General features: G+C 40.3%; 3 protein-coding genes and 1 long non-coding RNA gene across 8 annotated transcripts; all 4 read right to left on the minus strand.

Annotated features, from left to right (window-relative positions):
- Positions 1–27,957: 27,957 nt before the first annotated feature.
- On the minus strand, positions 27,958–59,322 carry c12orf4.L (chromosome 12 open reading frame 4 L homeolog). 5 transcript variants are annotated; one of them, XM_018250616.2, is made up of 15 exons: positions 59,142–59,320; positions 58,328–58,377; positions 55,774–55,967; positions 52,030–52,175; positions 51,457–51,638; positions 50,434–50,533; positions 50,115–50,236; positions 48,951–49,057; positions 44,111–44,308; positions 43,218–43,346; positions 40,852–40,941; positions 39,191–39,393; positions 31,890–31,947; positions 30,339–30,406; positions 27,958–28,404 (listed from the first exon to the last, which is right to left on the minus strand). In XM_018250616.2, the coding sequence occupies exons 3-15, from the start codon at positions 55,949–55,951 to the stop codon at positions 28,312–28,314; spliced, it is 1,674 nt and encodes a 557-aa protein (XP_018106105.1). In that variant the 5' UTR covers positions 55,952–55,967; positions 58,328–58,377; positions 59,142–59,320; the 3' UTR covers positions 27,958–28,311. The 5 variants fall into 5 exon arrangements, with proteins under 5 accessions (XP_018106105.1, XP_018106106.1, XP_018106104.1 ...); XM_018250617.2 differs by lacking the exon at positions 58,328–58,377 and having other exon boundaries at positions 55,774–55,964; positions 59,142–59,322; XM_018250615.2 differs by lacking the exon at positions 58,328–58,377 and having other exon boundaries at positions 59,142–59,319.
- A 5,066-nt stretch (positions 59,323–64,388) lies between these two features.
- LOC108705931 (speedy protein 1-A-like) lies at positions 64,389–71,572 on the minus strand. Its single transcript, XM_041586046.1, has 8 exons — positions 71,371–71,572; positions 70,495–70,593; positions 69,277–69,323; positions 68,109–68,167; positions 66,949–67,034; positions 65,762–65,930; positions 65,212–65,397; positions 64,389–64,594 (listed from the first exon to the last, which is right to left on the minus strand). The coding sequence occupies exons 1-8, from the start codon at positions 71,379–71,381 to the stop codon at positions 64,541–64,543; spliced, it is 711 nt and encodes a 236-aa protein (XP_041441980.1). The 5' UTR covers positions 71,382–71,572; the 3' UTR covers positions 64,389–64,540.
- Positions 71,573–71,642: 70 nt separating this feature from the next.
- LOC108710780 lies at positions 71,643–75,141 on the minus strand. Its single transcript, XR_001934792.2, has 3 exons — positions 74,800–75,141; positions 74,232–74,351; positions 71,643–73,330 (listed from the first exon to the last, which is right to left on the minus strand). It is a non-coding gene; the product is annotated as an uncharacterized LOC108710780 (long non-coding RNA).
- A 39,168-nt stretch (positions 75,142–114,309) lies between these two features.
- On the minus strand, positions 114,310–122,179 carry LOC108710778 (speedy protein 1-A-like). Its single transcript, XM_041586047.1, has 8 exons — positions 121,690–122,179; positions 120,808–120,906; positions 118,936–118,982; positions 117,768–117,826; positions 116,623–116,708; positions 115,749–115,917; positions 115,193–115,378; positions 114,310–114,616 (listed from the first exon to the last, which is right to left on the minus strand). Exons 1-8 carry the CDS (start codon positions 121,698–121,700, stop codon positions 114,563–114,565), a joined length of 711 nt encoding a protein of 236 aa, XP_041441981.1. The 5' UTR covers positions 121,701–122,179; the 3' UTR covers positions 114,310–114,562.
- Between the last annotated feature and the right edge of the window lie 1,484 nt (positions 122,180–123,663).

Below are 123,663 nucleotides of genomic sequence, written 5' to 3' on the forward strand. Positions count from 1 at the left end.
TCCGAAATATATACTTTTCCCCAGTAGTAAAATACAAGGATATTAGAAGGAAAAGGAGTTTACTGAACATATTAAGCCATCTGCCAGTTTCTTTTTTGTACGTTATTCCTTATTAAATTCAAGTTGAGTCGTGTTAAGTAAAGGTGGCCATACACTGAGAGAACCGCTCGTTTGGCGATGTCACTAAACGAGCGGTTCTCTCCCTGATATGCCCACCTTGAGGTGGGCAATATCGGGCTGATCCGATCGTGGGCCCTAGGGCCCAACAATCGGATTCTAACAAATAGTAATGGGCGGTCGGATCGTGGGACCGCATCAACGAATAGATGCGGCCGCGATCCGACAGGATTTTTCGCCCCATACGATCGAGATCTGGCCGACTTTCGACCAAATCTCGATCGATGAAGCCCATCGGGGGGCCCAATACACGGGCCAATAAGCTGCCGACACGGTCTGTCGGCAGCTTTTATCGGCTCGTGTATGGCCTCCTTACGTGAGGTCACCAAGCTACATTTATATGTATATATTTTACAAGTTATTCAGGGTTCTTACCTGTAGTATATTTTATAAGTGAATCTGGCATTTAAGTATCCCTATAATGACCAAGGAACTCCACTGCTACCTCTGATATTCTTATATTTCAAAAGGGGTTACATTATTCCTTATATCTATCTATCTATCTATCTATACAGGTACAGTACCTGTTATCCAGAATGCTCGGGGCCCAGAGTTTTCCAGATCTATCCTTAATTTGGATCTCCATACCTAAAGTCTACTAGAAAATCATGTAAATATTAAATAAATCCAATAGGCTGGTTTTGCTTCCAGTAAGGAGTAATTATATCTTAGTTTGGATCCAGTACAAGTTACTGTTTTATTATTACAGAGTAAACGGAAATCAATTTTAAAAATGTGGCTTATTTGGATAAAATGGAATCGGATAATGGATCACATACCTCTGTATGTCGCCTCCTTTGGGCAAAGCATTCTCTGCTCAGCATACATCAACACGCCAGTAAATGGCAATGTTTTATTACAATCTATGGATAATTGCCTCAGGAGAATTAAAGCAATGCTGTGGCTCCCATAAATGTAAATAAGGAATTTTCTTGATGCACAACAAAGGTGCTCACACTTATAGCCTATTTAAATCCAACTTGTTTATCCTTTTATTGGTCCTAGTTACCTGGTTATTTTTATATCCAGAAAACAAAATGCTCTAAATGCATTGTACCTTATCTAAATATAACCCTAACCTTCCTGCTGTGTTAGAAGATGTTGGTGGGGACCATGGGATGAGGCAGAAGAAGACACACACAGATGGTGTTTCCCATGGGAAGTAAGTGTATAAACAAGTACAGACAGCAGACAGGTCTCTGCCCCACTCAGTGTAAGACCTATAGTGACGGCTGAGCACACAGACAGGTTTGTTATCAAAGCAGACAATCTGGAGACTTGGCAAGTTGCAGAGACGGAGGGGTGTGGCAGGTGCGGGGAGGTAAGATGGAGCCAGTTTAATCAAGGAAGGGAGTGCAAGTCTGGGATTGGAACACAAGGCAGGGTACGTGTCCCTGTGTCCGTCTATGGACGTGCTACTTGTTCCCTGTCATGCTTATTCATCTCTTTGCTCTTTTAAAGGGGATGTAAACCCACCAATAAAATGTAACCACATAAAAGATAATTTAACTTTCCAATAAAGACATGCCAGAGGTGTTAGAGTTATCTGTAAACGTGCTAGGTTGTGCTAAAAGTTAGAACCACCAGTGCAGAGAATAGGTATTCACAGGCAGATACAAGGGGTCATTTACTACCTGCAGGGCACCATTTGTTATGTTCTTTACTCCCTGTTTTGCTCTGTTTCAGAGTGCCGAGACCCAATTTTGCTTCATGAAGGGAAGGTAGTCGCTGTATTAGGTGTAAGAGGTAAGTAGGCATCCTCCTTTTGCCCCCTAACCATATCCGCATCATGGCCCTGTACTAACCGCCTGTCCTATGGCAGCCTTGTGCCCACCAATGCAGCTCTCTGCACCCACTCAGTTCTACCACACAATTCCCCTTTGTTTAGAAAAGGGTCCAGACATGGACCACCTGGCTAATGGAGCTGCTGTGTTGCTGTGCCTACATCAGAAAATATATTTTCTGGAATTGTACCCCACCCCTTTCACTCTTGGCAGGTGCCCCTGTTACCTACCCATAGTTTGAGCCTGCTACCTTGCCCTTAAAATGGACCTGTCACTCAGACACACAAATCTGTATAATAAAAGTCCTTTTCAAATTAAACATGAAATCCAATTTCTATTTTTTATTAAAGCATTCATAGCTGTTGTAAGCTCATTTGAAAAATCTCAGCTGTCAATCAAATATCGTCTGCCCCTCCTCTATGCCCTGGGCATACTAGATGTCACTGTTCTCCCCACATTCCCCCTTTCTCTTTACCATTTAATTGTGTAGCCAGGGCATGGGGATAGACATCGGGTCCCCCATTCTGGTGCACAAACAAGATTCTGAGATGATGACTTGCCTTAATAACAGTGTGCACAAAATGGCTGCTGCCTCCTTGCTATAATTTTGTAATCCCAAACTGAAGGAAACAAGATTAAAATAATTTATATAGTGTAATTAAAGTTCATTTTGCTTGACTAATGTAATTAAATAGGATTTTGAATAATTTTTTTGGGTGACGGGTCCCCCCCAATTAGAAAAGTTCCTACCTACTACCCTAGATCGTTCCAGGTCCAGACTGAGAATTAAAATAGGCCCTGGCATTTCAGGTACACAAAGGCCCAATAACAGCATAAATGGCATTTACCAGAACCCACAGATTGCCAGACCGGGCCTGGATAGGCCCCCTGCTTCCCCCCAACATAGTTCATTACCCCTGAAAGTGTCCTGAATACATTGCTCATATATCAGTGCAGTGTAAGCACAGTGGAGCTCATGGGCTTATTCTTCCGGATCTTCGGTCTCCATCTGTGAGGGAGTGCCATATTGGTGCATGCGCAGTTGGAGCAGTCTTCCTGTTCGTAGAAACTGTGCATGTTCCAAAAGTGCTGTGAATTGCTGAAGGGAAGGAAGAGGACCAGAAGAAGACAGAAGATCGGGAAGATGGCGCCCATGAGCTCCACTACGCTCACTCTGCACCGAAACATCAGCAATGTATTCAGGACACTTTCAGGGGCAATCTGGGCAGCTAAGTGGCAAATAAGGTTCAATGTTGGTGTAAAGTCATACACCTGGGATATGCAAGCAAGGGTGATTAGCTTTTATGTTAACTTTTAGTATGTTATACAATGGCCAATTCTAAGCAACTTTGCAATTGGTCTTCATTTTTTGTTTTAGAGTTTTTGGATTAATTGCCTTCTTTTTCTAACCCTTTCCAGCTTTCAATTGGGGTTATTGAGCCTATCTAAAAACAAATGCTCTGTAAGACTGCATATGTATTATTATTGCTGCTTTTTATTATTCATCTTTCTATTCAGGCCTCTCCTATTCATATTCCAGCCCCTTGTTCAAATCAACATGTGGTTGCTAGGGTAATTTGGAGGTTGCTGAAATTGAAAACTGAAGAGCTGCTGAATAAAAAGCTAAATCATTCAAAAACGATTATTTATTTTTTATAGTTTTTTATAGTTTTTTTTAATTATTTGCCTTTTTCTTCTGACTGTTTCCAGCTTTCACTGACCCCATCGAAAAACAAATGCTCTGTAAGGCTACAAATCTTTTACTAATGCTACTTTTATTACTAATCTTTCTATTTTGGCCCCTCCTATTCATATTCCAGCCTCTTCAAATCAACACATGGTTGTTAGGGTAATTTTGACCCTAGCAACCTGAAATTGCAAACTAGAGAGCTGCTGAGTAAAGATCCAAATAACTCAAAACCACAAATCATAGAAAATGGAAACCAATTGCAAATTATCTCAGAATACTACACATAATACTAAAAGTCCTTGTAGATAATAAACTTGGCCATAGCAGGCAGTGCCAGTCAGCAGCTTGAAGGGCAAATAAGGTCTTGAGCTGTATTAAATGGGGCACTGGAGGACAGTAGCGTAACTAGGGGATGCAGGCCCGGTCAATATTCTTCCATTGTACAGAGTGCTGGAATTTTTTCCCCTCTGAGGCAAACTGAAGATGGTTTTTTTGCCTTGCTCAACTGGCAGTTAGACAGGTTAAAATAGAGTTAATAGAGTTAGAGTTGAACTTGATGAACGTGTGTCTTTTTTGAAGTGTGAAGTGGAGTCTATGGACGATGACCCTTCCTATAATTCGAAGCTTTCTGATAATGGGTTCTGGATAATGGATCCATGATATTATCATTTTTAAATTATCATTTAGACTGTAAGCCCTACGGGGTAGGGTCCTCTAGCCCTTTGTTTCCTTGACACTGAGCACTTAATCTGTATTGTAATTATATTTTTTATATTTATGTGAATTGTATTTCTAATTATGCACTTATTGTTACATTTTATTCCAATGACCCCTTGTTTGTTACTACTAATTTATTGCTTTGCTGTACATTGCTTTGCCCTCAAGGAGCGCTTTACAAATAAAAATATACATACATACATGATATTGGCACTATATTTATCCTACAATGTTGTGTGGTATTATACATACAGAATTTGCCCTGGGATTCTATAAAGGAATTTGGTATGCAGAATATCTTTTATTACCCTCCCCAAAATCATGTTCCTCCAATGCTTTATTTTCCAGTTACCCATGACAGTGAATGGGATAATCCAGATTCAATTTTCATTATTTACTGGCAGCTCATTCCTGTGGCGTGTCTGTAGCCATTTCCATAGCCTCCCCGATATGAATGTATAGATGTGGAAAGCGAACAGAAGAATCCCAGACGTACAACTCTGACGAGCCCTTATTTTTAGAGGAAATTGTAGGAAGCACTTATAAGTATAACGTAGCTAATTCAAGCAGACTCTCAGCAACACTATGTGCTATACAGCATGCACCAGCGCCAGCTATCAAAGCATGCCCATGATTTATGTACTGTGCAAAGGAAGAAAAGCTTATTCAAGGGAGGGAAATGTACCCAGAGCAGATTTAACCACTTCCAAGATAAAACTGTGCGGCCAGACAGTGGTTTTAACCACAGCTGCCTTGTAGCAGCTCTCCACATCCTTTTGTTTTCATGGTTAGACTTCAGGGGAAAACACGTGTTACTGACCAACTGCAATTTGACTTTCACTCATGGTGCATGGGGGACACGCTTGTCTATTATCCTGGATGGAGGCGTATTGGCAACACTGGAATAAAGATGGGGGTGGGGGGGTTTTAACATATTTCACACAATTTCGCCTTAGAACACTGAGATAATATGATTATTTCATATTATCAGAACTTTACATTTCCCTTGTGAGTGCCTGGTGCACTGGACTCAGAAGCAGCTGACTTAATCAATTACCCATATATCTTCATTAAATCCTATAGATCATAATGCCTTGGAATATAGTAAGTGGCTTTTGAGCTTTAAGAGGTGGTTCACCCTAAATTTAGTATGGCCATTTCTAAGCAACTTTTCAATTGGTCTTCATTATTAATTTTTTATGTTTTTTGAATTATTTGCCTTCTTCTGACTCTTTCCAGCTTTCAAATGGGGTCACTGACCCCATCTAAAACACAAATGCTCTCTGAGGCAACAAATCTATTGCTATTGCTAATTTTTATTATTATTGTTTTTCTGTTCAGACCCTCTCCTATTCATATTCCAGCCTCTTATTCAAATCAAGGCATAGTTGCTAGGGTAATTTGGACTCTGGCAACCAGATTGCTGAAATTGCAAACTGGAGAGCTGCTGAATAAAAAGCTAAATAACTCAAAAACCACAAATAATAAGAAATGAAAACCAATTGCAAAGTGTCTCAGAATATAACTCTCATATTAATGGGTAATTATAACCCCTTTAGTTATTAAAAAGGGCACATATATTATTTAAAGGGGCACATATATTCTATGCAACAATTAACAAAGTTCACAGGAAATCATTTCATTTTGAAATAGACTTACATGCACCAGTGGAGCTTACAATCTAAGGTTCCTGTCTGTCAAGAGCCTATGAACCTTCCTCTATGTTTTTGGATGAATTCTATATCAGGTCAGAATTTTTTTTGCAAGACTCATAGCAAGAGTAGTAAAGTAAACCCTAATAATGAATATAGCTAGAAATGACATATGCTATTAACTGAACTAATTGCACCAGTCTAGATGTGTCAGTGGCTCTGCACATGCTCAGTATGCTATGAGCTACTGTGGCGAAGCTGAGTCGTCAAAAATCATGAAGCCTAAAATCAGATTTTCTTTTAAAGTAACGTTTAGTATGATGTAGAGAGTGATATTCTGAGACAATTTGCAGTTGGTTGAATTTTTTTTTTAATTATTTGAGTTTTTTGAATTATTTAGCTTTTTATTCAGCAGCTCTTCAATTGGCAATTTCAGCAACCACCAAATTACCCTCGCAACCATGTATTGATTTGAACAAGAGCCTGGAATATGCATAGAACAGGGCCTGAATAAAAAGATGAGTAATAAAATGTAGCAATAATAATAAATGTGTAGCCTTACAGAGAATTTGTTTTAGATAGGGTCAGTGACCCCCATTTGAAAGCTGGAAAGAGTCAGAAGAAGGCAATTAATCCAAAAAGTAAAAATGAAGACAGATTGAAAAGTTGCTTATAATTAGCCATTGTATAACATACGTAAAGTGAACTCAAATATGAGCCACAAAAACCTCTTCTTTAAGCCATTCTGGCCTCAGAATATACATTTCAATTCTAATAATGCATTTATCCTGCACTGACCTATACAATTCTCCATAAACCAACAGACTCAGCACATTATCAGAGGATTTGGAGGCTCAAATGCACCAAATATCTTTACCCAAACACAGAAGACTTCACAGCACCCTGCAGCAGCACTCACTAGCAAGGCTGGCAACTGCACGTATCTGCTGACTGTCTCTTCTCGAAATAATTTATGACTTCCAGGATTTTTATTTTTCACTTTAAAGATCGACGTTGTGGTTTCAGCAATGTTCCTGTCTCACAATGTTTTCCTGTGACGTTACTATAAAATACTATGCCCGGTGTCAAGGGAAAGACAAATATAGAAAATGAAACAACTGTCATAAATAACTTTTATTTCTAATGTCCTGTTATCTTGTAGCAGACCAGTAATGACCAGTAGCCATTAGCCAGAAGAATAGTTTAATTTAATTGTAATCTGTTTCACCATGAAAAATAACATTTGAATTAATCATGCAAAGAGAGTGCTGATCCATCTGTACAATATAAGCATAGGTATGGGACCTGTTATCCAGAATGCTTGGAACCTGGGCTTTTCCGGATAAGGGCTCTTTCCGTAATTTGGATCTTCGTACCTTAAGCAGTGGTGTAACTACAAAGAAAGCAGACTCTGCCGCTGCAAGAGGTATAGGGGCTCCGTGAGCACTTCATTTATACTCAATTTCAATAAATATTGGTAAAACAGGACATTTTGGGGGGCTAAAAAATAATGTGCTGTGGGCCCAATGATATATAGTAACGCCATTGACCTTAAGTCTACTAGAAAGTCATGTCAACATTAAATAAACCGAATAGGCTGATTTTGCTTCCAATAAGGATTAATTATACCTTAGTTTGGATCAAGTACAAGCTACTGGTTTATCATTACAGAGAAAAATGAAATAATTTTTTAAAATTTGGATTAGAGGCTGTGGGAGACTTCCATAATTATAGAAACCCACCACCTTCACATCCCTGTTCCCTCCCCCCAGTTTGCACTGGCAGATTTCTTTTAGGTTGGAGGCAGCCGGGGCTACAGCGGGGTGGTAAGTACAGGTATGGGACCTGTTATCCAGAATGTTCAAGACATGGGGGTTTCCGGGTTAATGTATCTTTACATAATTCGGATCTTTATACCCAAAGACTTCTAGAAAATCATTTAAACATTAAATAAACCCAATAGGCTGACAGCATATTCCTAATTCTGAGTTTTCTGGATAACAGGTTCCAGATAACATAAATGGGGATTGACACCCCTTCAATATATGTAGTAAAACAAACAGTAGGGCAAATCAATGTGGGGAAGATCAGTGTTATGGGGGCAGGCTCTCAACAAAGGGTGCAGCCCATGAAACACTATGTGATGCCACAATAAACACAGGAAACCTTCCGTCAGAATCTGTTTGGTATCGAGGGAAATTCTGTTCATATGCATTTGGCTAAATTATTGTCTGCATTCAAATAATTTTGCAAGGAAGATGTGATGATTGGGCAATTTATCTTTCAGCACCTGATATCACAATAAGCCATTATGTATTTTTTTTATCCTTTCCTCAACTTACAGTTGTTGCTGCCATTGTGATATCCATCAACAGATCCAAGGAAGTGGGCCACAAGAAAATAGATTCAAGATGGTCATTGGTCCGATGGAAAAAATATAAAATAAACATATTTTTTTCCGCCACTTTCAGTAGTGCAGCTCCAGGCCGGAATTCCAGGCAGGAAAGGCACAAGGTTAAACAAACGGTGACTGCTGGAATGCACTGGTTTCACTCAGCATTATTTCTGACCAGCTCTGTGTGGTCCCTGGGCATCTCTAAAGGGGAAGTAAAAATATATATAGCGATGGCTCCTGTTAGATATTTAGCATTTCAGGTATGAAAGGGAACAATGCTTGTTCTAAATATATGAATTATAGAAGAGGCACTCTTCTGACTAAATGGATGCTGGGTTTTCATTTGGAGGGGTTGAACTTGATGGACTTTGTCTTTTTTCAAAAATAAGATAGGATAAGGGCATTGATTAGTGTTTTGGCTGTTATTTGTGAAAGAAATGGACGTATATTGTCAATGTTGCAGAGGAAAAATCAGCAGATTTTGGCAGTAGTTTTAATATGTTTAGAGAAGGACTGGAGCGTGCCTGGAGTCATCTTAACATATAATTCTAAGCAAATTTCCAATATACATTAATACAGAGGTAGGGGTACCACCACAGCCCACTAATAGGGAAGATCTGTCCCTGCAGATGCCCCAGTAGCTGCTCATCTTCTTTGCTGCTGATTCACTGCACATGCTCTGGGCTGCTGTCACTTACCTCAGCTCAGAGACCCACCCACAATATACAGTATACTTACAATATAAATGGCATGATACAAGAGGCTGAATTCACTCATCTGCACATTACATGGCAGCCAGTGCAGTCTGCATCAGAATATTTCAGCTCTGTAGTATCAGCTTCGATGACAGGTGAACTTCATTGATGATTTCCAACAACCCCTAAGCTTCACTTCTCTACAGTTGTGCAGAGCTGAGCATGTGCAGTGCAACTGACACTCCTAACAAAATAAAAGATGGGGAGCTTCTGTGGAAACTTCAAAGAACTGGATAATTACTGTTTTAGAGATCCAAAACCTTTAGGCTGATGCAGAATGTTCAAAATAAAATATTGCATTTCTAGCCATTATAGTTTTTAGAATTTACTTAATTAATATATCAGTGGAATTTACATTTCTGCATAAAAGTAATTTTAAATGAAAGCAATATCTGTCTGGCTATTTACAGTCTCTGCACTGCTGATTGAGATTTGAAAACAATTAACAGAAGTCAACTGATTAAATGGGTTGTTCACTTTTAAATTAACTTTTAGCATAATGTAGACTTTGATATTCTGAGACAGCTATCTGGATGCTAGTTCTTATTTACCCTAGCAACCAGGTAGTGGTTTGAATGAGAGAATGGAATATGAATAGGTGAGAAAGTAAGTGTAACAATAAAAGAGCAATAGGTTTTTGTCTGCCGGGGTCAGTGCCCCCCAACTGAAAGCTGGAAAAAGACAGTGGAAAAAGACAAATAATTAAAAATCTGTAAAAAAAAAAAAAAAAATAGTAACCTGTTACATAGTTACCTTGTTAAGTTTAGTTGCACTCTGGTCTCTGCACTCTCTCCAGCTCATTTATTTCCTTCTTAAAGGGGTTGTTCACCTTTAAATGAACTTTTAGTATGATATACAGGGTGATATTCTGAGACAATTAGCAATTGGTTTTCATTTTTTTATTATTTAAGGTTTTTGACTTATTTAGCTTTTTATTCAGCAACTCTTCAATTTACATTTTATCTGGTTGCTAGGGCACAAATTCCCCTAGCAACCATGAATTGATTTAAATAAGAGACTGGAATATGAATAGGAGAGGGACTGAATAGAAAGATGAGGAATACCAAGTAGCAATAACAATAAATGTGTAGCCTTACAGAGCATTTGTTTTTTAGAAGGGGGTCAGCGACGCCCATTTGAAAGCTGCAAAAAGTCAGAAGAAAAAGGCAAATAACTGTAAAACTATGAAAAAAGAATTATGAAAACCAATTTAAAAGTTGCTCAGAATTGGCCAATCTATGACACTAAAAGTTACCTTAAAGGGGTGGTTCACTGGAGTCCAAAACTGCACTGCATACTCCAGATGAGGCCTTACCAGGGACCTATAAAGAGTCATAATTATATTTCATCCCTTGAGTAAATGCCATTTTTATGCAAGACAGAACTTTATTTTCTTTAGTGGCCACAGAATGACACTGCCCAGAATTAGACAACTTGTTATCTACAAAAACCCCTAGATCCTTCTCAATTAAGGAAACTCCCAACACACTGCTATTTAGTGTATAACTCACATTTATATTATTTCTTCCAAAGTGCACAACCTTGCATTTATCAACACTGAATCTTATTTTGCAGTTTGCTGTCCACTATTGCAAGTTAGTCAAACCACTCGGTAATGTGGCCGCATCCTGCATGGAACTTATAGTTCTGCACAATTTAGTATCATCAGAAAAAGTAGAAAAAGTACTTTCAATGCCCTCCTCCAGGTCATTAATAAACAAGTTATAAAGCAAAGGACTATTATTCCAATTAGAAAATGTTCCATTTACCACCACTCTTTGTAAATGATCCTTCAACCAGTTGTCTGTCCAAGTACAAATACTATGTTCCAGGCAAATATTCCTTGATTTAACCATTAAACTTCCGTGTGGCACTGTATCAAATGCTTTAGCAAAGTCTAAGTAGATCATATCCACTGCCATCCCAGAGTCAAGGTTCCTGCTCACCTCCTTATAGAAGACAATTAAATTAGTCTGGCAAGATTTGTCATGCATAAAACCATGCTGGCACAAACTCATAGTTATTAAAGCAGGTCTGCAGATTTTATAACATTAGCCCAAGAACCTCCCTGTGCATTGCTTCTAAATGTGACTCTTTCATGGTTATGTAAAGGCCTCAAAAATTTCCAAATGTTTTAGGGGTCACACACAGACACAGCTTTTAGACTTTAAGGAACCTTGTCTCACAACTAATTAGATCACTTATATGGAGATAGAGACGCCTGCAGACTGAAACTCAAGCACGGGAGAAAGTTTAAGATCTATGTGAATCAGATCCCTATCTCAGGAATGATTTCCTAACTCATTTACTCATTGCAGTAGCAGACTGTGTATTTGCTGCCGGGCACGTATGATCATTAACGGTCTGTCACCACAAATATCCCAGACGTATAAATCACGCTGCAGATTTTTAAAAAAGTTTAATTTTTTTTTCCTTTTTGACCAGGAAGTCCTTTATCTGGGGTACAATAAGTATTTCCTGTAAGAGTTTGTAGCTGGAAGTGACAAAATGTAGAGAATGCAAAAATAAAGACAAGCGCTGACTAATAATGTGCTCAGACACTGTGACCATATGGAGAGCACGACTTGATGCCGGCGTTCTCTCGGCACGTTTGCTGTGTGACATGCTCATTGACACTGCTCGGCTTCCTGCCCAACCACACTTGTTTAACCTCCCTTTAATAAAGACTTGAATTGTTCATTGCAGAATTGCTCCCTGGGGAACCCCTTGACAATAGATTGTTAATGATGGAGTCAGCTCCTTCCAGACTTTTCGAGTTCAAGCCAGAATGTCCAGGAGCCTTAATGCGCCATTCAGCTACGTAAGGCCCGATGATGTGTACTGACCAACAATGACAACTTCTTCTTACACATTTACCCCAGGACAAGGAAGCGATTGCTGCTTTATTGTGTAGGTGTTTACGGATGCCCTTAAGGTCACATACATAAACGTGTCGTCTATGAGCCAAGAGGAGTTTTCTTTTTTTTTTTTGCCTGATAATAAAGAGGAATCCAGAAATTCTCAAAATGCTTTTATTGTAATTAATTCGAGGAAACGCTGAATAAAGAAATCCACTTTTAATGTGACAATCTAGGGAAACTGGTCATTGTTAACTTTTCAAATTTTCTTTTTCTAAATATGTTATAATGCTAAAAATGTTTCCTTTAGAGACAGTAAGTTATTTGCCCTAAATGTCACCCTAATTGGCCAGATGGATGGGCCCTTAATGCACTGCTTTGAACCCTTTCTAAGTCAGGGGAAGCTCAGCAGTGTGGGGTTGAAAACAAGCTTTTCCATTGTGAATTAGGGAGGATAGAGGGCGCAGATTTAATTGGGATAGTGAATGTATAACTGTGGTGACTCTTTCCCCATAATCCAGTGCCCCCCTTTAGAATAGAGTTGCCACCTTTTCTTCCTTTGGAGTCCGGGCAGGGGTGGTACCAGTTATGTCAAGGCGGGGCTGATGAGGAAAAGGGGCGGGTCAGTGATGCAAAGGGGCGGGCTAGTGACGTGGTGGCCCATGATTGCCTAAATCACTCAGAAAGCAGGGAACAGGCTTTTTTCAAACCGCAGGTATTTTCAAACCGGACAGCGGGTGTAAAAACCTGACTGTCTGTTCAAAACCGGACAGGTCGCAACCCAACAACTTTTGTTCAAGATTGGTGAATAACAGGGTCACTTCTATTGAAATATGGCTTATTTGCAATTTATTACCATTTTCAGAAGATCTAGGGGAGCAAATAAACTCTAAATCATATGCTAATTTACTTTTAGCTGGGCTTTCAGTCTGAGCCCCCCTGCAGCTTTCCAGTTTGGTTGGACAATGCAGGTCAGCCTGCATGGGGTTTCCTTTTTAGGGTTAGTTCACACGAGGAGATTCGGGGAGATTTTGTCGCCTGGCGACTAAACGCCTTGTCATCTGGGCGACAATGTCCCCGAACTGCCTCCTCGTGTTTTCCCATCCGCTATAATGACAAGCGGCCTGTGCTAAAGCACACACAAAAGCACTGCGTTTTCCGAAGTCGCCCGAAGTTTCCTGTGAGGAAGACAGAACTTTTTTTGCTCTAGTCCAGTGGCCACAGAATGACACTGCCTGGAATTAGATAACTTGTAATCTACAAAAAACCCTTGATCCTTCTCATTTAAGGAAACCCCCAACACACTGCCATTTAATATATAACTCACATTTATATTATTTCTTCCAAAGTGCATAACCTTACACTTATCAACATTGAATCTTATTTTCCAGTTTGCCGTCCACTATTGCAAGTTAGTCAAACCACTCGGTAAAGTGGCAGCATCCTGCATGGAACTTATAATTCTGCACAATTTAGTATCATCAGAAAAAGTACTTTCAACGCCCTCCTCCAGGTCATTAATAAACTTCGGGGACTACGGAAAACGTCACGTGGCGTGTGCTTTAGCGCAGGCGGCTTGTCATTATAGTGTAAGGGAAGACACGAGGAGGCAGTTCGGGGAGATTATCGCCCAGGAGACGCAGCGATTAGTTGCCAGGCAACAAAATCTCCTTGTTTGAACGAACCCTTAAAAGTTTTATTTTTTGGTTTCATCTTCAACAACCAGAAATAATCAGATCAGATGCATTGGTTGTACGTATGCAAACAAGATCTCTACTCTGAGCCGAATGCTGCCAGCAGAAGATCAAACACTTTTGGTCTGTATAATGAAGAATAGATAGGAAGAAAGGAGAATAAAATGGGGTAGTGTTGGCCATGGGATATACATCCAGGGGCACTCCACCAATGAGGCAAGTTCAGAAACTCGCCGTGGGGAGGGGGGGGCGGCAGAATGAAGGGCGTCTCGGGCTGCAAAATGGACTGGATCGGCCTGCCAGGGCCCGAAGGTTCCGCTAGGAGTTGCGGACCAAGGACGAAGCAACCAGTCCAACACAGTTCACATTATCCGAAGGGTTGAAGAAGAAGAATAGTCAAGTCCAGGCAAAGGATCAATACAGACAGCAAGGTTTCTTAGTTGATATAACAGGCCGAGGTCAAACGCAGGAATCAAGAATATTAGTCAGGAAATCACACCCAGGAACACAATAAGTAGAACCTATTATTGGACAAGGTCTGCAATGTTCTGGCGTCTTATATAGGCCCATTTTCACGCCACAGGAGTATGATGACGTCATACATCACGTATTGGCGTCAGAACAAGTCCTGGGCACTGCCATCTTGTCTATGGCGCTGGAAGACGCTGGAACTCCGGTAAGTAGTCCTTACACGGCCCTGTATACATCAATACATATTCGAGCATACGCATTCAATATCTTGTTAGCTATTGTACTGGGGTCGAGTATCAGACCATGGGCCCCACTTTTTCAAATTTGCCTCTGCTTATAGAGAGGAAGTGGTCCGTTTATTAGAGATTTCCTACGCTTTAAGGTGGGTGCAGTAGGCAATTTCCATGATAAGTAAAGAAGTTGCAGGAGGGTGCGAAGGTCCTTATTAGGGACTATATACTCCACCAATACCAAAAGGGATTCCTCTGGGGACCAAACATTTGGCATATCAAGGGTTTTTACTAAAAAAGGTTACCACTTTTCCCCACAATTTATCTACCATCTTGAAGGTGTGCATGAACATACCCAGGTTAGTCCCACATTTAAAAACATGGATTATCAGCTTGAGGCGCATGCAATGCAGTTGGCGGGTATAAGGCAAGATCTATGTATTGTGTAATATTGTATCAGGATATCATTACTGCCCAGTGGCGTAACTACCGGGGGAGCAGGGGGTGCGATTGGGCCAGGGCCAGCACCCCCTCAGGGCCCCCCCCAGCAGCTTGCGCGCCACTAACTGCTGGCCTGCTGCTGATTCCGGCGGAGAAAATATCGTACGGAGGGGGGCGGGGGATCCGGCTGCACATCCCGTGCCAGGGCCCGCCCCCTCTAGTTACGTTACTGCCAATTACAGAAGATAGCAAGTCTGGAGCCCATTTGGGATAGCAATGAGCAAAGGGGTTGCCCCTGTGTGTTGAGGAGAGAGTAGATACGTTTTTTATTTGGTGTCCTTGAGGAATCAAGCACAGAGAGAAAGATCTTAGGGGTGGGTGGTTCTGAAACTGACTGTAGGCTGCATACATGAGCTGAGGATACCTGTACCACATAATCCTAGGGAGGTTGTATTTTACTGTCAAGGCTGCAAAGGACTTTGGACCTTGATCCAGGGCTAGGGCTCAGTTTGCTCCTCTCCCCCTCCCTCCTCCCCTCACTGCTGTAATTAGAGCTCAGAGCTATGAGAATTGATGTCACACCAAGCCAATATATGGCAGCTGCTATCCTTAACAAACAGAGACAATGTCTAGATCAGTTTACTCAGGTACGGTAAAGCATTTTGCAGAATGAATATGGTGTTATAGCTTGCACTTTTGTGGCTAATCTATTGGCAATAAACTGCTTTGGTAGCATTCCTTCTCCTTCAAGGTTTTTAGACTTGTGTGACTGTTTGTTAACCCAAATAAAGGAACAAACCAAGTCTGGCAAATAGTATGGAGGGAAGAGAAATTGGAGAATTGTGGAAAAGGTAGAATTATTTGGGAGCACTACCATTTTTATAAGGTTAATACAATAAGTTTACACAGAATACACAATCTCTTGTTATTGTGTGTGCAAAAACACATTTGTATACTGTTCAAAGATAGGGAAATGTTAGTGGTGCATTTAGAATTAGAAACCCCAGATTTGCCCAGACCCAGATAGATGGCATGGTGAGTAGTACATAAAGCATGAGTAACCACATTTGTACCCTGTCTAGAAAGAGTAAGGTATAGTGGAAGCTATAGAACTGGCAGTCACAGATTTACTCTGCCCAGGGCAAGAACAGTGTCACATATATAATGTATTCTGACAGAGAAATAAGGTGGGTGGCTGAAGGAATAAGCAGCAGGTGCTCAGAAAGATGATTTAGTTGCTGTTTAAAGTTTGAATTTGCACCAAAATATTGCTTATTATTGATAAATATGTGGATTGGTGGGGAGGACACTTTCACTGGAAGAGATCCAGACTCTCTGTGTATCCCCTTATTAACAGCCAAAAAATACAGTAGCGCTTATCAGAGAGCAACACTTCCTTAGATACAATAAAGCTGACAATCTCCCACCCCACATGTATTGTGCCAAAGCTATATTGTTTAATGAATACAAAGAGTCTAATAAGCAAAAGTTTATCAGCACATGGGAAAATATGTGATAGGAACGCGACTATAAAGGGAAAGCCAAGCAGCACACCTACATGCTCCATGTTGGGTGATATGTTGGGTAAGCAAGGTGATTCTTTGCACGTCTCCAACTTCTGTGGAAAATTTTGGAGGCCACACTCATTTGTGTTATAGGGTTGCTGAACCTCTGAGCTGTTCAGCAAGCGCTGTATATAAAATACAGCATTTCTAGGCAAATTTATTAAATTATCCTTTAAGTTTGTTATAGAAGCCCTGTTCTTCAGGTATGAATCAATATATTTATTTGTTAGACATATCCCAGACCATTTATTCTTTTACTTAATCTCTCTCAAAGCTGTAGCCTAAAGTTGTTTTTCCAAAGCGATGGGAGCCCTCCCCTCTTCACGTCTCTGAATTCTTCATAACGGTTTTAGAATAAAACAAACATTCCCCAGTAAGGCTGGTAGGGCACAGTACCCAAATATCTTACGTACGTGGAACAAGGGAGACAATATGTAGCTGCCATATTGGGAGAGAAAACGAACATGGCCTGTGAAAATGGCAGCCTCGGTCCTACCTCTCATGTTCTCAGGGATTAAGAATATGTGGCATGAATTAAGGCACAAGGGGACTATTTTAAAAGTCTATGAACCCCCTCTGTCATACATCCAAGACATTTTTTTGTGCTTCCACATGCAAGAGAGGAAAAATCTATGCCCAATGAGTCATCGGCGTTCTGTTTATAGAAAATCTTCCCATGGCCTAGCTAAATTCTGGCACATGGCTTCACTCCATAAATCACGTAGGGTACGTGTAAAATGAAATAATATCGACAATATTTAGCATGCCATTCATTTTGTCCTGCTTAAAAATGGAATATCTGTAGGGAATGACGTGCTCCCCCATTGTAAAAATAAACATATTATATTCCACTGAGGAATGTCATGACCATATCAAGGTGTCCACGTGCTCAGGTCATCAAAGTCAAATTGGACTTTTAATATCCAAATGTTTTTCAATTATTTTCAGTTGGAATGTCAATATATAAATGCCCACTAAACAGAAAAGATAGGAGAAAGAATGAAAAAAAAAAAGTATTCAAGAACAAAGAAGAAAGACAAGGGAAGCTTATGATTGCATAGAGAGGTACCATAATCAGCATGCAGAAATTTCATGTGGTGCACAAGGACACTTTAGCCATGGTAGGATCAGTTCTTCTTCTACTCAGCCATAGCTGACACTAATCAGATCACTAGAATTATTGTATATCATTTATTTATAGGTTATATAACTTAATAAACTATTAGAACTTCTTACAACTATTGTAGATGCAAGTATCACAATAGCCTATGATATTATGCTTGTCCAAGAAATCATCCAAGCCCCTCTTAAAGGTAATAACAGAATCAGCCTTCATCCAACATCAACCGACAGTGCATTCCACAACATCACTGCCCTCATTGTGAAGAACAACCTATGATGCTTCAAATGAAAGTTCTGTTCCTTTAGTCCTCTGGTGCGGTGATCCTTTTTAAGGGAAAAAAGGTCCCCTGCTTTCTATAATGTCCTATAATATACTTGTAAAGAGTAATCATGTCCCCTCGCAAGCATCTTTTTTTTTCCATACACCATTTACAAGAAGTAAATGTAGAAGCTCTAAGAATCATCCTATGTGGCTTAATACAGAAGTAAAGAAGTTAATAGGGAAGAAGAGAAAGGCATTTAAAAACTACAAATCTGTTGGGACAGAAGCTGCATTTAATGAATATAAACACTGTAATAAATGTTGTAAGTCGGCAATCCGGAAGGCAAAGAAAGGAAATGAAGCGTTAATTGCGATGGAGGTGAAAACTAACCCTACAAAGTTTTTTAAATATATTAATAGTAAAAAGATGCAGGTTGAGAGTGTTGCTCCATTAAATAATGGTACCAGTATGGTTGTAACAGATACAGAAAAGGCAAATGTGTTAAATCAGTTCTTTTCTTCAATGTATACAATAGAGGAGTCTGAGCTCCCAGGCTCACTTTATAGCTGCACTAATGGCTCAGCTCAATCTAGTCAGTGGCTGACTCAGGATATGATTCATAAAGCTTTAATACAAATTAATGTAAACAAGGCTCCAGGGCCTGATGGCATACACCCCCGGGTTCTAAAAGAGCTTAGTTTAGTTTTAGACCAGCCCCTATTTCTGATTTTCTCAGATTTACTTTCATCTGGTATGGTGCCTATGGATTGGAGAAAAGATGATGTTATTCAAATATTTAAAAAGGGATTACGATCTCAGCCTGGTAATTATAGGACAGTAAGATTGACATCTGTGGTGGGCAAATAATTTGAAAGCTTGTTAAGGGATCACATTCAAAATTTTGTCCTAGTGAATGTCATTATGAGCAGATATCAGCATGGCTTTATGAAGGATAGGTCATGTCAGACAAATTTGATTGCTTTTTATGATGAGGTGAGTAAGATGACAGTGGGGGGGCAGTAGATGTGATCTATTTGGATTTTGCCAAAGCGTTTGACACTGTGCCCCACAAACAACTGCTTTCTAAACAAAGGTCTGTTGGACTTAATGAAGTCGTTTGCACATGGATAGGAAACTGGCTACAGGATCGGGTACAGAGGGTGGTTGCTAATGGTACATTCTCTACTTGGAGTAAGGTTCTTAGTGGGGTCCCCCAGGGCTAGGTATTAGGTCCACTTTTATTTAACTTGTTCATTAATGACTTAGGGGAGGGTATTATAAGTAATGTATCAGTGTTTGCAGATGACACAAAACTATCCAGCCCAATTAATTCCATCCAGGATGTGGCATCCTTGCAACAGGATCTTGATAAACTGGCAATCTGGGCAGCTAAGTGGCAAATGAGATTCAATGTTGATAAATGTAAAGTCATGCACCTGGGATGTAAAAATATCCAAGCCACTTATACCCTTAATGGGACTGCATTAGGCAAATCCATTATGGAAAAGGACCTTGGAGTCCTTGTAGATGATAAACTTGGCTGTAGCAAGCAATGCCAGTCAGCAGCATCAAGGGCAAATAAGGTCTTGAGCTGTATTAAAAGGGGCATATAGTCACGCCTAAATATTCGGAAGGGGTTTTTTACAGTGAGAGCTGTGAAGATGTGGAATTCTTTTCCTGAATCAGTTGTACAGGCTGATACATTAGATAGCTGTAAGAAGGGGTTGGATGGCTTTTTAGCAAGTGAGGGAATACAGTTATGGAAGATAGCTCATAGTACAAGTTGATCCAGGGACTAGTCCGATTGCCATTATGGAGTCAGGAAGGATTTTTTTCCCCCTCTGAGGCAAATTGGTGAGGCTTCAGATGGGTTTTTTGCTTTCCTCTGAATCAACTGGCAGTTAGGCAGATATAATAAAAAAAATAAAAATAAAAAAAGGTTGAACTTGATGGATGTGTGTCTTTTTCCAACCTTACTTACTATGTTACTATGTTACCAATGGAGTGGTATCAGTTTAGTGAGAAGTCATTTAACCTGTATGGTTTTGGAGTGTAGAAGGAAACAAGAGTACTTGGAAGGAACCTCACACAGAAATGGGGAAAACATACAGAGTCCTTGGAATGTGTCGATCGAATCCCACAGCTGTTGAGCAGTAATGCTAAATTATTGAAATGATCTTAAAATAATTTAATACATTTTGTGATCCATTAATTTTGGATATTCTAAACTGTTTAAGTAAAAAAAAATTTTCATGTCAAAGTTCTGATTTGGGGTAAGCAACCTGTTGTAGAGGTTACACTCAAGGTAGGCAGAAGAGGTAGCTTCATAGTTTATGAAAGGGCAAGCAAGAGCAGCCAAGTGGGAGCAGGCAGGGTGCAAGAGAAACTTGCTTAGGGAGACAGTATCTCTTGACCTGGCTCTGTTACCTTAGCATAATGCGTTGGAGGAATGCAAAGGACTATTCCTACTTTTTACTTTTATAAGCAGAGCTTGTAAGATATTACAATATAATCAGATCACTAGAATTATAAATATAACCCAGAATGGCAACACCCATTCAGAAGGGATTGTGAAAGCAGTGGTAACATCCCAAGATGGATAACATAAATATCTGAAGAGGATCTGCAGTCCTAGAAATGAGGGAGTGCTATTTTGTGGTCTCGAAAAAATATTACATGGGCTTGAAGAGGAAATAAGCTCTTCACTTTTTGTCTTTTCTCAATGGATTAAAAAAGAACCCTTGAACTTGTATTGCTGTGCATGACCTCAAGACGTCTTAGCTGAATGGAACGTACTTACAGGCAAATTAACTATTCATGTGACATCATTGGAGTGCAATAAAACCTTGAATAATTTGAGTCACCATAGATTTGTGATGAAATTTCCCAGAAATATGGTGGGTTGTTTATATTTGTGATGAAATTTCCCAAAAATATGGTGGGTTGTTTATGTAAAGTCAAAGGAAGATCGTCTATAACAGCGTCTATAATGAAAATTATAATGAAAGAATGCAAATGCTCTCCAAAACTTATTTCAATGAAATTACACATGTTATTATTACACCGTTGTACATGTAACAAAGATGCTCAAGTGCTTCACATAGCTTCCATTCAACACTGGCAGAGTAGGGACCTGGTACCATACTGCTGACTGTTGTTCTTGGTGCAAGGTGGCCTTGGAAATGGGATTTCAATTACTTGTTTGTTTCTGCCATATACGGTATCTAGGCTATTAAGTTATAGGAGGGTTCCATTTTGTTTGGGGCAGGGATATTTGTTGCCTCATAATAAGGCTACAGAAAAACTGCTGGTGTTCAGTTGTCCTGATATAGGGTCATGAGTAGCTAATAAGGGTTTAGGCAAAATAAAAACCTACTCATTTCAAAATGTTGACCTTTGGGCTGCTTCCTTCAACTGCATTGAGTAAATCTAGGAAGAAATCCCAGATTTTAGAAATTATAGCTGTAGGGATTGGTCCTAGAGCAGAGGTACACAACCTTTTTCACCCATTAACCGAATTCAAATGCAAAAAAAGTTGGGGAGGAACACAAGCATGAAAAAAATCCCTGGGGATGCCAAATAACGGCTGTGATTGGCTATTTGGTAGCCCTGATGTGGTCTGGCAGACTACAGGAGCATCTGTTTTGCTATAAACCTGGTTTCTGTGCAACTAAAACTTGCCTCCAGGCCTGGAATTTATAAATAAGCATCTCTTTGAGGCTACTGGGAGCAACATTCTTGGGGTTGGTATGCATGTTGCTTATAAAGGGGGGGCTAAGTCATCTGACTGAAACCAATGCCTAGGTCAGGAGACACATCCCAAGAAATGCTACCATGCAAGGAGGTGCCAGCCTTTGAATACTATTACCAGAGGTAAATTGTTAGGGACCATCACATGGGGTTTACCTTGACGGCGGTATGGTGGCTTACTTATTTTAGGATCATAACTTTGTAACTAAAAACCCTTGTTTATGTAGATGCATGCACTTGCATAGATACTAGATTACTTACGAGACGGGACCAGGGAATGGCCCTTTTTTCTATATTTTGCTCACAAGCCACTGGTTGGGGATCACTCTCCTAGAGCATAGTTTAAAATGGTCCTCCAAGAAATATTTATATACTCTCCAGTCCTCTGAGCACCTTTGTATTGTCAACCAGTTCAGAGAAGTCTAACCTAGGAACTTAATTTTACTACTAGATAAAGCTGGCATTCTTATAGTCATTTTTTTATTCATGTTGCCACATGTGTTTGACTATCCAACTGGTATGATTTTAATTCTCTTAGACATTCACATGGGGAGCCCATGCAGCACTATTGGGCTGTGGGTGTCAACAATTGCTAGGGTTGGCTGTAAGGTTATAAAATTAATTACCATCATTGTCATTTATTTATATCTGAATTATTATCTAACTGTTCCCTCATCTGACAGTTTTCTCTCATTTTATCCTGCATCATGTGCCACTTCTGCCCTAATCCCTAGATCACAGGCTGCCAAACTGTGGGACCAATAGCGGCTGATAGGGTTCCCAAAATGATGACTAGTTTAAGTGTAATTTTGGGTTAACACTAGTTATAGATATTTTTGGAACTGTAACCATGGTATGAGGTGTGTGAAGGAGGTGTATGGGCAAATAAATGCTGGGTCACAAAAAGTCTGGAAACCACTTGTCTCAATTGTTAACTCTCACTAGCTGGGCTATCAACTCTCTTTTTTGTCTGGCCCTTTCTTATCCTCCTCATGGCTGCCAATGATAGTCTGTATGTTTCACACCTGTATATGATTTGCATTTATTAAGAGTTTTGGTAGTTAAGGAAGTGAGTGTGTTGTAAGGAAGCCAACCCAACTGTACAGTGTCTAAAACACTTTGTACCCTGTGTCTCTGTACTAAAGGTGACAGTCAGTGATCACAAATAATTCAGTTGGCAGATCTATAATCACAACCTGCTTTCATTTGAGGCTTAAGGAAGTAAGACTAAATCTTGCAGGATCATGGAAAGAAAGGTGGGTGAAATCATGTGAAATTATATCCTCATGGAACCAAAAACTGGCAGTTTAACTACATAGGAACATTTTTTTCCCACCCATCACCTCCCACGCCACTACTATTGTTATATTCCACATGTGGGAAGCAAGCTAGGGATGTGGCCAAGTGGCACAGGGGCAGGGTCTCATTTCATAAGGGCTGAGAATCCCATACCACCCGATAGGATTTATTTGCCTCCAATAAGGATTACTTATATCTTAGTTTAGATAGACCCACGAAGTACAAGGCACGGTTTTATTATTAAAGAGAAAAAGGAAATCATTTTTAGGAGTCGGAGTCTGTGAAAGACGACCACCCCATAATCAATCAGAGGGAGACTGTCACTAGCTTTGGTCGGACATACCTTTCATACGATTGCTGTCAGGGGCAGAACATCGCTGATTTGTTCTTTTGTACTTTATTTGATCGGAATGGTTAGTGGCAGGTCGGGAGATGAGGAATCCTCGAACGATCTGATCTTTGCGTCTGTGGCCAGTTTAAGTGACAAATCAAACCCCCCCTCCTAATAGACCGCACTGGGTGTTAATGATGAGCAAATATATTCAATGCCCACAGGATGAATGGGTTCAGGTCAAGGTGGCTTTTGGTATTGAAGCACCTGCTACCTTGATCTTCTGATGAACCCTCCCTGTTGATGACATCAGTGGCAGGCCCCACCCCTTAGTGACAAGTTCAGATAAAAGGGCCCACTTGCTGCCCCTAGAATTCTGCCACAGTAGAACTGGGCGCTTTGTGGTCTTCCCACGAATCCAGGCAGGGTTGGACTGGACTGGGAAAAAAACTGGCGGGCCCAACCAGACCTGCTCCCTGGCCCCCTCTTGTTTTGAAGGAGAAATGTTTTGTGCAGGGCAGGGGGTTGCAGCTTGGGTGGTGGCCATTGGAGGGGGGTTGGACCTGGGGCAGGGGGTGTGTGGGGCCCCGGACACTGCAACCAGGAGGGCCCCATACCCCCAGTTAGATTCTGAATCCAGGCCAGGCTATGGGTAACTGTGCTGGTGTCAGTTAAAGTGGACCTGTCACCCAGATACAAAAATCTGTATAATAAAAGACCTTTTCAAATTAAACATGAAATCCAATTTCTATTTTTTATTAAAGCATTCATAGTTGTAAGCTCATTTAAAAATCTCAGCTGTCAATCAAATATTGTCTGTCCCTCCTCTGTGCCTTAGGCATTGGGGGTGGGACAGGCAATTACTTTCACTTTTCCATTCCTAGATTTTACTGCTCTCCCCACATTCCCCTGTTCACAGTTTAATTGTGTAGCCAGTGCACAGCGATGGACACCGGGCCCCCATTCTGGTGTACAAACGAGATTCTGAGATGATGCAAGGCTTGTCTTAATAACACAAAATGGTTGCTGCCTGCTTGCTATAATTGTGATTTCCCAGACTGAAGGAAACAAGATTCAGATAATTTATATAGTGTAATTAAAATTAATTTTGCTTGACTTATGTGATAAAATAGGATTTTGAATATTTTTTTTGGGTTCTTCCAACTATAAATAAATAAAAATTATTGTTGGAAAGTGCCCTAAAGTAAGAGGCTGTAAAATTCTGTTTACACTGGACATTATGGGGCATATTTATCAAAAAGTGAAGTTAGGGATCCTGACAGTCCTCCAGAGTGAAATTCCGCCACTCTCCATTAATTTCTATGGGAATTTTGAAAGAGTATTTATCAATGGGTGAAAGTTCACTTTCAGAATGCCATAGAAATGAAAAGGAGAGTGGCAGAATTTCACTCTAGAGGACTGTGGCAATCCCTAATGTTACTTGTTGATAAATATGCCCCCATATTTCGGCATAGGAGGTAGTTTTGGTAACATTTGTTTGTAACTCCTCAAACAGTGCCTTAGCAGAACCAGTAAATATAAGAGGGTTTTTTTTTTTTTGTTTATTGCAAGAACGAACATAAACTTAATCAAAGCAATAGGTAAAACGATATGATCAATACATCCCTTAAACAAATACCCAAAATTCAGGTATACTGCTCTTTTCAAAGCCTTAATGCAAGATTAATGCAAATATGCAGCAAAGAACCAGCTTTACCTTCAGGTTTTACTGTTAATTTAAAAGGGAGAATGGTTCTGTTCAATTCTGGCCAGTTTTTAAAACAGTAAGGATAATTTAAGATGCAACAAGGGCATTCATTTTGAGGCATCAGATACTATCCCTGCACATGTTAATATGCTGACATTTAGGGAAAAATAATGAACTTTGGGTAAAAAAAAAAAAAAAAAAAAAAAAAAAAAAAAAAAAAGAAGAAGAAGATTTGCATCCACCCGATAAGCATACTGTATGCCATTTAATGTATTTATAATGAGCGTCTGATGGGAAACAACCACCCAGATCCTGAAGACCAGCTGAATACACCCCACTAACAAATACACATCTCCACATTCCCACATTTACATCCAGTTTAGTTTTTGCCTCTATAAATATTTTGCAGGGGGAGTCAATCCAGCCGCTTGGGCAGCAGAACCATATATCACACTGGGATATAAATGTTCCTGGTTGGAAGATGATTTTTGCATCCCATAATTTATATTTTTTTCAAAGGTCATCGGACCGAGACTGAAAATGGAATCAGAGACTATATGGAAATATACATTTTACAGGTCTAAAGATATCTTGCAAAACACAGGAAAGAAGCTATATTTCCGGATGGCACCCGCTACAGTTTTTTTTTGCATTTTATGATGGGAAATTAACTCTAGCACCATGTCATCTGCACAAAAACAACTCATCTGTGGATAATGTATAGCTAGGAAACCCCATCACTAACTTACAAATGCCTGTTCCTATACCCACTTCCCAAATACTACAAAAATACTGGTTACCCATAAGCCTGCTCACCCTCAAACAGACAAAGGAAACCCCATCACTAACTTACAAATGCCTGTTCCTATACCCACTTCCCAAATACTACAAAAATACTGGCTACCCATAAGCCTGCTCACCCTCAAACAGACTAAAATCTAGAGAAGCATATACCCTATATATCTGATCTTATGTTTCAGGTTTGACTTAGCTGAACACCGATGGACAGATTTATTAAGGATCGAGTTGTGTTTTCCATGAAAATTCAAGTTTTTCAGGTTATTTTTTTGGTCAAAAATAAATTTTTCGGTTTAAAAAACTTTTAGAAAAACTGGAAATAGCTTGAATCTGAAAATACACCATCTAAAACATGTCAAGGTCATGTATGAGTCAAGTCCCTTGAACCATGTCAAGATGTTAAAGCCATCATGATCGAGTTTGAGTTTCTTTTAAGAAGGGGTTTGCCCGAAAACTCAATCAATTCGAGGTTTTTTTCCACTGAAAACTCGATCAAATAGAGTTTTCAGGTTGTTTCAAGTTTTTTCCATTCAGTTTTTTCTTAAATAAGAAACCATTTGAGTTCGACCTTTGATAAATAACCCCATTAAAGTCATGTGACTTAAGAAGAAGGAAAGATAACTCCGTGGGGGCAATTGGTTACCCTCCAGTGATCATAGTCTGCTACCCAAGCTGGTGCTCTTCTTCTTTAAAAATGAACCAGCCCGCGATACTGCTTGCTGAGCACCCTGTGCCCATGCTCTCCAGATCAGGGATGTCTGAAAGACTGGTATATGGTTCTATGATGCTGGATTTTTTACTTACTATAACAGCAAGAAAGGCATTAATCCTTTCTGAACCAAATTATCCAGAGAAAGGCAAGTAAGATATTCAAGCAGGCCTTTGTAACCTCGCTGGAGCCTCACATTTGCTTTGAATCCAACCAATGAACCACTTTCACTAATCTCTTAGAATAAATTCCATAACTCGACTGTCTGTAGACAAAAAAAACCCCTTCTTATGCTGATGGTGAAACAGACAATCAAGAGCATAGACTACATATAATTTTAATAGCAACCACAGGAATATCAAGTATATAAACTGATTTTAAGACTGTATTGTTTTGAGTGCCATGTTTCTGGATTAGGATCCTTATTCTGGTCTTCAATTTACCCATTGATCTTTAGAACTTCCAGCTGCATCATTCACTCACCGGTGGCACAGACAGAAGACTGCAAACCTCTTGCTGAGAGCTGGAATGCTGTACTGGTGTGGCAGTTACCACTATAGAACAATAATCACTATAGAACAATATAATGTAACTAAATTGCAGTTTTCCATTGAAAAGAGGTGTAATGTTCTTCTGTACAAGTCAGCTGGAAATCAATTGCAGAGGTTCCCCTATATATATATATATATACATACATATACATATACATATATATATATATATATATATATATATATTGGCCAATAAGAACTCTTGGAGAACAGTAATAGCATAGCATCGTGTTATGGTATGACCACTAATAGTGTTATGGTGTGGACTCTTAAGCTATAAGGCCATCTGCTTGAAATTAACATTGAGTGAATGCAGAACACCTATATTTGATGGGAACAAAAATGGCCTTGGCTCGTTGAGTATGTTGTGGGCCACCTACAGCTTGCTCTCTCTGTTGCTATGCTTTTACCTCCCAATGCAGCACAATAGGCCAGAGGCTCCTGAAAAGGGCAGTTCCCCTAGGATAATATAAACGTTTATCAGGATATGATTTAGGGTAAATACTAATTAGCTCCTCTGGATACTAATGTAACATGATAGCTTAGAAACTGCGACAGGTATAGGATCCATTATCCAGAAACCAGTTTTCCTGAAAGCTCAGAATTACCGAAAGGCCTTTCTATCCAAATAATCCAAATTTTTTAAAAATTATTTCCTTTTTTCTCAGTAATAATAATAATGAAACAGTAGCTTGTACTTGATCCAAACTAAGATATAATTAATCCATATTGGAAGAAAAATCAGCCTACTGGGTTTATTTAATGTTAACGTGATTTTCTAGTAGACGTAAGGTATGAGGATCCAAATTACGGAAAGATACGTTATTCGGAAAACCCCAGGTCCAGAGCATTCTGCATAACAGGTCCCATACCTATATAAGTATTTGCTGTAAAATCATTCAGCATATTCCACCCTCTTTCGAGCAAAGACATGCCTAAACAGATGTTTTGCCACAAGGGGGAGTCTAAACTCAGAAAGTCACAAACTCCTTACTGGTCTAGGTAATTAGCATTTTAAGATGCTTATATTCACATCCCACTTTCTATCCGCACCCATATTATAATGGGGCAGTTCATTTACAACCTTTTTTCAGTCTACACCGTTTAGAAATATGTGAATATGTTCTTTAAGTTATTTATGGAAATTGTATGTCCTGTATAAATCTCCATCCCTTCCATCTGAATGGAGGATCCTGGTCACAGAAAGTGAAGCCATGAGTTTGTCACACAGATCAAAAGTTATTTTGATTTCTGTAATTCCTAAGCACGGAGGCTCTCAATCACAAAATTGTACCAGGTATGGATAATGCTTCAGTTCACTCTTGCTTTCATCCCCTCTTTTTAGGTGTCATCAACGTTTTGAGGTCAACGTCAGCGTTGAGGAGACTCTGAAGATCTGCGGCAGCATGTTGCTGAGCTGATAAAACATCTCCTCAGATATATTCTGTAGCAAAAAAAACACAAACAAGTCAACGGCTAATCATTTATACCGTTGTACCAGCACCGTGTTGTCTAGCTATTTGTAGTTTCCTTTATTTTGGTAGCTGCCAATCAGAAAATAAAAGCAAAATCTGGACCAGGACTAAAACAAAGAATAATACAGTAATCAGAAATGCAGTCAAGCTCAGTTTTTCCTATATAATTCCTAGAATACTTTTATGACTGTAGTCAGGACAGGTTCTGGTAACGGAATACAAAGGCAATAAATCGATGGAGTAACGGCACAGATCCAACCGGCCATCACTGGAGACTAGGAGGAATCTAAGAGGACTTGTCACTTAGCTGAATAATGCTTCCTGTTAACGGAGCTGGTTTTACCAGAAGAGAAATAAAAGATTGACATCAAAGCATCTCCTACTTTGGCTTAGATAGCTTTAAGAAGGGGTTGGATGTTTTTTTAGCAATTCAGGGAATACAGGGTTATGGGAGATAGCTCAGTACAAGTTGATCCAGGGACTAGTCCGATTGCTATTTTGGAGTCAGGAAGGAATTGTTCCCTCCTCTGAGGCAAATGGGAGAGGCTTCAGATGGGGTTTTTTTTGCCTTCCTCTGGATCAACTGGCAGTTAGGCAGGTTGAACTTGATGGATGTGTGTCTTTCTTCAACCTAACTTACAATGACACTATGTTATAGGCCTATAAGTGGTTTTTGAAACAGATGGCTTGACGTATTTCTAAGACTTGTCAGAGAAACCTTCTGTTCCCAAAGAAAAAGTGTAACCAACTAACGTTTTCAGATGAAGCCTTACTTTAAACAACTCTATTGTTATCAACAATTAGCCTATTATAGGACACATCTTCCAGGAACATGCAATTGTATGCCTAGTGCAACGGTTCCCAAAATGTGGGGCTGCCCCACTGGGTGATGGGGGGAGGGAGAAACTGAACAAATGGGAGGGTTGGGTTTAGCCTGTAGGCCAGCGGTCCCCAACCTTTTTTTACTTGTGAGCCACATTTAAATGCAAAAAAAGAGTTGGAGAGCAACACATGAATGAAAAAGTCCATGGGAATGTCAAATAAGGGATGTAATTGGCTATTTGGTAGCCCCTTTATGGACTGGCAGCCTACAGGAGTGTCTGTTTGGCAGTACATCATGGTTTTTAAACAACCGAAACTTGCCTCTAAAGCTGGCCATAGATGTTGAGATTTTTAAAAGATCAGATCCTGATCGTGAGACCACGATCTTCTCGGAACGATCATACGAATTTACCATCAACTAAAAAGACCAATTTGCCAGGAAAACAAAGGGGAGCTGCCTGCTTGGCCCTGCAAACATAGATAGATTGCACTGAGACCGACAAAGATATTTTGACCTGGCCGATCAATTTCCTGACAGATGACGGCCGAAAAATCGTAAGATGTACGATCGTTCAAATCCCACTAACCGCACGATAATTTCGAAGGCTTGGACGGACTTCCCTAAAATCGGTCTTTCGGCAAGAAGAATCGTCACGTCTATGGGGAGCTTAAGCCAGGAATTTAAAAATAAACACCTGCTTTAAGGTCACTGGGAGCAACATCCAAGGGGTTGGTGAGCAACATGTTGCTCACGAGCTACTGGTTGGGGATCACTGCTGTAGGCCATTTAGAGTGACACTTGGTGAGAATGCCTATTTCCTAGATGTATCTGAAAGCCCAGCTTTCAAGTCAATCAGGGTGAGATTTGGGGGTGAATACATATTGATTATTTGGATAAAAATGGAGTCTGTGGATAAAAATGGAGTCTGTGGGAGTTGGCCTTCCCGTAGTTCTGAGCTTTCTGGATAAGGGATTTCTGGATAAAAAGTTTCTGGATGACAGATCCCATACCTGTACTAAATATTATAGAAGGGACAGGGCTGGGCAAGACAGGTACAAATATAAGAGCTGCTGCATTTACCTGTGGAACAAGAAACTGCACAGTCCTTGAAACACCTCCATCCCATGAAACCATTTCCATCATGAAGCCTGAAAAGAAAAACATATCTTATAATTATACACACACATCAGTCCACGAAGTAGCCAGCACTCTCGATAAATGGTTCAAATTGCCTGGGTGCAGTGTCCAAAATTTCGATATACAAACAGCAAAAAAAGGTCTGCACTCCCAGGTCTTAAATAAAATGTAAAAAAGTTTTATTGTAAATGCGAGACTAATGTTTCGGCCTCCGAGGCCTCGAAAAGTTAGTCTCGCGTTTACACTAAAACTTTTTTACATTTTATTTAAGACCTGAGAGTGTGAACCTTTTTTTGCGGTTTGGATATATATATATATATAGATATATTATATATATATATATATATATATATATATATATATATATATATATATGTGTGTGTGTGTGTGTGTTAAAAAAAACATATACATCTTTAGATATATAGAGATATATCTATATATATATATCTATAGTCCTGATGAAGGCTCAAGTAGACGAGCTGAAACGTTGATTCAATAAATTTACTCTTTTCACTTTTCTGACCAAGTCCTGTTTAGTGTGGCCTTTTTATTGCTGGATACACACACACGCACGCACGCTACAAATTTGAATCTCCGGTGCATTATATTCCCAGACATGCATAATACAGATTTTACACAGAACTTCCAAATATTATATATACTAAATGTCCAGTTAAATTGCATGAATTATATGAAATGATAAAAGAACGTTAGAAGTATTGTAGGGAAAGCGTATACAGTGTAAGAAAAAAACAACTGTGACACACTCTCACACATTAAAGCTCAGTTTGAGGGCACTTTGTGCAGCATGGTCTTCAGCAGGAACTATAGTTATAGATGCAAAAGGAAGAAATGATCTGTATTTTGACAGTTTAGACACATGGAATCTGATGGTTGGCCGCTTTGGGACAACTTGCACTGCTATACCACAGTTATACATCCCTTGCCTTGACAGCGCTTTAGTCATGGAGAGACAAGTAGGGGATGGAGATAAAAGTGCATTGTGGGTGGGATGATGTCTTCTTGCACAACCAGTGGAAGGATTTAAATAGGGTAAATGCAAAGGAAGATTGCGCAGAGGTTGGTTGGGGCCCAGAGCCTGGGAAGTCTAGAAAAAAGCCTAGATTTTGAAAATGCCTATTTATTCCCTTAGATACCCCCCCAAGCCCAGCTTGAAGGTCAGTAAGGTTGAGATTTGGTGGTAAACACTTATGTGATGTCCTAGATATTCTTGGAGTTAAGGCTGAATGACTGACTAATATTTACATATGTCTTTAAATTTGAAATGGGCTTGAGGGGGGGGTGTCAGATGGAGGGTCAGACCCCACATTGTGGAACTCAAATGGACCTGAAAGTCCAGAAACTACTCTGAAAGTGTCCCCAGCAGTGCTGTCTGATATTCAGAATGAAGCTATGATGGAATACAAGAAAGTGTTTTTTCAGATACATTTTCCTAAAGGAAAACCCAAAATATTCCTCATGCATTTGCCTTACCTTTGACACACTTGAAGACCAATTCAGCTCTCTTGGAACACCACGGTATGGTCATTTCCTAAAAATATATAAATAATATTAAATGTCTCTAACCTTGATGAAGTGTTTATTATTATTAGGCCTTAAGGGTGGGGGAGAGCATGTTTTAATTTAGGATGCTCATCTCAAGTTAACAACAAAAATAAGGCCTGTTGATTCCTTTGCTACTGGGTTTACATAGTAACCTTGGCAAGTCACTACTACTACTACTACAAAATATTATTGGTCCATAATGCAGTGCCATCTTTTATTTTTATTGACCTGTTATTCAGAAAGCTCAGGATAATGGATCTTTCCGTAATTTGGATCTTATTACCTGAAGTCTGCTAGAAAAATCATGTCAACATTAAATAAACCCAATAGGCTGGTTTTACTTCAAATAAGGATTAATTACATCTTTGTTTCAAACAAGTACAAGGAACTGTTTTATTATTACAGAGATGAGGTAATCAACTGGAGACAAACTTTCTGTAATTCTGAGCTTTCTGGATAACGGATCCCATACCTGTGCATGTATAATCACTCTCATGGTTAAAGGAAAACAAATGTCCTGTCCTGAATGTCTAGCACTTCTGTACTCTGCGGAAGAGTCTTTGCCAGAACTCAGCACCCATGACCACAACAGGGTCCCTAAAAAGGCAGAGTAATGCAGCAGGGTTGGTGGGCGACATCTCTTGAATTCATCACCCTATATCTCTGGCAGACAGAAGTATGAACAGTTATAGCCAAGACTAGATTACCTCTAAAGGAGGTAACTCAAATTAGGTAAGCTTTATCAGAAAGTAAATATATATATATATATATATATATATATATATATATATATATATATATATATATATATATACATATAGACAAATACAAGATTCCTCTGCACTCAACCCATTATCAATATATTTAAGACAGAGACATTTTGTGCATACTGCTACTTAAATATATTGATAATGGGTTGAGTGCAGAGGAATCTTTTATTTGTCTATATGTATTTTGTGGTCACACCCTCATTGCACCCCCGCCTAATGATTTTAAAAACTAGTGGTGAGCACAACTTTCCCTTGTTTGTTATAGTTCTACAAGAGCAGTGACCAGCTCCATGTTGTAGCTCCCACCCCCTCCAACTATAGTCAGGTGATCCCACTGGTGTCTAATAAAAGGGCAGCCAAGTTTGGGAGTTTTACTTTGAAAGCAGCTAGTAAGTTGCAGGTAAAACGTATTCGTCCCTTTTATAAAATGTATAATGAAACCATAGAATTCTTAATGAATCAAATGAAAATTGAGCATAGGACTGGCCAGATATGGGATGACTTTGACGTAGTTGGCCAGCTTAAATATATTGCAATATATGGACAAACAATCCCTGTTTTGTTTAAAGGGTAAGGCATTTTTCAGTAGCAGTATGCACAAAATGTCTCTGTCTTAAATATATTGATAATGGGTTGAGTGCAGAGGAATCTTGTATTTGTCTATATGTATTTTGTGGTCACACCCTCATTGCACCCCCGCCTAATGATTTTAAAAACTAGTGGTGAGCACAACTTTCCCTTGTTTGTTATAGTTCTACAAGAGCAGTGACCAGCTCCATGTTGTAGCTCCCACCCTCTCCAACTATAGTCAGGTGATCCCACTGGTGTCTAATAAAAGGGCAGCCAAGTTTGGGAGTTTTACTTTGAAAGCAGCTAGTAAGTTGCAGGTAAAACGTATTCGTCCCTTTTATAAAATGTATAACGAAACCATAGAATTCTTAATGAATCAAATGAAAATTGAGCATAGGACTGGCCAGATATGGGATGACTTTGACGTAGTTGGCCAGCTTAAATATATTGCAATATATGGACAAACAATCCCTGTTTTGTTTAAAGGGTAAGGCATTTTTCAGTAGCAGTATGCACAAAATGTCTCTGTCTTAAATATATTGATAATGGGTTGAGTGCAGAGGAATCTTGTATTTGTCTATATGTATTTTGTGGTCACACCCTCATTGCACCCCCGCCTAATGATTTTAAAAACTAGTGGTGAGCACAACTTTCCCTTGTTTGATATATATATATATATATATATATATATATATATATATATATATATATATATATATATATATATATATATATATATATATATATATATATATATATATATATATATATATATATATATATATATATACACCAGTAAACCCTCAAAGTAATGTTGTTCTGAGTCCTCTGTCAAAAGAAACACAACATTTCATTCCTTCTATTGTGTACACGTGGGCTTCTGTATCAGACTTCCTTCTATCAGCGTAAACCTCCTGGGCTAGGGCTTGAGCATGCTCAGTTTGCTCCACTCCTTACTCAAGTATGGTAAAGCATTCTGCTGAGTAAATATAGTGTTATAGCTTCCACTATTGCAGCAATACACATCTTCTGCAGCTTTCCTTCTCCTTTAACTACACAATCTCCCGGTTGTTGATTACCTCCAGAGACTCAAGAAGAAGTTGTCAAATTTCCAGAGCGATTGGCACCACCCTCATTGTGCTACTCTGCCTTTTATCATGAGGTATGGAGAAAGAGGCTCTATTGGGGTTCATGGGCATGGTTCAGTTGGGGCAAGTCCCCGGTTTGGTCTGATTTGGTATAAATGGGTTTTGTTCTCCTTTAAATCAACCACCACGTCTACATGTTCTCTTGGTCTGTTCATTGCTCCACCATGATGTTTGGTGGGGCCCATCAATGGGATCTTTACCCTGGGCCAAGCCCTACTTGCCAATGTCTGCCTGGGTCAAAATTTAAAAAAAAAAAAACCTGAAATGTAACATTATTATGGAGAATTCAACATTTCTGGAAATAAAGAATCTCGGCGATTTAAACCTGAACTACGAGTTAATGAGTTTACGAAGAATGACAGGACAAATTATGGTTTATGAAACACAATATACTCATTTGGATTCAGTTGCGTACCAGAGATGACCATAAATTCAAAAGGATTATTTCTCAATTGCATTGGGAAAAAAAGCATCATTGTAATTTATCTGCCTACGCGGAACACAGGCTTCAATCTGATGTTGTCAACAGTAGAGTAGGCGTCTGAAAGTGGTTACAAGCCCTGTGTTTTGGATAATGCTAAAAACCAGCGTTCTGAAAATAACATTTTTATTGCTTTTGCTTTCCATACCAATGTCATTAGTTAGAGGGGAATAAGGTCACAACAGACAGGACTTCCACTGGCCTATGGGCTGTTGGTAACCAGAAAGTTATGAAATATTTATTCTAGGCCTGAAGAATGTTCCACCTGCAAACTTATTCCCCTCTCCGATGGCAATGAAATGAAATAGCATCATACAAATATGAATCCAAAATATTTAGGGTTGGGGGCAATGCTAACAACTAAATTAGACTGAGAATGTGGTCCATTACCTATACGTTTGCAGGGTCAGACTGCTGGCCTCAGGACTAAATCTAGGGCAGTAATCCCCCAGCAATGGCTTGTGAACAACATGTTGCTCACCAAACCCCTTGGATGAGAGTGGTGGTAAATGGAACATTTTGTAATTGGACCAGTGTTGTTAGTGTAGTACCGCAGGGCTCTGTACTAGGTCCCTTGCTTTTCAACTTGTTTATTAATGACCTGGAGGTGGGCATTGAAAGTACTGTTTCTATTTTTGCAGATGATACTAAATTGTGCAGAACTATAGGTTCCATGCAGGATGCTGCCACTTTGCAGAGTGATTTGTCTAAATTGGAAAACTGGGCAGCAAACTGGAAAATGAGGTTCAATGTTGATAAATGCAAGGTTATGCACTTTGGCAAAAATAATATAAATGCAAGTTATACATTAAATGGCAGTGTGTTGGGAGTTTCCTTAAATGAGAAGGATCTAGGGGTTTTTGGAGATAACAAGTTGTCTAATTCTGGGCAGTGTCATTCTGTGGCTACTAAAGCAAATAAAGTTCTGTCTTACATAAACAAGGGCATTAACTCAAGGGATGAAAACATAATTATGACTCTTTATAGGTCCCTGATGAGGCCTCATCTGGAGTGTGCAGTGCAAGATGATTTCTTGGACAGACATAATATCAAAGGCTATTGTGATACTAAACTCTATAGTTAGTATACTGTAGATATGGGTATATATAATTTATGTGAAAGTAGGGAGGGGTGCGTGTATGGATGTTGGGTTTTCATTTGGAGGGGTTGCACTTGATGGACTTTGTCTTTTTTCAACCCAATTTAACTATGTAACTTTGTTACTCCCAGTGACCTCAAAGCAGGTGCTTTCCAGGCTTGGAGGCAAGTTTTGGCTGCATAAAAACCATGTGTGCTGCCAAGTAGAGCCTCTTGTAGGCTGCCAGTCCACATAGGGGGCTACACAATAGGCAATGAACTTGCTTATTTGGCACCCCATACACTTTTTTTTCATTCTTGTTTTGCTCCCCAACTAATTTTACATTTGAAAATGGCTCACGGGTAAAAAAAAAAGGTTGGTGACCCCTGATCTGGGGTAAGACCTACCTAGCTAACCAAGCAGCCCATGCTGTGTATGGCCAGTTTTACTAAATAGTTAACTGTGCTGCACAATGCCTATACATACATTCATACATACATACATCCATACATACATGTGGGGAACCTTTAGGACCAAATGGCCCTCAAGTGAGGAATCATTGGGGGGTCATTTATCAACACTGGGCAAATTTGCCAATGGGCAATAACCGATGGCAACCAACCAGATTTTTGCATTCATTGTTCTACTTGCAGATGGCTTTAAAAAGCTAATCACTGATTGGTTGCTATAGCTAACTGCCCATGGGCAAATTTGCCCAGTGTTGATAAATGAGCCCCATTGTTTCTTAAAGAGTGGGTATGGCAAAAAAATATGGTAACTAAACATTGTATAGCCATCTATACAAACAGCTTTTGGGAGTTTTGTTATGGCTACATATTTGTCATTACAGTTGAGTGGTATCCATACAGTATTTGAGGGGCTTTGGGAAATTTGGTGAAAAAGATGCATTTAAAACTCAGATGAGCAGTCGCTAACTTTTTTCAGGGTTTTTTTTTTAGTGCACTTAACCTTAAAGGAGAAATCACCCCCCCCCCAATAAAACCCCCAGAACTCTACATAGTCCCCTTTCCCTGCTCTCCCCATGCATAGGTGATAACATCTATAAGTGCCCCTAATCCTATACTTGCCTATAGGTGTAGAGTAAGTGCAGCGGAGCTCATGGGCGTCCATATTCCGGCTCTTTGGTATTCTTCGGGTCCTCTTCCTTCCCTCTGATAATTTCCATCACTTTTGCCGCATGCGCAGTTACTACAAACCGGAAGACTGCTCCAACTGCGCATGCGCCAATATGGCGCTCACTTCACAAAGAAATCCGAAAGAGCCGGAAACATGGCGCCCATGAGATCAGGTGCGCTTACTCTGCACCTATAGGCGAGTAAAGGATTAAGGACACTTATAGGTGTTATCACCTATCTGGGGGGGGTAGGGTACTGGATAGGGGTATTTATTAGTGGGGGGGGGGGGGGTTTGAGTTCTCTAAGGCCATAGAATATAATGACATTCTTGACAAGAACATGCGTCCTACTTTGTGGCAACAGTTTAGGGTGAGCCCTTCCTGATTCAGCACAATAGTGCCCCCATACACAAAGTAAGGGCCAAACAGAATTAGTTTGCCGAGACGGAAGTGCAAGAACTTGACCTACCTTCAAAGATCCCTGAACTGTGGGACATATTGGAATGCCACCTATGAGCCAGGCTTGATACCCCAGCATCAGCCCAACCTTCACTAGTGCTCTTGTGGCTGAAAGGAAGTAAATCTCACCAACAATATTCCAATATCTAGTGGAAAATCTTCCCAAGAGCAGCAAAGCAACTATATATTAATGCCCCAGGTTTGGGGGTGAGAATTGCAACATTCTATAGTCACTTAGGAGGGTATCATAAAATATACGCATGATAATAACCTGTCACAGCAAACCACAAAAACATTTCCACAGCTGTGCCGCTGGTTAACACATAACAAAGTAACAATGTGGCAGTGAGAACCGCAGGAGTGAGGATCTGTGTCAGTAAGTTCAGAAATGTAATACCTGTCCCGGCATCTCCTCTTTGGTAAAAAAAAAAAAATTGAATGTTTCTAATTAGGACATCGGAACACAGGCACATCTGAATAAAAACTCCCACACTGGGGGATCTATTGTTGGTTAAAGTTGTTCTTGGAAATGATTTACTTATATTATGATACATGTCACATGTTCCTGGCTTCCTAACATTCACTGGGGAATAAATAGCAACTGGCCTATATATATAATAAAACCAAAAAGGATGCAGTAGGTTTAGCAAATGACTATATACTACAATTTGGTCTAAATTATAACAGATACTAACTTACTTGTACTGCATAGTTCTGCGTGAAACGTATACTTTGGGGCATATGTACTATAACAGGAGTAATTCCCAGCATGTGGGTATGTTCAAACAGATAGAAGACCATATATCTTATATTTTCTTTTCTTTGTGTGCCTGAACCGACTCCCCCTCTCCACTTTTAACGGTAATGAAATTCTAAATTGCAGCCTCTGTTAGGCTTTTAGATAAGGAGCAGCTAGGGTTAAATCCTTGAACTGGTAAAATGTTTTATTGGCTCCATCTCTGCAAGCAATGGGTCTCATTTATAAACAGTGGGCAAATTTGCACCTGGGCAGTAACCCATAGCAAACTATAAGTGATTAGCTTTTTACAGCCGGCTGCAGGTTAAGCACTGAAAGCACTGAAAGCAACCAAGATTATCTGGTGCTATGGGTTACTGCCCAGATGCACATTTGCCCACTGTTCATATAAATGACCCCCAATGACTTGGCAGAACCAGAGAAAGTGGTTTAGTTTCCCTTTAACACCCCCACATTACCTAGAAGATGCTCGTTAAAGTGATGTAAGATGTGTCTGTAGATGTGCCGGGGGATGTGCAAATGCTTTCTTGTTTTTAAACATGCAAAGTGTTTACTAGTGACATGTGGCAAAATCAACAGGTGCAGGCACTGAAATATTTGAAGGTTCTTTCCTTAAAAAATATTGAAAAAAATTATATACAGTAGAACCCCTATTTTAAGTTTTTCAGGGGACCAGAAATAATTGGTGTAAAATCCATGGAAAATTTAAAATCATTTATGCATAATATATAGATGGGACCACAAAACAACTATGTAAAATAAGGGAAAACTTAATCAGGGGATGTAAAATTGAGGTTCCACTGTACATTTGAATGGACTGATATTAGTTACCTCAGACATTTCATGTACCAACAGCAAAGGGATATTAATTGTAGTGATATCATGGGTACAGCAGACTTTCAGAATATTTCGGAGTCCCATTATAGCCGGATCCCGAGCCGTGATGTTCCCACTTCTGACGTTGTCGTCCACGCAGAGATGAAACACCACGTGTATCTCAGAGAGATTGGAATGTCGAGTCACGTAAAATTCCCCTGTAACATCAATATGTTCCTGTTTAAAAACAACCTAACTACATAAAAAAATGGGGAAATGCAATATTTTTTCACAGTAATCATGCTTGATTCACAAAAATAAACACATAAATAATGCAGTTAAAACTTTCACAACTCAAACAGTTTTATAAACACTTTTGCTATTATCTGATTCTAATACAGGAATATCAAACTTGTTGTGTGGGACCACGTGTCCCTCTATTACCTAAATTAATGTGGTCCCCAACCGTTTAAACTAATATACAAACTCGTATAAGGACACTGTTAAAGGACAAGGAAACCTATCACCACAAGTTTTTAGTATTTCATACCTCCTGCTGTAATGAATCACTACCTTTATTTAGCCAAAAACATCTTATTTAGGCTGCGGTTGCATCGAATTTCTTTCTAAAAGATCGCACAGATGCGGGCTCCATGTTCTTTTCCCATGAGGTCATTACGATGGGTGTGTAAACCTACTGCGCCTACACAAAATTTTCTTCTTGTGAGTCATCAGTTCTAACGATCAATATGTGCATGAGCTTCGCGCTGATTTATTGTAGGAGAAACTGCGCATATACATGTTCTTGGTGTGCGAGAGGTGCATTATGGCTATTTTTTTTTTTTTTAATTTACTCTGCAATTTTTTTTGGAAATTAGGGTGGTGGCACACAGGGAGATTGTCACCTGCAATAAATCTTTGCTACTGCAAATGTCTTCCCTCTGGCAAGATTGCGAATCACTGGCAGGATGGCATACAGGTCGCTTAGGTTTTCTGAAGTTACTTTGGCCGACTTTGGAAAACCGAAGCAACGCTTATTCCATCCCATCATATTCTTGCCGGCGGGAAGGCATTTCGGGTAGATTAGTCGCCTGCAGTTGCAAAGATTTATCGCAGGCGACAATCTCCCTGTGTGCCACCACCCTAAGTTCCAAAAATATTGCAGAGTAAATGTAAAAAAAAAAATACCCACAATGCGCCTCTCCCCCACCAAGACCATGTGGATGCGCAATCTCCCTGTGTGCCACCAGCCTAAGGGTTTTCAAGAGCTAAACAGTAACACAGAAAGGAGATTGTACAGCGCTGCAAAGCATACTCCAGTTATGCCTGTCCTATAACTTAATATCTATGACAGACTTTCCTTGTCTTTTAAAACAGTGGTCCCCAACCTTTTTTGGCCTGGGGACCGGTGTAGAGCCAATTTTTTTTTGCAAGGATGTGGGGTTGGGGTAGTTGGTCAGAGTCCAATTCTGGTGCGGCAGTTCAAGACTGTACACGGCCCGGCAGTTGGGGACCCCTGCTTTAAAGGCTACAGACAGAAAACGTGTGAGTATCTGATGACAATCACATTTCGTGCCCAATCCAATTCCTTGAGTCGCGCCCAAGGGAGGCCCACTGCACAATTTGGGAACCTTCTGACACCCTTTATTGGTTCAGTAGAAAAAAAATTATTTTACCTGGTAATAAATTTGATTGGTTGCGCTCAACACCTTTGACTTTATCACCACGCCCTTGGTTTCCATTGGTTGCGTCTGCGAAAAAAAGATCTGTTGCTTCATGTAAATTTGGGTTTCAGTCTGAGCTATAGTGGGCTTACTATATTTACACCCTAAACTGAAGGTCCCTGGGAGAATGGCAGGTTGCTTTGTCTTCCATTTGAGGGATCAGCAAGATGCATTCTTGCTTCTGGGAAAAAGAGCTAGCATGGAGGGCTGTCTTGCAGGTAACAGATCAGTCTATAGGGGGGGGTGCGTATGCCAATTAAATTTTTTGGATGTAAAAGAAAGACTCATAATACAGACAGCAGGATATTCATTGGCACGTCGCACGGAAGAGACCTGTATATTGGGAGACTGCAAAGCATTGCATTGATGTGGGAATCTGCAGAACCATGAAAAAAAGAGAGGCATGCTTCATACGGTTGGAGGCTGTGGGGCAACGTTGGCTAAGGATACGACTACGTTAGAGGTTGCAGAGCATGTTGACAGATGCGATCTGCATATTAGAGGCTGCTGAATGTTGGAGGCTGTATTGTCCAACAGGGAAGGGATTGGGCATTCTTATAAGGTACTGTACTAATAAGCAGAGTAAAAACAAACAAAGCATTTAGCCCCCAGCAACAAACTGCCCATCCTAATACCTAACGGATGTGTAACTAATCCTAAAACAGTCTATAAGAGGATCAGCCTACTAGGGTTACTAACAGGGAGGAGTATTGGCATCCACTCTGCTTTCTCCATAGCCCTGAATGCTGAGTGAAACACTTGTGGGGGTACGTTTGGAAGATGTGTATTTTTGAAGCCCTGGCGTGAAGTTACAGCTGCATTCAGCGCAAGTCTTTGCTTATCCTTAAGCTATGAGGTGGGTGAAGAGGTTGCAGCAGGACATGAGCTAAAGGAGGACACACAGAAATACAAAGTCTTGCACTAGATCCGGGGGGACACTAAGCATTAAACAGCAGTAGAAATGACTGTACAAAGCTTTAGAAATGTCAGTACAGAAACCTACAGAACTGCATCCATGAGCCATACATGATCTATTGCACGAAAAATCCCTGCGTGTAATGCAAACTGCAAAAATAAGTACAATCTTCGATGTTATCCATACATTGTGCCCTGCACTTTCTTGAATTGCCACCCATACTACACTTATGTATGCCCCTGTAGACTGCAGACTGTAAGCTCTTCTGTCTAGTCCCTATATTTGACTTTTTCAACTATTCTCATGATAATACCACTTATATACCAGGTAATATTCTCCAGTGCATATACAAGTGGCACCTTACAAATATAAAATCACCTATTCAGGCAACCCTATCTCTGCCCCACTCTGGTTCAGATAATGTAACTGTAAAATTCCTGAAACAGGAATCATCTGATTGCGAAACACGGTACTGCTGCCGGACTACTTCCAAGTACAACTAGTTCCTTTTAATTGCTTTAGCAAAATACTCCAATTTTCACGCTTGCCCTCCCACTTTTTTTATTTATTTATTTTTTACTTAGTGAAAAGCCATTGGCTGTATTTAGCCATGCCTGCTAGCACTTCAATTTATAGCACAGGCAAGAGCAGATGACACACCAAATAGAGACAGAGATAAATATAGACATGCATTCATTTTGTTATGTGCTGATATATATTAACGTCATGGGGATGGGATGTTTACAACATTCGGTCTTAAAGGAACATGGCATGTGTTTATCATACTTTAGAGATTGAACTATAAACCCTGATGGTTATAAAGGCACTGGGAAGAATCTACTAGCATTTGCAAGACAGTCCATGAGCTGAATAAGAAGGAAGAGATGATAATGGGATAAAGCTAGTCAATTTGTTTCCCTAAGGCAAGTAGTGCTAGTTACATCTTTAGAAAAGCTAGGGAAACACCTGTAACATAAATTGTCCCCCAGGCCAATAATCAGATCATAATGGGGTAAAAGGGAGACCCACGATGTGGTCTTCATGAAGGGATTTTCCAATTTGGCCAATATTGGTCTGTTAGTTTTTCAGAATAAGCTGCCAGTTCAGTCTTTAGCTTTAATCAGCCTGTGTATGTGCCAAATTAATTTACTGGAGAACCCCCCCTCAGCATCTCTAGCTTTCTCAACAAAATTCCACCCATATCAGTGGCTGTTTTTGGGGTAAGAGGATTCCGTTGGGGGTTCTATGATCACACATGGCAGGCTAGATAAACTCACAACTGCCCTGTTGCCCCAAAACATAATTTTCCACAAGCCAAAATAAATGAAAAAAAAATAATGATGGAAAGGTAAACAGGTAACGTATTCCTCGAGCACATTGCTCACTCTATAGCATTATTTACCATGCTGATGCTTAGACTTCTGCTCTCGTTGTGCCCGGGCATAGAGAAGCACTTGCTGAACTATTTCTAGCTGCTCCTGAAGTTGAGGGAACTGGAAATCTGTACATTCCTGGCACACGGTGGAAAAATCTGTAGGTTCCACAGAGAAAACGATTAACATCTAATACTTGATGCAAAAAGGGCATAATGCACAATATACATTGCACACACCATTGGATGTATTAACTGGAATGCTTGAGTTCTGTGTTTACAAAACATTAGGCATGCACGAGACAGAGAGAGACAGAGAGAGACAGAGAGAGAGAGAGAGACAGAGAGACAGAGAGAGAGAGAGAATGAATAGATCACCTTGTTCAATATAAGTTCATGGCCTGTGTAGAAGATACTTTCATTTTCACAGTTTCACAGAAACAATTTAAAGTACTTTCAATTTCAAAGGACCTAGTTATGCGTGTGTGTGGCTGCCCATACTGGGAGCATTTAGTGGGGGGCATTTAAAAAAAACTATTAGCCCGCACCTCTGGTGGGGGAAACAAATTGGGGTGACAGGTGCCTTTTAAAGGAATATCCATCTCACAATAATCTTGAAGTAGGATATAAAATGTTATCATAAGTTCATTTCTTTATTTTTTAAACACCTTGTAGATTGGGAGAATAATTGTCAATATCTACACTGCAATGAAAAACTCATAGCTTTAAGAAATGCTTTGCAACTTTCAACATATAGTAGGCCATAAAAATTCTCTTGGAGTTTGTCCCATGTGCCTCAAGTCAGGCAGAGCTGCAGCAGTAAATTCGGATAAGTTCAGATAAGTTCTAAGTTCAGATAAGTTCTGATAAGTTCTAAGTTCTGTTGTGACCTTGAATAAGACCTCTCGAGACTGACAACATACCTCTTTTAATGCCACTATAGGAATTTATGCGGTTGTCAACCAAAAGGACCAGGCCGCACAATGACGTTGAATACAGAGACATTGCAGTTTGGAGTCTGTGTAACTTCACCCCACTGCGGTGATTGCGCTTGTGTTTGCAGAAGTCCAGCATGTCGGCTCTCATCAACCTCAGGTTATGCATGGTCTTCAGCTGCGCCCCTTGAATATACCAGAAGAACAGACTTTTACAACAAATGGCCTAATCCACTCATGTACATATTGTATGGTATTTATAGATTTGATTTAAACCAGTGCTTCTTAATGTTAAATTCCCATTTTCTGGCAGACTACAACTACTCCCAACCTCCAACTGGTGACCCAACATCAAAAAACACTGCTAGGAACATTCCATCTCTGTACATTTGCATTCATAAATGTTTGTGGTTGGTGTCATGCTGCTTAAAGAGGTGGTTTACCTTTAAGATAAATTTTAGTATGTTATAGCATGGCCAGTTCTAAGCAACTTTCCAATTGGTCTTCATTATTTATTAATTTTTCAGTTTTTTTTTTTTTTATAGTTTTTTCATTATGTGCCTTTTTCTTCTGATTCATTCCAGCTTTAAAATGGGGGTCACTGACCCCATCTAAAAAACTATTTATCGTTATTGCTACTTTTTATTTCTCACCTTTCTATTTAGGCCCTCTTCTATTCATATTGTAGTCTCTTGTTCAAATCAAGATATGGTTGCTAGGGTAATTGGGACCCTGGCAACCAGATTGCTAAAATTGCAAATTGGAAAGCTGTTGAATAAATAGCTAAATAACTCAAAATCCACAAATAATAAAAAATGGAAACCAATTGTAAATTGTCTCAGGATATATCTCTGTACATCATACTAAAGGGTAATTTAAACGTGAATAGCCTCTTTAAAGGAGAACTAAAGCTTAACTAAAGAAGTAGGGTAGAAATGTTGTACATTATGTTTTGGGCTTCTGTACCAGCCCAAGGCAACCATAGCTCTTAAGCCGTAAAGATGCCCCAGTAGCGCCATATCTTCATTTGTACTTATTCAATGCACATGCTCTGTGCTGTTGTTACTGAACTTAGGGACCATCACACAAGATACACATGTATAATAAGTCTGATTAGTATTACTATTGGTACATGGTAGTTCAGAAACCAGCAGTATTAGCATCAGAATTTAATTACTACCCTTAATGGGACTGTACTAGGTAAATCCATTATGGAAAAGGACCTTGGAGTCCTTATAGGAGATAAACTTGGCTGTAGCAAGCAGTGCCAGTAAGCAGCATCAAGGGCAAATAAGGAATTGAGCTGTATTAAAAGGGGCATAGATTCACAGGAGGAGGGGGGTTATTCTTCACTGTATAGAGCACTGGTAAGGTCCCATCTAGAATATGCTGTGCAGTTTTGGTCTCCAGCGCTTAAACAGGACATTATTGTATTAGAGAGAAGGGCAACTAAGGAAAAGGTATGTAAAATCTTAGCTATGAGGAAAGACTGGCCAAATTGGGGTCATTCACGCTGGAGAAGAGGCGCTTAAGGGGTGATATGATAACAACTATGTATAAATATATAAGGGGATAATTTAATAATCTCTCTAATGCTTTATTTACCAGTAGGTCTTTCCAGCTGACGTGAGTGAGGTCAAGCATTCAGATTAGAAAAAAAAAATCTTCCACCTAAATATTCGGAAGGGTTTTTTTTACAGTGAGAGCTGTGAACATGTGGAATTCTCTCCGTGAATCAGTGGTACAGGCGGATACATTAGATAGCTTTAAGGGGTCGGATGGCTTTTTAGCAAGTCAGGGAATGCAGGGTTATGGAAGATAGCTCATAGTACAAGTTGATCCAGGGACTAGTCAGATTGCTATTTTGGAAATAGGAAGGAATTTTTTCCCCCTATAAGGCAAATTCCTCTGGATCAACTGGCAGTTAGGCAGGTTAAAAAAAGTTAAAAGGTTGAACTTGATGGACGTGTGTCTTTTTTCAACCTAACTTACTATGCTACTATGTAATAATCAGCCCTGTAGGATCATCTTACATATGATAGGAAAACATAATTTTCAGCTTCATGATTTGTGATGGTCCCTAAACTTAGCTTCTCAACCGCTGCTCAAAGCTCACTGAGCATGCGAGTGTCACAGAAACTCCTAACAAAATCCAAGACGGGAAACTCCTTTGACAACTTTTAAGGCCTGAATTATTATAACTATAGAGATGCTGAACCCTTAGGCTGGTTCAATATATAAAATATGGCATAGCCATATTCATTTACATAGTAACATAGTAAGTAAGGTTGAATAAAGACACACGTCCATCAAGTTCAACCTTTTAGTTTTTTGTTTTTTTTATCTGCCCAACTGCTAGTTTCTAGGGTTTTGTTCTCCTTAAAGGGATACTGTCATGGGAAAAAATTTTTTTTTCAAAATGAATCAGTTAATAGTGCTGCTCCAGCAGAATTCTGCACTGAAATCCATTTCTCAAAAGAGCAAACAGATTTTTTTATATTCAATTTTGAAATCTGACATGGGGCTAGACATATTGTCAATTTCCCAGCTGCCCTAAGTCATGTGACTTGTGCTCTGATAAACTTCAATCACTCTTTACTGCTGTACTGCAAGTTAGAGTGATATCACCCCCCTCCCTTTCCCCCCCCCCAGCAGCCAAACAAAAGAACAATGGGAAGGTAACCAGATAACAGCTCCCTAACACAAGATAACAGCTGCTATAGTTAAAACCCATGTCCCACTGGGACACATTCAGTTACATTGAGAAGGAAAAACAGCAGCCTGCCAGAAAGCATTTCTCTCCTGAAGTGCAGGCACAAGTCACATGACCAGGGGCAGCTGGGAAATTGACAAAATGTCTAGCCCCATGTCAGATTTCAAAATTGAATATAAAAAAATCTGTTTGCTCTTTTGAGAAATGGATTTCAGTGCAGAATTCTACTGGAGCAGCACTATTAACTGATTCATTTTGAAAAAAATGTTTTTTCCCATGGCAGTATCCCTTTAAATCAAACTGAGGCTCGTAACGTACATCAAATGCCCAAAGTAAAAAGTACTGTTCTGAACCAACTACTACAGAGTACTGGTTTCCAATCTCTGGAAACAGTCCTCATTAGGACCCCAAACAAGTGACATGGAGCCCAGCCTAAAGAACATTCTAAAGAGCAAAACAAAAATGGAGATTTGCAACTGGATTTGTGAGAGAAATGCAGATCTTTGCACTCCATTCTAAAGAGCAAAGTCCTGCACCTAGGATGCTACAGTCATATGAAAAAGTTTTGGAACGCCTCTCAGACTGCATAATAATTAACTCCACTTTCATCAAAAAAAGATAACAGTGGTATGTCTCATTTCCCAGGAACAGTACTGGGGTGTTTTCTAAACAAAGATTTTTAGTTTTATTCAGTTGTATGAAATCAAATGTGAAAAACTGGCTGTGCAAAAATTTGGGAACAATTTTGAATTGTTAATTTTGCTAATTTTAATGCATGTAACTGCTCAATAATGATTACTGGGAACACCAAATTGGTTGGATTAGCTTGTTAAGCCTTGAACCTCAAAGGCTGGTGTGTCCAATCATGAGAAAAGGTATTTAAGGTGGCCAATTGCAAGCTGTGCTTCTGTTCGACTCTCCTAGTAAGAGAGACAACATGGGATTCTCCAAGCAATGCTCAAAAGATCTGAAAACAAAGATTGTTCAGTATCATGGTTTAGGGGAAGGCTACAAAAAGCTATAGCTAACTACACAGAGTCGCTTGTTGTATGCAAAAGTTCATTTAGACAAGCCACAGTCATTTTGGAATAAAGTGCTTTGGACTGATAAGACAAAAATTTAATTATTTGGTCATAATAAAAAGTACTTTGCATGGCGGAAGAAAAACGCCTGCTACCTACTGTCAAATTTAGTGGAGGTTCCATCATGCTATGGGGCTGTGTGGCTAGGTCAGGAACTGGGGCCCTTGTTAAAGTCGAGGGTCGGATGAATTAAACCCAATATCAACAAATTCTTCAGGATAATGTTCAAGCATCAGTCAGGAAGTTGAAGTTACGCAGGGGTTGGAACAAGACAATGACCCTAAACACACTTCGAAATCTACAAAGGCATTTATGTAGAGGGAGAAGTACAGTATTCTGGAATCCCAACTTGAATATCATGGAAAATCTATGGGATGATTTGAAGCAGGCTGTCCATGCTCGGCAGCCATCAAATTTAACTGAACCGGAGAGATTTTGCATGGACGGATGATCAAAAATACCACCATCCAGAATCCAGACACTCATCACATGCTATAGGAGGCGTCTAGAGGCTGTTACATTTGCAAAAGGAGGCTCAACTAAGTATTGATGTAATTTCTCTGTTGGAGTGCCCAAATTTATGCACCTGTCTAATTTTGTTATGATGCATATTGCATATTTTCTGCTAATCCAATAAACTTTATGTCACTGTTGAAATACTACGGTTTCCATAAGGCATGTTATATATTAAAAGGAAGTTGCTACTTTGAAATCTCAACAAATGACAAACAAAACTCCAAACAATTAAGAGGGGTTCCCAAACTTTTTCATATGACTAAGTGCAGGACAGGGTGTAAAGTGCTAAATAACATGGAGATTTGGAACTGGATTCATGGGAGAAATGAAGATCTTTGCACTCCATTCTAAAGAGCAAAGACCTGCATTTAGGGTGCTAAGTGCAGGACAGGGCGTAAAGTGCAAAAAAAACATGATGAGATTTGCAACAGGTTTTTACACCTGGCATAATTCCTGAAACTTTATAAATGAACCCTATGGTGTGAGTTACACTGTATTCTTTATGAATTTGTCTCACCTAAATGAATTGTAAAGCTTTCCTCCAGCTGCCTGTGCTCTTCATACGCTTCCCGGCTGGTATCTGCACTCTCCTGTAGGCTGTTGGGCTGGAATTTGATTTCTTCACTAGAATATAAAAGAAATGACAGTTTCTTCTTGAATGCCAAAGAGGTATTTACAGTTCTGTTTAAATGCCAATCTGAAGTCCTTGTGGCATGGAAGCTGGTGACAACTTTGATCTGCATGTAATGTGATGCAGGCCTAACCATCATGCAATGTGCTTTGTGCCATACACTGGCCTGTATGTAATGTGCAGAAATGTTATATGATGTCCTCTGCATAAGATGCAACAGCAGCTGCTGCCTGGGGGTGAAAGCATGAACCTTTCCAATTGTAGCAGTTTTTATATCATTAAAGGGTTATTCGACTTTAAATTAATTTTTAGTATGGCGCAGAGAGTGATATTCTGCATTGATTTGAATAAGAGACTTGAAGAAGAATAGGAGAGGCCTGAATAGAAAGATGAGTAATAAAAAGTAGCAATAACAATAAGTGTGTCACCTTACAGAGCATTTGTTATTTAGATGGGATCAGTGAAAACTGGAAAGTGTCAGAAGAAGGCAAATGATTCAAAAACTCTAAAAAAATAAATAATGAAGAGCAGTTGAAAAGTTGCTTAGAACTGGCAATTATATAACATACTAAAATTTAACTGAAAGGTGAACCACCTTTTTAATAAAATGCAGGGTGTACACACTTAGAAATAAATGTGTTAGGCAAGTTCTATATAAAGGTATGGAAATTAGTGATGTGCGGGCTGGCCCGAAACCCACAGGTTTACCTACGGGTCGGGCAGGTTCGGGCCGACTCCCGCACAAAATCTTTGCGACCTAGTACTGCTGGGTTCCGGCGCTGGAATTTATAGACTTTCGCCTGTCCCGGCCCTTTTGTAACGTCACTGCGGGGCAGGCGCGGGGCAAGCGCGGGTCTATAAAAAGAGGGCAGGAGCGGGCCCGGTTCAGGTGCGGACGAAGTTCTCGACCCGCACATCACTAATGGAAATGGATACAAAACATAGCATATTCCATCATTGTAAAATGTTCCTTTTTACAAGAAGCATTACACATTTCCCCAAGGACAATTGAAGAAAGTCAGAATTGTGTTTTGAAAGGAGGAATTGTACCTTATGGAACTGTTGTTGGGATTCTTCAGATCATGGTGTAACTTGATAACCCACTCCTGGTATTCTTGCTTTTGGATGGTAGACAATTGCTGTAACTCTGTGCCCCATTTATTTTCTAATACCTAGAAGTAAATGTACTTTGTGTTTTGTCATACACTGACAGGGAAAGTATTAACTTGGACATTAGCACATTATCCTTATGCAGCTAATTAACTCTGTTATTTGCCAAAAACCTTAGTGCTCTCTAACTAAAGACTTTTGGGCCTCTAGTAGTAAACTCTCTCTTGTGGGTTCTGGGAGCTGTGGGTGGAAACATTACCTGTTGGGATTCGAAATGCTGAGCAGCTACTGAATTCACATCCTGATCAGTGAGAGACTTGCCCAGTTCCTGCATCACTTTGTTCATCTCTGTGCCCTGTCTAAGAAAATAATTATGTTTGCTTGCAAATAAATACTATACAGAACTCTAAAAAGATATTTTCAGTATAAAAGGGCTGATTTATTGGTTAGAAGGAGGCTTCTTCAAAGCACTGATGTGGTTTAAAGGGGTTTTGTTTTTTCTTAAAGGGATTCTGTCATGATTTTTATGGTGTTTTTATTTCTAAATAGCACTGTTTACACTGCAAATAATTCACTCCACCATATAAAATGTCATTCCTGAACTAACAAGTGTATTTTTTTTTTTGTTTTAATATTGATGTGTAGGCAGCCATCTCAGGTCATTTTGCCTGGTCTTATGCTTTCAGAAAGAGCCAGTGCTGCATTATGGAACCGCTTTCTGAAAGGCTATTGGTTCTCCTACTCAATGTAACCAAAGCAGTAGCAGTGGGACATGGATTTTACTATTGAGTGCTGTTCTTAGATCTACCAGGGAGCTGTTATGTTGTGTTGTGTTAGGGAGCTGCTATCTGTTTACCTTCCCATTGTTCAGTTGTTAGGGAGGGGGGGGTGATATCACTCAAATTTGCAGTACAGCAGTAAAGAGTGACTGAAGTTTATCAGAGCACAAGTCACACGACTGTGGGCTCCTGGGAAACTGATAATATGTCTAGCCTCATGTCAGATTTCAAAATTAAATATAAAAAAAATCAGTTTGCTCTTTTGAAAAACAGATTTCAGTGCAGAATTCTGCTGGAGCAGCACTATTAACTGATGTGTTTTCCATGACAGTATCCCTTTAAGACTTTGATGAATGCATAATTCATGCTATGACACACCGAATCCAACAAAGAACTTCCCCGTACGGGATGCACACAAAGCAAGAAATTTGCAACTGAACTGACAATGAGGCAAGGCCAGTAGTTGAGGGGTCAGATTTTGTCCCACCATGTGAGATACATACCTCTCCCTTAATTTCTTCAGCTCCACATCCCTTTCACTCAGCAGTTCTGAGATGCTAAGAAAGTAATTGTGCTCCAGGTTTAGAAGGGTCTCTGAAGCCGGGGAATGTATCAGATCATGGTAAATGTCGGCAAAGTCTTCATCCCAGTTGGGCTCTTCGGGTCGTGCATGTTCCAAAGTTGTCTGCAGTCACAAAACACATTCTAATTTAGTAAACTGGTGTATGAGAAAAGCACAGCAGGCTTTAGCACAGGTATGGGACCGGTTATCCGGAATGCTCGGGACCAGGTGTTTTCCGGATAAGGGATCTTTCCATAATTCAGATCTCCATACCATAAGTCTACTAAAAAAAATACTTAAACATTAAATAAACCCAATAGGAATGTTTTGCCTCTAATAAGGATTAATTATATCTTAGCTGAGATCAAGTACAAGATACTGTTTTATTGTTACAGAGAAAAATATTGAAGTATTGGATTAAAACGGAGTCTATGGGAGACAGCCATCCCGTAATTCGGAGCTGTCTGGATAACGGATCTCATCCCTGTAAATAGAGGCACTGAAATCTTCTCACCTCTGTATAGGATTTCATCCACGTATTGGCTAATTTCTCTGCTTCCACCTCAGGTGACCTCACAGCTTCCAGGGCCAGTTCAGCCTCTCTGTCGTAGTCCTTGACTGTCTCTTCCTCCACAAAGCGACACAGACATTGCTTTAGGTCTGTTATGTGAGAAATGTACCGGAATTAAAGGGGATGCCCTGCACACTTTGGTGACTTTTTTACTTTAGAGGGATAGCAACGCGTTCCAATTTTAGAAGGAATATGACATGGAGCTGCTCTCTGTCCCTTTATAGGTCTTTTAACCACAGAGCATGGACGCCATTGTGGGAATCATAGTCTTTCTTGGACATAAACTGGCTACTACATTCAGTGGTACATGTAGTCAGGACCAACAGTGCAGAGAACATCAAAAGACAAACATATACAGCTTTTTTAAGTACAAACAGTTTTGAAATCACAGAAAAATGTGTAATTAATGTAAATGTAAAGGCCCATGAAAATGTTCTTAAAGAAAAACTATACCCCTCAAACAATAAAATGATATTGCATAAAACAGCTCCTATGTAAAACTCATGTAAATAAACCATTTTCATCAGGGATGCACCGAATCCACTATTTTGGATTCAGCCGAACCCCAAATCCTTTATAAAAGATTCAGCTGAATACCGAACCCTAATTTGCATATGCAAATTAGGGTTGGGAAGGGGAAAGCATTTTTTACTTCCTTGTTTTGTGACAAAAAGTCACATGATTACCCTCCCTGCCCCAACTTGCATTTGCAAATTAGGATTTGGTTTGGTCGGGTGGAAGGATTCGGCCGAATCTGAATCTTGCTGAAAAAGGCCCAATCCTGGCCGAATCCCAAACCTAATCCTCGATTCGGTGCATCCCTAATTTTCATAATAATATACTTTTTTAGTAATATGCGCCATTGGGTAATCATAAATAGAAAATTTCCTTTTTAAAAAATAAGGGCCGCCCCTTGGGATCATATAATTCATGGTGCACACAAACAAACCAAACATGTTAGGTCACATGAGGCAATTAACAGACTGAGTTCCGTCTTTTGCTTCCACACTTCTTCCTGTTACAGTTACAGCTGCAGTATTACTGGTCAGGTGATCTCTGAGGCAGCACACAGATCATCATGAAATGGTGGCTCGTGGCTTAAGGCCCCCTCCCCCAGGGAGTCCAATCAATAACCTTGTGCCCCAGGCGGGTGCAAATATTCCCAGTAGCCCAGGATAATTTCTTGAAGAACGCCAACTCCTTATTTGCTATATTGACCATATTTGGGATGTCAAGGACCTACCAAGGCTAGATTTGGAACGTGCCTCGTGCCCAAGATTAGCTACTGGACTTATAGAGCCCCCCACCCTTCTAGTCCCCAATTAAACCTTTACATCTCCTTTAATATTCAACAGTAGGTATGGTCCATATCTTCTTTAGTCTATATAAACCTACCTGCAAGGTGTGTAACCACAGTTCTGCAGTATTAGCCCTGTGCTTTCTGAGTCATTCCTCCTACTCATCATCCAGCAATGAATGTGTTAAACACTAGCTCCTGTGCCTGAAAATGTAGTGGATTCTGAAATATTTCAGGCTGCTGCCCAGAGTCAGGTGCTCTGCCAGCTGTCCGTGTTCTCAGAGGCCATGTGAGCACAAAGTCATGCTAACAAGCTGCTATGTGACTGGTTCATTATCTGCCAGCAACAGCATACCAGCGGAGAATCTTGTTTATGCATTACAAGGGAATGACCCAGATGGAACATAGAGACAAATTATATATTCATAAAAGCACTAGAACACAGCAAAATGAAGCGAGTAAGGTAATAATATCCTCATATTTTGCAACAGGGGGTACTTTATTGTATTACACGAGTTTCAGTGAGTCATGTGACAGAAATGACATCACTACTCACCGTTTATAACTGATGACATCAGTACTCACCGTTTATAAGGATATAATTTACAAGATATTCATGGCTTTTGTGTATTATATACTGTATAATATATATGGCATTTTTATGGTCTGTGGTCCTATACTGTAGAACAAAAAACTCTTCTTTACAGAGGCCCCCTTGTCCTCTTCCCAACTGTGTTGGTATCTGCAAGTAAAAGTTGCCAATCAGGAGAATGCTCTGTGGAATCCAGAACTCTTCCCTTTGCATGTGTTTCTGCTCGACAAGGACTGCCTGGGAGCCAAAACAGAATGTGATGTGGCCAAAGATGGTGGCTCTTACTACTACTCTTAGGGGCAGATTTATCAATATGCAAGATTAGAACTCACCACAGAAAAACTCACTCACTTTCTTTTAATTCCTATGGGTTTTTTAAAATTGTATTTAACAATAAAGTTCATCATTTGATAAATATTTAAAAATCCAATTAGAATGAATAGAAAGTGAGTGAGTTTTTCTGTGGTGAGTTCTAATCTCACATCTTGATAAATCTGCCCCTCACTGTTACAGAGCCAATATGGGGGGACAGCGGTACTGAGGAGAGGGCCTCTATAGGGGTATTAATGGATAAAAACAGGGGGTTAGTTTTCCTTTATAAAGGGAAGGCAACATGTATTCTATGCATGAGCAGCGGATAAGAACAAAATAGTACACAGGAGTAGGTGCTGAAGCTTTTTTCAGTTTATATCTATATCTATTTTACAGTTAGGCTCAGACTGGTGGGTGCAGAACCCACTGGGGCTGCCACCCCAGGGGCCCGCACTCCACCCCCAAGGGACTCCTGTCACCCCTCCTCCCCTGAGTGCACGTAAATGAAACATATCTTCACCTAAAGCAATTATAGAATTTAATCATTGGGTAGAACGGCTAAACAGCGAACAAGCCCTTGTATCACCTCCCAGACCAAATATAACTAATAAAGCTAATAATGACTTAGGCCAATGGCACACAGAGCAGGATTTTGGGCAGTTTTCCTGCTGTTTTTTTTTCAGTACACTACCCTCTGTTCTAAATCCTATAGCACACAGGACAGATTTAAAGGGGTGGTTGTTCCTGCTGAGCTGGGTTTAGTACAGTGGAATGCCTATGTTGGTTTTATGGTACATGTATGGGATCTGTTATCAGGAAACCCATTATCCAGAAAGCTCCAGAAAGGCCGTCTGCCAGAGACTCCAATTTATCAAAATAATCCACATTTTTAAAAATGATTTCCTTTATCTCTGTAATAATAAAACTATTATGGTATCTCTCTGTACAGGATATAAAAAAACCTAGAGAAAGTGCAATTTATGATCATGTCTGCTAGTCGTCTTTTGTCAGGCCAAACCCATGCTGCCTATGGGGAGTAACAAGAAAGCTTGCCAGTAAGGCTGAATCCAACGCAGAGTTAATAATACTACCTGTGAATCCAGCGGAATAAAGAAAAGGGAGAATAATTATATATTTGGGGAGGGATATCAGAAATGCCCAATGTCCGAGCAAATAATTACCTAAACAGAGAGTGCACCTGCATGGATGGAGCAATTACCATTAATGTCTATCCCCTATATAATAAATGCAGTAGGTTTGCCCATGAGCAGCAACCAATAAGATGATTGCTTTTGAACAGATGACCAGGAAATGCCTACTGCTAATTGGTTGCTATGGGTTACTGCTCTTGGGCAAACTTACTGTAAATTTTTTACAAAACCCCCCATGAATCAAATTTGAGTGCTGCTGCTATCACACGTGACAAAACACTTGAGTTCACCCCATAGGCAATAGCTTCTTCTATCAAATGAGTCTATCGACTTACCTTTCTCTACAAAGCAGGGCAGGTTGTGAAGCAGCATGAGGCGTCCATGCAGGTGATTAAGGTTTTCTTGGACCGGGAACTGAAGTGGTACCGTGAGTGCAAATTTCTGAGGTCCAGCTTGGAAGTTGTACACAAAATCTCTCTGTGTGTAACTGTCTTTTGCTTTCCCAGGCTTCATCTTCAGACTGCAACTGCTAAACACGAAGAAAAAAAAATTGTACCACCAGGTCTAGTAATCTGCTACATTGTTTTAGTCAGAACCAGCAGGGCAGAAAATGTAAAGCGCCAGATATTGCTTTCAAAAGCAATTACATTTACAAATAACTTTAAAAAGAGTGCACATTTTTAATGAATGCATACTGGAAAGTTTTGTAGAATTATAATTTCTTTATTATCCCTAAAGGAGAAGGAAAGCTACCAAGGCAGTTTATTGCCGATAGATTAGCCACTATAATGCAAGCTAGAATGCCATTTTTATTCTTTAGAATGCTTTTACATACCTGAGTAAACATCTCTAGACACTGTCTCTGTTTGTTTAGGATAGCAGCTGCCATATTAGCATGCTGTGACATTACTTCCTGCCTGAGTCTCTCCCTGCTCGTTCATAACGCTGAGCTTAGATTACAGCAGAGGAGGAGACAAGGAGATAACTGGGCATGCTCAAGCCTGAGCCCTGGAGGTTTGAGCTGAAAGAAGGAAGTCTGATACAGAAGCCGATTTGTACACAATATAAGGAAAGAAATGTGGTGTTTCTTTTAACAGAGCAGCATTATTTTGAGAGTTTACTGGTGTATTTATATAGACCTTTCTGATAAAATTTACTTAGTTTTAACCTTTCCTTCGCCTTTAAGGATGGAGTTTCTCTGTACATGGCTGACAGGCTGTCAATCACCCCTGTTGTGTCACTGTCTCCAAAGGCACTAGAAAGATTATCATCATAAAAAATATGATAGGCAATTGGCCCTTTGATCTAGATCACTAAGCTTCACATTTGTGCTGCATTGAACTGTAACAGATGTACCTTCCTAATACTCCCAGCAACCTTTTACCTTGGATTGTATGCTGCAGGGAGTTGTAGCACAACAATATCAGGAGACAGACAGTAAAGAAACAGGGGTTTAACCCATTTACACCAAACGCTCTTCAGGTTTTCGGCACACCTATGCCGTTAAAGGGCAAATAACATCATTAGATATAAAGGTCAAGCGGGCTGTTTAGGTGCATATGGTAACTATGTCAGCAAGCTTGTACCCTTTGAGAAAGGAATATTTCATGTTAAGAATGTATTAGAATCAACATGGCTAGGCTTCTCGTTTACATTTAGGGTTGTAGGGCTGCTATGGAAGCAAAAGTCTACACATTCTGCACTACAGCATACCCCCCCTTAAAGGAGTTGTTCACCTTTGAGATCACTTTTAGTATGATATAGAGAGTGATATCCTGAGACAATTTGCAATTGGTTTACATTTTTTATTATTTGTGTTTTTTGAGTTATTTCGCTTTTTATTCAGCAGCTCTCCAGTTTGCAGTTTAAGCATTCTGGTTGCTAGGGTCCAAATTACCCTAGCAACCACATATTGATTTGCACAAGAGACTGGAATATAAATAGGAGAGGCCAGAATAGAAAGAGGAGGAATAAAAAGTAGCAATAACAATACATTTGTAGCCTTACAAAGCATTTGTTTGTTTTTTTTAGAAGGGGTCAAGCTGGAAAGAGTGAGAAGAAAAAAGCAAATAATTATAAAACTATAAAAAATAATGAAAACCAATTGAAAAGTTGCTTAGAATTGGCCATTCTATAACAAAAGTAACCTTAAAGGTGAACCACCCCTTTAATGTCCTGCCCTCCTGCTGGCTTTTCCATATAGTAAATATAATCAAAACGAATAGCACACCTAATTGAAGAAAAATACATTCATTACTAAAAAAGGAAAAATTACAAAATTATATTTGGTGAGCCCAACGTGTTTCGACCTTAAGGGTCTTCCTCAGGGGCACAAATAATAAAAAAAATCAAAAAGGCTTTTCCATATAGAACAGTGATCCCCAACCTGTGGTCCACTAGCAACATGCTCACCAAGCCCTTTGATGTTGCTCCAAGTGGCATTAAAGCAGGTGCTTATTTTTGACATGGAGAAATATTTTGGAGGCGTAAAAACCAAGTGTACTGCCAAATAGACCGATCTGTAATCTGCCAGTCCACAAAGAGGTTACCAAAAAAAAAACAAATGCAGTCCTTACAGGGCACCCCTCAGAATTATTTTCATGCTTGTGTTGCTCCCCAACTTTTTTTTTTTTTGTATTTAAACCCAGCTCACAGGTATAAAAAGGTTGGGGATCCATTATAGAAAGTGCAGCCACCCAGACACTAGAGGACAGGGAATCCTGACAGGGCCCGGGCTGTGTATGTATCAGGAAATGCTTGGGGGCCACGTCATAAAATATTTAGGGGTGGTTCACTTTTAAGCAAACTTTTAGTATGTAATAGAATGGCCAATTTTAAGCAACTTTTCCCACTGGTTTTTCATTATTATTTTTTTTTAGAATTATTTACCTTTTTCTTCAGAATCTTTCCAGCTTTCAGGTGGACGTCGCTGACCCCATCTAAAAAGCAAATGCTCTGTATGACTACACACTTATTACTGCTGCTTTTTTTTATTTTTTTATTTTTTTTTTATTACTCATCTTTCTAGTAAGGTCCTCTCCTATTCATATTTCAGTCTCTTATTTAAATCAATGCATGGTTGCTAGGGTAATTTGGACCCGAGCTACCAGATCGTTAACAATGCAAGAGCTGCTGAATAAAAAAGCTAAATAACTCAAAAACCTTAAATGGTAAAAAATGAAAACCACTTGCAAATTGTCTCAGAATATCACTCTCTACATCATACTAAAAGTTAACTCAAAAGTGACCAACCCCCCAGATTGTGTCATAAAATACAAGGACCATAGTGTATTCATCATCCTAATGTAAGGCATGTGTCTTTGTTCACTGGGTCGTGTTGTTTTGGAGACATGGCCAAAATGTTTGCCTCTGTGCTGGAAGCAGCAATGAAGTTGTTGATCACACCATCCTGCTGTCAGTCCAAGGTTGTCCCTGTGCAGTTCAGCAGCTGGAGCTCTTTATAAGTTGGACACTGCAAACAACAACAAGCTGTACAAAATAGTCCCGTATATGTGTTTGTATGAATATATATTCTCCTCCTCCAGAGCTGAGCTGTTAATGCAAATATATGAATAGGCTTAAAAACACTAGGTTCCATTGCTCTGCGCCTGAGCCCGGGTAACTTGCTGCTGGGCCGCACTTATACAACATTATCTATAGCGGGGTACAACTGCTCCAGCTCCTACTCCCATTTCCGTTTTACCTCGGTCCCAGTAGAGTGCGAATCACTCAGATACTCCCAGCGCAGCTCAGCAGTTCCCACGATCTATTGCGCCTTCCTGTCTCTCTCATAAGCGGCAGCCATATTGCCTCATCTCCCATAGTCCCAAGCGCGCCACGGATGCCTACACAGCTCAATCTTCTCAATCTTCTGCTCTTGCTAGTATAGAGCGCCCTCTTGTTGTCCACTAAAAGAAAGACTGTCATACGTTCGATAACTTTATACAAAACAGTTATAAAATAAATGTCTTCCAACCTCAATTTCCGGTGACAATAACTTGATTGGTTATGCTATTATTGTCAGTTCATTAAACTACAGAAAATCGTTATTAATTCTGTTTTACTAATAGCCTTTATTATTTTACACTATACAACTATTTTTACATTATTTAACTATTTTAATCTTTAACCAAACATTTTTAAAAGCTGCAGAAAAGATACTTTGAGCAGTGTCAGACTGGCCCACTGGGATACCAGGAAAACTCCCGGTGGGCCCAGGTGTCAGTGGGCCCTTTTGCTTGTAGCCATTTGGCCTATTTAATGGTCATTCCCTATTTCTTTATGGTAAAACATGGTATAATAGTTTGCAAAATGGGCCCACGGTCTAAAGTTTTCTGGTGAGCCCCTGGCATCCCAGTCCGACACTACTTCAGGCCCGGACTGGCAATCTGTGGGTTCTGGCAAATGCCAGAGGGTCTGCTATAAGGTGCCACAAAAAGTCAGTATTTAGTGGGCTGGTGGGGCTGTTTCGGCCTCTGTGTGAGCTTATTAGGCCTTTGTGTACCTGAAATGCCAGGGCCTATTTTAATTCTCAGTCCAGGCCTGCTGTACTTGTCCTCAGGGCCGCCATTGCCACCAATATTTTTAAATGGGGGGGCCCTGTCCACAAATGTTTTTTATGGGGGGTCCTGACCACCAATAGGGGGCCCAGGAAATTTTGTTGTATGGGGCCCTGCGATTGATGATGGCGGTCCTGCTTGTGCTATAAATTACTGAACGTACCAGGTCTAATTGGCTGAGCCACAATATTTCGAAGTTCACCACTGATAAACAGTATAGCTGCATATTTTGAAGTAAGAAAAATGTAAGGTTTAAGAAGCACACTAATGAATCATACATATAAAAAAAAAACAATCACACAGATAAGATTTACTAAACACCTACTACACTTTGGGTGTCCGTATATGGAATATAAATAACAGTTCTTATATAAAGGCACGGAACATGTATGTACGATATTATTTATTGTAGAGTGCTGCTGTGCTGACTATATGTGCTTAAGGAGTTGAACCAAAGAGATATTAAGCATACTGTATGTCTAGGGTTGCCACCTTTTCGGTTTTGACCCGAAACAGTTCAGCTTTTCTAAGACCTGTTCGGGTCTCAAGTTTCTGTTCGGTTTTCAGCCTTGTGAAAACTGAACGATAATTGGGCCAATAAAAGAATTTTCAAGTGAGGCAAATTTCTAAGTTAGCATTTCTGTATTTCAGAGCTCTCTGGATAACTGATTTCTATGTAATAGATCCAATACATGTAATTAAAGTATTGGGCTTACTAAGGCAGAATATAGATAAGAGATAGGGTTGCCATCAGTGTGGTTTTGAACTGGACATCTACAACATTGAAAACTGGATGGAAATGCAGCGAGTTGCGTCTAAAGCTGGCCATACACTATTAGATTTGGTGAGGTCACCAAACGAGTGGATCTCAACCCGATATGCCCACTAACGGCAGGGCGATATTGGATTACAATGCTGCGAATGGGCGCCGATGGGTCGCATTAATGTAAATCCTCTATTGCAATTATTTTTTTAAGCAAAATAAAAATAATCATTGAACAAATGAAGGCATAAGCATTGCATTGTTTATTCACATATCCAAACTTTGCGCTGGAAGTGTCACATCCCCACTCTGCAAATGTCAGCCACAACTTGCACCCAGTCTGTTCACAGACTGGATTCTCCCTGATACATTAGATAGCTTTAAGAAGGGGTTGGATGGCTTTTTAGCAAGTGAGGGAATACAGGGTTATGAAAGATAGCTCATAGCACCAGGGACTGTTACTATGATTACTATACAATTACTATTTTGTGGTCAGGGACTGGTTTATGAGTAGCAATTCCTTCAATATAGAGCTTTGTTGGCTTTCTGGTACAGTCAAACCTCTGATTGTTACACTTTTTTTTTTTAATTGTTTGGCCGCTCTACTATGAGTAACAGCTCTCAAGATCTTGGTGGTGTACTACAGTATACACAAAAAACTCATCCCTGTCTGGAACATTAATTCACAAGGGGCACCTGTAACCAAGGCAGAAAGGAAGATTATAGACCCCACTAGCAAATAATGCTATATACAAGGAGGCTGCCTTACATTTCTACACTGTGGGGTTCAGTTACATAGGGCGCACATTGATAATCATGTGACAAACATTTTTCTTCTAACATTTCCTTTTTGGTTTCTTTCCTATTGATCCTCCATCCAAGTTTTTCTGCTCCTTTTTTTTTATTCCACTCTCTCATTTAAGGTTCTCTAGTCATCGCCCTCTTTCTTTTCTTCGTACTGGTGTTATATTAGACTTGTTCTGATTTCCTATTTGTGATGTAGATTTCTGTACTAAGTGTGGTGTGCTCTCCCCAAGTGCTTGTCTGCCTCTTCTCTGCACAACCGAACCTCTGGCCATAGCCAACCCCAATCGGCAAACTAATGGCTGTAGACAAGCAAATATAGCGATATACAGAAGGAAAAAAATACAAGGTATTAAATGGACTGCCTATTGTTATATAAATGACTAATGCATAGAAATGCTACCACTGTCCCAAAAATTAACACAATGTTGTGCAAATTCATAGCTACATAGTAGATAAGGTTGAAAAAAGACACTAAGGGGTACATATATATATATATATATATATGTGTACATTTTATGATATCGTAAAGGCAATACCATAGCAACAGTAAAATTCCTGATGCTTTTTAAGTTGGTAGAGGATTTTCCAAAGACAAATGTGATACTGTATGTAATGTTCATCAGATTTATGCTGCGGTGCCTCTACAGGGGCTTGATATGCAGCATCTTTTATGAGCCATTTGCAGTTGGTTACTGTGTGTGTAATATATACAAAAATATCTAAAATCCTTTCCTCCATTCTCCTTCAAGCTTCAGATGCAGAAGCGGATTCTGTGTTCAAACCTGGGATTTTTTTTTGTTGTGTGAGAACAAGGTGGGTTTTGCTGCAGGGACATATATGTGTCTGGGAACAAGGGGACAGAGAGTTTTGGCCTTTCCCCAAAGATGATGGAGGGCAAGTCCTTATGCCGGTCACATACACACACATATGTTTTACAGTTCACTCAGTTTCTAAACCTAAATGTAAATACAATTATCAGTAAATTGTGGCCACATGTAACAAGCAAAAGGCAGCCATCCATCTGGTTATCTGGGAATGTATACCTTGTAATGAATCAGATCTACTAAATCTGACAATCAAGAGACGGACACATAATTAGATTTAAGAAAATGCTTTCTTTTATTTATAATTCTTCAAAACCTTATAAGTTGATCCAGAGGAAGGCAAAGAAAAACCCTCAGTAAAACAGGGGCCAATTAGTCTTGCTGAGGGAAAAAAATTCCTTCCTGACCCCAAAATAGGCGATCGGATAACTCCCTGGATCAAACTCTATAATATATATATATATATATATATATATATATATATATATATATATATATATATATATATAAATATATATGTATAATATAACATTTAAATATCAATATTTAAATTAAATTCTCTGTAATATAAATAATAATGTTAGTATTTAAATAGAAAGTCTATAATTTACAGTATACATCAACATAATGTTCTATACTAAAATATATAGAAATAATAATGACAAATTCAACATATTATGCTCCCAACAAGCACCTAGGACTATCTTTAAACTCTGGTCTGTCCCAATCTCTGTGCCCTCTCTCTTGTCCTGCCACAATCTCCATGTATCTCCCCCTCACTGCCTGCTGTACTACCGATCCCTCTCCTTCCCCATCCCTTATTTTATTTGTGTGTACAATTCCATGTATCCATATAAATTTTCCTGCCTTCTTTTTACCTCCAATCACTGTGTGCTACTCCCTTTTCCAAACCTAATCTCTGTGCACTCCCTGCTCCTTTTCTGATATCTGTGTGTTCCTCTCTTTTCCCACTTCTTGTATTGACGTCTGTGTGTTCACCCTGCTCTTCACCCAGTCTCTGTGTAATGTGTTCATTATCTATATATAATTTATATTTATCAATATTATCAATTTAAAGGTAAGATAAATACATTTCAAATAAATATACATATAAAATACAAAAATAAAAAATATCAACACTGTACTAAAATACTACAGGTATGGGTCCTGTTAGGGAAGGAGAGGGGGAAGGGATCAGGGGTATGAGACCTGTTATGCAGAATGTTCAGGACCTGGGGTTTTCCAGATGAGGGGTCATTCTGTAATTTGGATCTCCATACCTTATGTATACTTAAAAATCATTTAAACATTAAATAAACTCAATAGGATTGTTTTGCCTCCAATTGACACTCATTACATCTTAATTGGGATCAAGTACAAGCTACTTTTTTAATACTATGGAGAAAGAGGAAATCATTTTGAAAACATTTGCATTATTTGATTAAAAATTAAGTCTATGGGAGATGGTTTTCCTGAAATTTCTGGATAACAGGTTTCCCAATAATCGATCCTATAACTATACTATAGCAAACTATACAATATACTTTCAACAACATTTAAATCAAACACAAATATATAGAAAAACATTTCTATTAAAGTCTATACATATGTCTATATATCTATATGTATTAAAATATCAGCATCTAACTATAAACTAATATGTAGTTAAACATTTAAATTTAAAGCTCTATATAAATATATTTAAATATAAATGCAGGCATGGGACCTGCTATCCACAATGCTCAGAACCTGCGGTGTTCTGGATAAGGGGTCTTTTTCTGTAATTTGGATGCCCATATCTTGTTTCCAAAAAATTTTTTAAACATTAAACCCAATAGAATTGTTCTACCACCAATAAGGATTAATTAGCTCTTAGTTGTGATCAAGAACAAGGTACTGTTTTATTATTACAAGGAAAAAATAAATGACTTGAAAACATTTGAATTATTTGATTAAAATGGAATCTGTAGAAGATGGCTGTCCCGTAACTCTGAGCTTTCTAGATAACAGGTTTCCAGATTATGGATCCCATAACTGTACTAAAATATATTAAGCTATAATAATATTAAAATGGCAATAAGTTACCTAAACTCTATAATAAAATGACAAAATATAGATGTTGTACTAAATAAAAGGATGAGGGTGGAACTTATGGGTTGTCTTTCTTCCACATTCTCTTCATCCTCATCTTGAATGGCAGCTCCTAGAATTAACAGAGACATAACATTAGTCCTCCACAATTTTCTTTAAAGCCACAATTTCAGAATGTTCGGTACATCAGAGAAGCTGGTTCTAGTCACACTATTCTGTTGGTTCATTATAAGGAACTCACTTACTGTTTTCAGTTCTAAGACACCTGTACTGCTTTATTATGCCGCTGACACAGCACATTGCATGAATACACCTTTCTTTGCCAATACATACATATTATGCAAGTAGAATACATAATTCATTTTTTTATGTATGTATATTTTGAAAAATCAATTCTCAGTCATACTACTTAGTTTAGTTTAAAGGGCCCTTTCACACAAAGGGACTCTGGTTATTAGTCTAACACCCACCTGGACCTGCTGGTGGGAGGGCTGTGTCAACTAAGTAGAATGGGGAATAAATTAAAAACAAAAAGCCTAAGCATGCTCTTGATCCACCTCAACCATGCCCATTATACCACAAACCCACAGCAAACCACCCAAACTCAACCCTCTGACCTCTTTGTAGCCCCTGAAATTGACTTTCAAATTTCTAAAGGCCCCCTACCTCTGGCAACCCCGTCCTCTTCATTGTGGCCCTTCCCATAGGAAGAACATAATTGTAATTTACCTTGTCTGGCCGGACTTTCTCTGGAGTTGGGGGCTTGGGCGCACACTGGGAGCAGACAGCTGGGCTGATATAAGGGAGACTGAAGTATAAGTAGTCCCTCTGTCTTGCGTGGAACCTGATGGCCAAACCATGGTTGTGGTGCCTTTCACGCCTCCATGCCCAGTGTGTTGGGTTATCTTCCATTGCCTAAAGGAAAAATAAACATATAAAAGTTACATTAAATGTTTATTAAGGATCATATTTCGCTCTAATTATGATACAATTATTACACAGCATTTTGAAACCATACCAATACTAGGCCATGACTTAGTCTTACAAATTGCATTATTGCTTTGACTATTGCAGTTTTCAGCAACTGTGCACATTCCTAGTGCCATTTTATTGGTTATTTTCTAATATGTAAGTTGTTTGTTATCATCAAAGTATCTATATGTAGTGTACAAACTCATCTTCTCTATCTTTGTCAAATTTTTATGTACAGTGCAGTGACATCCATAAATGATCATAAAGGTCAGGAAATGTAGATTGTGATTTCCAAAGTAATACTCACCTCCTCACAGGATGATCTGCTCACCCATGCTTTGAAGCCCATCCTCACCCACAACTCCAGTTTTTTGCTCCTCAGCTCCTGCCATTTAACCTGATACTCAACCCCGAGGCCCAAGGGGTAAATCAGGTCATGGAAGATTGTTTCTTCTTCCATTTCATTGGCCAGAAACCTAAAGGTGAAATACATCAATGTCACATAACACTCCAATGCATATTTTAATTTAAAGGAACCATATTCATTATGGGGTAAATTTATCAAAGAGTGAAGTTCCGCCACTAGAGTGAAATTCCGCAGCTCTCAATTCATTTCTATGGCATTTTGAAAGGCATATTTGTCAATGGGTGAAGTGAAAGTTCACCCTTTGATAAATACGCCTATAAAAATCCCATAGAAATTAAGGAGAGTGGCGGAATTTCACTCTAGTGGCGGAACTTCACTATTAACTTCACTCTTTGATAAATATACCTCAATGTGTGTTAACAAAATATAGAACACACAAGGGAACTGACTTTCTATATACAACCCCCCCGAGTCTGTCAAGTTTTAGTGGCTTGGGTCTTTATTGCTTGTGCCCTACTACTGACATGGTGTGATTAGTTAAGGTCCGTGTCAGGCTCTCTAGCAGGGGTCCCCAAACTTTTTTACCCGAGAGCCACATTCAAATGTAAAAAGAGTTGGGGAGCAACACAAGTCCCTTGGGGTGCTAAATAAGGGCTGCGATTGGCTATTTGGTAGCCCCTATGTTGACTGGCAGCCTACAAGAGGCTCTACTTGGCCCTATACTTCATTTTTATGCAATTAAAACTTTCCTCCAAGCCTGGAATTCAAAAATAAGCACCTGCTTTGAGGCCACTGAGAGCAACATCCAAGGGGTTGGACAGCAACATGTTGCTCATGAGCTACTGGTTGGGGATCACTGCTCTAGAGTGAGTGCAAGAAAAAAAATTAGTAGTGCTGATCAAAAAGTTACAAGTGGTATAGCAAAATATAATAAAAACATTTATCGTATTGTTCTGTACCACATGTGACTGATCAGCACTACCAGATGCTCCCCGTACAACTACAAAAAAATCCCATACAATTAAACAGAGTCTATCATCTTCTCAATACAGCTTTGTATCTCCCATAAAAATGTTTTGTACATACCGCTTCCCTTGTCATTTATAGGCTAAAGGAAAGATACTTACAGGGCTGCAAAGAAGTTCAAGGTGGTGTACTCTTCTTCCTGGAGCTTGGCACGCTGGAAATAAACTTTCACCATAGCCAGAAGGTACTAAAGAGAAAGAAATATGGTATATTCAGGGCATTTAACATCTCCCACCTTAGCTCAACATATGTAAGGCAGATGTATCTCATGTATAATTCCCTCCTTTCTACCCTATCACCAAACCTTTTTTCAAAGATGCATGCCAGCATCACTCTTCTGTGTTCAGTGAATCGATATTTTAGTAACAATTTTTAAAGTGCAGGGCAGGGTGCAAAAAATTGTTATTGAATTGATGAGACATCAACTTCATAGATCCCCAGCTGTTTTCCTCTTCCTTATACTCCAAATGTACCATAACCTTCAGATTGTAAACTCTTGGGAGTAAGGCACTCTAATCTTATTTTATTATTTTATTTTATTCTGTAACACTTTTGTAAAATGATTGCAAGTGCTGCATAACTTGCTGACGCTACATTAATGATGATGATGATAGCAGTGGTGCACAGAAGGACTTCAAATCCCAGAACCCATCACTTCACAGTGGAACAAAATAAGGGACAAGTCCCTGTGATCACAGACAGACTATCATTGTTTTCTTTCAATCTGTGGCATCAGATATGTCTGCATGTAAAAATATATATACAGGTATGGGACCTGTTATCCAGAATGCTCGAGACCTGGGCTTTTCCGGATAACGGATCTTTTTGTAATTTTGGTCTTCATGCCTGAAGTCTACTAGAAATTCATTTAAACATTAAATAAACCCAATAGGCTGGTTTTGCTTCCAATAAGAATTAATTATATCTTAGTTTGGATCAAGTACAAGCTACTGTTTTATTATTACAGAGAAAAAGGAAATCATTTTTAAAAATTTGGATTATTTGGATAAAATGGAGTCTATGGGAGACAGCCATTCCGTAATTTGGAGCTTTCTGGATATCGGGTTTCCGGATAAGGGATCCTATACCTGTATTTATTTTTGGTTCAGAGAGTGTTTATGCACTGTTTCTACATATGTCCAACTGACTGAGATAATGTAACAATGTGTAAGGTAAATTTTCCCTATAAACTAAAGTACATACATACTCCTCACTTATCTTGCTGTCCATCCCTGTGGCAATGTGTTAATACAATAATTACCTTATCAGTAAGTTTCCTGCAGGAGTCTATTGCCAGGCCTTTTCCAATTTGATGATGTTCTAAAAAAAAAAGTATTTAAAATTGTGAGCACCAATAGAAGAAACATTTTCACCAGAAATTAGACTGCTAAACAATATAAGCCACATCAATGCTATGCTCTTATTTTTTTTTGTTTTTTTTTTTTTGCAATAGCTACATTGCCATCCTCCAGTATCAACCACAATATTAATAGCAGTCACTGTTATGGCTGGAAAAGCAGCAAAGATGACACTGATATCACATAAAAATTCAGAAAAACACAGAGGCTAATGCTTTTTAGCAGTCTATTTCATATTGAACCACAAGCCTTACAATAAAGGAGAGCATGAAAGAGTTGCTTTAAATATTTGGAACTTATTAAGTAACACAGGTGTAGTTACCACTAGCAACCAGTAAAGGGCCTCATTTACAAAGCTCCGGTGCAGCTCTAGGTGCAGAAACTGGCACAATGCGCCTGTAGAATCTCCAAATATAAGTGCAGTGATTTTTGTGCCCAGGTGGTTCTCTCAACCACACATGAACACACTATTGTGCCTACTTACTATGCACTTAGTTGCAGTGAGTGACAATACTAGTGCAATAGAGCCCAGTACAAATGGGGGGCATGTGAATCCCCATATACAGCAGCTGCTAATGCAATTTGATCAGTTTACAAACAGATATATATGTATATATTAGAGTCATGTATATATTAGTAATATAAAAGAAGGGTAATAAAAATAAATCGCACCATTTTTTGCCATTTGCACCTAGTGCTCTCTTTGTAAATGTGGCCCCATAAAATAACTTGTAGCAGAGTGATCAGAACTGTTTCCTGATTGGTTGATATGAATCAGTGCACTAGGGAGATTTAGCACCTATGGGGTATATTTATCAAAGAGTGAAGGTAATAGTGAAGTTCCGCCACTAGAGTGAAATTCCGCCACTCTCCATTAATTTCTATGGGATTTTTATAGGCGTATTTATCAATGGGTGAACTTTCACTCATGGATAAATACGCCTTTCAAAATCCCATAGAAATGAATTGAGAGCTGCGGAATTTCACTCTAGTGGCGGAACTTCACTCTTTGATAAATTTACCCCTAAGTCAGCCTCCCTTTTATGGTGAAAGTGCAGGAGAATATCTTACCCAGGAGTTGGTAAAAGCCGGTGTTGGCAGCTGCAGCTGTTTCAGACCTGAAAAGAGGGTAAAAAATAAGGAGGTGAATGTTACACTTTATGCAATTAAATAAGGTTATTTCCCATAAGTGCTAATAATATGGCAGCTGTATGAAGGTCTTTAAAAGATGAACTAGATAAAAATCATATTAATGTTATTTGTTTACACTTTAGCTTTAAATGCCCCAATGCTTGAGTTTGAGTAAAATGGTAATTCACATCTTTCTAGGGGAACACTACCTGTATAAGGTTTGAGAAGAGTTGCACTTGATGGGCTTATAGGACCTATAATGTAATATAGCAATATAAAGGGTTGTATCCTTGTGTCCCCTGGCAATATAGCTGCTTTACACTTCTATCTCTGCCAAATAAACAAAGTATTTTTATCTACTACCTGCCAGAATCTTTCTTTTGCATTTCTATCCGTAGGTCTTTTGCTAACATGCATTATGAAGCTCGTTTAAAATAATGACACACAAAGAGGGTTAATTATTAAACTCTGAATTCCAAAAACCCCCAAAAATTGTGTTTTTACTGGATTAATTATACCCCAAGGATAAAAACAGTCTGAATATAAAATTCCGACATCGCAGACCTGCCGAGGTTGCATATACAATAAGTCAATGGGAAAAGTCCCAAAAATATCTTGATCTGCGCCGGGTTTCATGCAATAATCCGAAGATTTTGTGGTTTTCGGGCAAAAATCTGAAAAATTCGCACAGGAAATTTTTGGACAAGTGTATTGATAAATAAGGGGAAAAAAACCTGTGTGGATGTGGTTGGAGTATTTTTCAGAAAATATTGAGATAAATTCAGACTTTGATAAATGGGCCTCGCTGTGAGGATATTGGCTATTGTGTGCATTACTTGCCCAGAAATACTAGAGACTTTATCCAATTCTGATTGGTGTAAAAGAGAGAAGCATAAACCCTTATGAAATCCCTGTCTGCATTGCCCTAATGGATGTGTGTTCATCCCATATCACCTTGAAGCTGCCAGCGTGTGCTCATTTTTGCTGCCAGCGCACCTATAATTTTGAGACAAATGGATATATATATATATATATATATATATATATATATATATATATATATTTATATACACACACAATATAAAAGGATTTGTGTCCATGTGTCCTCTCACCTCCACTACCATTTTTACAAAATGTAAGAATATTTTCATCTACTACCTGGCAGTATTTTCAGTGGCCTCCGTGATGCATCTTTTTTTCACCGGCACTTCGAGGTCAGATGACAAAGCCTCGGTGTATGTCCTTATCTTCTCTTGCCTGAAATTAAAATATTCCATGTTTAATTTTATTTTTGTATTTTTATCCCAGGCATTTTGATTAATAGTCATTATGAAGGTAATTAGAAAGAGTGGCAGTTACATAAGAAACTTGTCAGTTACATAAGAGAGAATGGAGCAGAGAGGGAGATTTTTGCAATTTCATTCAATGTATTTATCGATACTAAAATACTAGTAATTTTATATAAATTAAGAGAGGAAATTTAGAACTTTTGAAATTTCTCTCTGTGCCAATGCCCTAATGAACAGTTTGGTTAATTCCTGGATATAGATTTACTGGTCTGACATAAGGGTTAATGTACTAAAAGTCACAAAAGTTTGTTTTTTATGAATTAAAAGATCTGATTCAAGCTTTGTGACATATATTACCCCAAAAATTTCAGGCACCAAAAATGTTTATAGTTTTACTAAGGGATGTTATATTTAAAGCTGCAAAAGTTTGTGTAAGGTACACATAGCAGCTACTGGTCACATCTGATGTTGATATGGATTAATAGACTGGGTTTTAATTTAGAATATTACCCCCCAATACTGCAACCAAGTATTCTAGAGGGTCAAGCACCAAAAATGCACTACAACCTATATGGAAATGCTTATGTAAATTGTGCAGAATTAATTGTGTTCAATAAGAAATAAGACATAAGAATGTGACCATTTCTATGGACACAGCAGTATTTGCTAGAATGCAGGCCAGTTTGGCACATACTATATTATTACTACTAAATTTCTCTTATAGCTTTGGAATTATCTGACTTACCTGCTAGACATTGTCCAATCAGTAGCAAATCTGTAAGGACTGAAAACCTAGAAGAAAAAAACCTGCAAAACAAAACTGTTGGGTGTGCAGGGGAATGAGTGATGGGTGTGTTAATGTGTAGGGATGATGCTGTGTGGGCTAATAAGTGTCAGAAAGTACAGGAATGTGTTTAGGGGTAAGGTATGTGCGAATCTATGAGGTATAGGGATAATTTGCTGTAAATCGCTCTGAAAAATCTGTGAAATCTATCCAGTCGCTCCTCAGCACTGCTGCTCCTCTAACAGTCAAGACCGTTATGAAGACAGTTATGACTGTTATGAAGCTTCAGCTGCCTGAGCCAATCAGATTGAGTATAGATGGCATGTGCCCACCTTTGCTTTGCCAGCTTCATGTACTGGTCACCTGTTTAAAAGCAAGCATCTTATTGGCTGGTCTGCACCTGGGCATAGACTCATTGATACTGTGTTCACTTTGCCAAAGGCCATACACAGTCATGCCTGGCAGGATAGAAGTTGCAAGTTGGAACAGGGAGGGCAGCAGGTATAGTAGGGCACAATGGGACATTAAGGCAAAGTAACAGCAGGTATAGTAGGTAGGTAAGAAGGTGACAGTAGGGAAAGGTGGGACAGTAAGACTTTATATCAGTGTTATCCAGCCAGTGGCCCTGTAGTTCTTTTTACAGTACAACTCCCAGCACCCAGCCATAGGTGAGTTTAAGGACCATGGGCCAGAATCTGCTTAGCCACACACACAATTCATGGACACTCAAAATTATATAACCACCCTATTAGCTATAGAATTGTAGCTCCATTCCTCCCAACGGAGGGATTGTTGCAGGACTCTAGACTCAAATGGAGCTCCATAGGTACAAAGAACTGAAGTATTAAGGGATTGTCCTGTTGTTTAACATGGAGGTCCCAAATGAAGTTCTGGTAAGGGCAAGGGAATGATTTTCTCCCTCAAGCAGGGCAAGAGTCCCTATAATGGTGGTATCAACTGCTGCCTGATACTTGTTACACATATCTTACACATATAGCAATTTAACCTGTTGCATTACTGATCATGTTTTATACCTTCCTTTTTTGAGTTATTGTATGCAGGGCCACCATCAGTAGACTTGGGGCCCAATATTACAAATTTATCAGGGCCCATTACCCATGGGCCCCTAAATATTAGACAGTCTCCTGGGTCCCTGGGTGGTGGGCCAACCAACAATAATGTGGGGCTGCTAGTTATGCTAAAACACCACCCATGATCCACCGAATGCAAACATTTTTTGTAACTCTGAAATTGCACCTTTCCATCTCTGGTGCCCCCTCTGCCACAGGACCCCAACTGCAGTACCCTCTGTACCCCCCACCTAATAGCAGCCCTGTCTATGTTTTATGCCCATGGCATTTAAACTTTTCCTCACTCGTTTTGTTTCAGATATCCAACCAGCTGGCCAATGGTTCAATCAGCGATTTGGCCACACTCCTGTACTGCTTGGCCAGATATCTTGAAATATTGGCCCATATGTGGCTTGTTTTATCTATTTAATCACAATAAATTTTTATTTATTGCAGAGAATTTATATAAAATAGTGAAAAAAGTAAATGGAAACACTAAAGGACTCAATTTTTTAAAAAAATATTTCAATTAAAACTATGTAGGCAAACAAGTATTAAAATGACAACAAAATGCAAATACAAAATGGGCATGCACTACATAAGATCACTGTCTAAACCTCAGATTTATGAAGAACATTTTGTCCCTGGGGAATGAAATTAAATAAAACTGGTTGGAACGGATATGTTTTCCCTGATATTTACAGCATTTAACAAAATTGCTTAAAACATGAAGATTGTTACACATATATATTTTAAGTTACCAATAGAGATACACAGTCACAAAGCCTCGCAAAATAAGACACTTTTGTTGTGCCAGGTGCTGTACCGGAAGACCCAATCCTGTCATAGTCCTGCCAAAAAAATAAAACTTTGACTTAATTTCGGTTGGTCTTTTTGAATTCGAATTTTGAAATTTTTCAAATTCGATCCTTGATAAATATGCCCCTTAATGTACATTCATATTCTAAAAAGTTGGTTTTTGTGTCAGTATCATTTTAAGGGCAGGGATCTCTTCTCTTCCCAGGATATGAAAAAAAGTTGACATGGCACATTCAGTTTTTGCATGACGATTTAAGTGTTCATTTCTGCAATCCTATAGGAAATTACTCATCTCACTATACCTAAATGTGGGGAATAAAGAAGTACCAAAAGTACCCAAAAATTGGATGTATGAGTGGTAAAAGTGCAATGATGGATAACAATGTATGCAAATTAGAAGACTACCTTGATACAACGTTTTTTTCAAGAAAATATTTTCAGATCTGCTTTCCTTTGTGCTTCACTGTATACAGACTGATGAATTCTTGACTCAAGTTTACGCACTTCTACACTGGCTTAGTATCCTATCACAATAAATAAAACTCAACAGTTTTCCCACAATTGTGCATTTGATATGAGCTTGTTAGGACAAAAGGGACAATGTGATTTTATATATTCAATGTGGCCCTAGTGCTATCCCATAGTAGTCAGACTTTTGGTTAAGAATTAAGTCATATAGGGATCTAGGCAGTTTTTATTGAGATATATGGGGGTTAAGCTTTAACTCTTTATTGAGAAATATCCTATTATTTAAAGTATGATGGAGAGGTGATTTTATGCCGAATTCTCTTTTCTTACTCACTACTTAACGACGTACACCACCTAACTTTCTTCTTAATTTGTGTGAGGGGTACATTTGCGACATCTTTTTATTAGATTACTAACTGTACTGTAAATCCCTCATCTTTCAATAGAAAAGCATGGAACACTCACCCCTTGAGAGCCATCTTGAAAATAAGGATTTGGCCCTTTATGTAAACCTCTTCCACGGCCTTTACATTTTTCTGGTTGCCACGTTCTTGTCCATATGAAAAGTCTGCTGTTGTTCATGTCCTAAAATTATACAAAGTTACTCATACTTAAACATGTGTGAATTGTGTAAAAATTAATTCTGTAATGTAATTTTGGCATTAGATCAAACCTATGTCTGCTAGAGATCTGTTGGCACAGCACTAATACATACACACACAATTCTGAGTTTTTTGATGCCATACAGTTTTGTATTTTGAATTATTGCACATTGTGAGCCAATTTAAACTAATCCAATCTGTAGGAGGTGTAGTAAAATTGCAGAAACTAGCCACTGCAAAAGTGGTCAGACATCCCCTCAGTTCAGTACCCTGCACAGTCCAATAAGCTACTGATTCTATCTGGGAGACTGAATCAGCAGGTAAAAATCATGATGCCCCTTAAAACACTTAGCTTTTGAGGAAGCAGTATCAATAGAATTATCAAATAATCTGTTGCTCATTGGCAATTTACTTTTCCAGTTGTCACTTACCTTGCTGAATTCCTTTCACATTGTTTTTCTTAAAAGCTGGTTAAGCCACGTTTGAGTTCTACTTGTCTGTAGTTTTTCCTCTGTACAGCAAAATCTGCTTCTTTTTCTTCCTCATTGTAGTTACCATCACTGTAGTTACTATAACCATCATAGTAATAAGATTTGGAAGGAGGGTCTCCATAAGGTAGAATATTTACTCACCACATGGGGGAAGTGCACCACCCTGAGCCCTCAGCATTGGGAGTTATTTTATGTTCAACCTCAAACAAACAAATCTTGAGAGTTAATATACACATTTAGGGGCAGATTCACTAAGGGTCGAATTTCGAAGTTAAAAATACTTCGAAATTCGACCCTCGAATTGAAATCCTTCGACTTCGAATATCGAAGTCGAAGGATTTAGCGCTAATCCTGCGATCGATCGATCGAAGGATTTTTCGTTCGATCGAACGATTAAATCCTTCAAATCGAACGATTCGAACGATTTTAATCCAACGATCGAAGGAAAATCCTTCGATCAAAAAAAGGTTAGCAAACCTATGGGGACCTTCCCCATAGGCTAACATTGACTTCGGTAGGTTTTATCTGCCGAAGTAGGGGGTCGAAGTTTTTTTTAAAGGGAAAGTACTTCGACTATCGAATGGTCGAACGATTTTTACTTCGATTCGTTCGATTTCGTTCGAATTCGAACGAATTTAACCAATTCGATGGTCGAAGTACCCAAAAAATACTTCGAAATTCGAATTTTTTTCATTCGAATCCTTCACTCGAAGTTAGTGAATCTGCCCCTAAAATTCTAATCTGTGGCACGTAAGCAGTTAATTTAAGATATGCAAATTCCTGTAGAAGACAGATGAGTAATGACACTAGCCCTGATATCCTTTGTCTTCATAAAATGTGTACAGTCCACTAATATTTAAAAAATTCCTTATAAAGGAAATTGCATAAATTCCACTTTTCCAAGACCTGTTTTTGAGACCTACTTAACATTTAAAAATGTTGACTAAATTAGGACTTACAAGTTTCTTTTAAGCAGTCAGGTCCTGATGGGTTATTTCTCTTAGAACAAGATTTCTTCAATTAGAAGCATTTCTGCATATGGTACAATCCATCCCTCTGCGGTTATGCTTTTTGTGATACAGCATACTGTAAATATCAATTGCTTGTCAAATCACTGCAAGGGCATAATATTAGCTGACAGAGCACTGAGCTGTGCTTGGGGAAAAGTTCCGTCCCATCAAATCCCAGCACAATGACATCTAAAGAGGGACAATGGACACAATATGGACACCCTATACTGGAATGTATCCGACTGTTAAAACATAGAAGCAGTTCCTCATAAACTTGAAACACTTTTTAGATAAAGATCTGCAAAATACCAGCTGTATGTTTGCAAAAAGGCAATATATCCCTTCATACCAGTCTAGCCCTAGAACATGAAGTGCCATACCATTTGGACAGGGGCGATTCTTGCTATTATGCCGCCTGAGACGGCCTTCTTTCGCCGCCCCCCACCCCTCCCCACGGCACTAACCTTTATAGCGCCAGAGAGGGCAGGGGCGGTCCACGACGCTTAGTGCAGAGAGCGCAATAGCAATTTGAGAACCGGAAATTCGGCTCTTAGTTACCAGGAGCGGTATTGTGCGCCGACATCCGAAGTCGAAGAATTTTTAAGATCGTACGATCGAATAGAAAATTCTAAAAGTTTCTATTTCATCATCTCCCAATTCCCAGTCTGCTCTGTAAAAAAAAAGAAGAAAATTATAAAAACATATAATTGATAACAAAACGTTCATGTCAACAAAGGATCAACTAGGATCTAGTGTGTGACATTTTTTTTAACTGACTTGATCTATTTCCCTGAAGATCTGGGGCCAACGCACCAGAATTAACATCTACTCAAGTGACTATTGGTGTGGGTATATTTTTGGTGTCATTTATTAGAGGTAAACCTTGATTTAAAGCAATTCTATTATGTATAAGTATTATTGGTAGAGCAGGCAGATCAAAGGGTGGCCTACTTTTTTATAGCAACCAGCCTTGCCAAAAGTCACTATGATTTAAAGCAGTATTTAAGGGGTTTGACTAGGGAAACTGCCTACAACTCTACCCACAGAATAGGTAGAGCAAGAACTAGCAAGGGCAAGATGATGACTATTTACATCTATGTTCCAAAACTGTGGCCCTTCAGCCATGGTGTCCACAAAATTTTTTCCAGGAGGGGGCAAGTAAGCTAGTATCAAAAAGGGTGCAAGAGGTGCAGGATCAAGAAGGCATAATATAACATAGAAGGATCAGCACTCTCATCTGTGACTGATTTAATATTTATTTATGGTGAAACACATCTCAATGGTGTTATAAACTTACCGAGGGGACGACAGGGACGCCTGTCGCCCCCTCGACGGGGACGCCCGTTCCTCTCCGCCGCCGCCGATGCGGCTAGGCCTCAGGCGCCGGCTCCTATGGAGCGCGCGGCGCGCATGCGCAGTAATTAAAGGCGCAGGCGCTGGCGCTGATTCGCCAGCGTCCTGTGGCGCCAAATTCAAATCTTTAAATGGCCAGCAGTCCTTTTTGCCTTGCCCAACGTAGGTTCTGTTTATCGTTCCTGGGTGTGATTATTCTGTGATTCTTGTTGTGACCTTTGGCTATTCCTGATTACTGTTTGACTTCCGCCTGCCCTGACCCTTTGGCTTTGTTCCCGACTACTCTTTGGATTCCGTTTCTGTACTTCGACCCTGTTAGTTGCTGACCCGGCCTGTGACCTCGACCACTCTGCTGTTTACCGATTTTGTACCGCATTCCGATTGGTTTTGACTTGGCCCGTTCCTGGACTTTGTTAACTCTACGTTTAGTTCCCTTGCTCGCCCAGAGTTCTTCCCTCAGTCTCCTCACTATTAAGTCCTGGCGGCATCCGAGTAGCGGAGGGCTCCACCCGACGTGAAAGGCGGCGGTTATAGGCCGAAGCGTGAGCCGAGCCCGGGACATTGGGGTTTACTCTGGGTTGTGGGATACCGAACGTTACATTACGTTGGGCCAATAACTAAGAAGATGGAGCCAGCTGAAGCTACTGCTTCCACCACTCCTTCGGAAGCGATTCTGGCAAATCTTCTACAGAGACTTGGTGAACAGGAGGACAAGCAAGACTACATTGTGCAATGTCTTCACGGTCTTTCTTCCAGACTTGACATGATGCAGCAACAGCCTGTTCCTGGTCCGAGTAATACTACTCCTCAGGCAAGTACTTCTCCACTTGCTGGTAGTACCTTCCATGAGCCCAAGGTTCCTTTCCCCGAGAAGTTTGCTGGGGATCGAAGTAAGTTTTTTACTTTCCAAGAGGCCTGTAAACTGCATTTCAGTTTTTTACCCTATTCCTTCCCTACTGAGGAGTCTAGGGTGAATTTTGTAGTTACGCTGTTACAGGGTGATGCCCAGCTCTGGGCATTTAGTTTGTCTCAAAGGGATCCAGCCCGTCTCTCCTTAGAGGCTTTCTTTAAAGCCATGGCTATTATTTACGATGATCCTGATCGTGCCGCCTCTGCTGACGCTGCCATACGTGCCCTTAAACAAGGCAAACGGCGGGCAGAGGATTATTGTACTGAATTCCGCCGTTGGGCGGTAGAGACGGGCTGGAATGATACGGCTCTTATGAGTCAATTCAGGGTTGGTTTGGCTCCGACTATTAAAGATAGTCTTGTAAATTTTCCCGCACAGTCTTCTCTGGATTCTCTCATGCATCTGGCTATCCAGATTGATCGAAGGCATAGAGAGAGACTCCAGGAAGAGCAGGTTTCCTATGTTACACCTCCTCCCGTAAATGTCTTTAACACCCCTCAAGTCTTTCCTAGATCTTTAGAAGAACCTATGCAGATTGGTTCTACTCGTCTCTCTTCCGAGGAGAGGGTTCGTAGGAGGAATAATGGGTTATGTCTGTATTGTGGGGATAAGGGGCACTTTCGCAACACCTGTCCCAAAAGGCCGGGAAACGACAGAACCTAAGCAGGTCTGGGGAGTCTTGCTTGGGTGATGTCGTTTCTACTCCCCAATCTTCTCAAATTTTAATTCCGGTTCTTTTGAGTTGGGACAGTGGTTGTGTGCAGAGCTCTGCTTTTTTGGATTCTGGGGCAGCGGGTAATTTTTTGGATTTTGGGTTTATTCAAAAACATGGTATTCCTTGGGAACCACAGGTTCCATCTTTCAGACTATCCGCCATTGATGGTAGATCTTTGGGTTCCGGACTAGTATCTACTCGATCTAAGGTTATTCACATGTCCATTTCTGATCATTTTGAATCTCTTTCATTTTTCATTACTGAGTGCCCACAGACTCCAGTCATTTTAGGTCTTCCCTGGTTACAAGCTCATAATCCCCAGGTTGATTGGCCCTCTGGTAAAATTTTAAAATGGAGTTCTGCATGTATGTATTCTTGTGTTAAGCCTGTCCAGACCCTGGCCGCTACTTCTTTAAAGAGTCTTCCTCCTTGTTATGCCGCTTTTTCTGATGTTTTCTGTAAAAAAGCAGCTGAATCCTTACCCCCCCATAGACCCTATGACTGTGCTATTGAATTATTGTCTGGGTCTTCTCCTCCCAAGGGAAGGACATATCCTCTTTCCCTCCCCGAGTCTTTAGCCATGGAGGAATATATTAAAGAGAATTTGGAGCGGGGGTTCATTAGACCTTCTTCTTCCCCTGCGGGGGCTGGGTTTTTTTTTGTCAAAAAGAAGGATGGGACTCTTAGACCATGTATCGATTATAGAGGGTTAAATAAGATCACGGTCAAGAATCGTTACCCCCTCCCTTTAATCTCTGAACTCTTTGATAGAGTGAAGGGGGCTGTTATTTTTTCCAAATTGGATTTAAGGGGTGCCTATAATCTAATCAGGATAAAGGAGGGGGATGAGTGGAAGACCGCTTTTAATACCAGAGATGGGCATTATGAATACTTGGTAATGCCATTTGGTCTGTGTAACGCCCCCGCTGTTTTTCAAGAACTGGTTAACGATATCTTCCGTGATCTTTTGGGTCGGTTTGTCGTTGTCTACTTAGACGACATTCTAATTTTTTCTTCAAATTTGTTTTCCCATCGTGCTCATGTTCGGGAGGTTCTATCCAGGTTAAGGCAGAATCATCTGTATGCTAAGCTTGAGAAATGTCTCTTCGAAGTCTCTGCTGTACCCTTCCTTGGATATATTATTTCCCAAACTGGTCTTGAGATGGAGCCCACTAAAGTCCAAGCAATTCAGCAGTGGGCACAACCCCTTTCTTTGAAAGCGATCCAGAGATTTTTAGGGTTCGCTAATTACTATAGGCAATTTATTCTGAATTTTTCCAAATTGGTGGCCCCAATTACTGCTTTAACTAAGAAAGGGGTTGACCCTAGTATTTGGTCTGCTGAGGCTGTTGAGGCCTTTAGCCTCTTAAAAGAGGCCTTCATTTCTGCTCCAGTTCTCCGGCATCCAGACTCATCTTTGCCTTTTATTGTTGAGGTGGATGCGTCTGAGATCGGTGCCGGAGCAGTATTATCTCAACGACATCCTGTCTCTGGTAAAATTCACCCATGTGCCTTTTTCTCAAAAAAATTCTCCTCTGCTGAGGTCAATTACGATATTGGCAATAGGGAATTATTGGCCATTAAATTGGCATTTGAGGAATGGAGACATCTCCTTGAGGGTGCCAAGCATACAGTTTCTGTGTTCACAGATCATAAAAATTTGTTGTACATTGAATCTGCTAAACGGTTAAACCCTCGTCAAGCCAGGTGGTCATTGTTTTTCTCACGTTTTAATTTTCTCATCACCTACAGACCTGCAGAAAGGAATTTGAAAGCAGATGCCCTTTCTAGAAGTTTTGTCTCCAAGCCTAGGGAGGATTTGGAACCAGTTTCTATTGTTCCTAAGGAGGTGATTGTGGCAGCCTTGAGTCCGGATCTCTCTACCTCCTTGTCGAATGCCCAGGTAGATTCCCCTCCTGATATTCCTGTGGGCAAGTTGTTTGTTCCTAGCGATTTACGTGAAGCAGTCTTTCACGAGACTCATGATTCTAAAGTGGCTGGTCATCCGGGTTGTGCGAAGACTTGCGATTTGTTGTCTCGTACTCTCTGGTGGCCGACTTTAAGACAAGACGTTGCCAAATATATTGAGTCATGCCCAGTCTGCCAACGATCTAAGCCATCTAGATCTTTACCTCAAGGGTTGCTGCAGTCACTTCCTATTCCTGAGAGACCTTGGACTCATATATCCATGGATTTCATTGTAGAATTACCTCCATCGAAGGGGCATACTGTTATCTGGGTAGTGGTGGACCGTTTTAGTAAAATGTCTCATTTTATTCCTCTTTCTGCCCTTCCCTCTGCCAAGACTCTAGCTGAACTTTTCATTGTCCATATATTTAAGTTTCACGGGGCTCCTCTCAATATTGTGTCGGATAGGGGGGTTCAATTCGTGTCCAAATTCTGGCGGGCTTTTTGTTCATTAATGGGTACTGATCTGTCTTTCTCTTCCGCATATCATCCCCAGACCAATGGTCAGACTGAGAGGACAAATCAGACTCTGGAACAATATCTTAGATGTTATGTGTCCTGCAATCAGGCACTTTGGGTTAATTTTCTTCCGTGGGCTGAATTTGCCTATAACAATGCCATTCATTCCTCCACTGGCAAATCTCCTTTTTTCACAGTGTTTGGTCTTCATCCCAGAGTTTTTTCATTTTCAGGTTCTTGTGATCTTCCTGCTGTTAATTCCTTTGTGGAAGATTTTTCCAAGACTTGGCAGGAGGTTCAGAAGTCCTTATCTTCTGCAGTAGCTGCTCAGAAGAGGGCTTCAGACAAACATCGGAGGGATTCTCCTGTGTATCAGGTTGGTGACAAGGTTTGGCTGTCCTCCAAAAACATTTCTTTGAAAGTCCCTTCAGCCAAACTGGGTCCCAAGTTTATTGGTCCGTTCTCTATATCTGATGTTATCAACCCATGTACTGTCAGGTTAAATCTTCCCCCCGAACTCAAGATTTTTAATTCCTTCCATGTATCTCTGTTGAGACCTGCTAGAGTGGTACGTCAGAATTCTCCTCCCCCTCCTATTTCTGTTGAGGGTCAATCCGAATTTTTGGTTCACAGGTTGATTGACTCTCGTATCTCTAGGGGCAAACTCCAATATCTGGTTCATTGGAAGGGCTATGGTCCTGAGGAGAGATCCTGGGTTTTCGCCTCTGATGTTAAGGCGGATAGGTTGGTGAGACAATTTCATTCTAAATTTCCCAACAAACCTAAGGGTCCAGTGGCCCCCTCTGGAGGGGGGGGTAATGTTATAAACTTACCGAGGGGACGACAGGGACGCCTGTCGCCCCCTCGACGGGGACGCCCGTTCCTCTCCGCCGCCGCCGATGCGGCTAGGCCTCAGGCGCCGGCTCCTATGGAGCGCGCGGCGCGCATGCGCAGTAATTAAAGGCGCAGGCGCTGGCGCTGATTCGCCAGCGTCCTGTGGCGCCAAATTCAAATCTTTAAATGGCCAGCAGTCCTTTTTGCCTTGCCCAACGTAGGTTCTGTTTATCGTTCCTGGGTGTGATTATTCTGTGATTCTTGTTGTGACCTTTGGCTATTCCTGATTACTGTTTGACTTCCGCCTGCCCTGACCCTTTGGCTTTGTTCCCGACTACTCTTTGGATTCCGTTTCTGTACTTCGACCCTGTTAGTTGCTGACCCGGCCTGTGACCTCGACCACTCTGCTGTTTACCGATTTTGTACCGCATTCCGATTGGTTTTGACTTGGCCCGTTCCTGGACTTTGTTAACTCTACGTTTAGTTCCCTTGCTCGCCCAGAGTTCTTCCCTCAGTCTCCTCACTATTAAGTCCTGGCGGCATCCGAGTAGCGGAGGGCTCCACCCGACGTGAAAGGCGGCGGTTATAGGCCGAAGCGTGAGCCGAGCCCGGGACATTGGGGTTTACTCTGGGTTGTGGGATACCGAACGTTACAAATGGGACGTGCTGATCCTGTTAAAGTAATTAATTAGAAATAACTAATTAGAAATATCAGTGTGTTTGAGGAAAGCAGGGGAGGCGCGACAAGCTATTAAATGGCATTTAATGCAAGTGCATTTAGTACCACTATATACACAGGGGGAAATAATTGCCCCGGGTGGGTGTAGGTACGTACCAGTCGGTGTGCTGTTCCCCAATGACTAGCAGGTTCCGAACTTTCCCCGAGGTGCTGGCATTGGGGTCCCCCAGCCCTGCTTGGGCCGCACTCTGTGGCACCTCGAAAGTGATGGAGCTGAAGAAGCCGGAGGGTTGGGAGACGCTGTGCCCGGCGGATTGGGGCTCGGGCGCCCCAGATCTGACAAGTACCCGGTGGACAGGGAGCCCAGGAACCCGCTGTCCGACAGCATCAGGTACTGCATGTCTGGCTACTGAGGGGCCGCTTTAAGGGAAAGATCTGGGGAAAGGGGGAAGCAGAACCCGCCCGGCTGTTCCCCGCCGTGCTGCAGTGCTTTCCCGGCAGGCCCGCAGAGCGTCAATATCTGGACAGTGATACTGGGAAGGACCCGAAGACCCCGGGACCTCCCTGGGAAGCACAGAGGAGCCGCCCTTCCATTTCTGTGGACTGAACAGAACCTCCCTTAAACAGTGACTTTGAGACAGCTGCATCTCTGCAAACTCTAGGACCCAGCGGTGCCCTACCAGGCCTCCCACTAGGATACACCTGTTTGGCTAAGGAATTAGTGCCCCCGAGGCCTTGCGGCCCGCCCTCTCTAGGCAGGTAGTTTGTGCTTTGGCCCTTTCCTCCTCTGCGCACTATGAGTGCTGCTGCGCCCTCCTTCTCACATCATCAGATCATTTCCAGAATGAGTTCAGTCACTTCAGTGTGGTTACAGTCTGGAGCAGCAGTGACAGGGTTACAGGCTGCAGTCTGAAGGCCCAACCAAACGCAGTCATTTGGATCAGGCTGACCAAGGGAACCCACATACTGTGCCAGGAGAGACAAAGAGTGTCAAAGGACTCCAGACTGGAGGAACAACCAGCAGGAGATTCCCATCTGAGTATCCAAAGGGGCTGGTAGTCGCACTGAATGGCTGCAAGTGCTGGACTCACCTGAAGATTCTGTGAGGCATCCAAAGCGACTTTTGGAGACAGTATTACATTTAAGAGGGCACACAAAGCTACTAGGGGAGATTAGTCGCCTAGCGACAAACCGCTTCTTCTTCAGGTGACTAATCTCCACAGAACTGCCTCCCCGCCGGCTAGAATCTAAATCGGCACTCAGAGCATTTTGTTTTCCGAAGTTGTCTTCGGAAAATTAAGCTCTCCAAACAGGTGGTAATAGGGGCCTCGCTAACTAACTTTGCAGGAGTGAACTATCTCCCTGAGCAACTAAATCTCCCCAAATCTTAGCGTATGTACTTACCCTAAAGTGACAGTATCCTAAAGGAGCACTCAAAGATTTGTTTTTGTTTGGGAATACATTAGAGGACGTTGCATTGTTTTAGTTAGAGAGATAGTTCACTCCTTCAAAGTTAGTTTGCGAGGCCCCTATTGCCACCTGTTAATAGTGATGTTTGTATTAGCTGCCCTTTACATTTACTTTTAGATAAAAAGTTATTTAGTTTACCAACTACTGTATGTGAATTATTACTGTTTTCCTAGTGAGGCCACCCGTAGGTGCATCCCACTAGGCGGAGGCACTGCGCAAATAAGTACCAGGTACCCAGTCTCTCCCAATACCACTGTAGAGTGGCTCAGGTTTGTCCCTTGCCATCAGGTAAAAGCCACACGTGGAGCGTAACACTGACAGAAGGGCTGTTGAAAGGGTTACACATAGATATTTAGCTCTGTATAAGCAACCCGCTCCCTTCTTACAGTTGCAAATCAGGCTCCGAGATAAGGAGATGCTCATTATACAGAGGACTTATATGTGGACTAGTATACTGGAAGTTGGAAAATGGCCGATACTGATGTACAATGGATATCGGTCATTTATTGGATGTGGGCTTGAATGAAAAGGAACAATAAAAAGGTGGCCACACATTGTATAGCGTCCATCCTTTTATCCAGTGGGCAGATTGGTTGGATACCTGTATGGCTACCTTTAGTACAAAAAAATAAATCCATAGGAATTTCATTGAATTTCTACTGAACAAGAGAGTATATAAGAGCAAAAGGTCCATTTGTGCTTTCTGACTCATTAATGCTAAAAAGCATTAAATACTGCTCTTCGTCTGTAGGGAGTGTCACTGACAGAAACCTCCTATCATTGCACACATGGGGTGGATTTTGGAAGAAAAATGTTCAAAAAGTTTACTGACACAATTCTCTGCCAGAGAAGTGTGATATTGGCCACTTTATGAATCCAAGACTTATGGCACAGGAATTCACTTAAACCACTTCCCATCATAGTCAATAGGACACAATTGCGGTTATATAACAAAAGGCACTCATTTTGCCCAGGGACAGTTACCCATAGCAACCAATCAGCAGGTAGAATTTATTAATCACCTGTTTAAATGCAAGCATTGTATTGGTTGCCATGAGTTACTGCTCCTTGGCAAACTTAGTGCCATATTACATATGGGGGAATATGATTATAATGCAGCTACTGTGCCACTCGCAGTACAATTGCTATTATCTTTATCTTTGCCTAAGTTTATTTTGTTTGAGGTGTTTTCTCAGATTTAGTCAGTTTTATTTAGTTTTTTATATAAACCCCATCCTTTACAAGTGGAGAGAAAAAAACAGAAATGTTAAAAAAAGGAGGGTGGGAGGGACAATTTTGACTCTGACAACACTGCTCTGCTGCCCCACTTTTGGGATAGGTCTTATTGGGAAGAGGGTAAGTTGCTGATAATTGTATATTACACTAGGTCATTACGGCAACTGCCTGGTCCATGGTTTCAATGAAGAACCAACTGGGGCTGTCTGTATGTTACTTATAGCAGCAGGTAATAAATATTCCTGTGCTGAAACCAACTAATTTCCTGGCCTATACTATATTCCCAGCCTTTACTTCAATTCCTGCTGCATAAAACTTGCATAAACTGATCTTTGCATTGGGTGAGATCTAGCCAGGTAAAACGGCAGGTATCAAACATTTCTGCATTTGGCTACACTGAATCCTATACAAAATGCTTCCAGACAAATCTATATTCCGCACCTAAACATTATTATGCACCTAATTATTGCTTGCTTGCCACTACAGGAGTGTAATATGCATTTCTAATTAAAAAATAAGGGCAAGCCTTGAACCTTCAAAAGACCGCTGCTGCTGGGAGTAGGTATGGTCACATTCCATGACACTGTGTCTGGTTTTAAAGGAGAATTCAACTCGTAACTAAAAAATCCCCTACCCTACGTAGACCCCCCCGTCCTCCTCTCCCCAGCCTAGCTGCTACCCCAGGGAAATGGCCGTAACTTTTTACTTACCCCTCAGTGCAGATTCAGGGATCGCTTTTCACAGCAGCCATCTTCCGGGTCTCCGTGTTTTCTTCTGGCACTTCAGCAATTTCTGTCTATTTTGGCGCGTGTGAAGTTGTCGCGAACCAGGAAATTGCTCCAACTGTGCATGCACCGATTCGCCAGTCTCAGTCTCTGATTACCGAAGGCCTGGAAGATGGCTGCCGTGAACTGTGATCCCTGAATCTGCACCGAGAGGTAAGTAAAAAGTTAGGGGCATTTCCATGGGTTAGCAGCTAGGCTAGGTGGGAGGAGGGAGGGGGGTCTACGTAGGGTAGGGGGTAGTGGATTTTTTAGTTAAGGGTCGAATTCTTCTTTAAGAATGTTGATTTTTCAGACAAATGTTTTTTACACTGGGCTAATGAACATTTGAGTTAGGGGCTAAATTAAAGGGACAACATAAAAAATGGTTTATCGTGACTGCAATAAGTAGGGCTTGGGTTGAACATACTATTTGCCTGTTTTTTTAATTACAAAAAAATTATGTTTTTGTTATTTCTTTAGCTAAAAGGGGGAAATGAAGATCTTTCCTGTCTGGTCCTTGCGAGGAAGATTATTAAATTACCATTGTACAGAAAACAAAAAGTCCATGTAGGGGGATTATCTGTGCTCTGGTCATGTCAAACCGGTTAAATCTTTGAAGTGAAGTCTGGTTATAGGGCTCTATTCATTTTTAGGGGAACTGTTGACATTTCTGCAAGAATCCTTCAGTATGAATCACTTTGCTCTTTTGAGTTTTTATGGTGAGTCTGTGGCTGTACTGATTGTATTGAGTAATGGTGATTGGCCCATTCTATCATTGCTCATAAACCTTAGAATTCTAAATTTGATGCCAAAACAAGCAAAAAAATAGATTAAAATAAAAAAATACTATACCCTAAAAAATTTTTTTAAACTTTCACTATTTTACCAATCCTCCCTTGTATTGAGATTTACTGGATAACAAGTGATTTAAAGTCCTTCATGGTAGTAACTTGATAAAAACAAGGTCTATTTTCACATTATATGACAGGTTATCACTTCATAGTTATTGTCCAAACTACGTAATCCTTTTATAATACACAAAAGCCATGAATATCTTGTAAATGATATCCTTATAAACGGTGAGTAGTGATGTCATCAGTTATAAACGGTGAGTAGTGATGTAATTTCTGTCACATGACTCACTAAAATTTGTGTATTATAATTAATAAAGTACCCCCAGTTGTAAAATATGAGGATATTATAAGTTACCTCGGAGTTCCATGACCTGTATAAAAACACTCGGCCTTCGGCCTCGTGTTTTTATATGGTCACGAAACTCCTCGGTAACTTATAATATCCTTATATTTTACATGAGGGGGTACTTTATTCACTATATAATTTAAGCTAAACCAACAGCTATGTTTTAAAGAAGAGTTCAGAAAAAAGATGCAAAATTTCCATTGACAAGACATTTAGGCCCTGGTATTGTTTTTTTTATTGTTCAGCACATTATGCTGTTTGATTGGAGAGTTGACAAAAATCAAACAATATTCAGGCTCCTCAGTGATGTCATTTAGTTTCTCCTCAGAATGCAACCATTTTAATGTTTTTTGTTACTATTATGTGTAATGCCAACAGCTATAAATTGACATTTCTCTAAATGCATGATTCTTTTACTCTGATTATTATGTTGTAGGGATACTATGGTTTTTTTAAGAACGTGGTCTTAATTACAGCTTTTAGACATTTGCTGATATCAGAATACTAAGGTTGGGTTACAGTTACTAATTTATTGCCTATTTAGACACTTTGGGGCACAATTACTTACCTGCGAATTTTCAATTCGGAAGTCTCAGCCAGACTTTGCACAACTACGCCAGATGTTATTTTGTGATGAATACGTATATTCATCAAAACACACAATTACTCCCCCCGCAAAAGAACGCTGGCATAATTTCATCAGCGATAATTATCGCTGACATGAAAATTTCAGAACGACTTTTCTCTAGATTTACTTTCTTTCTAGCGAAACTTTGTTAATTTACGCTTACGCCAATTTAAATTCAGTGGGTATATAAAGGTCATATGTATGTATTTATTAGTAATGTTGGTGAAATTGCTGGAAGTCACTTTTTATTAAAAATGTCCAAGGAAGCAAAAGGAAGACAGAGATCCTGTATTGTTCTAGGCCATGAGCCCACCCAAAAACAAATGTGGCATTAGCTTCAAATGATAAAAAAATCGTGTAAATAAGATTTTTTAGCAGTTACAATTTGTAAACTTAATCCCACTTTAAATATGACAAAACGCCAGAGTATTGACTTTTGCTTATGACGTTTTTGGAATACAGGATATGATGTCATGTTCATTGTATTAATTCTCCAGTCAGAACCCGGAGAAATAGATTTTGGTGAGAAGGTTAACAAATTGAAATGATCACAATTTGATTGATTGGTGGATTTACGATCGTGCGCCTGAGCGAAAATGCGCCTGGTGTAACGCAGCGAAAGTTCTCCAGCAACAGGGTAATTTGCGAGCAAAGTGTGTTGCTCGGCTTTTAGTAAATAGGCGATGTACAGTAGCTGCGACTTGTCTATAGAAAATTAGTCAAAAAAACACAATTCACTCTTTAGTAAATATGCCCAGGCCCGGATTTGTGGCGAGGCCGTCCGGCCGCTTGCTGAGGAGCAATGAGGATGTGCAACAGTAAGAACGCGCGGCCTAGGAATCCGAATCCCTGAATGTGCCCCTTTGATCCGTTAGCTTAAAGGAGACATTATACATAAGCTTCATATTCAGATATACTGTATGATTAATCTTTCCTTAAACAATGTACAGATGCAGAAAAAAAAAAACTTTTGAATGCATTTTACCTACTAAAAGTGACATTACTGTCATCAGAACTGCAATGAGAACCTCTCAGGTTAGAAGCCAGGCAGAAATGAGAGGTGGGAGTGTCTGTTTATTCTCTAACAGGAAATGGTCACAGCACTGACTGACAGGCTGAACTCTGCTGCAGCTTGGAAACCCCCTCCCATCTCCCTGTCTTCCATCTCTCTGCCACCTCTGTGCCATCTCCCTGCCACCTCCCTGCCATCTCCCTGCCACCTCTCTGTCTTCTCCCTTCCATCTCTCTGCCATCTCCCTGCCATGGCTCTTGGCAAAACACACTGGTGTTCCAGGTAAAATTCCCTTCTGGATTAGGGTTGCCACCAAGCCTGTATTTTACCAGCCTGGTCGGTAAAAATGATGCTTAATGCCAATGTTATTAATAGGAAGAAATGGCAAGAATATAGGAAGGCCGGTATTTTTTTCCAGAACAGGTGGCTTCCCTATTCTGGATGCTGAAGGAAACCAGCCCACCACCCCCTTTAAATAAGTGGCAACTTCTGGTTACTGTGACCTCTTTACGTTCTGCTATAATTAAATACCCCCACACAGTGTATACCTCCCAACATTTTAGAAATAAAGGGGCAAATTCACTAAGCGCCGAACGCTAGCGTTAACTCGCTAGCGTTTGGCATTTTCGTTACTGCGCAAATTCACTAACGAACGCTGACGTAGTTTCGCTAGTGTTACTTCGCACCCTTACGCCTGGCGAATTTTCGCTAGCAACGTAACTACGCAAATTCACTAACTTGCGCAGTGTACTGAACGCTACCTTTTACGCTAGACTTCCTTCGCCACCTCAGACCTGGCGAAGTGCAATAGAGTAGATAGGGATTGTTTCCAAAAAAGTCAAAAAAATTTCTAAGTCCCAAAAAACGCTGGCGTGTTTTCTACATTATTGGTGATAGGCTGAAAAAGATCGAAAAAATTTTTGGGGCTCCCCTCCTTCCCCCCTACATTTCCTGACTCATGGCAAATTACCTAGACAGTGGGCACATGTGTAGGGCAAAATAAAATTTTTATTTGATGATTTGAAGGTTTTCTAGGCATTTGTAGTGCTGATACGTATTCCTCCACTGAAATTTGAATTTGGCACCGTATGCAAATTAGCCTTCGCTAGCGTAACTTCGCTTTACATAGCGAATCAACGCTAGCGCAACTTCGCAACCTTACGCTACCCCTGAGCGCAACTTCGGATTTTAGTGAATTTGCGGAGCGCTGGCGAAACTACGCCTGGCGAAGTGCGGCGAAGCACGGCGAAGTTGCGCCTGGCGAAACTACGAATGTTAGTGAATTTGCCCCAAAAAGAGAGACAAAAAAGTTGCCGCACCCATTTTTGTGGCCACACACCGTAATTACCATGTTCATTTTACAAAATTTGCCAGGTTAGTGCAGAGAAAAATTGGGACTTTCCAGTACAAACGAGGGACTGCGGGTTGAGCTGTCAAAAGAGGGACTGTCCCTATAAAAACGGGACACTTGGGAGACACATAATGTATGCATTGACCAGCTGCCCGACTTTTGCTTACTGTGGCCTCTTTATGTGGTGGCTGCGGCTAAGGGGAAGTGACATCTGCACTGATTTTTGATGAAGCCGGTCACCAGTTCTGCTATAATTAAATACCCCTGCACATTGACCAGCTGCCCCGCAGCTGCAAAGAAAATAGCGGTGTTTACAGCCAAACACCACAGGAGATTTTGATTAGATTCTGTGGGTCAGATTTTATCTGATCATGCCTTGCAACACCATGTAACAGCACGACATTTGTAGTATACTACAAAATCTGATCCCCAACGGCTGTAATGTAATGTTGGATCAGACAAAGTCGAATGGATGCATTTACATCTGACAGTAAATGTATTGGAAAAAGTCCATCCGACACCGATCAGCTTTTATCTTGGTGAATGAAGACACAGCATTCTACATTCCCATTCCACAGGTGTGTTGTGTCGGATGGCAAATGCTTCTTGTAGTTACCCAGCAGACAGGGTCGGACTGGACATTTTTTTGTTTTAGGGCCTAGAGATCAGGGGAGAGGGGCAGGGCCGGCGGGGGCCCACTGGGTTTTTTCCTGGCGTCCTGCCAGTCCGACGCTGTCAGCAGTTTTTTGTATCAGTCAGTACTTAATGCCACGCGACTACATATGACTTGTTGGATGCGTTTTGTCGATCCGACAAATCTCCAGTAGTGTTTAGCCCTCAGGCTTAGCTGCTGATCATAGGGACTCAAACGCATTGGATAGGGGGAAGTGGGCTGCAAGGCTAAGGTTTTGAATAGAATGACCGTTTGCTAAATGTTCCATAGAACAGCATAGAGTGTTTTAGATTAGCAGAGCTCTCACTATTAGCGGGACTTGGGAGAGTGACCGAAGCCCAAAAAGTCTGAAACCACTGCCCCAACTGCAGTTCTATATGCAGTTCCTTAATAACATGGTGACTAGTGAGTGGTCTTAGCGCTGGGGCCCTACAGCATACCTACCCTTAATGTCCTGCCCTCCTTATAGAAGAGTGATCGCCAATCACCATTCTGCAAACAAGATGCTGCTCACCAAGCGTTTGGATGTTGCTCCCAGTGGCCACTTACACTCAGGTGTTTCTTCATGTGGTTCTTTGCAGTGGATATTTCATGCAGTCCACTGCAGGAACTGCATGATGGATGGATAATTGATGGATGGATGATTGATGGCTCCGCTCCTTGCTATATATACCTTGAGATTTATGGTGCACGGCTATCTACCAAACTCTTTGGGTTCTTGATTTACAATGGTTGAACGGATGCACGAAAAGTTGACAGTTAGCCGCCCTCCAGTATTACTAGGAGGCCAGAATCTGCACAGAGGGGTGAGTAAAAAATCAGGGGCATCTGCCCGGGGGCAGGTAGGCTGGGGGGAGCCTATGATTAAGTGTCCCTGGATGACACGAAACGCGTAAGGCTTTATCTTTTAGACATCTGATTGGTTTTCCGGAGTTGTGCCTGCCTGTCATTGAATTGCTGAGAAGGGAGGGGGGTCTACCCAGGGGGAAGGGTTTTTTTTTATTACAGGTTGAACTCTGCTTTAAGTGGGTCTAATGATTGGCTATTCCTTATATTGTGCCTCTGGCAGGGACTGTTAGAACATGCCCACTAGTGATGTAGGGGTTGAGAAAAGCTCGACTTTGACGTCACGCCCGCCCCTTTTGAGGCCCCGCCCCCCAGCAGCCGGTAAAAAAAACTTATAAAAGGTGGCAACCCTAACCCGACCTGAACCTGTACATGTGCCTGCCAGCACCCAGCTTCCCCCTTCCATTTATAGACCGACAGTGACCCGCCCCACCAATGATGTCACAAAAGGGTTCTCCTGAAAATGTTTCTTGACTTCGTGATCTGTGCTGAGTGCTGTATAATTAGACAAAGTTTTAGATAAAGTTTTAGCTAAAGAGTTTTTGCAGCAGCGATTTTGTCATGGCATTTTTTTGCTCTGACTTTTTCTAAAAGAATTATTGATAAATGAGTTGGATTCATGGACGGGATTTAGGATGATTTTGCTTTAATAAAAACTAAGATAAATTTGAGTTTTAGTAAATAACCCTCTAAATGTCTCATTTAGCACCCTCCCTGTTGCAGCTGTTGGTTCTTGCTGTACCTCAGATTTTCAGTTCACAGTGTAGCACAGATCAAAAAACGTAAATATTACAGCAATGCCAGTCAAGTGCTTGTAAGCAGTATCACAGTCCAAAGACAAGTGGTAAAACCTCTTATTTCTGTCAAGTGAATGATCTGACTCAAAATGGTATATCTTCTTATTGTTATACTATAATCAAACTTCACACCTCCCAACATCTGAAAAACTAAAGGAGGGACAAAAAGCTCGACCACTTATATTTATGGCGACACCCCCTAATTACCATTCTCATTTTACAAAATATGGCAGGTTAAGAAAGTTTGAACACATTTCTGGGAGTTTTAGTTTTAATGTTGCAAAAGTTTCTAAGTGCAGCTGCTGACTATTCTAGACTCTGCCAAAAAGGCTGTCACGACCGGCACCCGATACCAGAACAAATGCCAAGCACCCTGGTTTCGGCCCGGCTTCACCAGTAGTGTGACCACCGTTGGGCTTCAGGAGGAGCCCTCAGCTTACTTGGGTGCCACCTGGACTTAACGAGGGGTGCAAGGTGAGATGTTCTGGCTGGCGAAGGGGCACGGCTGTTAGCAAAGTCTTTTTGGGCCGAAGGTCACGGTACAAAAGGATTAGGCAGAAGGATGGTCAGACAGGCTGGTTCGAGGCAGGCGGATATCAGAATCGTCAGGCAGGCAAGGGTCAAACCGGGTTGTCAATCAAGGGGTTAAACAGGAAGAGTTGTCGTAGGCAGGCGAGGGTCAGGATACAGAGTTCAGAGTAGTCAGGATACAGGCAGGGTCAAACACGGATAATCAAGATACAGAATAACAGGAACAGATGCACTAAGGCTCAGAAGCACCAGGAAACAAGTCCTATCACGGGCACTGGTTGGGAGACAGAATGGGCCTTATATAGATTCAAATTTCGCGCCAAACGGGCATCAAAAACGTGCTGGCGCAAATGCGCCAGCGTGCCTGCGCCTTTAAGAGACGCGCAGGCGCCAGCGCCGGCTCATGGACCATGTGGTGGGCGTCCCCACCGCACAGGTAACCTCATGCCCCTTACAAAGGCTCTTGTTTTAATTAAGTTTCAGAAACATTGTATCTTTTTCTGGTGTTGTGCAGAAGATCAAAGAGTAAGTCGGAACATTTCAGTATCATTTCAATCGTAGGGATGCATGAATCCAGGATTCGGTTAGATATTCAGCTAGGATTCTGCCGTTTTCAGCAGGATTTGGATTCGGCCGAATCCTTCTGACCGGCCAAACCAAATCCTAATATGCATATTAGGGGGAAGGAAATCACATGACTTTTTGTCACAAAACAAGTAAGTAAAAAATGTTTCACCTTCACACCCCTAATTTGCATATGCAAATTAGGATTTGGTTCGGTATTCGGCCGAATCTTTCGCAAAGGATTCAGGGGTTCGGCCGAATCCAAAACAGTGGATTCGGTGCATCCCTACAAAAACAGGACAGTTGGGAGGTATAAAACGTACATGTGAGATAGTCTACAATATAAGTGAAACAGAGTTTCCAGCCAGATCTTGCTGCTATGAAATCTGGCCAAAGATAAAATAAAAAAATATCTATATATTTCACACTGATCAGCACCTGGGAGAACATCTGAAACTGGTCCTGTGTGCAGCCACTCTTACAATACTGGAGAAGGTTGTTGTCAGCTGCAGAGCCAACAACAACCGGATATAGATTTACAAAATCAATATCAACATGAACCAACACTCTTTTTCTTTATTCAATGTCTCCAGGCAGTCGAGTAGATAAAGATGGATTTTCATTCTATTGCACACCTGCACAAAGGAGGAAGAAGTAGCAAGAGTATTGCTCCATGAAGCTCACTGAAAAGTACCCTCGGATGGTGCAGTTTTTTGCAGAAACAACAGCTGGGGTTTCAGCAATTGGCCTTCATTATTTATTTTAGATAGTTTTTTTTAATTATTTGCCTCTTCTTCTGCCTCTTTCCAACTTTCAAATGGGGGTCACTGAGCCCATCTAAAAAAATGTTCTGTAATGCTACAAATTTATTGTTATTGCTACTTTTTATTACTCATCTTTCCATTCAGGCCCTTACCTATTCATATTCCAGTCTCTTATTCAAATCAATGCATGGTAATTTGGACCCTAGCAACCAGATGCTGAAAACTGCAAACTGGAGAGCTGCTGAATAAAAAGCTAAATACAGTAAACTCAAAAGGCCACATATAATAATAAAAAAAATTCTCATAATATCACTCTCTAAATCATACCAGAAATGGACACAAAAGACGAACAACCCCTTTAACATTTGGCATCCCCCAGTGTTTTTGACTTTCTTAATCCTATAAGAACAGAAAAGATAACCTGTAAGGAAAGGAGCCCTAATATGTTTTTCTCTACAGAGTATCATACAGGGGTGTGAGAATGGGGGACTGGCTGGTATTTGGCCTTTCTGAAAGAATTCCAGCAATCAACACATCCTTTGTACCATATGTTTTTAAGATTCCCTGCCTTCTACCTGTAAACTGCATTCAAGTGTTCTAGTCCAGGTAATTTCTTGGTCTTTTTTAGATAGGGATGCACCGAATCCAGGATTCAGTTTGGGATTCACCTTTTTCAGATGGATTTGGCCAAATCTTAGCTGGCCCTAACATGCAAATTAGGGCAGGGGAGGGAAATCACGTGACTTTTTGTTACAAAACAAGGAAGTAAAAAATGTTTTCCCCTTCCCACCCCTAATTTGGATATGCAAATTAGGATTACGTTCGGTATTCGGCCAAACCTTTCAGGATTCAGGGGTTCGGCCGAATCCTAAATAGTGGGTTCAGTACATCCCTATTTTTAGATAGTGTCCATTCATATTTAACCCCATGTATAGATTTAGATCTTAAATCAGACACAGTGGGGGTTATTTATCAAACTCCGACTTTGTCCCAATATTTTCTGCTACAAACTCCGATCAAATCCACTCTGGTTTTTTATGCTTATTTATTATTACATTATCCCAAAAATTTGCTTTACGGGAAAAAAAATCATAATTTCACGATTTTTTCTGATTTTTTCCATACGATTTTCAAGAATTTCATGATTTTTCCGGAATTTTCACATGAAAACTCTGAACACTTTGGGGTATTGCACGAAACCCAGTGCACATCAAAAAATCATTGAGACTTCTCCCATTGACTTATATGCAACCTCGACAGGTCTGAGATGCCGGATTTTCAGATTCGGACTTTTCCATCCTCAGGATTTTATAAATTCCGAAAAATTTGTGATTTTATAAAAGTCTGATTTTATAAAAAAAAAAAAAGAACACATATTTTTCGCATTCTTGCATTCGGAGTTTAGTAAATAACCCCCATTGAGTCAAACACCTAAAGTTGCCCATACATAGGATGATGGTTGGCAGTTGCCCATGCATTGGATGATGGTTGGCAGTTGCCCATGCATTGGATGATGGTTGGCAGTTTATTTTCCCTTGCATGAAGGCATGCTGACAATTTCCCTTACTGATATCAGCCACATCTCTATCAGGTTTCGTTAATGCAGGTGATCTGATCATTGGCCCTGCGCCAAATGGCAAAGATGTTGCCAAATTAGTGGATCTTTTGCCATTTTGGAGTATTAGAGATAAACAAAATGAATTGTAAACCATGATAAAAACATGACCGCGTAGACCAACACATTGCATTGACCATGATTACATGATTTCGTTTTTTTGTTTGTTGTTGTTGTTGTTTAAACAATTACAAAATAAGTCTCTCCCACATACACAATTATCTTCATCACATTATAACATAGAAAAAATAAGTAGTGCCAATCTTCACTCACATCTGATAAGGTGCTTTTTAGAGTTTTTATGAACATTTTGAAACTGACATCCTTAATTTAAAATAACACTCTCGCAAGCTCAAACATAACCTGTGGGAGAACAAAAACATGTATGTAGCACCCTATTATGTGTGCAGACTGTTTGAACATTATAATGCGGGACTATAATTAGTATTAATGGACAATGGATTACTAAATTGCTCCCTGATGTGATAAAACAGAGACTGCAAACATTTGATATTTCTGGAGGCAGAACTATTGCTTGGGGTTAAGAACTACATTTCCAACAAGCCCTTGCTCCAGGAAGTGCATGGAGACAGCCAATAGGAGCCCAACCCAGGAACCGGAAGGGGAGGGGGGAATTAACCAGCAAGGAGGACTGTGCTGTGCTGGAAGACTTAGTGACTGGGGCAGTTGTGTTGCAGCCAGGATTAGTGATTAGTCAGAAAGAGAAACTGTCACTAATCTGCAGAGGAAGACACTACAGTTTTGCTGAAAGTTGGTTCCTGTTATTCCCTGGAGGGAAAGTGCACAAGGTCCCAGTAGCCAGTGTGATCCTGGGTTGTGGCCTTCCAGCCATTTTTGATCAGGAGGAAAATCCAGTGAGAGGAGAAGCAGAGTTCCTGATAAACTGTGAGTCATCATTAACCCCTGCCCTGCCAGTTTGGAAGATTAATACTCAGCCTTATTCTATCTGTGAGACTGTGTGGTTCCTATGGACAGAGCCCCTAAATTGCTGGATGTTTTCACATGTGTTCAGATGTGCCTTTTTGTTATTACAATCATCAGCTGAGAGTGTTGCAGTGAACCAGTAAAGTTACTGAAGGTGATTTCAGGGATTGCATAGTCACCTCATCAACTTGCAAGGATTATAAGTAAGGCTGACAACATTGCATTCATCACAAGGGGCCCCCACCGGTACACACACTATATCCAGCTGGCAACTTGTTGGGAGAGACTTAGGTGTGCACACCAGGGTTACACTGGGCTATTCTTACAGCTGTTATTGGTGTTATATTATTGTTATTTACTACTATTCTAAGTAACTAATCTCTTTTCTTACAGCTTCTGCTGTTAAATAAAATAAGGCTGTGCCTGTTGCATTGCCATTCTTGTTTGTCTGTTCACTGGATCTGGGGTGTCACCAGTATACTTTGCAAGATCATACCCAATAGCACATAACACACTCACGGGTGTGCTACATGTATATTAGCAAGCTCTTTACTGTGATACAGGCAATACCTACACATGGGCATTTACAGAGCAGAACGGTTGGGCACTCTGGAAGAAATTAGGGTTATTGTGTGACCACCGCTACAAGTATGGGATGCTCAGCGGGGGCAGCTTTAACAACCCAACCTGCGATTCCATTACAAGACAACATGGCTCACTGGGTGGCACTTCTGCGTTACAGGGCTGGGAATTATCTCCAATAAGTGCATATTCTCCCAATGTCTGCTTGGGTTTCCTGGGACCTAAAGAAACTGACCATAGTGTGTGTGAATGTGATAGGTACCTTATGTAAGTTCCAATGGGGCAGGGACTAATGTAAATGATCAACAGTGTCTTTAATAAACATACCAATGCTATATAAATAAAGAAGGAAAATAATTATATATCAGTTGGGTTGCCATTTTATATGATGGATACCTCCTACAGTATACAGGATATTCTGTACTTTGATAATGGGTTCAATAGTAAGCGCTGTGCCTGCAACATAAGAGCATTACCTCAATGATGATCAGTATGACAATCATCCATTCTAATTGCAATGCGTGCTTCTCATTTAGATGGTTACACATTAAGTCTGTCAGTTCTGTGCAATGCTGAAGTTTTTCATTTATTAGCTAAGATGTAAACACAATTAACACACATATAGAGAGAGAGAGAGAGAGAGAGAGAGAGAGAGAGTGTGAGTCCAAAGAGGTGCACACCTTCCTTGTAAATAACTGCCCAGGTGCTGGTAAACGAATAGTATTATATTGTAACAAAAAAAACCGCACTCACAGGACTTCAAAAGAAAGCCGCAAAGGCTGTGATTTATTGATCCGACATTTCGGCTACAACTCTAGCCGTCCTCAGGAAGAAACAAAACCTTACAGAAGTGTGGTCATATTTATAGTGAAGGATTGGCGCCAAAAAAGGAGCCTGTGACATCATCAGCAAGCGTCCACCATTACCAAGTGTCATGTGAAGGAGTTTCAAATACATTTAGTGAACCCCATAGTGCCTGGACCAAAATGGGCCAGTATATACACGTGATGCTAGTGGGTGATCCCTCCGAACGTGATAAGAAAAGAAAACATAAAATTAAAACCGCGATCGCCTAATGACAGGCATCGCGCTCAAAATGACTTACCCCCAGCTCGCAGTCACAGCCCCACCGCGCCCTTCAATACCGTTCTATCCCTTCATGCAGCAACCTCCACTGTCATGGAAAGAAAGGGACATCCGCATCTGATCGCTCAGGAAGCGCACCCCAGCACCTGACACACTGTGATACACCAATCCTCCACGCGCTGCCGGAGCTCCTCTGTGGCTCCTCCCCTCTGTCTACCGATTGGAGGAGGCCACCAACTCAATGCCAGGGGTTGCACCTGTCAGAAGTGGCCGGGTTCATCTCTCACGGGCATTTAGGCCCAACTGTCGCTTGGGAACCATAACAAGTGTACAGGGGGTGTGGACTCGGTCAATTCAAACGCGTCTCTCTTACCCTTTTTGATCCAGAGTGCCGGTGCCAGGGTTGCCATTCTACCCTTCATGGGGTGATCCCTTAGACACGTGGGTATCCTGCTCAGGGTTGTCGGGGGCGGAGCTGTTCCTGCCGCTCGGGGGGTATCCTCCATCAAGCTGGAAGAAAAAAACAGAAAAACAAAATTATCTGGGTCACAAAATCAGCATATTCCTATTCCTGTATAATAAACAGTGACCGAGACTCCAAAAAGCAAAACAAGGGGGCCACAATGTCCTGCCCCTGTTGACCATGAACCTAGGGAGGTCAGCCGAATCCTCCAGCCATCACCTCTGTTTGGATCTAATAAAATGGGGACATGGGCAAAGTCTCATTTAATCCTTTGGGTGCCAACGTGTCCAACTTGAAGATCCACATCGACTCTTTCTGCACAAGTAAAAGGTCACGATTGCCACCTCTCGGGGGAACCGGGATGTGGTCTATGATCATGTGTCTGAATTGGGGGAGTGAATGTCTACAATTTAGCCAGTGTTTGGCAACTGGTTGTTCCGCCTTCCCAGTAGACATGGCCATTCTGATTGCGCTCCTATGATTATTCATCCTTTCTCTGTATGTAGTGGATGTCTTGCCAACATAGTGGCGCCCACACGGGCACCAGGCCATATAGACCACATGATCAGTGGTGCATGTCACCCTGTGTCTGATGGCAAACTTAGCCCCTGTCCTAGGATGTTTAAAATCCGTTCCCTGTTGCATGCTGCTGCACGTGAGGCATCCGGCACATTTAAAGCAGCCCTTCTTAAGGGGTCTGTCTAGCCAATTGTCCTTCCTGACTGTATCTGGCACCAGATTCTTGACCACTAAAAGGTCACCCAAATTGCGTCCCCTCCTGTAGGCCACCAATGGTTTTTTCTTACCAAAGAAAGGAGACCCGGGGTCTGATTTGATGATCTCCCACCTGTTTGTCAAAGCCTCTCGAATCGAAGGGCTCCTCGCTGTCCAGTTAGTGGTAAAGATCGCCTCTGGTTCCTCCCGAGAGGGCACCTCTTTTTGTTGTAGTAGTGTAGTTTGGGAGGTGTGTTTCGCTCTCTCCACTTGTTCCTGTATTAGGCTCTCAGAGTATCCTCTGGCTAAGAACTGTTTTGACAAAGTCAATAATTGAGATTCAGCACTCTCCCGATCCGAGTTGTTCCGAATCACCCTCAGGCACTGGGAATAAAGAACCCCTCGGGACATATGGGTAGGATGGTGTGAGTGGGCCTGTATCAGACTGTTTCTATCTGTGGGTTTTTTGTATAGTGTACTACCCACTTTGTCTCCTTGTATCATAAGGGTCAGATCAAGGTAATGCACCTGTTCGCTGTCAAAGGTCAATGTCAGTCTAATCGGTGAGTCAACAGAACAATAGAAAAACTTGGGGAAGGTATTGGTACTGGCCTCTTCCACCGCCAGCAATAATATAATGCGAAAAATGAAATAACCAATACCTTGTTCAGATGCGGGGTGATCCCAAATTTATTGTAGTGCTCTTGACATGTGAGTCATGTTCAAACGTTTCGGGACAAACAAATGCCCTTCCTCAAGTGACCACTTGAGGAAGGGCATTTGTTTGTCCCGAAACGTTTGAACATGACTCACATGTCAAGAGCACTACAATAAATTTGGGATCACCCCGCATCTGAACAAGGTATTGGTTATTTCATTTTTCGCATTATAATCGGTGAGTCAAGCCCATTTAAAGTTAGGTGAAACTCCGTCAATTCTTGTGCTGTCCCTGTCCAAATAATAACAGGTCATCGATATATCTCCTATAGAAAAAGATCTTGGTGCCAAGATAGATATATATATAGATATATATATATATATATATATATATATATATATACAGCTGACTCTTTATTCTCTTTTGCAGGGTATCAGAGATTAAGCGTATGGCATACACAGGAGAAATAGTCTTCAGGGATACTAGGTTCTAAGAGCAAGACTATGGACTAATAGACTAAGCTTCCATTAGGAACAAACTTATTCCTTCTGCCTTCTTATCATAGACTGAAGTACACGTAATAGAGTAGAGCCCCCACTTTACATTTTTCAGGGGAAAAGGAAAAATTATGTAAAATCAGAGAAAATGTAAAATGAGGGAAATTTGTTACAGCAACTTATTCTTCAAGTAATCAAAGGATATAAGCAGAAGAGTCCGTTTTAATTAGAAACACAATATTTACTGCGTTAATGTAAGGGGTTAAGCATTGCAGCTTTAATGTTACACTATGGGGGGGGTCATGTGCAAGGCCTCTCTGACAGTCAAATGCACTACCTGAAGTAACAAGTGATTTGTTTTTGACTGTATAGGGTGCAGTTTAATTGGAACTGACTATTTACAAGCAGAACCATGGCAGAGTATTCATCTGAAGAAAAGCACCCATTAAAATGCATTATAAATTGGCGGGACCACAAAAAAAATGTGAAATGTGGGAAAACATAGAATCAGGTTGAGGTTTCACTGTATTGTTTTTAATATGCCTCAGATTTGTACCCTCCTATGGCTTCCCTTGTCATGTAACGCCTACAAGACTTCTACTTTACACTTTTTTAAGTAGCGAGTATATTATCTTACAATATTACAGAAACAATTTTCTGGTGTTTGTAGTTGTGCTAGAGGCAATTGTATAAAGAGTTGAACTGAAATAAAGGCGTGAGATACTGGTGAGCTGCCATATTAATATATCTAAAAAGTATACTGCACAAATCTTCCTACCAGAGATTCCTACTTCCCTTAAAAGACACCTGAGAAGTAACCGTGTGTATGAGTGGGTTTATTTTTTACACTCAAGGCCTGTGAGTGCTACCCATATATATATATATATATATATATATATATATATATATATATATATATATATATATATATATATATATATATATATATATATATATATATATATATATATATAATCAAAATCAATCTTTGTGCTGAACTTTTTCATACAAGTCCTTTGAATGTTTCTCTTACATATACATAAATATATATATATATATATGGCAATCTGAGAGATTTCAAATAGTTTTTTGGCTACCTCTGGATCAACTAGTAGTTAGGCAGTTATATACAGACCTAAGGTTGAGCTTGATGGACGTGTGCCTTTTTTCAACCTAACTTACTATGTTACTATATAAAGTCATTTTAAGCCACACTATGTTATGTAAACATACATAACATAACAAACAAAAACCCTGTTACAATAAGAAGGAACACAGGCAGGTCTTATCATATAGGTGCTTAAGGTTCTCCTTGTCCCAGTAGAAATCTGGAGTTATTAGGAGGTCAGAGCTCAGATTTATTCGTTTTCTGAAAGAGACAATTAGTGCTGGAGTTGGTTAGTCATAGGTACAATTATTTCATATATTAGCTGTACAGCCACACAAGGTAGGAATAATTGGACCTGCAGCATATTTGGCCAAGCATGTTGAATTACACGCAAACAGAACAAAGGGGGTCCCTTCAGTGCTGTTGCCTAATAACTAGTTACATTTTCAAGTATGTGTCTACTTCCTTGCTGGCAAAAAAACAAAATTAAAAAAATAACCCCGAATTTTATGGGATATCACTTTCTGAACCAAAGCACCAGTTGAAGTATGTGGAGAGTGGCTCTGTTAAGGCAAACATACTGCAAAAGAATGTTCTGTGTAGGGATGCACCGAATCCAGGATTCGGTTCGGGATTCGGCCTTTTTTAGCAGGATTCGGATTCGGCCGAATCCTTGTGCCTGGCCGAACAGAATCCGAATCCTAATTTGCATATGCAAATTTGTGAAGGATTCGGGGGTTCGGCCAAATCCAAAATAGTAGATTCGGTGCATCCCTAGTTCTGTGTGCACAAAAAGCCATTCGTACCCATTATACATTATATTTAAGTGAAATAAATGTACCAAAGTGTTACTTTAATGCAAAAAGCTCTCCAATTTTCTGCATGCCATCATCGTGAGACAGCTTGACTTTTTTTCTTGCTTTCAGCATCTGTTAAATATTATCATTCATGTCAATGACACAAATCAGAAACTATGAACTCACTAAAAGCATCTTTTTTATTTGTTACTTACAGACACCATTGTTTGCAAATGTGCGTTAAGGAAACTGGCTGCCACAAATGCATTAAAAAATATGCAAAGTTTCATGATGACTTCCTATTTTACTAGTGTCTGCTGGCTTTTGTCACATTTAGCATTAACAAAGAGTATTATTCTATTGAACCAGTGCACATCTATGAGAACTTTGAAATGTTGTTTGTATAGACCTTCTTGTGATGCTATTAGATTGGAGATAGTGGTGTGCAGGTCAGGTGAATCCCAACCCTAACCCGCCCAAGCCCGACTTCCTGCTTTCATTTTAAGGCCCACACCACCGGCCCTGCTGATGACGTCACAAAAGGGGCAGGCAGGAGGCGTGCATCTTTAAAAAATCAAACAGGAAGTCGGAACCTGGCAGTTTCGGGTGGCTGGTGGGGAGAGCAGGAAGAAGAGCTCAACCCGGCAAATAGAGGTGCGGGGTCGGCCCGAACCCACCCGACCCGCAGGTCCTGCGGGTATCGGGCCTACCCGCACATCACTTTAGTGCATCAACAAGGAATCAATATATCAGGATGTGTGAAGCTCCCCAGCTCCCACAGTCTTCCTCTAAGATCTGCTCATTCAGACAATTAGCCAAGCAAACAGAACAATGCTATGATTGGCACAAGCTGACAATATCTGAATATTTGTTCTACTGGCTCATCTGTAGAATAAGTTGTCTCCTGTAGGCCACAGCTATCCAAATTAACAGTCTCCGGTTGCCATGGCTTGCATCAACCAATATAATTAACAGGTTAATGAACAGGTTATTTAATATTTTAAAACACAGAGTATAGTTCGATTATGGTAGACAATGAATTCTTATACTACTATTGGCTTATCTGGCATTTGTGTTTTTTTTTCATTAGATATTAAAAGACAAGGACATAACTACTAAACCTGGCTAAGACACTCTCAAAATGTACCTAGAATCAGCACTTCTTATCTATGACCTCTATGCGATGCAGGTGCATTTCAGTCTATGGTGAATTCCTCTGCTGAGGCAAGCAATAAAGCAGCTCTGCTCATATGTACAAAAGCAAATATATATACAGGTATGCTTCTATACATATTTACTGTATATTTAAAGGAGTTGCTCACCTTCCAAACACTTGGAATAAGAAAACCAATCAAAAATAAGAAATTGTTTTTCTAAATTAGCATTGCTATATTTCAGAGCTTTCTGGATAACTGATTTCTGTATAATAGATCCCATACTTGTAATTAAAGGATTGGGCTTACTAAGGCAGAATATAGATAAGAGATAGGGTTGCCATCAGTGTGGTTTTGAACTGGACATCTTAACTTTCTGTTAGGTTTACAACATTGAGAAAACTGGATGGAAATGCAGCTAATTGCGTCTAAAGCTGGCCATACACTATTAGATTTGGTGAGGTCGCCAAACAAGTGGATCTCAACCCGATATGCCCACTAACGGCAGGGCGATATTGGATTACAATGCTGTGAATGGGCGCCAATGGGTTGCAGGACCACATTAACTAGCCTATGCGGTCCTGGATTGCAGAAAAAAATCAAACTTGCCCGATCAATATCTGCCCGATTTTTGGTCTGATATTGATCAGGAGCCCCCACAAACGGGCAGATAAGCAGCCGAATTGGTCTAAAGGACTAATATTGGTGGCTTTAATCTGCCCGTGTATGGCCACCTTTACTCCACCTACTTCATTATGTCTGCCTCTTATGTCAGACATAATAGACAACCCTATGTATGTCTGTGTGGGGTCAAGCCATGTTGCAAGTAAATAAATTCCTGAAGCAGATCTCCAACCAGTGGGATTTTAAAAATGTTAAGAACCTTACAGGTCAGTGCAAATGGTTTCCATCAAATTGATCCAATCATTTTACTAATAGCTGTACCAAATCCCACCTCATCGTATGACACACTCAGCAAACCAATGCTAAAGTTCAACTTTTAACTGTAAAACTATATCGTGATTTGTTTTATGAGTTGCACTTATGGGACAAGAAAAGCTAGAGTTGCCTGGGTAGGAAGTGAATTATGATTGTAGCCTACTCTTCTAATGTCACCCTAACAGGAGCAATGGTTATGTTTGCAGAGGGGTGACTGTGTAGGTCATTTGCTGGATTTAATATATAATGGGAGTGTGTAGGTTCAAGTCTTCTGTATGACAAGTGTGAATGTGTAGGTCAGTTGCTGGATTTAATATATAATGGGAGTGTGTTCAAGTCTTCTGTATGACAAGTGTTTCTTAGCAAGTTTGGCTGTTTTTTAGAAAAATAAACAAATTTTCATGAAATGTTATGTATAATCACCTGCATCAGAGTCTGTTTATAAATATGTAGTTACTAATGGTGCCAGGGCTGAAACCAATTCATATATACACACACGTATAAACAGTATTCCACTACTTGCCCTTTGATAAAGCTGAAGGTGAAATGTACTTTAGGGTACATTATTATATTGTGATTTTAAGCACTCTTTACAGTACTTTTAATGAGTTTTCAAGAGCTGGGGTAATTTTCATGGTAATATTAGGCAATATCAGTAATTACATATGTATAAATAGACTACAGGTGTTTCTATCATCAAATAAACTGATACAACTGATTCTACCCCCAAAGACCTATAACGTTTGACGCAAGTAAACCTAGTTCACAAGAAATCCCATAATTTACATTTTTTAGTATAATCACCTGCATCAATACAAATGCTTTAATTTCCTGAACTGGTTATGATCAGACTGGATCATTTTACCATATGCTGAATATGGCAACAATTTTAATCCTATTGCACCCACCGAAATTAATATATAACAACATATTTCTTACATTTTTCACCAAATATGTTCATGTAGAAATCTTGCTCTCCTTAAAACACAGGGGAAACAATATTCTGGATTTAACTGCAATTCAGAAAGTAACAATTAATTAAAGTCAAACCACTGAAGATCCAGCTGTGCCACCGAATCAGGGTGACTGAGAGGTTAAAGGTGTGGGACTTCATATCCAATGGACATATGTCTGTGTGGGTTTAAACCCCATTCCTGATAAGCATTTTAAAGTCCCTCAACCAACTTGTAGAATTCTAGATATTGAGATAGATGGCTACATATGCTCTTCCTCTCCCAAAACATTACATTTGTAACAAAACCTTTCCAGGAAATAATAAACCTGCTTCAATACAAATCAGGTCCAGAAAGGGATTCAAAACAGTCCGAAGTTTCATCACAAGACCAGAATTTTTGAATTACTTATTAGACACACAGGGCCTGAAGTTGCCTTATGACAAAACTTTGGAAAACAGAGCGCCGCGTATTTGGAAATAATTTTGGGGAGATTTGGTGGCCTCAATAGAGAAGGTGTAAACACAGGTAACAAATCTCCCCAAGTGCCAGTAGCCTTACATCAGCCACTCTGGCAATTGCCAGAATCTACACAGATTGCCAGTCCGGGCCTGATACAAATGCATTCAAGTGTGATTTTATGAACAGGTGATGCCCAACTACTATATATGGCCCCTAATTGTATGGGATACACAGCAAACTCATCAGCCACTGGCTTTAAAAGCGTATTTTCAAATGTTATATTTCTTTACAGATGGATATTATCAAAACATTTAAATTCTTACTTCTGCTGTTATAATGTTTTCCTAAATGGGTAATTTGGTCAAACCCCTAATTTATGTTTTTAAGGGTACTAAAAAAAATATAATCTAGGAAAATGTAAAATACAATGGGGATACATAAAATCAGGGTTTTCCTGTAAACATGATGTGAAAATATGCCAGAAAAATAACATTCACAGGAGATAAGCAGGTGTTTTTAAAGAAAAACATGAACATGAATGGTAGGGTTTTCAATGCTCCTAAAGCAAAATCTTCAGCAAAAAATTTTTTGAAATTTTTTTTTGTTGTATCAATACATGCAATACATGAATGGTATTTTTTAAGGTCCAACTTTTAACTCACTGAAGCTTGTGCATTATAATGTACCCCAGTTGTTAAAAAGAACTTTGTCTTCTGCCTTTATATGGTCATGGGACTGCTAACAGATATATTTTGTGGTTGTTATATATATTGTGTGGGCTGTGCTTCCCAAGAGTTTACAATCCATATATGATATAGATTACGTTCATGGGTGTACGAAGGGGGCCCATATCCCCCTGCAAAATTTTTTTTCAGCCCTCCAGCAACACCTGTAAAATTGAGGTACAGCCATAACTATGAGTGCATCATAAGTGACCCACAATCCCCTCTCCTGCAGGCCAAATACTCCCCTGGGCTACCCCCTTTGCTGCTGAGTCTCCACTAGCGTTGCCACCTTTAGTTTACAAGAACAGCAGATGTGTACGCTAGGGGGCGGCCGTGACATAGAAAGACATGATGAGGAGAGGGACATTAACATCAGTGGGCAGGGTGATGGTGTTGATGGGTGTGATCATGGCGTTACTGTATGCACTGCAGGATAATAACTACCTGGTGCCACCAGACATGTCCTAGTAAAAATAATGTCACCATTCTAGGCTGGTTTATGTGACATATCTTGCCTTTCTCCACACATTAATACTCATATATAGGTGATTTAACTACATTTGTTTAGCATTTTTGCAGGGAGTTTTACCTGCCACTGCTCTGTGAGTCAGGGAGAGCACTTTTCCTCCAGAAAGTTTATGAAAGCTGACAGGCAGACAGGGGCAGTTTGACAATCACTGTTTTCTAATAATACTATACTATACTATACTATAATCTAGTATAACCAGGGCCGGAACAAGGGGTAGGCATGGTAGGCAACAACTAGGGGGCGCACTTATCAAGGGTGGGATTTTTTTTTTCAGTACTAAAATTTAGTTCCCATGGCTGGCCTTTAGTATCAAACCATAATTATAATTAAAATCGCATGCCTCCAAGGGCCCCAACCCCCTCTAGGGTTTGTTTAATCTTAGTATTACAGCCGCAGCGCTCCCCCACCCTAGGAGCGTAGCTTCCTCTGTGACGCGCTGGCGCGCATGCGCATTGGGCTGCGGCGCAAGTCACTCATTACTTGTGCGCGCCTAGAGGGAGCAGTAACTCGCCGCTGCTGGCTGGGGCTCTGCTGTAGTTCCTTGAAGTCGCTTGCTGGGCTGCTGTTGCTGGCACAGGTACAGAAATCATGGGGGCCATGATGGGCTAGCAGGCTGCTGGTACTGGGGGGGCTGCCTTGGGGGCCATGATGGGCTGGCTGCTGGCACAAGTACAGGGGCGCAGTATGATGGCGGCTGGTCTTGCTGGCACAGGTACAGGGGGCAGTATGATGGCTACTGGCACAACTTCAGGGGGCAGTATGATGGTGGCTGGGCTTGCTGGCACAGGTACAGGTGGGCAGTATGTTGGCTACTGGCACAAGTACAGGGGGGCAGTATGATGGTGGCTGGGCTTGCTGGCACAGGTACAGGGGGGGCAGTATGTTGGCAATTGGCACAAGTACAGGGGGGCAGTATGATGGTGGCTGGCACAGGTTCAGGGGGCAGTATGATGGCTACTGGCACAAGTATAGGGGGCAGTATGATGGTGGCTGGGCTTGCTGGCACAGGTACAGGGGGCAGTATGATGGCTGCTGGCACAGGTACAGGGAGCAGTATGATGGCTACTGGCACAAGTACGGGGGGCAGTATGATGGTGGCTGGTCTTGCTGGCACAGGTACAGGGGGCAGTATGATGGCTACTGGCACAACTTCAGGGGGCAGTATGATGGTGGCTGGGCTTGCTGGCACAGGTACAGGTGGGCAGTATGATGGCGGCTGGTCTTGCTGGCAGTGGGGGGGGGCAGTATGATGGTGGCTGGTCTTGCTGGCACAGGTACAGGGGGCAGTATGATGGCTACTGGCACAACTTCAGGGGGCAGTATTATGGTGGCTGGGCTTGCTGGCACAGGTACAGGGGCGCAGTATGATGGTGGCTGGGCTTGCTGGCACAGGTACAGGTGGGCAGTATGTTGGCTACTGGCACAAGTACAGGGGGGCAGTATGATGGTGGCTGGGCTTGCTGGCAGAGGAACAGGGGGGCAGTATGATGGCTGCTGGCACAGGTACAGGGGGGCAGTATGTTGGCAATTGGCACAAGTACAGGGGGGCAGTATGATGGTGGCTGGCACAGGTTCAGGGGGCAGTATGATGGCTACTGGCACAAGTATAGGGGGCAGTATCATGGTGGCTGGGCTTGCTGGCACAGGTACAGGGGGGCAGTATGATGGCTGCTGGCACAGGTACAGGGAGCAGTATGATGGCTACTGGCACAAGTACAGGGGGGCAGTATGATGGTGGCTGGGCTTGCTGGCACAGGTACAGGGGGGCGGTATGATGGCTGCTGGCACAGGTACAGGGAGCAGTATGATGGCTACTGGCACAAGTACAGGGGGGCAGTATGATGGTGGCTGGGCTTGCTGGCACAGGTACAGGGGGACAGTATGATGGCTACTGGCACAAGTACAGGGGGGCAATATGATGGCTACTGGCACAGGTACAGGGGGCATTATGATGGTTACTGGCACAAGTATAGGGGGGCAGTATGATGGTGGCTGGGCTTGCTGGCACAGGTACAGGGGGGCAATATGATGGCTGCTGGCACAGGTACAGGGGGCAGTATGATGGCTACTGGCACAAGTACAGGGGGGCAGTATGATGGTGGCTGGGCTTGCTGGCACAGGTACAGGGGGGCAGTATGATGGCTACTGGCACAGGTACAGGGGGCAGTATGGTGGCTACTGGCACAAGTACAGGGGGGCAGTATGATGGCTACTGGCACAGGTACAGGGGGGCAGTATGATGGTGGCTGGGCTTGCTGGCACAGGTACAGGGGTCAGTATGATGGCTACTGGCACAGGTACAGGTGCAATATTTTTGTTTGTTAACATTGCATATTCATGTAAATGAAAACTTTAATTCATTAATGTCTTCTAAGATTTCTATTAAAATATAAAACCATAATGGTCTTGTGAGAAATGGTAATGCTGGGGGGCGGGTGCTAATTGAAGCCTAGGGTGCTAAAATACCTTGGCCCGGCACTAAGTATAACTATGGTACCTGTGCAGAAATTCCTATGTAGAGGGTGTGTTTCTGAGTGGTGACACTAACTCATGGGGTTGTGTTCAGGGCATAATGGAGAATGTTGTGTGATATATTTGTAGGATACCATGCATGTGTACTGTATGTAAATCCTCTATTGCAATTATTTTTTTAGCAAAATAAAAAATAATCATTGGACAAATAAAGGCATAAGCATTGTTTATTCACATATCCAAACTGTGCGCTGGAAGTGTCAAATCCCCACTCTGCAAATGTCAGCCACAAATTGCATCCAGTCTGTTCACAGACTGGATTCTCCCTGAATCAGTTGTACAGGCTGATACATTAGATAGCTTTAAGAAGGTGTTGGATGGCTTTTTAGCAAGTGAGGGAATACAGGGTTATGAAAGATAACTCATAGCACCAGGGACTGTTACTATGATTACTATACAATTACTATCTTGTAGTCAGGGACTGGTTTATGAGTAGCAATTCCTTCAATTTAGAGCTGTGTTGGCTTTCTGGTACAGTCAAACCTCTGATTGTTACACTTTTTTTTTTAAAATTGTTTGGCTGCTCTACTATGAGTAACAGCTCTCAAGATCTTGGTGGTGTACTACAGTATACACAAAAAACTCATCCCTGTCTGGAACATTAATTCACAAGGGGCACCTGTAACCAAGGCAGAAAGGAAGATCATAGACCCCATTAGCAAATAATGCTATATACAAGGAGGCTGCCTGTTACATTTCTACACTGTGGGGTTCAGTTACATAGAGGGCACATTGATAATCATGTGACAAACATTTTTCTTCTAACATTTCCTTTTTGGTTTCTTTCCTATTGATCCTCCATCCAAGTTTTTCTGCTCCTTTTTTTTTTCCCACTCTTTCATTTATTGTTCTCTAGTCATCACCCTCTTTCTTTTCTTCGTACTGGTGTTATATTAGACTTGTTCTGATTTCCTATTTGTGATGTAGATTTCTGTACTAAGTGTGGTGTTCTCTCCCCAAGTGCTTGTCTGCCTCTTCTCTGCACAACTGAACCTCTGGCCATAGCCAACCCCAATCTGCAAACTAATGGCTGTAGATAAGACAAGCAAATATAGCGATATAGACAGAAGGCAAAAAATACAAGGTATTAAATGGACTGCCTATTGTTATATAAATGTCTAATGCATAGAAAAGCTGCCACTATTCAACTAATTTTGGATCCCAAAAATTAACGCAATGTTGTGCAAATTCATAGCTACATAGTAGATAAGGTTAAAAAAAGACACTAAGGGGTACATATATATATGTGTACATTTTATTATATCGTATAGGCAATACCATAGCAACAGTAAAATTCCTGATGCTTTTTAAGTTGGTAGAGGATTTTCCAAAGACAAATTCTATGTGATACTGTATGTAATGTTCATCAGACTTATGCTGCGGTGCCTCTACAGGGACTTGATATGCAGCATCTTTTATGAGCCATTTGTAGTTGGCATCAGGGACTCCAGAGAAGAAGTGTGTTACTGTGTGTGTGTAATATATACAAAAATATCTAAATTCCTTTCTTCCATTCTCTTTTAATCTTCAGAAGCGGATTCTGTGTTCAAACCTGGGATTTTTTTTGTTGAATGAGAACAAGGTGGGTTTTAAATTGGAAACTCTGGATGGTTTTGCTGCAGGGACTTGTATGTGTCTGGGAACAAGGAGACAGAGAGTTTTGGCCTTTCCGCAAAGATGATGGAGGACAAGTCCTTATGCCGGTCGCATACACACATATTTTGTACAGTTCACTCAGTTTCTAAACCTAAATGTACAAGAAAATACTTCAATGAAAAAATTGTTGCTTTATTCGTGCCTCAAACTAAGCGAATAAAGCAACAATTTTTTCACCATAATCGGAGTGCTGCTGAAGTACTTTCTTGTACATGAATCAGACCTGGGCAGACAGAGTCAGTGTTGGTTGGACTGGGATGCCAGGGGCCCATCAGAGACCTTAGGCTGAGGGCCCACTTTCCAAATACTATACTTTCCTCTCCTCACTCAACCTCTTTATTCTCCTAGTTCTTTTCTCTACATTCTATATTCTTCCATTATTAAGCCTCTTTGTTCTCATAAAGAAATAGGGAATGACCATGAAATAGGCCAAATGGTTAAAAGCAAAAGGCCAACTGACCCATGGGCCCACCGGGAGTTTTCCTGGTATCCCGGTGGGCCAGTCCGACACTGGACAGAGTCACAGACGGCACCCGACGTTGCAAAGAGCGGTGAGAGTGTTTGTGTAGCACTACTTTGTGTTTGTTAAACCTAAATGTAAATACAATTATCAGTAAATTGTGGCCACATGTAATAAGCAAAAGGCAGCCGTCCATCTGGTTATCTGGGAATTTGTAATGAATCAGATCTACTCAAACCTGACAATCAAGAGACAGACACATAATTAGATTTAAGAAAATACTTTCTTTTATTTATAATTCTGCAAAACCTTATAAGTTGATTCAGAGGAAGGCAAAGAAAAACCCTCAGTAAAACAGGGGCCAATTAGTCTTGCTGAGGGAAAAGAATTCCTTCCTGACCCCAAAATAGGCGATCGGATAACTCCCTGGATCAAACTCTATAATATATATATATATATATACAAATATATATATGTATAATATAAAATTTAAATATCAATATTTAAATTAAAATCTCTGTAATATAAATAATAATGTTAGTATTTAAATAGAAAGTCTATAATTTACAGTATACATCAACATATTGTTCTATACTAAAATATATTGAAATGATAATGACAAATTCAACATATTATGCTCCAAACCACCTAGCACTATTCCAATCTCTGTGCCCTCTCTCTTGTCCTGCCACAATCTCCATGTATCTCCCCCTCACTGCCTGCTGTACTACCGACCCCTCTCCTTCCCCATCCCTTATTTTATTTGTGTGTACAATTCCATGTATCCATATCAATTTTCCTGCCTTCTTTTTACCTCCAATCACTGTGTGCCACTCCCTGTTCCAAACCTAATCTCTGTGCCCTCTCCCTGCTCCTTCCGTGATATCTGTGTGTTCCTCTCTTTTCCCACTTCTTGTACTGACGTCTGTGTGTTCACCCTGCTGCTCACCCAGTCTCTGTGTTATGTGTTCATTATCTATATATAATTTATATAGATCAACATAATAAATTTAAAGGTAAGATAAATACATTTCAAAGAAAAATACATATAAAATACATCTAAATATCAACACTGTACTTAAATACTATAAGTATGGGTCCTGTTAGGGAAGGAGAGGGGGAAGGGATCAGGGGTATGAGACCTGTTATGCAGAATGTTCAGGACCTCTGGTTTTCCAGATGAGGGGTCATCCTGTAATTTGGATCCCCATACCTTATGTATACTTAAAAATCATTTAAACATTAAATAAACTCAATAGGATTGTTTTGCCTCCAATTGGCATTCATTACATCTTAATTGGAATCAAGTACTACTGTTTTAATACTATGGAGAAAGAGGAAATCATTTTGAAAAAATTTGCTTTATTTGATTAAAAATGAAGTCTATGGGAGATGGTTTTCCTGAAATTTGGAGATTTCTGGATAACAGGTTTCCCGATAATCGATCCTATACCTGTACTATAGCAAACTATACAATATACTTTAAACAACATTTAAATCAAATATGTAGAAAAACATTTATATTAAATTATATACAAATGTATTAAAATATCAGCATGTAAATATAAACTAATATGTAGTTAAGCATTTCAATTTAAAACTCTATATAAATATATTTAAATATAAATGCAGGCATGGGACCTGCTATCCACAGTGCTCAGAACCTGGGGTGTTCTAGATAAGTGGTCTTTTTCTGTAATTTAGATGCCCATACCTTGTCTACAAAAAAATATTTTAAACATTAAACCCAATAGAATTGTTTTACCTCCAATAAGGATTAGTTTGATCCTAGTTGTGATCAAGTACAACGTACTGTTTTATAATAACAAGGAAAAAATAAATTACTTGAAAACATTTGAATTATTTGATTAAAATGGAATCTGTAGAAGATGGCTGTCCCGTAACTGTGAGCTTTCTGTATAACGGGTTTCCAGATTATGGATCCCATACCTGTACTAAAATATATTAAGCTATAATAATATTAAAATGGCAATAAGTACCTAAACTCTATAATAAAATGACAAAATATAGATGTTGTACTAAATAAAAGGATGAGGGTGGAACTTATGGGTTGTCTTTCTTCCACATTCTCTTCATCCTCATCTTGAATGGCAGCTCCTAGAATTAACAGAGACATAACATTAGTCCTCCACAATTTTCTTTAAAGCCACAATTTCAGAATGTTCTGTACATCAGAGAAGCTGGTTCTAGTCAAACTATTCTGTTGGTTCATTATAAGGAACTCACTGTTTTCAGTTCTAATACACATGTACTGCTTTATTGTGCCGCTGACACAGCACATTGCATGAATACACATTTCTTTGCCAATACATACATATTATGCAAGTAGAATACATAATTAATTTTTTTATGGATGTATATTTTGAAAAATCATTTCTCAGTCATACTACTTAGTTTAGTTTAAAGGGCCCTTTCACACAAAGGGGCTCTGGTTATTAGTCTAACACCCACCTGGACCTGCTGGTGGGAGGGCTGTGGGAGGGCTAAGTAGAATGGGGAATAAATTAAAAACAAAAAGCATAAGCATGCCCTTGATCCACCCCAACCATGCCCATTATACCACAAACACACAGCAAACCACCCAAACTCAACCCTCTGACCTCTTTGTAGCTCTGGCAACCCCGTCCTCTTGATGGTGGCCCTTCCCATAGGAAGAAGATAATTGTAATTTACCTTGTCTGGCCGGACTTTCTCTGGAGTTGGGGGCTTGGGCGCACACTGGGAGCAGACAGCTGGGCTGATATAAGGGAGACTGAAGTATAAGTAGTCCCTCTGTCTTGCGTGGAACCTGATGGCCAAACCATGGTTGTGGTGCCTTTCACGCCTCCATGCCCAGTGTGTTGGGTTATCTTCCATTGCCTAAAGGAAAAATAAACATATAAAAGTTACATTACATTTTTATTAAGAATCATATTTCGCTCTAATTATGATAAAATTATTACACAGCATTTTGAACCCATACCAATACTAGGCCATGACTTAGTCTTACAAAATTGCATTATTGCTTTGACTATTGCAGTTTTCAGCAACTCTGCACATTCCTAGTGCCATTTTATTGGTTATTTTCTAATATGTAAGTTGTTTGTTATCATCAAAGTATCTACAGTATATGCAGTGTACAAACTCATCTTCTCTATCTTTGTCAAATTTTTATGTACAGTGCTATGACATCCATAAATGATCATAAAGGTCAGGAAATGTAGATTGTGATTTCCAAAGTAATACTCACCTCCTCACAGGATGATCTGCTCACCCAGGCTTTGAAGTCCATCCTCACCCACAACTCCAGTTTTTTGCTCCTCAGCTCCTGCCATTTAACCTGATACTCAACCCCGAGGCCCAAGGGGTAAATCAGGTCATGGAAGATTGTTTCTTCTTCCATTTCATTGGCCAGAAACCTAAAGGTGAAATACATCGATGTCACATAACACTCCAATGCATATTTTAATTTAAAGAAACCATATTCATTATGTGTGTTAACAAAATATAGAACATACAAGGGAACTGACCTTCTATATACAATCCCCCCCTGAGTCTGTCAAGTTTTAGTGGCTTGGGTCTTTATTGCTTGTGCCCTACTACTGACATGGTGTGATTAGTTAAAGTCCATGTCAGGCTCTCTAGCAGGGGTCCCCAAACTTTTTTACCCGAGAGCCACATTCAAATGTAAAAAGAGTTGGGGAGCAACACAAGTCCCTTGGGGTGCTAAATAAGGGCTGCGATTGGCTATTTGGTAGCCCCTATGTTGACTGGCAGCCTACAAGAGGCTCTACTTGGCCCTATACTTCATTTTCATGCAATTAAAACTTTCCTCCAAGCCTGGAATTCAAAAATAAGTACCTGCTTTGAGGCCACTGAGAGCAACATCCAAGGGGTTGGACAGCAACATGTTGCTCATGAGCAACAAAATATAATAAAAACATTTATCGTATTGTTCTGTACCACATGTGACTGATCAGCACTACCAGATGCTCCCCGTACAACTACAAAAAAATCCCATACAATTAAACAGAGTCTATCATCTTCTCAATACAGCTTTGTATCTCGATGTTTTGTACATACCGCTTCCCTTGTCAGTTATAGGCTAAAGGAAAGATACTTACAGGGCTGCAAAGAAGTTCAAGGTGGTGTACTCTTCTTCCTGGAGCTTGGCACGCTGGAAATAAACTTTCACCATAGCCAGCAGGTACTAAAGTGAAAGAAATATTCAGGGCATTTAACATCTCCCACCTTAGCTCAACATATGTAAGGCAGATGTATTTCATGTATAATTCCCTCCATTCTGCCCTATCACCAAACCTTTTTCAAAGATGCATGCCAGCATCACTCTTCTGTGTTCAGTGAATCGATATTTTAGTAACAATTTTTAAAGTGCAGGGCAGGGTGCAAAAAATTGTTATTGAATTGATGAGACATCAACTTCATAGATCCCCAGCTGTTTTCCTCTTCCTTATACTTCAAATGTACCATAACCTTCAGATTGAAAGCTCTTGGGAGTAAGGCACTCTAATCTTATTTTATTATTTTATTTTATTCTGTAACACTTTTGTAAAATTATTGCAAGTGCTGCGTAACTTGCTGACGCTACATTAATGATGATAGCAGTGGTGCACAGAGGGACTTCAAATCCCAGAACCCATCACTTCACAGTGGAACAAAATAAGGGACAGGTCCCTGTGATCACAGACAGACTATCATTGTTTCCTTTCAATCTGTGGCATCAGATATGTCTGCATGTAAAAATATATATACAGGTATGGGACCTGTTATCCAGAATGCTCGGGACCTGGACTTTTCCGGATAACGGATCTTTCCATAATTTGGGTCTTCATGCCTGAAGTCTACTAGAAATTCATTTAAACATTAAATAAACCCAATAGGCTGATTTTGCTTCCAATAAGGATTAATTATATCTTAGTTTGGATCAAGTACAAGCTACTGTTTTATTATTACAGAGAAAAGGAAATCATTTTTAAAAATTTGGATTATTTGTATAAAATGGAGTCTATGGTAGACATCCATTCCGTAATTCGGAGCTTTCTGGATATCGGGTTTCCGGATAAGGGATCCTATACCTGTATTTATTTTTGGTTCAGAGAGTGTTTATCCACTGTTTCTACATATGTCCAACTGACTGAGATAATGTAACAATGTGTAAGGTAAATTTTCCCTTTAAACTAAAGTACATACATCCTCCTCACTTATCTTGCTGTCCATCCCTGTGGCAATGTGTTAATACAATAATTACCTTATCAGTAAGTTTCCTGCAGGAGTCTATTGCCAGGCCTTTTCCAATTTGATGATGTTCTAAAAAAAAAAAAGTATATGAAATTGTGAGCACCAATAGAAGAAACATTTTCACCAGAAATTAGACTGCTAAACAATTAAAGCCGCATTAATGCTATGCTCTTATTTATTTATTTATTTATTTTGCAATAGCTACATTGCCATCCTCCAGTATCAACCACAATATTAATGGCACTCACTGTTATGGATGGAAAAGCAGCAAAGATGACACTGATATCACATAAAAATTCAGAAAAACACAGAGGCTAATGCTTTTTAGCAGTCTATTTCATATTGAACCACAAGCCTTACAATAAAGGAGAGCATGAAAGAGTTGCTTTAAATATTTGGAACTTATTAAGTAACACAGGTGTAGTTACCACTAGCAACCAGTAAAGGGCCTCATTTACAAAGCTCCGGTGCAGCTCTAGGTGCAGGAACTGGCACAATGCGCCTGTAGAATCTCCAAATATAAGTGCAGTGATGTTTGTGCCCAGGTGGTTCTCTCAACCACACATGAACACACTATTGTGCCTACTTACTATGCGCTTAGTTGCAGTGAGTGACAATACTAGTGCAATAGAGCCCAGTACTTTTAATTTTGTGCAACCTAAATCATATACAAATGGGGGGCATGTGAATCCCCATATACAGCAGCTGCTAATGCAATTTGATCAGTTTACAAACAAATATATATGTATATATTAGAGCCATGTTTATATTAGTAATATAAAAGAAGGGTAATAAAAATAAATCGCACCATTTTTTGCCATTTGCACCTACTGCTCTATTTGTAAATGTGGCCCCATAAAATAACTTGTAGCAGAGTGATCAGAACTGTTTCCTGATTGGTTGATATGAATCAGTGCACTAGGGAGATTTAGCACCTATGGGGTATATTTATCAAAGAGTGAAGTTAATAGTGAAGTTCCGCCACTAGAGTGAAATTCCGCCACTCTTCATTCATTTCTATGAATTGAGAGCTGCGGAATTTCACTCTAGTGGCGGAACTTCACTCTTTGATAAATGTACCCCTAAGTCAGCAAATAAAGTAACTCTTGCATAAATTCTAATATATTGTTTGTGCTTCTGCCTCCCTTTTATGGTGAAAGTGCAGGAGAATATCTTACCCAGCAGTTGGTAAAAGCCGGCGTTGGCAGCTGCAGCTGTTTCAGACCTGAAAAGAGGGTAAAAAATAAGGAGGTGAGTGTTACACTTTATGCAATTAAATAAGGTTATTTCCCATAAGTGCTAATAATATGGCAGCTGTATGAAGGTCTTTAAAAGATGAACTAGATAAAAATCATATTAATGTTATTTGTTTGCACTTTAGCTTTAGATGCCCCAATGCTTGAGTTTGAGTAAAATGGTAATTCTTTCTAGGGTAACACTAAGGGGAACATTTACAAAGCTCGAGTGAAGGATTCGAATTAAAAAAACTTCGAATTTCGAAGTGTTTCTTGGGCTACTTCGACCATCGAATGGGCTAGTTCGACCTTCGACTACGACTTCGACTACGAATCGAACGATTCAAACTAAAAATCGTTCGACTATTCGACCATTCGATAATCGAAGTACTGTCTCTTTAAGAAAAACTTCGACCCCCTAGTTCGGCAGCTAAAAGGTACCGAACTCAATGTTAGCTTATGGGGAAAGTCCCCATAGGCTTGCCTGCGTTTTTTTTGATCGAAGGATATTCCTTCGATCGTTGGATTAAAATCCTTCGAATCGTTCGATTCGAAGGATTTAATCGTTCGATCGAACGAATAATCCTTCGATCGTTCGATCGCAGGATTTGCGCTAAATCGTTCGAACGATTTTAGTTCCTGGTCGAATATCGAGGGTTAATTAACCCTCGATATTCGACCCTTAGTAAATCTGCCCCTACCTGTATAAGGTTTGAGAAGAGTTGCACTTGATGGGCTTATAAGACCTATAATGTAATATAGCAATATAAAGGGTTGTATCCTTGTGTCCCCTGGCAATATAGCTGCTTTACACTTCTATCTCTGCCAAATAAACAAAGTATTTTTATCTACTACCTGCCAGAATCTTTCTTTTGCATTTCTATCCGTAGGTGTTTTGCTAACATGCATTATGAAGCTCGTTTAAAATAATGACACACAAAGAGGGTTATTTATTAAACTCTGAATTCCAAAAACCGCAAAAAAATTGTGTTTTTTACTATAAAATCCAAATTTTTCTGGATTGATTATACCCCAAGGATAAAAACAGTCTGAATATGAAAATCCAACATTGCAGACCTGCTGAGGTTGCATATACAATAAGTCAATGGGAAAAGTCCCAAAAATATCTTGATCTGCGCCGGGTTTCATGCAATAATCCGAAGATTTCGTGGTTTTCGGGCAAAAATCTGAAAAATTCGCACAGGAAATTTTTGGACAAGTGTATTCATAAATAAGGGGAAAAAAACCTGTGTGGATGTGGTTGGAGTATTTTTCAGAAAATATTGAGATAAATTCAGACTTTGATAAATGGGCCTCGCTGTGAGGATATTGGCTATTGTGTGCATTACTTGCCCAGAAATACTAGAGACTTTATCCAATTCTCATTGCTGTAAAAGAGAGAAGCATAAACCCTTATGAAATCCCTGTCTGCCATTGCCCTAATGGACGTGTGTTCATCCCATATCACCTTGAAGCTGCCAGCGTGTGCTCATTTTTGCTGCCAGTTTTCAGACAAATGGATTTAAACTGACATTTTGGCTGTGGCACCAGCCTTTCTTGAGAAAGGCTGGTGCCCCAGCCGAAATGTCGGTTCATTTGCCCACAATAAACACTTGTTTGTTTTTTCGCCATAAGACCTGTGAGTGCTCCTTTTATGGACTATATTGCAACTTGTGATAAGGATTGCACCCAGGCAGTTATTTATGCAGCTTTTTCGTGAGTGTCGGTTTTTTCCATATTGAGGGATTTGTGTACATGTGCCCTCTCATCTCCACTACCATTTTTACAAAATGTAAGAATATTTTCATCTACTACCTGGCAGTATTTTCAGTGGCCTCCGTGATGCATCTTTTCTTCACCGGCACTTCGAGGTCAGATGACAAAGCCTCGGTGTATGTCCTTATCTTCTCTTGCCTAAAATTAAAATATTCCATGTTTAATTTTATTTTTGTACTTTTATCCCAGGCATTTTGATAATTAGTCATTATGAAGGTAATTAGAAAGAGTGGCAGTTACATAAGGAACTGTCAGTTACATAAGAGAGAATGGAGCAGAGAGGGAGATTTTTGCAATTTCATTCAATGTGTTTATCGATACTAAAATACTAGTAATTTTATATAAATTAATAGAGGAAATTTAGAACTTTCTCTCTGTGCCGATGCCCTAATGAACAGTTTGGTTAATTCCTGGATATAGATTTACTGGTCTGACATAAGGGTTAATGTACTAAAAGTCACAAAAGTTTGTTTTTTATGAATTAAAAGATCTGATTCAAACTTTGTGACATATATTACCCCAAAAATTTCAGGCACCAAAAATGTTTATAGTTTTACTAAGGGATGTTATATTTAAAGCTGCAAAAGTTTGTGTAAGGTACACATAGCAGTTACTGGTCACATCTGATATGGATTAATAGACTGGATTTTAATTTAGAATATTACCCCCCAATACGGCAACCAAGTATTCTAGAGGGTCAAGCACCAAAAATGCATTATAACCTATATGGAAATGTTTATGTAAATTGTGCAGAATTAATTGTGTTCAATAAGAAATAAGACATATGAATGTGACCATTTCTATGGACACAGCAGTATTTGCAAACCTCTATACAATATTTGCTAGAATGCAGGCCAGTTTGGCACATACTATATTATTACTACTAAATTTCTCTTATAGCTTTGGAATTATCTGACTTACCTGCTAGACATTGTCCAATCAGTAGCAAATCTGTAAGGACTGAAAACCTAGAAGAAAAAAACCTGCAAAACAAAAACTGTTTGGTGTGCAGGGGAATGAGTGATGGGTGTGTTAATGTGTAGGGATGATGCTGTGTGGGCTAATAAGTGTCAGAAAGTACAGGAATGTGTTTAGGTGTAAGGTATGTGCGAATGTATGAGGTATAGGGATAATTTGCTGTAAATCGCTCTGAAAAATCAGTGAAATCTATCCAGTCACTCCTCAGCACTGCTGCTCCTCTAACAGTCAAGACCGTTATGAAGACAGTTATGACTGTTATGAAGCTTCAGCTGCCTGAGCCAATCAGATTGAGTATAGATGGCATGTGCCCACCTTTGCTTGGCCAGCTTCATGTACTGGTCACCTGTTTAAAAGCAAGCATCTTATTGGCTGGTCTGCACCTGGGCATAGACTCATTGATACTGTGTTCACTTTGCCAAAGGCCATACACAGTCATGCCTGGCAAGATAGAAGTTGCAAGTTGGAACAGGGAGGGCAGCAGGTATAGTAGGGCACAATGGGACATTAAGGCAAAGTAACAGCAGGTATAGTAGGTAGGTAAGAAGGTGACAGTAGGGAAAGGTGGGACAGTAAGACTTTATATCAGTGTTATCCAGCCAGTGGCCCTGTAGTTCTTCTTACAGTACAACTCCCAGCACCCAGCCATAGGTGAGTTTAATGACCATGGGCCAGAATCTGCTTAGCCACACACACAATTCATGGACACTCAAAATTATATAACCACCCTATTAGCTATAGAATTGTAGCTCCATTCCTCCCAACGGAGGGATTGTTGCAGGACTCTAGACTCAAATGGAGCTCCATAGGTACAAAGAACTGAAGTGTTAAGGGATTGTCCTGTTGTTTAACATGGAGGTCCCAAATGACATTCTGGTAAGGGCAAGGGAATGATGTTTTCCCTCAAGCAGGGCAAGAGTCCCTATAATGGTGGTATCAATTGCTGCCTGATACTTGTTACACATATCTTACACATATAGCAATTTTGTATTAAACCTGTTACATTGCTGTATATTGTATGCAGGGCCACCATCAGTAGACTTGGGGCCCAATATTACAAATTTATCAGGGCCCATTACCCATGGGCCCCTAAATATTAGACAGTCTCCTGGGTCCCTGGGTGGTGGGCCAACCAACAATAATGTGGGGCTGCTAGTTATGCTAAAACACCCTCCATGATCCACCAAATGCAAATATTTTTTGTAACTCTCAAATTGCACCTTTCCATCTCTGGTGCCCCCTCTGCCACAGGACCCCAACTACAGTACCCTCTGTACCCCCACCTAATAGCAGCCCTGTCTATGTTTTATGCCCATGGCATTTAAACTTTTCCTCACTCTTTTTGTTTCAGATTTCCAACCAGATGGCCAATGGGTCAATCAGCGATTTGGCCACACTCCTGTACTGCTTGGTCAGATATCTTGAAATATTGGCCCATATGTGGCTTGTTTTATCTATTTAATCACAATAAATTTTTATTGATTGCAGAGAATTTATATAAAATAGTGAAAAAAGTAAATGGAAACACTAAAGGACTCCATTTTTTTAAAAATATTTCAATTAAAACTATGTAGGAAAACAAGCATTAAAATGACAACAAAATGCAAATACAAAATAGGCATTCACTACATAAGATCAATGTCTAAACCACAGAAAGGAATTAAATAAAACTGGTTGGAACGGATATGTTTTCCCTGATATTTACAGCATTTACAACAAAATTGCTTAAAGGGGAAGGAAACCTAGTCGGCGCAAACCCCCCACCCCCCCTTCCTGCTGTGAACGGCGTTTTGGCGCATGCGCAGTAGATCCGTACCGGCGAAATGATCCTACTGTGCATGCGCCAAAACGCTGTTCACAGCAGGAAGAAGATGTCATAGGTGAACTCCCTGGACTGGACCTGCGCAGAAGGGTAAG

Source organism: Xenopus laevis, chromosome 3L (assembly GCF_017654675.1).
Source record: "Xenopus laevis strain J_2021 chromosome 3L, Xenopus_laevis_v10.1, whole genome shotgun sequence".
Taxonomy (NCBI): Eukaryota; Metazoa; Chordata; class Amphibia; order Anura; family Pipidae; genus Xenopus; species Xenopus laevis.

Bases quoted from the DNA above. Each gene is read 5' to 3' on its own strand.
- c12orf4.L (XM_018250617.2), bottom strand. From the start codon at position 55,951: ATGAAGCCTGGGAAAGCAAAAGACAGTTACACACAGAGAGATTTTGTG. The intron at 52,176-55,773 runs GTAAGTCGATAG...CTCACATAACAG, and splicing joins GCCCTGCTTTGTAGAGAAAG to ACCTAAAGCAATGTCTGTGT. The intron at 43,347-44,110 runs GTATGTTGTCAG...TGGAACCTACAG, and splicing joins CTATAGTGGCATTAAAAGAG to ATTTTTCCACCGTGTGCCAG.
- LOC108705931 (XM_041586046.1), bottom strand. The intron at 68,168-69,276 runs GTAAGATATTCT...TTTTTTTTTTAG, and splicing joins CGGCTTTTACCAACTCCTGG to AACATCATCAAATTGGAAAA. The intron at 65,931-66,948 runs GTAAGTATCTTT...TTTCACCTTTAG, and splicing joins TTGAACTTCTTTGCAGCCCT to GTTTCTGGCCAATGAAATGG.
- LOC108710778 (XM_041586047.1), bottom strand. The intron at 117,827-118,935 runs GTAAGATATTCT...TTTTTTTTTTAG, and splicing joins CGGCTTTTACCAACTGCTGG to AACATCATCAAATTGGAAAA. The intron at 114,617-115,192 runs GTAAATTACAAT...TGTTAATTCTAG, and splicing joins AGAAAGTCCGGCCAGACAAG to GAGCTGCCATTCAAGATGAG.